The sequence below is a fragment of the Nicotiana tabacum genome, chromosome 7 (genome assembly GCF_000715075.1).
Source record: "Nicotiana tabacum cultivar K326 chromosome 7, ASM71507v2, whole genome shotgun sequence".
Classification (NCBI taxonomy): domain Eukaryota; kingdom Viridiplantae; phylum Streptophyta; class Magnoliopsida; order Solanales; family Solanaceae; genus Nicotiana; species Nicotiana tabacum.
The window spans coordinates 127,643,707-127,774,258 of record NC_134086.1 but is presented as its reverse complement, the minus strand read 5'-3'; the positions used below and the strand labels follow the sequence as shown (position 1 = coordinate 127,774,258).

Genomic DNA, 130,552 nt, shown 5'->3' with positions numbered 1-130,552 from the left:
AACCCTAACCCTAGAAGAGTCCCCACAGTTGATAACTTTCCTCTTTCCCCTAGCAGAAGCAGAAGATGAGGTAGACTTCGTAATTTAGGGTCTTCATCCATACGGGATTCTTCTCTTCCTTCATCTGGTTCCAGTCCTTCTTTTAGAACCAGATGTTCTTTTTCTCAAAGGTCTTCTTCTAGAGGTAAGGAACCCTCTGAACCTGTTCGTGAACCTACAGTAGAAGAAATAGTTCCTGCGGAACTATCTTTCTATAATGATAGAGAGTCCCTTAGAAACCCAGTGTCCTCTTTAGATCGTGCTGATATCTATCCAACTCAGATCACAGAGGGTCTGATTTTTTTAGTTCGTAAAGACTATCATTGTAGTCATGACTTCCCTATCATAATTTCCAACGTGAATCAAAGAATTACCTCCTATTTAGTTGGATTTTACTTTGTTTATACGTATCCTTTCACATTAGGATTCAAACCTGCTATTGATCCTGTTATTCTCGAATTTTGTCATTTTTTCGATGTTTGTTTAAGTCAAATTGGCCCTATAGTGTGGAGGGTTGTTGCCTGTTTGAGGCATTTGACTAACATGGCCGGTGTGCCTTTCACTTTTGCCTATTTAATTCACCTTTACTCTCCCAGACTCTTTCGCCAAGGTATTTTTACTTTAGTAGCAAGGAGCAAAAGAGTTCTGGTCAGTCCAGAAGATGATAGAGACAATGGCTGGTATGTCAGGTTTGTTGTTGCCCCCACTGTTGGTTTAATAGGTGATGGAAATGTTCCCTTCCCCGAGAAGTGGAATTTTGCACGTGAGTTTTTTTAATAACTTTCTCGTACCTTTTTCTTCAATTTTGATGATCATTATTCTAATTTTCCTTTTCTTTTCCAGCAACCATGGGAATTGTTGACGAAATTTCCAATTTTCGTGGTTGGGTAGGAAGGTTGTTAAATACAGCCCCAATGGAGGGTAGATCTTGGAAGAATCTTTCCCAACGATTTAGTTGGAAAGTGAAAACTCATGGTAAGAGTTTTTTTATTAAACTCTTTATTGTTTTTCTTAGAACTTATTTTAATCCTTCTTTTTATCAGGATTTGTCGTTCGAGGGATTAGTGCTGAGGCGGTCATAGCTTTCCGTATTTCTTTGGAAAGAGCCCAAGAGATAATCTTGGGTACTTCATCGAAAAGGAAAGCTGCTAGTGACCAAGACTCTGGAGAAGAAGAAGATAGGGGTTCCTTGGTAAAAAGACCACGATCTCGTAGACGAATCATTTCTAATGATGAAGCATCTCCCCCTCGTTTTGTTCCTTTTGTCGAGTCTGTTGAAGCTCCGGTGTTGATTCCCAATGATGACATTCCCATTGTTGCTCATGATTCAGTTGAGCAACTTTTTAACCACGGGTTTGGTGGTGAAAATTTAGGTCCAATTTCTAATGAAGCACCTCTTGCTTCTTTTTCTACTTCCGTTCCTGTGATTCCTCCTTTGCCGGTCGTGGCTGTTACCGTTCCTCCCCAAGCTATTATGACTGCTTCCACAGTTCCTCCCTCGACTCCTCCTCCTTCAACTGCTCCTTACACAGAAGTTGGTTCTTCAAGTAGGAGTGGTGCTATGAGGCGAGTTACCATTGAAGTCCCCGCTGAAAGTAACCTTTTAAAGAAATCAGGTCAAGCTGACGTGTGGCTAAAGCCTTTGATTGGTCTAGTTGAGAGAGCTAAGCTTGATAGCCATAGTTCTGTGACCTTGATGAATGATATAATGCGTGCTTCTTTAAAGGTATTCCTTTTTCAAGCTTTACTTTGTCATTTTCCTATCTTCAGGATTCTTTTTTTTCCCTCCCCCTTTTTTTTAGGTCAATCTAATTGCCATGGAGAGGATGAAAATGGTTACCCTCTCCGAGCAATTAATGAGTGACTACCAAGTGGAGGCGGATAATTGGAAGGAATAGTGTGAAAGTCTTCAGATCGACATGGAAATTTTAGAAGAAAGTAAAAGTACCTTAGAGCAGCAGGTACGGGCTTTGACTTCAGAGTTGGCAGTTGAAAAAGCTTCTTCAAATCAAGCAGGTAAGGAAAAGGCTCGTCTGGAAACCTCTTTTTCCGAGCAATTATCCAAGGCAAGTGAAGAAATTAGAGAGTTGAGGGCTCTCTTGGGTGAAAAGGAAGCATATGCTGGTGAACTCGTGCAAAATTTGACTCAAACTCAAGAAGACCTCCGGGTATCTTCTGATAAGGTTTGTTCTTTAGAAAATTACCACGCTTCTCTTCTAGCTTCTTATGAATCTGCCTTGGTTGAAAATGAAAAGTTAAGAAATGAAATTGCTGACTGGGAAAGAGATTACGAGATCCTTGAAGATAAAACTGTCATTGAAGTGAGTTGGGCGTTTTTAAATTCTCGCCATGATACCCTCGTTGAAGTTAGCCAGGAGAATTTAATTTGGAATCTGAGTTAGCCAAGATCAAAGAGATAACTGATAAGACTCAGCAGAACCAAGATTTTTCTTCTCCCGTGGCTGAAGTTTCTGAAAATGTTGAAGATGATACGGGTATCCCCATTCCGTCAAGTCAAATTAAGCTTGCTGCTGTTGATATCCCTGCTTCAGTTCCTTCATCTTCTCAATGAAAAGTTTATGTTGTTTGAATTCCTTTGTGTTTTTTTTTCTTTTGGTGGTATGTGATTGTGACCCTTGGGTCTTTTTAAGGGTTTGTTGAAAACGTTAAGTCCCCAAACCTTTTATGGGGCACTTTGTATAAACAACTTTTGGTTTATGACTAAGTTCATACTTAGTCTAAACTTTTTAATATTAAGAAGTTTCCGTTGCTGTTTGAACTTCTGTTTTGTTTATTCTTGCCTTTATTTTTAAGGACTTACTAAATAACTTGCATTTTTATTGATAAAAAATGGTTCTGTTAATTTCAAAAATACTTGAATTAATCATGAATTTTATAAAAGAGGGCCCTTTTATATCTGACACTTAATGAAAAAGACGTCTCAACTTCATAATGGTGTTAATATACGATAAAAGAAATAGAAATACACATGTTTCTTGAAATAACTTTGACAAGTTTTTATTTGAACTTTGTCTAGTTTTGAATAACACTTTACATGTATTTGAATTACTTCTATAACTTTCTCGTAACTGTTTTTCTTATAACAGATTTCAAAAAAGAAAATGAACACAAGGTTTTTATTTATAACCCGTTTCAGTACATTGCCTTTACCCTAACTATGATAAGGTTTTTCTTTGGCCTTAGCTTGTGACTTTGCTCTGCACTTGACTCATTCAATGAGTGAACTTCTCAGGCTTGATCTTTGATTATTTCCCAATCTTCTTTGCCTTCTTTATACACATGCCTATGTATATTATATAGTCCCTCAAGTATTTGAGCGTTGAAGTATGAAGCCTCAAGCACTTGATTGTTCCTCTCATTTGGCCCTTTCCTGAAAAGGAAAAACACACCTGACTGTGGGTATTTCTTAGAAATAATATCTCTTCAGGTGAACAACATTCCAATGTGAAGGTAGTATCTTGTCATCCATCGTTTCCAGCTCGTATGCTCTTTTCCCTGCAATATCATGAATCCTTTAGGGTCCTTCCCAGGTTGGACTTAATTTTCCCACATTGGCTGCCTTCGTAGATTGAAAAACCTTTTTGAGCACGAAGTCCCCAATCTTGAAGGATCTTAGACGTGCTTTTCGATTGTAGTATCGTTCTATGACCTGCTTTTGTGCTGCCATTCTTATTAATGTAGCTTCTCTTTTTCCTTCAAGTAGATCAAGATTTATGTGCATTTATTTGTCATTAGACTCTTCTGACGCTTGTGTAAACCTTGTGCTTGGCTCTCCTATATCAATTGGAATTAAAGCTTTAACTCCATAAACTAATGAAAATGGTGTTTCTCCCGTACTTGTTTTTGTTGTTGTTTTGGTATGCCCATAAAACACCAGGTAATAATTCTGGCCAACTACCTTTGGATTCCTCCAAACGTTTCTTTAAATTGTTGATAATGACTTTGTTTGTTGACTCAGCTTGTCCATTACCCACCGGATGATAAGGTGTGGATGTAATCGTTTTGATCTGCCAACTCTGAAAAAACTCTGTAATTTGTGCGCCTATAAATTGAGGGCCATTATCACACACGATTTCCTTTGGCACACCGAATCGACATATGATATTTCGCCAAATGAAATCTCTAACTTCTTTTTCTCGCACCTGTTTGAATGCTCCTGCTTCCACCCATTTAGTAAAATAGTTAGTGAGTACGAGCAAGAATTCTACTTGTCCTTTTGCTTGTGGTAGCGGATCCACGATATCCATCCCCCATTTCATAGAAGGCTACGGTGCAATGACCGGATGTAACAACTCTGCAGGTCTATGCATGTTATTACCGTACCTTTGGCATTTATCACATTTAGCCACGAAATTTTCTACTTCTTCCTCCATTTTGGGCCAATAATAACCTGCCCTAATTATGGTCTTACCAGTGATTTTCCTCCGGCGTGATTTCCACGATGCCCCTCGTGTATTTCTCTCATTATGTATTCTGTCTAAGAAGGTCCGAGGCATCTTGCTAAGGGTTTACAGAACATTTTTCGATGAAGATTGCCTTGCTTTAAACAATATCGAGTAGCCTTTTTTCGAAGCGCGTAAGCTTTTCTCTTGTCTTCAGGGACGGTACCATACTGTAAAAAAGCAATAATCTCGTTCCTCTAACCCCAGGTTAAGTTATTAAAATTTACCTCATTTTTGTCTGGATCGAGCACTGAATGAAACAAATGAATTACAGAAGCATTTTCATTGCTTGCCACATTTGCCGCAGATACGAGATTAGCTAGGGCATCCGCCTCGACATTTTCATCTCTTGGTATTTGCGTAACTTTCCAGGTTTGGAATTGCCTAATCAGATCTTGTACCTTCTTTAAGTACTGCTGCATCCGTGCTTCCCTGGCCGTATAAGTCCCCAGCATTTGATTAACTATGAGCTGCGAATCGCTTTTGATTATAATCTGATTAATGCCAAGTTCTCGTGCCAGTTCTAAACCTGCAATCATATCTTCATACTCTACCTCATTGTTAGTTATAGAATGACATTTAATGGCTTGTCGAATGGTTTCGCCCGTAGGTGGTACCAAAACAATTCCTAAGCTTGCACCCTTCACATTAGTCGAACCATCAGTAAATAAGGTCTAAATTCCCGGATTAGATCCTTGAACACTTGTAATTGTTTTTCTGCTTCTAATTGCATTCCTTGGCTAAAATCAGCCACAAAAACTGCTAACACTTGAGATTTTATCGCGGTTCTAAGTTGGTATGTGATATCATATTCACTTAATTTTATAGCCCACTTGGCTAACCTACCTGATAACTCATGCTTATGTAATATATTGCGTAATGGATAAGTAGTTACTACAACGATAGGATGACATTGAAAATAAGGCTTTAATTTTCTGGATGCCATGATTAATGCAAGTGCTAGCTTTTCTAATTGAGGATACCGCGTCTCCGTATCTAATAAAGATTTGCTGACATAATAGATTGGAGATTGTTTACCTTGGTCTTCACCGACTAAAACAACACTTACTGCTACTTCTGAGACAACAAAGTGGATGCGCAGTCTTTCCCCAGCCTTTGGTTTTGCGAGCAATGGCGGATTTAACAGGTATGTCTTCAAATTTTTGAGTGCCTACTGACATTTCTCAGTCCATTCAAATTGATCTTGCTTTTTAAGAGCTGAAAAGAACTTAAAGCACTTTTCTGATGATTTAGAAATGAATCTCCCCAATGCTGCAATTCTTCCTGTCAACCTCTGCACTTCTTTTTTACTTATAAGCATGTCAGGAATTTCTTCAATGGCCTTAATCTGTGCGGGATTCACTTCAATACCACAGTTAGAAACAAAAAAACCTAAAAACTTACCTAATGCAACACCAAATGCACATTTCTCCGAATTTAATTTCATATTGAATTTTCGCAAGATCTGAAACTATTACAACCCATATTCACGTATGTTAGCTCATGCCATAAGGTAGTAAACGTAAACCCATGAATAAATTATCTTTAAGATGATAAGAAGTTAATCCTATTGGTCTTAAATGATACAAAGGTATATAAGGGTGGTTAGCAAGTATTAGAAGTTAAACGAATCAAGGATGTTGTCAGCCGTATTTTCGGATCAACCTAGAGGTGCTTAATACAATCAAGAGGTAGTGTTTTAAGGTATTTTAATCATATAATATCTGTATTATAAGTCTTGAAGTCAAACGAGTTATGAGACAAAAGTCGACAAAAGTTGTCACAACTTAGGTTCATAATTTTACTTAAACATTAGGTCAAATATTACTAAGCTTTTCTCCTAATTTACTTAGAATTATGGGGCATTTTTGTTAGTCTTAGTATGCATTTTTGTTATAGACATTATGGGTATGTCGAGGCCCTATTCCGGCAATGTTGCAGCACTTATGTTCCTTTAGAGGCTCATAGACAGGTGTCGACTCATGTATAGTTTGGTATGCTTTGTCGGTTTATTTTTGTTGTATAGTCTTTTATGGTAGCGTGGTAGCTCGTACCTTATATATAGTTTCTTGATTGTCTGGTCATCCCATGTTATATATGTTCATGTCATCATCTTTTGTTGTTAGTTGTCCATGATCCATGTCTACCAATTATATTGATCTCGTCGGCCCTAAAAGATAATAAAGAAGGTTAGATAAAATGTACGTTGGTGCTCGGCAAGTATGACCGGGTGCTAGTCATGACCCTCCAGTTTGGGTCGTGACAAACTTGGTATCAGAGCAAGTGTATCCTAGGGGTTGTCTATGAGCCGTGTCTAGTAGAGTCTTGATTATGGATGTGTAGCGCGCCACATTTATAATTAGGAGGCTACATGACATCTAGGGTTGTTACCTTCTTCCTGAATCTAGATCGTGCGTAGAGTTGAGTCATAAGTGTTCGTCTCTAATATTCACCTTATTTTCTTTCAGTGATGCCTTCGACTAGGAAGCAATCAATTAGTAGACAGCTTGATACATCAGCAGGAGAGGGTACCAATCAGGTGCCCCAAGCCAGAGCAGGACAAAGTGAGGCTCAGAGTGAGATGCCCTCTCATACCTCATCTACTCTGTCTCCTCCAGAGGATATTAGGAGGCACTCAGCACCTCCAGTTCCTTCGTCTGGCACTACAGACCAGGATATGCGGAGTGCTTTGCAGTTGTTGACTAGCTTGGTAGCTGCTAAGGCTCAGAGGTAGAATACAGGTGCTGTTGATAAACCAGTTAGTATGAGAGTTCGTGATTTTATTAATTTAGACCCTCTAGTGGTTACTGAATCAGACCCCAAGGAGGACCGGTAGACTTTTATTGACCAGGTTCATGGTACACTGCGGGTTATACATGCTAGTGATACGGAGGCAGTAGAGTTGGCTTCTTATTGGTTATGGGATTTAGTGGTTTTTTGGTATGATAGTTGGGAGAGATCCAGGGGCCCGAACGCTCCTCCAGCTGTGTGGAAGGAATTTTCTGAGGCCTTTCTTCGTCACTACTTGCCAGTTGAGATATGACGAGCTAGAGCTGATAAGTTCTTGAACCTTCGAGAAGGTAATATGAGTGTCCGAGAGTATAGTATGCAGTTTGATTCTTTGGCAAGGTATGCTCCCCACATGGTGGCCGAGATGAGTGATAGGGTGCATCTGTTCGTGAACGGGTTGGGACCACATCTGATATATGAGTGTACGATAGCCTCCTTGGTGGAGGGAATGGATATTTCCCATATTCAGGCTTATGCCCAGACCCTAGAGGATCGCAAGCGCCAGTAGAGGGCTGATAGGGAGCAGAATAGGGGCCAGCATAAGAGGGCGAGATTTGCAGGGTATTCTGATGACTTTAGAGGTAGCGTTAGGCCCCAGTCTTCGAGGAGTTTGGCGCCACCTGTATCTAGTGCTCCTCCACAATTTCAGAGGGGTCGTTGTCCCCAGCAGAGTTGCCAGAGCTGTCACACCTCCTTTTTCCGCCCTCGCGAGGGTACAGGAGTTTTTTCCAATTAAAGGACAGTCGAAACGGGATTTATTTCTTTATTTCAGAGTCGCCACTTGGGAGATTTAGGGTGTCCCAAGTCACCTATTTTAATCCCGAATCGAGGAAAAGAATGACTCTGTATTACAGTCTGCGCACCAGAAATCCGGATAAGGAATTCTGTTAACCCGGGAGAAGGTGTTAGGCATTCCCGAGTTCCGTGGTTCTAGCACGGTCGCTTAACTGTTATATTCGACTTGATTATCTAATATAATACGTATTATAAACTTATGTGCAAATTTTATCCCTTAGCCGCTTTTATTATTCTTTTTATTTATTGTTAGTATTTTACGAAAAATTGCAACATTGTGAAAACGTATTTCAAATCACGTCGCAATCAATTGCACCCGTGGTTATCGACACATTTCGACTCCGTTGAGATTTAGATTTGGGTTACATAAATGCACACCCGTATTTAAGGAAATAACATTATTAAATACGCGTCTAGAGCGACTAGCGTGTCATTATTTTGGGTAGGGCCGTGAAATTTGCTAAAACGGCTCCTCCCTAATTCTAAGCAATTAACTGTACATTTATTGAGGGCCCCGAAATCTATACATTTCATTAAGCGGGGCTCATCTCATTTATTTTAAATGGACAAATCTTAAAGCGACTACATTTTTTCTATAAAAATTAGTCTCTAAAATAAAGAAAGAAAAATCCTAATTAATTACTAGCTTTTATAATTTTAAGAAAACATGACATGCTAATTGCTTGGTTAATACAAATATTGATGAAAAAAAATTACTCTTAATTTCGAAATTTAAAATAAAATAAAAATTCAACAACTAATATTCAAAATAAACAAATATAGCTAGATTAAAACTCAGCATTGTTATTATTATTTTTTTAAAAAAAATATTATTGAGATTAATTATTCACAATCATTTGAAACTAGATTTAACCATAATTACTAAAGCTTATTAGAAAGTTTATTAGACTTAAACGTTCTTCTAATCTTGCTTAAGCTCAAGTCATGCCTTAATGCCTAATTTACGATGTTTAATTTAAATTCATGTTTTAACTAAATTTAGCTACTTGTTCATGATCAACCTACAATCTTGAAGCCTTCATAGCTAGTGAATTAACCTGTTTTGCCGAACTGATTTATTACAGACTAACTTATGATATTATTTTCTTATTCCAGCTATTATTTAGTAATTTATGAAATAGCTTAAATACAATCAACAAAAGAAACAAAGAAAAAAAACGAAATTAAAACTTCAAATTTTCATTCTTCATATGTATTCATGCTTCATATTTCGGATTACAATAACCAGCTTTTCAGTTGTGTACCTGATATTGGAAGCAAAAGAAAATGAATATGAGTATCAGCAGCAGCAGTAAAATCAGTACAACACAGCAACAATAGCCCAGCAACAGTAACAAACCAGTGGAGTAGTAATCCAAAAAAAAACAAAATCTTCCAGCTTTGATGAAACAACAATTAATTCTGATTTCAAACAACAAAAGAAAGCAGAATATTTTTTTTAGTTTTTATTTTTATTTTTTGAAAGCTTAAATATTTTTCGGAATTTTCTATCTCTTAAATGTTCAGCCCTTTTCTCTCTCTTATTTTCAGATTTATTTCTCTCTCTCGTATTTGTGTATTTTTTCTCTATCTCTCTGTCTATATTTTTTGATTTCAAGACCTCACATATATAACCCATCTCATAAACCTTTCAATTAATTAAAATCCATACTTTTCTCTACCCAACCCATTATCTTTCCACTCATCCCCATTACATTAAATAAACATATCACACCACCCCATTTCATTTTGTCCCCCATGCTTCATTTAAAATAATGCAAGATTCCCCTTTAAATTAAATCTTGTCCCCCCTTTATATTAAATAATCATATCACAACCCACCCCATTTCATTTTGTCCCCCATGCTTCAAATAAACAATTACAAAATGTACAATTCCTAAACTACCCCTTCCGACCTTACTGAAATTACCAAACTACCCCTGAACGTATTACAAATTTACCAAACTACCCATCAGCTATAACACATCAATTAATCAAACTTAACCAAAATATAGACAATATGATCAATTTCTAACAATGTTCAAACAACAATATGAACACGGATGAACATCATAACAACAATATCACATGAACATGATTTTAACAACATTTCAACAACAAATCACATGAACACAAATTGAACAACCAAGAACAACTAAAATTTGATTGAACAATATTTTTAGCAACAACAAACCTATTTTTCGGATTTAAACAACAACAATCAAACAAGTATATTTAGATTCTTAAATTCAATAATATTGAACTTAAAATCAACTCTAACAACATTACAACAAACAATTCTTATATTAAACTTTAAACAAGATTATGAGACCAATTCAAGAAATAATCACAAATGATAAACAAGAAATAAGAAAATCAAACTATACAAATTTCGGATTCAAGATCAATCAAATAAAGTATGAACATGAATGAAAAGATTCAACCACAATAACAAACTTTATTCAAATTTCGAATTGAACTTAAACAAAACAAATAAACATATTCAAATCACTAATCTTCAAATAATCAATTAATCTTTCTTAATTAAATCCAACAAAAAAAATATAACAAAGATACATGATCATGAATGAAATCTATATTAAACAAACAACGGATTCAAGCGATTTAAACTAAATCTAACAATATTAAACCTAAACTAACAATTCCTTTTTTTTTTGCAAAAATTAAATTAACATGAAATAAACTGAAAATCAATTAATTAAATTTTCATTTGAATCTGAAAATTAAACCAACCAAACATATAAACAAACTAAAAAAAAAATTATTTCAATGATGAACAAACAAAACAAGAATTGAATCATTTATCGATTTTGGATCCGAAAAATATCAAACAAATTACGGGCAAAAAATGAAACTCAAAAACCCACTAACCGGATCGAAACAATGACAAACTTGAACGGAAACAAATCTGCCCGGAAACAAATATCGCACCAAAATCATTTGACGCCGAAGACGATCACGAACGGACAAACGAAGAGCTTGAAGGAGAGGTAGCAGACAACCGTGAAAGCGATGCCGGACGGGGCAGCAACAATGCAAAACGTGAGCAGCAGTAGATGCTGGACGAAGCAGTCACGCAGCATCATGAAGTGAGGAAGAAGAAGAAGCAACGATCAACGTGAACTTGAAGAAGAAGAAACACTCGCGATCTTGAAGAAGAAGAAGAAACACGGGCGACGGGTGTGTGTGTGTTGTGTTGCCGTGGTTGTGTGTGTGTATGTGAAGGAGAAGAGGTGGGGGAAGGGCAGCCATGGATGGGGTGTTTGGATGCTTGAAGAAGAAGAAGAAAAGAGAGAAAGAGAAGGGGGGGGGGGGGCGGATGAGAGAGAGGGATTTTTTAGGGTTTTCTTCCTTTTCTTTTTTTTGTTTTGTTTTGTTTTGCTTTGTTTTTTTTTTTGAAATGCAAGATAGGGGGTGTTGGGTTATGGACCGGGTTGACCCGGTTTGAAATGGACTGGGTCGTTTGGGAAGATTGGGCCATTTTTTGGGCCTGTGGCTTGAAATCGAAGAAGAGGCCCAATTCCGACTTTCTTTATATTTTCGCTCTCTTTTCTTCTTTTTATTTCTCTAAAACTAAATTATAAAAATACTTAAATTATTATTAAGAACTAAATTAAGTTATAAAAGTGCAAATTAACTTCCAATAACAATTAACGCACAATTAAGTAATAATTAAGCATAAAATTGTATATTTGGACATTAAATGCTAAAAATGCAAACGATGCCTATTTTTGTAAATTTTTATTTTTTTGTAAACAAACTTAATTACTAACAAATTATAGAATTAAATCCTACATACAAAATGCGATATATTTTTGTATTTTTTATTAATTTAGCAAATAAACATGCACAGACAAATACAAATAATTATTCAAAATATCACAAAATTGCACACCAAGGAAAATTATTTTATTTTTGAATTTTTGGGGAGTAATTCTCATATTGGGCAAAAATCACGTGCTTACAGCTGCCCCTCTTTGCCCGAAGACACGTAGGGTTTTCGTGCAAAGATAAAGCGAGCGATTTTTGCCCATCCGAGTACTCCGTGTGAAGCATTTTTGAAAAAGATTTGACCAAACCTTTGCTTCAAAGGTTTCCTACATATCCTGGGCTAAACAGGAATCAGGTCAATGTAGTTCGGGAAGTTTTTGGTAGCTGGGACTACCGTGGGACTGCATTGTTACTGTTGTTGCATGCTATTACTACTGCTTACCGATCTCCTTGTTACACCTTGCTTAAAAGAAAACAAGAAGCTAGGCTATACTGCAATTTTTCTTGTTGCCTTGCTTTCTTGTCTGCTTGCATTTTTCCGGTGCTTTTCTTCCGATGCTTTTCTTCCTTTCGACACAAGCACTTGAGTTTTTGCTGGGACCTCTTATTGCAACCTTCTGCTTCCTGATGCTGGGGATTTTTATTGTTTTCTGCCGGGGATTCCTGTTGTAACCCTCTGTTTTATTGTCCTGTGACTTGATCTTGAAATGTATGCCTCTGTTCGATGGGCGGGCTCCCAACTTTAATACTTGAAAATTAATGCTGAATGTGTTCCTCTGTTATATGGGCGGGCTCCCAACTTCAACACTTGAAATGAAAAGACTGAAATGTATGCCTCTGTTATCTGGGTGGGCTCCCAACTTCAACGCTTGAAATATAAAGACTTAAATGTATTCCTCTGTTCTATGGGCGGGCTCCCAACTTCAACACTTGAAATAAAAAGACTGAATGTATGCCTCTGCTATCTGGGCGGGCTCCCAACTTCAACGCTTGGAATGTAAAGACTGAAATATATGCCTCTGTTATCTGGGCGGGCTCCCAACTTCAATGCTTGAAATGAAAAGACTGAAATGTATGCCTCTGTTCTATGGGCGGGCTCCCAACTTCAACTCCTGAAATGTAATATCTCTATTCTCCAGGCAGACTTCTGACTTTTAAAATTTAAACTATGTGTCTCTGTTCTTCAGGCGGACTCCTTACACCAAACTTGAAAAGTATGTCTCTGTTCTCCAGGCGGACTCATGACTTTTAAAATTTAAGCTGTATGTCTCCGTTCTTCAGGCGGACTCCTGACGTCAAACTTGAAAAGTACGTCTCTGTTCTCCAGGCGGACTCCTGATTGCTAAATTTGAAATGAATGTCTCTATTCTCCAGGCGGACTCCTGACTTTTAAAATTTAAACTGTATGTCTCCGTTCTTCAGGCGGACTCCTGACTTTTAAAATTTAAACTGTATGTCTCCGTTCTTCAGGCGGACTCCTGACGTCAAACTTGAAAAATACGTCTCTGTTCTCCAGGCGGACTCCTGATTGCTAAATTTGAAATGAATGTCTCTATTCTCCAGGCGGACTCCTGACTTTTAAAATTTAAACTGTATGTCTCCGTTCTTCAGGCGGACTCCTGACTTTTAAAATTTAAACTGTATGTCTCCGTTCTTCAGGCGGACTCCTGACGTCAAACTTGAAAAATACGTCTCTGTTCTCCAGGCGGACTCCTGACGTCAAACTTGAAAAATACGTCTCTGTTCTCCAGGCGGACTCCTGACAACTTGCATTTATCCTAATTAGTGCTTGTTTTTCCCTCCTGGAGAATTCCTCTTCAACAACTAATTTTTCTCCCCCTGCTTAATCAAAGTAAATTTCGTCAGTTTAAAACAGTGGTTAGTTGATGGCATTCTTGCTGAAAAATCCTTCCACTGCCTTGCTTTGTGTTGACTAATTTCCACACACTGACCCTGAACTGCTTGACTTTCTGACCAACTTTTAAATTTCCCAACCTCTGGCGACCTAAATGCTTTACACCCCTGCTGTTATTTCACTTTTCTGACCTTTTATTTGAGCTTTCGCCTTTCCCACGACATTTCCCAATCATTTCACCGATGAAACTTCCGTTAATTCCCTGTATTCCACTTGACATTAAGTTGTTTTTGACATGCTCTGACCACGTTGTGCTTTACAATTCTAGAAGCTGGTAGTGAACTTTGAAGTCCTTTCTGCTTGCATCGAACAAAACTGGCACTGAAACATCTCAGCTAGATAAAAACCCTCAAAAGAAAAATGAAATGATTTTTGAGTTAAGAATAAAAAGAATCCAAAACCAGATGACTGTTTGAAAAGAGAAAGAAAAGAAACTTATCTGAACGAGACAACTAGTACCAATGGTCAAGACATGCATTTTGGATTAATCAGCCCAATCTGTCCAAACAAACAACTCTCAATTGTCGTACCTCATTGCCCAGAACTTCCATCACTTGTTTGATTTATCTAGACCTTAATCTTGTTTCCCTGCGGTACCGCGAAACGGTTTCTATCAACATACCTTTCTCAGTTTTCCATTTCTTATCTCACCTTCGCCTTGAGGTGCCCGTAAAGGTTTTCACCAACAAGACTCTCTCATTTATTTTTCTCTCAGCTCCCGTCGCCTTACGGTGCCCGTGAGGGTTTTCACCCATAAGACTCTCTCATTTATTTTTGTTCTTCTTGCTCGAACCAGAGTGTTGCCCCTATCGTGGGTTATTCCTACCTGTTCATCTTGGCATTTCTCAAAACTGATCATAAGGTCTTTCTTCGGTCCGTAATGTAGGCTTTTGGATTGATTTAGAAAGAAAGGTATAAAAGGCTCAAAACAATTCCAATGGGTTCAAATTACAACTTTCGGAATCCAACTTTCATAACAATCACCACTTCTGCCCCAGTTTCTTGCTTGGGGATTTTTCGATTTCTATTTGGTATGACTGAACCTTGGAGTAAGGCTGCCTACGTACCCTTTCGGGATCAAGTCAAACGTAGTTCACTTCATAGAGACTACGTTGTTATGTTTTCTCTTCTTTCCCTTTTTTTTCATTTTTCCTTCTTTTCTTTTCTTCTTTTCTTTTTTTTTCTTTTCTCTTTTTTTTTCTTTTCTTTCCTTTTTTTTCCTTTATGTTCGACACTTGTGTTCTCTGATAATGCCGATGATTCCGAAAGAGGTGCATGAAAAATAAGTAAGGCTCGAAGGGGATAACAAGGGATATGAGTGTTTGGATAGCAGAACAAAATGCCTTCATCATTTCAATCTTTAAGATATGCCAAATACGAACAGATACATTTAGAAAAATAAAGAAATCATACATAATATCTCTTGACCGCATCGGAATTGATGGTCATTTCTACACATTTTCCTTCCGCATCTATCAAATACAATGCTCCATTAGACAACACTCTGGTTACTACAAATGGTCCTTGCCAGTTTGGGGCAAATTTTCCTTTTGCCTCAGACCAATGAGGCAAGATCTGCCTCAGTACTAATTGCCCTACTTCAAATTTCCTTGGACGTACTTTTTTGTTGTATGCTCTTGCCATTCTTCGTTGGTACAGTTGGCCATGACACACTGATGCCAATCTTTTCTCATCGATCAAACTCAACTGCTCAAGACGGCTTTTCACCCATTTATCATCATTGATTTCAGCCTCTGCAATGATTCGCAGAGATGGGATTTCCACTTCTGCGGGTATTACCGCCTCGGTACCATATACCAATGAGTAAGGAGTCGCCCCTACCGAGGTACGCATGGTGGTGCGATATCCTAACAATGCAAAAGGCAATTTCTCGTGCCATTGTCTAGATCCTTCAACCATCTTCCGGAGTATTTTCTTTATGTTCTTATTGGCCGCTTCAACCGCACCATTTGCCTTGGGACGGTACGGAGTAGAGTGCCTGTGAGCAATCTTAAACTGCTCACATGTCTCCTTCATCAAATGACTATTAAGATTAGCCCCATTATCTGTGATGATTACCTTTGGGATCCCAAACCGACATATGATATTTGCATGCACGAAGTCAACTACAGCCTTCTTGGTCACAGACTTGAATGTCTTCGCTTCCACCCATTTGGTAAAATAATCTATAGCTACCAAGATAAATTTGTGCCCATTTGATGCTGCTGGATCAATTGGCCCAATAACATCCATGCCCCATGCAACAAAAGGCCATGGCGCGGACATCGTATGTAATTCTGATGGTGGAGCATGAATCAAATCTCCATGTATTTGGCATTGATGACACTTACGCACAAAACTTATACAATCTCGCTCCATCGTGAGCCAATAATAACCTGCTCGAAGAATTTTCTTTGCTAGAACATACCCACTCATATGCGGTCCGCAAACTCCGGAATGCACCTCAGTCATGATAGTTGTGGCCTGCCGTGCATCTATACATCTCAACAAACCGAGCTCTGGCGTTCTTTTGTACAGTACTCCTCCACTAAGGAAAAACCCACTTGCCAACCGTCGAATTGTTCTTTTCTGATCACCGGTGGCCTGCGTTGGATACACTCCCGCTTTGATGTACTCTTTGATATCATGGAACCATGGCTCTCCATCGATTTCCTCTTCTATCATATTGCAGTAAGCATGTTGATCACGGACTTGAATCTGCAATGGATCAACATAGGCCTTATCTGGATGGTGCAACATTGATGCCAAAGTAGCCAAAGCGTCAGCAACCTCATTATGAATCCTTGGAATGTGTCTGAATTCTATGGCCTGAAAACGCTGGCAAAGCTCATGCAGACATTGTCGATACGGTATAAGCTTCAAGTCCCGTGTTTCCCATTCCCCTTGAATCTGGTGTACCAGTAAGTCCGAGTCACCCATGACCAAGACTTCCTGTACACCCATATCCACAGCTAATCTCAATCCCAATATACACGCCTCATATTCTGCCATGTTGTTTGTACAGTAGAAACGAAGCCGAGCTGTAACAGGGTAATGCTGACCTGTTTCCGAAATAAGTACTGCTCCTATTCCCACACCCTTCATATTTGCAGCCCCATCAAAGAAAAGTTTCCATCCCGACTTCTCAGCTTGTTCTAATTCTTCAATGTGCATTATCTCTTCATCAGGGAAATAAGTTTTCAAAGGCTCATAATCTTCATCAACGGGGTTCTCAGCCAAGTGATCGGCTAATGCCTGTGCTTTCATGGCAGTCTGTGTCACATAGACAATGTCGAACTCTGTAAGTAAGATCTGCCACTTTGCAAGCCTTCCTGTGGGCATGGGTTTCTGGAAAATATACTTCAACGGGTCCAAGCGAGATATAAGGTAAGTGGTGTAAGATGACAAGTAATGTTTCAATTTCTGTGCCACCCAAGTTAGGGCACAACATGTCCTTTCCAGATGAGTATACTTGACCTCGTAAGATGTGAACTTCTTACTGAGATAGTAGATAGCCTGCTCCTTTCTGCCCGTAACATCATGCTGCCCCAGTACACAGCCGAATGAACTGTCCACAACTGTCAGATATAGAATCAAAGGTCTCCCTGGTTCTGGTGGGACCAGCACGGGTGGGTTTGACAAATACCTCTTTATCTTATCAAAAGCCTCCTGGCATTCATCAGTCCATTTGACCGCGGCATCTTTCTTTAACAATTTGAAAATTGGTTCACACGTTGCCGTGAGCTGAGCAATGAACCTGCTGATATAGTTCAGTCTTCCCAACAAACTCATCACCTCGGTTTTGTTTCTTGGAGGTGTCAACTCCTGAATAGCTTTGATCTTTGACGGGTCTAATTCAATACCCCTCCGGCTAACTATAAATCCCAACAACTTCCCAGATGGCACCCCGAAAGCACATTTCGCAGGATTGAGCTTAAGATTGTATCTGCGAAGCCTTTGAAAGAATTTTCTCAAATCTCTGGCATGGTCAGATTGCTGTCTAGACTTAACGATCACATCATCCACGTATACCTCAATTTCTTTATGTATCATATCATGGAAGATAGTTGTCATGGCCCTCATATAAGTTGCCCCAGCATTTTTTAAACCAAACGGCATGACCCGATAATAATACGTTCCCCACGGCGTGATGAATGCCGTCTTTTCTGCATCTTCCTTATCCATTAGAATCTGATGATAACCCGCATAACAATCCACAAAAGAGCCAATATCATGTTTGGCACAATTGTCGATCAGTATATGGATGTTGGGCAGTGGGAAATTATCTTTTGGGCTTGCTTTGTTAAGGTCTCGATAATCGACGCACACCCTGGTCTTGCCATCTTTCTTTGGCACAGGCACGACATTGGCTAACCAAGTGGGGTATCGTGTAACCTGAATGACCCTTGCCTCAAACTGCTTGGAGATCTCTTCTTTGATCTTCACACTTATGTCTGTTTTGAACTTTCTCAACTTCTGCTTGACAGGGAGGAGTGCTGGATCAGTGGGCAATTTATGAACCACCAAATCGGTGCTTAGACCCGGCATATCATCATATGACCATGCAAAAACGTCTTTGTACTCATGCAATACTTCAATTATCTCCTACTTGAGTTGTGGATCCAAATGAACACTTATTTTAGTTTCCCGTACGTTATCTTGGTCCCCTAGATTAACTGCTTCTGTGTCATTTAGGTTAGGTTTGGGTTTTTCTTCAAAGTGGCTTAATTCTTTACTAATTTCCTCATAAGCTTCATCATTATTACAATCCATCCCATCATCACACTCGGCCTCTTGTATTATTACTTCTGAATTAGATTGGCTTTTAAAGCTGGGCCGAAGATTTCTCATGCATGTCATGTCATTGATATCAGCATAAAGAGAACTGTACAAAGAAAAGAAACGAAAATGGAAAGAGAATTAGGGACGAAGAAAATTGCATTTCATTAAACGTAAAGACAACAAGGTTTTAACTCATCCAAACGGACGGAACATAACAACTGGATTACAAACCCTGGAATAATCCAGGTGACAAAAAGGAAAACAAAACCCACTACCACGACTCCCTCCGAACTGGAAGAGGAGTAGCTTCCCAATTGCTGATGTTAGCACGTGGTCCGATGTACTGTATGTCTGCTCTGCTTGACCCTTCCCCGGCCTCAACCATGTTTACTTCAACAAATACTTTCTCAAACACCTTATCCAAATTCCCATCCGCCTCAACTAACGAACCCGATATCTTTGCCAATGACTGTTTCTTGATATTCGGCCTGACGAAGGACCTGGACAATCGAGGAATTGGTTTAGGGAGCACCCAAGCTTTCTTCTTCAATTTACGGGCCTTTCTGATATCTGCCGCTGTTGGTTTGAACCCTAACCCGAAGGTGTCCAAATTTTTGGGCAAAGACACAGGTTGAGTAATGCCCTGCAGTTCAACCCCCAAACCCTTCCCGGGCACGAACCCGTTATTCAACATTTCTGACACTACCATGACGGTCGTAGCTGACACCCTAGGACATGGCATGCTTTTACCCTCAAGCAACCTGCTCACCGGAACCGTGTCGAGGATCTGATACACCCATGGCCCCTTATCATCTTCGGTCTCTATAAAGGGTACAATGGCATCATTCACGGCGCATGTGTGATCTTCCCCATGTAACACAATTTCTTGTCTGTCCCACTCGAATTTGATCATTTGGTGCAGTGTGGAGGGCACGGCTTTTGCCGCATGAATCCACGGTCGACCCAACAAAAGATTATAGGATACTGCAGCATCCAACACCTGAAATTCCATCGTGAACTCGACTGGGCCAATAGTCAATTCGAGTACAATATCCCCTACTGTGTTTGTTCCCCCTCCATCGAACCCTCGAACACAAATGCTATTTTTGCGGATTCTATCCTCATCAATCTTTAACTTGTTCAATGTGGATAACGTGCAAATATTAGCGCTCGACCCGTTATCGATTAGTGCCCGAGTAACCATTGAACCTTCACATTTGACCGTCAAATAGAGAGCCTTGTTGTGTTCTGTGCCTTCCAGAGGCAATTCATCATCAGAAAATGCTATCCTGTTCACTTCAAAGATCTTGTTGGCAATTGTCTCTAAATGGTTTACTGAGATTTTGTCAGGCACATGAGCCTCATTCAATATCTTCATTAAAGCTCGGCAATGCTCATCAGAGTGAATTAATAATGACAACAACGAGATTTGGGCCGGTGTTTTTCTCAGTTGATCAACAATGGAATAATCTTGTCCTTTCATCTTTTTCAGAAACTCTTCTGCTTCCTCTTCCGTTACAGCTTTTTTAACTGGCACTGGATTGTCTTTTGCGCCCTTAGCTTTTCTCAACTCTTCAGGGGCGAAACAACGTCCTGACCGGGTCAGTCCCTGTGCTTCACAACTTTCTTCCTCAATTTCCTTTCCTTTGTATGTCACCACTACTTTGTCATATTTCCAGGGTACGGCTTTGCTATCAACCATGGGTAACTGGACTACCGGTTTTATGACAACCGGCTCTATATAGACTCCCTTCACGACCACCACGGGCATGGATACTGACCTTGGTACCACTATCTTGACTGGCTCCTGCTTTTTCTCGGCCACAAACGATCCCTTTCCCATTACTAGCACTGGCTTGTCTTCTACTGCTTTTAACTGAACCACTGGCCTTGCACTCACTGTCTTTTCTTTGGTTTCCGTAGAACGAATCACCATAACCACCTGCAAAGGTTTCTTAGGCTCTTCCCCCTTATGTATCAGTTCGATCATGTTGGCCTCATAATGCGCTGGTAACGGATTTTGATTGATGTTCGGGGCCTCTGGAGCCTGTACCTCAATACGACGATTATCAATGAGCTCTTGGATTGCGTTTTTCAACTTCCAACATTTTTCAGTATCGTGCCCCGGCATCCCTGAGCAATACTCGCAGCTAACAGAGTGGTCCAGGTTTCTGGGAAGAGGATTTGGTGCTTTGGATTCAACTGGGGTCAACATCCCCAACTGTTTCAATCTGTGGAAAAGAGAAGTGTAAGATTCTCCCAGCGGGGTAAATGTTTTTTTGTTTGGGGACTTCTCATTTCTAAAAGCTTGGTTTGGGCGGAAGCTGGTTCCTGGTCTGTTAGCCCTGGGAGGTGGATAGGTGTTTTGTGGGTGTGGCTGTGTATTTTGGGGACTTGGTGTACGCCATTGCGAGTGCACTGGGGGTTGAGTGTAGGTCTGGGCATGGTGAATAGAAAATTGTGGTTCTGGTGGTGGATAATAGTGTTGCGGTGGACCATATGAGGTATATTGATAGTTTGGGTGATGGGGTCTAGGTTGGTTGTAGTAGAGTGGACGGTTATTGTGCCTGGACCAAACATTAGCTTCAACTGCAGCAACTTCTTCTTTCTTCTTCTTTCCCAGCACACCACCAGTACCGCTTTGGATGGCCTGGGTGGTTGCTTTCAAAGCCGAGTAGCTCAAGATCTTGTTAGATTTCAATCCTTCTTCAATCATGGCTCCCATCTTTACCACTTCATTAAACGACTTCCCGACAGATGTCACTAGATGACCAAAATAGGTAGGTTCCAATGTTTGCAAGAAGTAATCTACCATCTCACTTTCCCGCATGGGAGGATCAACCCTTGCAGCTTGTTCCCTCCAGCGGAAACCAAACTCTCTAAAACTTTCCCCAGGCTTCTTTTCTAGTTTCAACAATGACAGACGATCAGGGACTATTTCGAGGTTATATTGAAAATGGCCGATGAATGCCTGGGCCAAATCATCCCATGTATACCATCGGCCGGGGTCTTGCCTCGTGTACCATTCTAGAGCTGACCCGCTCAGGCTTTGCCCGAAATATGCTATCAACAACTCATCTTTTCCCCCAGCCCCTCTCATTTTGCTACAAAAACCACGCGGATGGGCTACTGGGTCACCGTGCCCCTCATATAAGTCAAACTTTGGCATTTTAAACCCCGCAGGCAACTGTACATCAGGAAAAGGGCACAAATCTTTGTATGCGACACTAACTTGGTTTCCTAAACCATGCATGTTCCTGAAGGATTGCTCCAGGCTTTTGACTTTACGAATTACCTCCTCTTGTTCTGCATTCTTAACCGGTTTCTCAACTTCTCCCGGGATTTCAAAATGGGGAGAGGAGGTATATGGCTCAGGCGCTTTGAAAGTGGGTTCGGGAGGGTAATATTGGGTGTCGTGAGCTTGGAATAGCGGCTCACTGGATGATCTATGTAGTGGAGCTGGGGGAGGTGCCACAAAGACGGGAACATTTGGTGGAGGAGGGTTTTGAGTGGGAGGTGGAGCTTGGGAATCATAAGCCTCTCTTCCCTGATAATAGTGATGGCTTGGGAAACTTGTTGAAGGACCGGGAGAGGGGTATTCCGGCGTGTGTACTGGTTGGAGGGTAGGAGTAACGGGTAGTTCTTGCCCCTTCTCGGCTCTAGCTAAGGCTATCTGCATTTCATTCATTTCTAGCCTCATTTTTTCCATTTTCTCCAGGGCTTCCTTCAGCATCTGATTGGCCGTTTTTTCTGACTCAACGCTGTTGTCTGACCCAGTCATGCTTTCTGGTATAGGACCTTTTGATCTTGTTTGATAATGGTACGGTGCCAGTACGCTCTAACAACTAACTGATATTGGAAAAACAACAAACTTGTCAGAGTTAGAGTCTTAACAGATATTGTAATTGCACGTTAATCATTTCTAACATGCTTTTGCTCTGACCTCATGCATCATCCCAGCTTATTTTTGCTCTGACAAACATATATTCTTTTTTTTTAAATTACGGTCGAATCTTATAGAGATTGCCTACGTATCGTGACCCCGCACGAATCAGACCAAGCGTAGTTCGTGCAGATAAATGTAAAAATATGGGTGGAAATAAAATGCTCAACTTTCATTAATAAACAGACTCTTACAAACTCGACATCTTTTGTTTTGGAAAGAAACTAACAAACGTAATCTGAAAGCAAACAAAAACTCTAAGCTGCAAACATACTCAATCCGGACGTACAAAAGACTGACTCGACATGGTAGACACTCAAAGACACGGACTATGCATATTCTAGTGCTTCAAACTTAGGTATCCGCGGGGCGTCGTTCAGCCTCGCCGCGGGTCTAGGATCCAAATCCCTTTCAAGCTGCTCTAACTCATTCATAGTTCGCTTCACATAGATCATCACTGCTGAGATAAAAGTAGTACGGGTCATGTCTTCACAAACCCGACATCTCCTGACAATAGCATGAGCAATGGCTCTAATCCTGTCTTTTGTTTGCTTCTTTTCTATGAGCAAGCGTCTTATCTGATCGCTGCACGTCTTTAAAGCTCGGGAGTCTTGCAAGTGCTGGTCTTGCAGCTGTTGCACTTCTGCCTCCATTTGGGCTAACAAGTTGTAACAATGTCCGCTCTCAGTTTCGAAGTCTCTAGCCTGCCTAACCGCTCTACCTTCAAGGGCAACTACTTTTCTCTTTAAATTGGCAACAATTTCTCATGGTCCCTCTTCAACTGATTCAAGTATTGGCGACGCTCTTCGGTTCTTGTCGCCCATTGTGCTTTGAGTTCTACCATGACATTTTCAGCTTTTCCTAGCTCATCCCGCCATTCTCTGACTTCGCTTTCCAATCTTTTTACCAATTGTTCATCGGATCGGCTCCTCGGTTGCTTATCGATAGTTATCTTTAACTGTCGGACTTGGGCTTTAAGAGCGTCATTTTCTCTGGCTAGTCTATTCATTTCACCTTGATCCTCGGCAACCTGTACACTGCTCTCGAATTTCAGACTCTCGACTTGTTGCTTTAATTTACCAATCTCAACCCGATAGCTTTCTTCCTTTGCTAACCAATCCCACTGCTCTTGGGACGACTTGGCGAAATCTTCGAGATGAGGTCTTTTAGCCGGTCTTCCATATGCCACGTCACCTCTGAACCATTCGTGATACCCTGGAGCAATTTCCCCTCTGACCCTATCAGACACACAAGTGTTTGCCATCAGATATTGACACTCACTCCAAATTTGACGAACCTCTTCCTCGGGGAATCGACCGTTAGGACTAATTTCGATCACTTGGGTACTTAAATCTTCATCTCTCGGTATTACTTGATATCTACCGAGTTGCCTCAGAACCCGATATGGTGCATAAGGTTGTATGCTTTTGAGTCCCATTAACAAAAAATGCGGTCGGGCTACTGGCATATATATGACTTCCTCGACAGACAACCATCCAAGCACCCACTGTATCTGGCTAGCCTCGAGGTTCCGAAATAATAATGCCCAAGCTGTGACTCCTTCAGGTAGACCAACCCCTTTGATTCTCGTACAAAATTCCCCTATACAAGTTTTCTCAGCCGAGCCATAACTCAATAACTGAGAGCGCGGGCACAAATGCTCAATCATCCATATTTGCAACAATAAGTTACATCCCTCAAAAAATTTGCCCCCAGCTTTGCACGCAGTGAGAGCTCTGAAGATATCAGCCACAATCATAGGTGCTAAAGTGCTTTTCCCCATGGTTTGCAAAGTACTGAAGACGCCTGCTATTTTCAAATCAATATTACCATCTTTCCTTGGGAATATTACGAGACCCAAAAAAGCTACCATAAATGCCACTCGCCTGTGTTTCTCCCATTTTTGTCGGTTATTTCTGCTGCAAAGCTTAAAGTCTGGATTATTGAACCCGCCCACATGTCCATATCTATCATACACGAAGCGGAAACTGCAGAAACCCTTTGCAAAATCTGGGTGATGAACTGTCCGGGGTACTTTCAAGGAATCCAGGAATCGATGTATGGTAATGGCTCTAGGAGCAATCAAGTATTTGAATCTCAATGGAGCTTGGTCACTTCCAATGTACCCCGCTATTTCTTCTATTGTTGGGGTGAGTTCAAAGTCTGAAAAATGAAACACATTATGTGCCGAATCCCAATGGGCGACCAATGCCCTGATGATATCCCCCGAGGCTGAATGTCTAATAAATCCGGAAGGTCTTTCAAATATTTTCTCACTTCGTCTTGCCCTTCTTTGCCCAAATCATTCCACCACAATTGCAGCTCAAAAGGGATTTTGGTCATTATTGAAAAAGGCTCATTTATTGTTGTGCTCATCCTGCACATTTATTAAAGCGTTTAAGCAAAAGAAAACTTTTATTTAACTCCAAAAACTACTATCTATATTATCGACTCAAAATTAACCCTATATTTTAAATGAAGAACTCAATTCTTAATTCTAATATTTTTAGATAAAAGACCCGATATTGCGACACGGCCTTCCTGCGCCTCAGGGGCAAAAATTTTAAGGCTGTGAAGGTCAAAAATCAAAATACGACCAAAGGTGGTTGTTTATGCAAAGTCAGCCCTTCGGTGCCCCGTTTGGGAATATTTGGCTATTTATGACATAACAACATCACCTGACTTATTTATGACTCTTTTTTTTATCGTTTTTCAAATTAGGAAACTCACTATTGCAAACACAGCCTTTCAACGTCTCGGGGACGAAGATTTTTAAGGTTGTGTGGGTCAACTGGACCAAATCTTAAATATGACCCAAATGTGGCTGTTTATGCAAAGTCAGCCTTCCGGCGTCCTCTTCGGGAACATTCAGCTATGTCTTCATAAAACAGCGTCACCCGACTTCTTAGAAATTTGACATATATATTTTGCTATTATTAGCAAAAGGGGAGGTTGGACACCACCCGACTTATTTATGGCAAAATTAAAATTCTTGACATGTTTTTTTTTATTTATTTATTTGTTTTTTGGCTTTTTTTTTAGCAAAAAGGGGGTTGGACCCGATGAGGGTTGCCTACGTATCTCACATCCGGTGAGAATCAAACCCGCGTAGTTCGGTCAAATTAACCGAACTATTTTAAAACATGACTCTTTTTCATTTTTATTTTTTTCCTGGCAAGACAATCTATTTTCCTTTTCTATTTTTGAAAAAGACAAAATAACGATTTTTTTTTTCATTTTCAACAAACAATAAAACAATCTATTTTTCCGGAAAAAAAAATAATAAAAGACTTTTTTTTTTATATTTTTTAGTAAAACAAAATAAAATATTTTCCTCTTTTTTTTCAAAATTTCGGCAGAGTTTCGCCAGTAATTGGTCATTGATTTTTTTTCTAAAATAATCAATTAACTCCCTAACTGATATATTCTTTTTCCCTTTTTTTTTCTTTTTTTTTTCAATTTTCCAACATTCCCGAGATTCAGAAACCGGTCAACATGCAAGTTCGGAACAAATATATGTACAGAGCAAGTAGGATGCATCGGAATGGTCTTTTCATTTCAGGTTGCTAGTCCTAGACGGACCCAACCCCTGTGTTGAGTCCCCTAAGTCATATGTAACGTGATGCAAATAATCGTTCCTATTAGGGATCCGGCATGAGGTTTCGTTATACTAGGTTTATAACCTGGGTATATGTTCTAGACTGTGTACCCGAGCGGACAACTCGAGTCGAGGAGGGGGCAACTTACCGGGAACCAAAAGGCCATCCGGCTTCGTAACTTATCCGTCCTCTTTCTTATTTCAGGTATTGACACTAACAGAATAGGGAGCCTCGACCAGCGAGCTTCTCCCCGGAGGTAAGAAGAGAAGGGTTTCGCCACAGTTTATATACAGTTCAGATAATATCAAAGCGGTAAAAGACAACATTTAGTATGTTATGTCAGAACATGCAATATATATCAGATAATAAAGCCAAATATAACAATTATTCTAAGCTCGAATTCTTGAATCCTGAACTAGTGGTTCTGGGTCGTTATCCCCAGCAGAGTCGCCAGAGCTGTCACACCTCCTTTTTCCGCCCTCGCGAGGGTACAGGAGTTTTTTCCAATTAAAGGACAGTCGAAACGGGATTTATTTCTTTATTTCAGAGTCGCCACTTGGGAGATTTAGGGTGTCCCAAGTCACCTATTTTAATCCCGAATCGAGGAAAAGAATGACTCTGTATTACAGTCTGCGCACCAGAAATCCGGATAAGGAATTCTGTTAACCCGGGAGAAGGTGTTAGGCATTCCCGAGTTCCGTGGTTCTAGCACGGTCGCTTAACTGTTATATTCGGCTTGATTATCTAATATAATACGTATTATAAACTTATGTGCAAATTTTATCCCTTAGCCGCTTTTATTATTCTTTTTATTTATTGTTAGTATTTTACGAAAAATTGCAACATTGTGAAAACGTATTTCAAATCACGTCGCAATCAATTGCACCCGTGGTTATCGACACATTTCGACTCCGTTGAGATTTAGATTTGGGTTACATAAATGCACACCCGTATTTAAGGAAATAACATTATTAAATACGCGTCTAGAGCGACTAGCGTGTCATTATTTTGGGTAGGGCCGTGAAATTTGCTAAAACGGCTCCTCCCTAATTCTAAGCAATTAACTGTACATTTATTGAGGGCCCCGAAATCTATACATTTCATTAAGCGGGGCTCATCTCATTTATTTTAAATGGACAAATCTTAAAGCGACTACATTTTTTCTATAAAAATTAGTCTCTAAAATAAAGAAAGAAAAATCCTAATTAATTACTAGCTTTTATAATTTTAAGAAAACATGACATGCTAATTGCTTGGTTAATACAAATATTGATGAAAAAAAATTACTCTTAATTTCGAAATTTAAAATAAAATAAAAATTCAACAACTAATATTCAAAATAAACAAATATAGCTAGATTAAAACTCATTGCATTGTTATTTTTTTAAAAAAATATTATTGAGATTAATTATTCACAATCATTTGAAACTAGATTTAACCATAATTACTAAAGCTTATTAGAAAGTTTATTAGACTTAAACGTTCTTCTAATCTTGCTTAAGCTCAAGTCATGCCTTAATGCCTAATTTACGATGTTTAATTTAAATTCATGTTTTAACTAAATTTAGCTACTTGTTCATGATCAACCTACAATCTTGAAGCCTTCATAGCTAGTGAATTAACATGTTTTGCCGAACTGATTTATTACAGACTAACTTATGATATTATTTTCTTATTCCAAGCTATTATTTAGTAATTCATGAAATAGCTTAAATACAATCAACAAAAGAAACAAAGAAAAAAAACGAAATTAAAACTTCAAATTTTCATTCTTCATATGTATTCATGCTTCATATTTCGGATTACAATAACCAGCTTTTCAGTTGTGTACCTGATATTGGAAGCAAAAGAAAATGAATATGAGTATCAGCAGCAGCAGTAAAATCAGTACAACACAGCAACAATAGCCCAGCAACAGTAACAAACCAGTGGAGTAGTAATCCAAAAAAAACAAAATCTTCCAGCTTTGATGAAACAACAATTAATTCTGATTTCAAACAACAAAAGAAAGCAGAATATTTTTTTTAGTTTTTATTTTTATTTTTTGAAAGCTTAAATATTTTTCGGAATTTTCTATCTCTTAAATGTTCAGCCCTTTTCTCTCTCTTATTTTCAGATTTGTTTCTCTCTCTCGTATTTGTGTATTTTTTCTCTATCTCTCTGTCTATATTTTTTGATTTCAAGACCTCACATATATAACCCATCCCATAAACCTTTCAATTAATTAAAATCCATACTTTTCTCTACCCAACCCATTATCTTTCCACTCATCCCCATTACATTAAATAAACATATCACACCACCCCATTTCATTTTGTCCCCCATGCTTCATTTAAAATAATGCAAGATTCCCCTTTAAATTAAATCTTGTCCCCCCTTTATATTAAATAATCATATCACAACCCACCCCATTTCATTTTGTGATGATTTATAGTCATCAAACCTCGGCAAATTTATTTGAGTTAGATGTTGATTTTGATGTGATAATGGGAATGGACTGGTTGGCCTCATGCTATGCAAATGTTGACTATCGTACGAAGATGGTTAGGTTTCAATTTCCTGGTGAACCCATCATTGAATGGAAGGGGAACATTGCTACACCGAAAGGTAGGTTTATTTCATGTCTTAAGGCAAGGAAAATGATCTCAAAAGGTTACATTTATCATCTCGTTCGCGTTAGGGATGCGGAGGCGAAGCTGCCTACTCTACAATCAATCCCCGTGGTCAACGAGTTTCCAGATGTTTTCCCAGATGAACTCCCAGGCCTTCCTCCTGAAAGGGAGATTGAGTTTAGCATTGATGTGTTGCCTAACACTCAACCGATCTCTATCCCTCCATACAGAATGGCCCCAACAGAGTTGCGAGAGTTGAAGGTGCAGTTGAAGGACTTGCTGGATAAGGGCTTCATTAGGCCTAGCACTTCACCTTGGGGTGCACTAGTCCTATTCGTGCGGAAGAAAGACGGGTCGTTACGGATGTGTATCGACTATCAACAGTTGAATAAGTTTACTATAAATAACAAGTATCCACTTCCAAGAATTGGCGACCTGTTTGACCAACTCCAAGGTGCCAAGTATTTCTCAAAGATTGATTTACGTTCAGGGTATCATCAGGTAAGGGTTAAGAAGAAGGATATTCCTAAGACAGCCTTGCGGACAAGATATGGGCACTTTGAGTTCTTGGTGATGTCGTTTGGGCTAACAAATGCCCCAGTAGCTTTTATGGATCTCATGAATACTGTATTTAGTCCCTATCTTGATGTGTTTGTGATTGTATTCATTGATGACATTCTAGTGTATTCTCGTTCGGAGGCGGAACATGCAAGCCACTTGCGGATAGTATTATAGACACTTCAAGCTCATAAGTTATATGCTAAGCTCATCAAATGTGAATTTTGGCTGAACTCAGTAGCGTTCCTTGGCCATGTGATATCTAACGAGGGTATTAGTGTTGACACTCAGAAGATCGATGCAGTAAAGAATTGGACGAGACCTACAACACCATCAGAAGTCCGCAGCTTCCTAGGGCTAGTAGGATATAATAGGCGGTTTGTAGAAGGGTTTTCCTCTATATCAGCACCATTGACTAAGTTAACACAGAAAGCTACCAAGTTCCAGTGATCTGACACTTGTGAATGTAGTTTTCAGGAGCTGAAGAATCGATTGACATCCGCACCAGTGCTCACTCTCCCTGAAGGAACAGAAGGTTATGTGGTACATTGTGATGCCTCAGGTATAGGTTTGGGGTGCGTATTGTGCAGCGTGGTAAGGTGATTGCTTATGCATCAAGACAATTGAAGAAGCATGAAAAGAATTATCCAATCCATGATTTGGAATTGGCTGCAGTAATATATGCTTTGAAGATATGGCGGCACTACTTATACGGCGTCCATGTTGACATCTACACAGATCACAAGAGTTTACAATACATCCTCAAGCAGAAAAAGTTGAATTTTAAGCAGCGTAGGTGGCTTGAATTACTGAAAGACTACGATGTCGAGATATTGTATCATCCCGATAAAGCCAATGTTGTGGCAGATGCTCTCAGCTGTAAGTCAATGGGAAGCTTAGTACATACTGAGACAGTTTGATTGGGGTTGACTAAAGAGATTCATCAGCTAGCCAATATGAGAATCAGATTGTTAGACTTTGATGACGAAGGTGTTACTGTACAGAATACATCAGAATCATCTTCGGTAGCCGAGGTAAAAACACGAAAAAATGAAGATCCTATCTTAGTACGATTAAGAGAGAGCATTCAGCAATGTAAAAGTACAGCTTTTGAGATCGGAAGAGATGGGGCACTGAGATACCAGGGCCGATTATGTGTGCCTAATGTGGCAGGGTTGCGAGAGAAGATTATGAATGGGATTCATCAATCCCGATATTCCATCCATCCCGGCTCGAAAAAGATGTATCATGATGTCAAGGAGTAGTATTTGTGGGATAATATGAAAAAGTCTATTGCAGAATTTGTAGCCCAGTGTCCCAATTGTCAACAAGTAAATATAGAACATCAGAAACCCGGTGGATTGCTTCAGAATATATAGATTCCGACCTGGAAGTGGGATGTGATTAATATGGACTTCATTATTGGATTACCTCGCTCTTATCATAAGTTTGACTCCATCTGGGTGATAATTGATCGACTTACAAAATGTGCCCATTTTCTGCCAGTTAAGACAACTTACACGGCTGAAGATTATGCGATGTTGTATATCAAGGAGATTGTTAGGCTTCATGGTGTGCCAGTATCTATTATATCATACCACGGAGCTCAATTTACGGCTAACTTTTGGAGGTCTTTTTAAAAGGGTTTAGGCACACAAGTGAATCTCAGCACTGCATTTCATCCGTAGACAAACGGACATGCTGAACGTACCATTCAGATACTGAAAGATATGCTACGAGCATGTGTTCTGGATTTTAAAGGGAATTGGGATGATCATCTTCCACTCATAGAATTCGCCTACAATAATAGGTACCATTCCAGTATTAAAATGGCCCATACGACGCACTATATGGGAGGAGATGTAGATCACCAGTTGGATGGTTCGAAGTCGGTGAAACAGAATTATATGGGCCAGATTTGATTCACCAAGCTATTGAGAAGGTGAAAGTGATACAGGAGCGATTGAGGACGGCACAAAGCAGGCAAAATTCTTATTCTGATGTCCGACGTCGTGATCTGGAGTTTGAGGTTGGTGATTGGGTTTTCCTGAGGATCTCACCAATGAAGGGTGTTATGCTTTTTGGGAAGAAAGGTAAACTAAGTCCAAGGTATATCGGGCCATATAAAATTCTTTGACGAATTGGACAGGTTGCTTATGAGTTAGAATTGTCATCCGAATGGGAATTTGTCCACCCGGTATTCCATGTATCTATGTTGAGGAAATGTATTGGAGACCCTTCTCGAGTCATCCCCATCAAAGATGTACAAGTTACAGATGACCTATCATATGAAGAAGTGTCAGTGGCTATATTAGATCGACAAGTCCGCAAGCTGAGAACAAAAGATGTAGCTTCCATCAAAGTATTGTGGAGGAACAAGAATATGAAAGAAATGGCATAGGAAGCAGAAGAGGAGATGAAGTCTAAATACCCCTACCTATTCCAGAATGAAGATAACAAGGATGCTGGTGGAACACAGGATACATTGGAAGGTGAAATGGCTCTATGAGGTAAGCAATAACTTGAGAATACTCTTCCTTAATACAAAATGGTGATATACAGATAATGTAAATATCCATAATGCTTTGTCTAGCCTTGTGAGGCCATATGTTGGGCTTAACTGCTTGCAAGTTTTGCTAGTGACCATTTTATAGGGGAAAATTAATAGGAAATTTCCGTTGGAATCCACGATGATTTGGACTCCCCATAGACCCTTACATTCGAGGACGAATGTTCCTAAGGGGAGAGGGTGTTACAACCCATATTCACGTATGTTAGCTCATGCCATAAGGTAGTCAATGTAAACCCATGAAGAGATTATCTTTAAGATGATAAGAAGTTAATCATATTGGTCTTAAATGATACAAAGGTGTATAAGGGTGGTTAACAAGTATTAGAAGTTAAACGAATCAAGGATGTTGTCAGCCGTATTTTCGGATAAACCTAGAGGTGCTTAATAAACTCAAGAGGTAGTGTTTTAAGGTATTTGAATCATATAATATTCGTATTATAAGTCTTGAATTCAAACGAGTTATGAGACAAAAGTCGACAAAAGTTGTCACAACTTAGGTTCATAATTTTACTTAAATATTAGGTCAAATGTTACTAAGCTTTTCTCCCAATTTACTACGAATTATAGGGTAATCTACCCATAAAATTTAATATATATGAGTCTAGTTTACAACGCATTAAACCGTTCATCGATACGATCTCGGAGTAGAGAGATATTTGCGTTTTTGTGAGACTGCACCAAGCACCTCTCTATGGGGCCCACTTAGGCGGTTTAAGACATTTGGGTATATATATGATGCCTCCAACCCGTTTTAAGTCATTTTTCTCACGATATTCAGACCTTAGAACCCTAGGAATACCCTCTCAAGGTTCTCTCAAGATTCAAGACCCAAACAAAGGGCAAATAACACAAATCAAGTGTCGGGAATCCCGTGGCGCTAGTAAGTTTCTTTTTCTTCTTGTTGTTGCTCATTTTTGTGTTGTTCCAGCTCATGTGGGAGGTTGTTTTAAAAGGTTTATATTCTGTAAATACTCCCTCAAGTTCTTAATATCAACCCTAGGAGATTTCAAGCCTTCTAAAGTGATTTTAGTGCCGAAAAATACTAATTGATTGCTCGTTTTGCTTTCTTGTTGTTGTGGTAGCATTGGAGGGATATTTCATGGAAAAGTAAGGTCAAATTGGAGTTGTTCTTTATGTATAAAGGTAATGAACATCTTACTCTATATGTATTTAAGATTATCCAAGTTGCGGCTAAGTCATTGAAGCTAGAACTTGTGGAATATATATCGAAAGGCTTGGTAGTAATGTTATCGGTTGGTGGACTATTTTGGGAGGTTCAATATGATTAACATTGATGTTTTTTGAGCTATTTGGTGATTGTTTTCACTTGTGTAAGTCATATAAATAGGGGAGGTGCTGTCCATTTCATCATAAAATAGGTTGTGGTCGGTACATAATAGTTACGACGCTTAAACGTTAACGATAGTGTCATTTCTCCTATTGTAGACTAAGGAGTCTTGACATTTGCATAGCTTGAGGTTGGGCAGTATATACAAGGTATGTGAGGCTATCCCTTTCCTTCTTTTGTATGACTCCGATTATACATAATGTAATGAACGAGCTTCCAAATATACTCTACTTTTAGAAGATAGCAGTACTTACATTATTTACCCTCTTATGGAACGATTAATGTTGATGTTGCTTATATTATTCTTATATGATTAATGTTGTTGGTACTTCCTAATTCTTATAAAGTTCATAGTGAACAGTTAGTCCTAATAACGTGTACAGAGGATACCGACCTTACGTCACTCCGAAAGGTTTAGAACGTGATTCCATGAGTCGAGCATGTAGTATTATATATGTACCTATTTTACTCTACCAAGCCACGCTATAGTCGGCCGGGTATGGCACCTATTGTGCAACCACTGATCAGTTGGGTTTTACCGAGCTCCACGTGGCCGGGTACGATTCTACCGAGCCTTATGATGGTCGGGTACATTTTTACTGAGCCTATTTCTGCCGGGTATGATATGATGATGATGCCCACATAGGCGTATGTTTTAAAAGTTTATGCATATATACATATGTACCTTGCATTGCATGTCAGTAGCCCTCAGAGGTACCCAGACGTTACAGGTTGTATATTCTTTATCCCTGCTTACATTACTATTCGTACTTATGGTTCCCTACCTTACATACTCAGTACTTTATTTGTACTGACGTCTTTTTATTTGTAGACGCTGCATGTTGTGCTGCAAGTCCTGATAGACAGCCAGGCGTAGCTCCCCCACCATAGTAGGCGGTCTAATTCAGTGGTGATTGGCGAGATCCCTTATTCGTACTTGTCATAGTCTTAGTATGCATTTTTGTTATAGACATTATAGGTATGTCGAGGCCCTATTCCGGCAATGTTGCAGCACTTATGTTCCTTTAGAGGCTCATAGACAGGTGTCGACTCATGTATAGTTTGGTATGCTTTGTCGGTTTATTTTTGTTGTATAGTCTTTTATGGTAGCGTGGTAGCTCGTACCTTATATATAGTTTCTTGATTGTCTGGTCATCCCATGTTATCTATGTTCATGTCATCATCTTTTGTTGTTAGTTGTCCATGATCCATGTCTACCAATTATATTGATCTCGTCGGTTCTAAAAGATAATAAAGAAGGTTAGATAAAATGTACGTTGGTGCTCGGCAAGTATGGCCGGGTGCTAGTCATGGCCCTCCAGTTTGGGTCATGACAAAAACGTATCAGACAAGTGCGATATATGATTCCCTGAATGTTGATTTTTAATGAGCATGTCATCTATGTAAACCTCCATTGTTTTTCCCAAATGTTCTTGAAACATTTTGGTCACTAGTCTTTGATATGTTGCACCAGCATTTTTGAGACCAAAGGCATTACTTTATAACAGTAAGTCCCCCTGTCTGTTATAAATGAAGTTTTTTCTTCATCTATTGGATCCATTTTGATTTAGTTGTATCCTGAATACACATCTAAAAAGCTTAACAATTCATGTCGTGCAGTCGCATCAATTAGTTGATCTATATGTGGTAATGGAAAAGAATCTTTAAGACAAGCTTTGTTAAGGTTTGTGTAATCTACACAAACTCGCCACTTACCATTCTTCTTCGGTACCACAACAGTATTGGCTAACCAATTAGGATACTTTACCTCACGGATAGACCCAATCTTTAGTAATTTTTGAACCTTATCTTGAATCACCTGATTTTTGAAAGTTCCTTGCTTTCTCTTCTTTTGTTTGACTGGGGGATACGATGGGTCTTCATTTAATTTGTGAGTCATTACCTATGGTGATATTCCTGTCATATCAGAGTGGGACCAAGCAAAACAGTCCACGTTAGTTTTTAAAAATTCAATCAACTTACATTTCATGTCTTGGCTTAGATTGGCCCCTATGTAGACTTTCCTTTTAGGCCATTGTGCAAATAATATTATAGCTTCCAGTTCTTCAATCGTTATTTTAATATTTTCATTTTTCTCCGGTTCTTGAATGGCATCTGGCCTTGAGTCCACGTCTGTTCGTCCTTGTTCAGTTGAGGTTTGTGTTGTGGTACCCTCAATTGGATTCTGTAATTGCTATTTTTCTTCGTTTTTCGTACTTGAATCTGCTACAGAGTTGATGCTCCTGGATGTATGTTGATCCCCATGGATTTGACATATTCCCCATGGTGATGGAAATTTAATAAGTTGGTACAAGGTTGACGGAACGACATCCATCTCGTGGATCCATGGACTCCCAAGGATCATATTGTAAGTCATCTCCATATCTACCACCTGAAATTTTGTATCTTTGACAACTCCTTCTACGAATGTTGTAAGTATTGCCTCCCCTTTCGTCACTACGCTGGAATTGTCAAATCCAGACAGAGTATGCGCCTTTGGTATTAATTTATCTTCGGCTTGCATCTCACGTAGTACTCTTAGTAGAATAATGTACACGGAACTACCTGGATCAGTCAAAACTCGTTTCACATTAGTATCATGTACAAGTAGAGATGTTACTAGTGCATCGTTATATGGGGATAATACGCCATCTGCATCATCAAACGTAATGATTTCTTCCTCTAAGACATGTCGCACCCGCTTCCCATGGGTAATTGTGACTTTGGAAACTTTCTTGGCTGCTGTGTACGTCACACCATTGATGTCTTCACCTCCACTTATGACATTAATGGTCCTTTTGGGAGAAGGTGATTTTGGGGGCTCCTGCCTATTCTTCATGTATGCTTGCTTACCTCTCTCACTGAATAATTCAGTGAGATACCATTGCTTTAATAGATGATCAACTTTACCTTGTAGCAACCTACATTCTACCGTTTTATGCTCGTGATCGTTTTGAAATTCGCACCAGTGATCAGGGTTGTGCCTGTTTGGATTCGATCTCATTTCTTTTGGCCACCATACCTTATCACCCATGCTTCTTAAAACAGCTACGAGCTCGGAAGTGCTTACATTAAAATTATAACCGCCAAATCTTGCTTTCAAATTTCTATCATCATCCCGTGACTCTCGCGCGTTTCGATCATTCCCAAATCTTGATGACGAGCCCAATTCTCTATTCCTCAACCTATGATCGTACCTTGGATTGTCCTGTTTTGACCGTGAATCTTTTTCCACTAGACCCATATATGGTTCGTACCTGTTTTTACCGGACCTTTTTTCGGTTTTCGCCCGTCTCGAACTCACCTTTTCTTCTTTTTGAGATCGTGAGATAATATCCTCTTCTATCCTTAGCTTCGTGTTGTACCTGTTGTAAACGTCATTCCAATTTGTTTAACCAAAAAGTGAAATTTCGGTCAAAGCTTTAATTTAGAAGAACACGGGTTACTGATAATCAAAACTGAATAAAGGAAAGTGATTTTGCTAACAATAAGATAGACAGAAGAAAACAAAGTAAACTAGTATATTCAGATAATCTTTCATGTCCTTACAAATGATCTATTCTCTCCTTTTTTATAGCTATCTCAAAGATATACGTTTTGCCTTTGTCATAATAAGGTCATTATAGACAATTAAAGGCATTAAATGCTACGTTACATAATCATTGTAATTTAATACAGATTCTCTAACGTTTTTAGTATTAAATACTGTATCTGTACTCTCTTGTGCTGTCAGATTCATTCTCCTTGATTTTTGGGTATAAATAGGTACGAGCGTTGAGTCTTTTGAATAACTTCTCGTGCCTCTACTTGTACCTCTGCTCGTATCTGTTGCAACTCGTGTCTCTTTGCTAATCATCATTCTTTGATCAGTCTTCGTGTCATGACACGTCATCTTTCCATCACTTCAATATGTAAACTCAATTTTTCCCAATACAGTTAGGAATTCACTCTCATAATTTAAATTTTGTAGCTTTTTCCTTATCATTCTTTTAATCCTTACCTAGTACAGTCCCTACCTTCCCACTATAAATATGTTCTCCAAAGATCTTAACTAACCTGATCCCACTTTAAGAAGTTGAAATTCGTTGATATAATGCCACTATGATGGTATCAACTATTCCTTCCGTTCCAGTTTATGTGAACCTATTTTCATTTTGGTCAGTTCCCAAAAGAATGACTTCTTTCTAAATTTGGAAATAATTTAGCTTAAACTTACAATTCTACCCTTAATGAAATTTTTTATAACCACACAAATACTCTGAACCCCCTTTTAACTTGTTTAGAACCACAAATTTCAAAAGTCTTTATTATTTCTTAAACTTCATACCAATTCATTATGCAAGCCACACAGTTGGGTATATTAATATTCAAATATATTTGTCGGCTATTACTATTTAGAGTGGCTATACTATATAGTTTTTCCAAATATTTCCAGTCTTTTTTTCCCTTCCAGATGATAAAGTCTATGGTACATATTTTTGGTTTCTTCTTCGTCCTCTTTATTTCTCTTTACTCATATTTTAGAACATATCTTAGATGTAGCTTCAGGATTTCACCTGATTTTCTTTTCTTTTCATTCTCTCTTCTTCTTCTTGCATAAAAGCCCTAATTTTATCAAGAGATCTTTTTGAACACATTTTTCTTGACTCCCTTTAAGACTTTTTAAAATTTACATCTTTGTGAGAATGGACAACAATGTTGGTTGAGGATTAACAATAATGGCTCTCATCGAATTGGAGGAAAAATGATTGTCCCCTCACTTTTTACCCTTTTACTCTTTTTCACCTTGAATTTTAAACAAAAATGACATTAACACTATAATTAAATTTTATTTTTTACTTATATTTAACGACACATAACTTTTTTATTAATATGGGTTGTGTCTCTTGGCAAACTTTTTAGTGTTTTAGGAAAGTGCACCTCACGCATATATAATATTGAGTCGAGGTGTTTTAGCCATGAAAAGTTTTAATACATGAGAATAATAGAAACACCGGGATAGTTTAAATATAATACTCAAAAGAGGTGATATACAGTTTATGAGGTTTTTAAATTATTAACTCATCTACTAAGAGGGATACGCATTCTAAAGCATTTTGGTTTAAGCTTTGATCTTTCTAAGTTGTTTTCAGTTTTAAGCATTATATATATTGATGTGCAGCAAATATGATAGTTTCAACATATAGACCAAGTATATTTATTGATCTTTTATGAATAAATTTGCAAGCCATCTAACAAAGAGCACCTAATGTTGATTAATTTTTCATCTTATAAATTTCAAACAAAATAATTACAACAAAAAGGGAGACACTTTAAATAGAAGTACTTTTGTCCTACCTTTTTTATTTTTTATTTTTTAAGTTTTGATCAACTTAAACTTAAAGGATAAACTTTCAAAGTATGAAGGAAAACATTCTCTAAAAAGGAGCTTTTGTTTTATTTTTTTTAAAGTTTTGATCTTGATAAATTTCAACAGTAAATCATAAAGCTTAAACCTTAAAGAAGGAGATATTTAGAGAACAGAAATATATTTTTCAAGACTTTTTGGTTTACCTTTTATTCTTATTCTTAAAATGATCAATGTTATATGTTGTTTGTACTTTATCAATCTTGGTATTTTTAGATCATTGGAATGGTATATTTATTCTGTGTCAAACAAAATATTTTTACATTTTTGTTCTACATTAGATCATTTTAATTTTTTTGTCTAAGTTATTACCTTGTAAAGCTGCTTAGTTGTAGTACATTACCTTTTTGGTTCTACATTAGATTTATTAACTTATTTTAATATTTTGTTGTTTACATTATTACATAAAACTGGTTAGTTGTAGTATAATATTTTTTTATTTGTTTTTATGTTTTATTTGAATTATGTAGTAGTTTCACAGTTTGTGGTGCTTTTGTGTAGTTTGATTTTGATTTGACAGCCAAACATAGTAAATGGATGATGGTGCATGGGTTGACTTATATTGTATTTGAGTTTTGTTAGCTTCCATATGATCCTTAATTCCGTGCAATGGATGAGCTCTCCCTCTTCTTGTTTGACATATGTAGTGAGTGGTTAATGAAAATGAGACTTATTTTCTTGACTTCCTAGTACAATCTCAAGTATATGACCAATATTAGTACTAATCCATCTCCAATTATATCGATGGTTTCTGTAAATACTGACTAGGATTCTAAAATAAAATTACAGCTCAGTTAATAGGTTGCACGTGTAAAAATGATTATATGAAAAAAGTTTGGGTGGAACCCACTCCTATCATTACTATGTAGTACGTGTGCAATTCAAAGTTTGATGGGCCCATGTTTTGTAAACAGTTACTGCTAAAATGAAATTGAAAAGACAAAAATAACATGTGCGTGCATTTGCCAAGCAAGCATGTTGATGACACAGGCTCCTCACTATCCCTTCTAATATAAGAGAATTTGGACAATATAATACTTTTTTAAATTAAATTAGTAATATGATCCTTTTAAAAAGTATATCATAAAAGTAATGGGATTACATGGCTAAAAATATGTCCATATCCCGAAAATAATTATATCAATAGAAAATCTAACATGTTCCGAAAGGTATTAGGTTTACATGCTAATATGTAGTATTTTATATTTATGCCCGAACATAATTATACTAATGGGATTCCTAAAGGTAATCATGTAGGATTCTTAATGTGTAATATTATGTCCTAAAACTAATAGGATTACAAGGATAATGTCTAGGATTCCGGTTATATCCTTTTTATTGTGAGTATTATGCTTTAGATGATTGTTGTATTATTATATATAAAATTTCTCTCATTAATTAAATTTAATCATTTATTCATATAAATAAATATTTAAACCATCATGTGTCATTATAAAAGTGGGAACCCCAAAAGTTAAATTACTGAAAGAACCTTCTAAATAATTGAAATGTACCTTATTTAATTATTTAGTAATATTTAAATAAAAAAGGTGACTTTTGGACATTTACGAAACGTCCTGTTAAGGAGACTCTTGGACTTTTCATAAACGGAGTGTGCTGACATTGCGGAGTGTAAATTTCATTCCTTATATGTGAATTTCAGTAGTAACAAACATTGCAAAAATATCGTTTTTAAAAATAAGAAGAATAAATCTAATTCCTAAAGATAATCATGTAGGATTCCTAACATGTAGTATTATGTCATAAAACTAATAGGATTACAATGCTAATGTTTAGAATTTTGATTATGTCATTTTATTGTGAGTTATTATGCTTAATATTAAAAGGTTATTTTTGTAATCCAATATTTTATTCATGCTTTTATAATAATATAGATAGATAGATTAAAGTTAAATTAATTTTAATATAAAAATATATTGCTCTTTTTGAAACAAACAAAAAATAATTAGTTCACATAAAACATAGAATAACACAATTATTTACGATTGAGCAAAATACATATATGAGAAAGAAAGTACGATAAATCAACACTCGTTAGTAGTAGATGTCATAATTGATAACTGTACATCTTTAAATAAAGTTTTGGGTTTAAGTTTAAGAAATATAATTTAAATTAATAATCTTAGGGATTTACTTTGTACGAATTTAACTAGTTGATCGAGTGAATAGATAGTTAAAGAAAACAAGGAGAGTACTTGATTTAAAGTTACACATATCATTGATGCTTATTTCAAAGTTCAAAATATCTTTACTTTTATAAATAGAATTGTATTTAAGCTGAATGTCTATATTTTAGAGAAATTTCAGGGTTTGTTACTTTGTGGCTAAATCACTTTTTTCCTATAAATATAGGGGTTCTATTCCATTATAATCCATCCCAAATCAATAAGAATTCTTTCTCTGTTTCTTTACAATATTCTTCTTTATTATTTCATTACACGTTATCAGCACGAGACTCTACCATCTCAGTAAGCTCTTTGAGAAGATTAAGCAAATATGGATATCTCTCAAAGTAAGATAGGATCAAATTTCAATTGTAAAAATATTTGTTTAGTTGATTCATGTACGACACATACAATATTTAAAGAGAAGAAATATTTCTCTCATTTAAGTATGTGTAAGGTGTTACTATAATTTTTGGTAGTAGTAATCTAATTGAAGGCTCTGGAAGAGCTACTATAACTCTGCCTAGGGGAACAATACTTATCATAGATAATGCAATATTCTCCTCCAAGTCCAAGAGGAACTTGTTGAGTTTTAAAAATATCCGCCGAAATGGACAAGATTTAGTGCAATTGAGGCACATTCTATCGTAAACCAAAAGGTTACTGATTTCAATACTTTTGTACTTTGGCATGATCGATTGAGATATTCTAGATCAATTATGATAAGATAGGATTGTAGAAAACTCAAATGGGCATCCATTAAAGAATTTAAAGATTCTTTTTAATTAATGAATTTTCTTGCACTTTTTGTTATCAAGGCAAGTTAATTATTACACCATTACCAACAAAGGTTGAGATTTAGTCTCCTGCTCTTTTGGAACGCATACAAGCGAATATTAGTGGACTTATTCACCCACCCAGTGGGTCGTTTAGATACTTTATGGTCTTAATAGATGCATCTTCTAGGTGGCCTCATGTGTGCCTATTGCCATCTCGCAATCTGGCGTTTGCAAAATTAATGGCACAAATAATCCGATTACGGTCACAATTTTCCAATAATCCAATTAAGTTTATTAGACTCGATAATGTTGCTGAGTTTTCATCCCAAGCAAATAATTATTTCTTATCAATTGGGATAAAAGTAAAACATCTTGTAGCTCATGTTCACACTCAAAATGGCCTTGCTGAGTCTTTGATTAAACGTCTGCAATTGATAGTAAGACCGTTAATCATAAAAATGAGGTTATTCACTGGTCATGTCATTTTGCGTGCAGTAATGCTAGTTCGTCTCAGACCGGTAAATTATCATGAATATTTCCCGTTGCAATTAGTTTTGGGTCATAAACCTTAGATATTCCATTTAAGAATTTTCGGATACGTTGTATATGTACCTGTAGCACTGCCATATCGCACCAAAATGGGTCCCCAAAGAAGATTAGGAATATACGTTGGGTTTGAATCCCCCCTCCATTATTCCCTACCTCAAAACATTAACGGGGGATTTGCTCACTGCTCGATTAGTAGACTATCGATGACACTTTTTCCAAAATTAGGGGAGAGAATAGGGAATTCAAACGGAAAATTTGTGAAAAAATTCATTATTGTCTCATCTTGATCCACATACCTCTATTTGTGAAAAAGAGGTGCAAAAGATTATTCATTTGCAGAAAATAACAACTCAAATGTCGTACGCATTTACGGATCTGAAAAGGATAACAAAATCACATATCCCTGCAGAGAATCTTCCAATCCGTATTAATGTTACTGTTGGACAATCTTCTAGTGTCATAGCTAATGAGTCAAAAGCACGCTTAAAGTGTGGCAGACCATTGGATTTTAAGGATCGAAACCCTAGAAAAAGAAAAACAACTGATAAAGATGACACTACGAAAGAGTCTCATGAATAAATTCATAATTTAATCAATCCTAAGATTCATGAGGAAATCACTAAGCCTGAGACTCAAGAAAATAAGGAACTATCAATAAACCCAATCGATATTGAGACAAAGTTGAATCGATTGGATATAATGGTGGACTATGTCTTTGCATATAATGGTGCATCCAGCATTGTACAAGATAGTGAGCATCTTGAACCTTAATCTGTTGGAGAATGTCGACAAAGATTTGGTTGGCCAAAATGGTAAGAAGCAATCCAATCAGAGTTGGATTCACTTGCGAAACGTAAAGTTTTTGGGCATGTAGTCCAAACACCTAATTGTGTTAAGCATGCTAGCTATAAATGGGTCTTTGTACCTAAGACTCGGGTTAGGGCAGCAGGAGGAGACTGAGAACACTTTCCGATTATGATGGGGTTGCACCAGGGATTAGCTTTTAGTCCATTTTTATTTTCTTTGGCGATGGACACATTGATGAGACACATTCAAGGTGAGGTTCCATGGTTTATGTTATTTACAGATCATATAATTTTAATTGATGATACGTGGGGTGATGTTAACGAGAGGCTAGAGGTTTGGAGGCAGACCCTAGAGCCTAAGGGTTTCAAGTTGAGCAGGATCAAGACGGAATACATGGAGTGCAAGTTCAGCAATGATACCCAGGAAGGGGATATGTAGGTAAGGCTTGATACGCAAGTCATCCCCAAGAGAGGTAGTTTCAAGTATCTTGAATCTATAATACAAGGTAACGGGGGGATTGATGAAGATGTCACGCATTGTATCGGAGAAGTATGGATGAAGTGGAGGCCCGCTTTCGGTGTCTTGTGTGATAAAAATGTGCCGCTGAAACTTAAAGGCAAGTTTTACAAGGTTGTAGTTAGACCGACTATGTTGTATGGAGCAGAGTGTTGGCTGGTCAAGAACTCTCATACCCAGAAGCTAAAAGTAGTTGAGATGGGGATGTTGAGGTGGATGTGTGGGCATACCCGGTTGGATAAGATTAGGAATGAAGTTATTCGGGAAAATATGGGAGTGGCCTCTATGGAGGATAAGATGCGGGAGGCGAGGTTGAGATGGTTTGGGCATGTTAGAAGAGAAGTAGAGAAGCCCAGTTAGAAGGTGCGAGTGGAAGGGTAGAGGTAGGCCTAAGAAGTCTTAGGGAGAGGTTATTAGGCGGGACATGGCGCAGCTGGAGCTGACTAAGGACATGGCACTAGACATGAGGGTGTGGAGGGCAAATATTAGGGTAGAAGGTTCATAGGTAGTCAAGTGTTTCTCTTTGTCTTACTCAGTTCGCTAGCATTAGTGTTAGTATGATATCTTTTATTTATAGATGGCTATTATTACCTAGAGTTTGACAGCCTTCTTGGTTTCGATCTTATTTCATCTTGTTGTTATTCCTACTTGTTGCGATTACCTTTTCTTTTTCAGTCATTCTCTTGCCGAGGGTCTATCGAACTCTGAAGGTTGCGTACATCTTACTCTCCCAGACCCCAGTTGTGGGAAACTACTGGGTTTTTTTTTTGTTGTTGTTGTACATAAGAGAAATAAGAAAAAAGGTACAAAGATATAAGACACGCCTTTTTGCACAAGAATTTTCACAAAGGCCCGGTGTCGATTATGAAGAGACATATTCACCTCTTATGGATGCAATAATATTTCGTTATCTCATTAGTTTTGATGTCCATGAAAAGCTTGACATGCATTTAATGGATGTGGTTACAACCTACCTTTATGGCTCACTTGATAATGAGATATACATAAAATTCTTGAGGGATTTAAAATGCCTGACGCACATAATTCAAAGTCCCGAAAAATATTTTCAATCAAATTGCAAAGATCTTTGCATGGTCTAAAATAATCAAGAAGAATGTTGTATAACCGCCTTAATGAGTATTTATTAAAGGAAAGTTATATAAATGATGTTATTTGTCCATGTATGTTTATAAAGAAAACAACATCGAAATTTGTTGTACTTGCCGTATATGTTGATGATAGAAACCTTATTGGAACTCCTATAGAACTCCAAAAGGCAATTGATTATTTAAAGAAGGAATTCGAGACGAAAGATCTCGGAAAGACAAAATTATGTCTCGGTTTGCAAATTGAACATTTGGCAATGAGATTTTTGTTCATCAATTTGCCTACAAAAAAAAGGTATTGAAACGGTTTTACATGGATGAAGCACATCCATTAAGTACTCTGATGGTTGTTCGATCACTTGATGTGAATAAAGATTCGTTCCGACCTCAAGAAAAGAATAAAGAGCTTCTTGGTCCTGAAGTACCATATCTTAGTGCAATTGGTGTACTAATATTTCTTGCTAATACTACAAGGCCTGACATAACTTTTTCAGTTAATGTCTTAGCAAGATATAGCTCTGCTGTTACAAGGAGACATTGGAATGAAATCAAATACATATTGTGGTATCTAAAAGGGACTACCGAAATGGGCTTACTTTATGACAATGATTGCAGTTCCAATCTTGTTGGTTATGTCGATGCTGGGTATTTATCCAACCCACACAAAGCTCGGTCTCAAACATGCTATGTATTTACATGTGGAGGCACTATCATGTCTCAGCGATCGACTTAGCAATCAATCGTGGCTATTCATGAAGCAAGCTGAGAATGTGTGTGGTTGAGGTCTATAATACATCTTATTCGAGAAAAATGTGGTTTAAAGCGTGATAAATTACTCACGATTTTAAATGAAGACAATGCAACATGCATAGCCCAATTGAAGGGAGGATTCATAAAATGAGATAGGACAAAACATATTTCACCAAAGTTATTTTTCACACATGATCTTCAAAAGAATGGTGATATCAATATGCAACAGATTCGTTCAAGTGATAATATGACTGATTTGTTTACCAAAACTCTATCGATGTCAACCTTCAAGAAGCTAGTATACAAGATTGGGATGCGATGGCTCAAGGGTGTAAATTGATGCTCTCATCAGGGGGAGTTAATACGCATTGTACTCTTTTCCCTTACAAGATTTTGTCCCACTGGGTTTTCCTTGCAAGGTTTTTAATGAGATAATCAAAAGGCGTATTTCTAAACACGTAAACTCTTTTTCCTTGTCCACAATTTTTTTTCACTGGGTTTTATTTTAATTCAGGTTTTAACGAGTCACATTATCTGTTGAATAGATATTCAAAGGGGAGTGTTATAAATAGAATTGTATTTAATGTGAATGTCTATATTTAGAGAGATTATAGGATTTGTTACTTTGTGGCTAAGTCGCTTTTTTCTTATAAATATGGGGAGTTTTGTTCCATTGTAATTCATCTCAAATCAATAAGAATTCTTTTTCTTTACTTTTCTTTGCAATATTTTTCTTCTTCTTTTATTGTTTTATAACATTACTTGGATATTCGTGATTTTTATAACTATTTATCAACTTTCTATAATTGATTTCTTGTTATGTTTTAAATTGATTTTCTATTAAAAGATAGTTAAAACATAATTGTGACTAGAACTTATTAATGAGATTTTTACATACTTATACACTATTGGAAACTTTAATTACTCTCCCTACTGAAGTTTCAATTTAATTACCTCATATATACAAATTTACCAATTATATACACTTTAGGAATTAAATGAGTATCTCTTTATATTAGGAATCAATTATTTCCCATCCTTCTCTCTCTCTCTCTCTCTCTCTCTCTCTCTCTCTCTCTCTCTCTCTCTCTCTCTATATATATATATATATATATATATATATATATATATATATATATATATATTGTATGAAAGTTGAACAATATTGTATAAAAAATATATTTAAGTTGTATGATATTTTAGTTGTATATAATTGGGTAGAAATAATGTGTGAAAATTATAGATAAGTTGGAAATAAGTTGTATAATATATAATTAGTTATATGAAATTAATTTTTACTATGTATAAATCAGATACAAAATATACAAAAAAATATATTGTATAAATTTTGTATAAAAATTGTATTTACGTAGTATGATATTGTAGTTGTATTAAACTGGATAGAAATAATATATTTTAACGGCCCGACCGGTCGTTTTGAGCTTTTGCACTTTGTTCGTCAGTTCTCGGACATGACTTGCCCTGTGTGATGTATTACGATTTATATAAATCGTTAGTTTTGGTTTTTAGGGTAATCGGAATGAATTTGGAAGAACAGTTCTCAGTTTGAAGCTTGAAATTTGAAAGGGTTTGACCAAGATTTGACTTGTTTGTATATGATCTCGGATCGGAATTTTTATGATTTGGTTAGCTCCGTTAGGTGATTTGGGACTTAGGAGCGTGATCGGAATGCATTTTGGAAGTCCGTCCGTGGAAGGTTTAGGCTTGAATTGGCGAAATTGAGATTTTGGCGTTTTCCGATTGATAGGTGAGATTTTGATATAGGGGTTGGAATGGAATTACGGAAGTTGAAGTAGCTCCGTTGTGTCATTTGTTGGCGTGTGTGCAAAATTTCAGGTCATTCGGACGTGATTTGGTTGGGTTTTTGATCAAAAGCGTAATTTGAAAGTTCTTGAAATCCTTAGGCTTGAATTCGATGTGTTTTGGTTGATTTGATGTTGTTTGAGGTGTTTTGAAGATTGATACAAGTTTGAATAAGGTTATGGGATATGTTAGTGCCTTTGGTTGAGGTCCCGAGGGCTTCGGGTGAGTTTCGGGTGGTTAAACGGATCAAATTTACATATTAAAAGTTGCAGGTTTTAGCTTTAGATCTGTTGCAGGTTTTTCTTCATCACGATCGCGTGAGGAGGCTCGCGATCGCATAGAGCTGTCTCAGGGGGCATCCAGGTTATTCTTTGCGTTCGCGTAGATAGGGTTGCGATCGAGTAAGTGTATGTTTCTGTGAATTGCGGTCGCGTGGTCTCATTCGCGATCGCGTAATTGTAAGATTTTGAGCATCGCATTCGCGTGGGTATATACGCGATCGCGTAGAGTGAAATTTTGGGCCAGCGGTGTTTGTGCTTCGCAATCGCGATGGGTTTTCCGCGATCGCGATTAAGTAAAAATAAGAGCTGGGCAGAATGTTTTAAAAGCTCATTTCCGCGAATTTGAGGCTAAGTTCCTCCATTGTGGGTCAATTTTGAAGCTTTTTGAAGAGGGTTGAAAAGGGATTCAAGGGGAATCACCTAGAGGTAAGACTTTTGAACTCAATATTCAATTCTTGTGTGAATTCTACCTAATTAATCATGGAATTAAGCCTAGTACTGAAAAATTAGGGCTTGTAATTGGAGACCTAGGATTTGGGATTTGAGGTACCATTTGAGGTCCGATTTTGATGTTCTTGATATGGGTAGACTCGTGAGTGGATGAGGATTCTATTGATGTGATTTTTATCGGACTCCGAGACATGGGCCCGGGGGCCGGATAGCAATTTCGGGATTTTGATGTAAATTGGATATTTTCGAGTGGGCTTCGTTCCCTTAGCATATTTTAATGATTATGTACTGATTGTGGCTAGATTTGGAGCATTCGGAGGTCAATTCGTGCGGGCAAAGGCATCGCGGGCTAGTGTTTGGACCGGATCGAGGTGAGTAATGATTGTAACTATTGTCCTGAGGGTATAAAACCCCGGATTGCACATCGTTGTGTTATATTGAGGTGACGCACATGCTAGATGACGAGTGTGGGGTCGTGCACTGTTGGGGATTGTGACTTAGTCCATCCCGAATGACTGTTTTTACTGCGTATTTGATTTAAAAACTATTGGCTATCATCGTGTTTTGGGTTGAATGCCATATTTGGGCCTCGTGCCAACTATTTGAACCCTTCGGGGATTTTTGTTGATATTTTCTCACTGTTTTGACTTTAAACTTGTACTCAGTCATGCTAGATTCTACTGTTTTCAAAACTCAGCCATATTTACTCTGCTTTAACACTTGAAAAGATATTTTAAATCATATTTTGGGCTGAGCATCATGTTTTACTGTTGCCCGAGTGGCTTATGTGATTTTTGACTGAGTAAGGCCGAGGGCTTGTGTTGTGAGGATATTTTTGGGTCGGGCTGCATGCCACAGCGGTGATACACTGATTTTGATTATGAGGCCGAGGGCCTGAGATATGTATGCCACGAGGTGGCTTGTTGATATGAGGCCGAGAGCCTAGAGATGATGCCACGAGATGGCTTGATATTGCGCTTGGGCCGTAAGGGGCCCCTCCAAGAGTTTGCACACCCCCAGTGAGCGCGGGTACCCATTGTGATCTGAGATATAGCCCGAGGGGCTAGTATTGTTCTGAGATATTGCCCGAAGGGCGGATTTGTTGACATTGTGCCCAAGGGGCGAACCTTTATATGTTTATCTTTCTTATTTGCCTATCATTTACCTGTTTAATGGTTTATTTGTGCTCGAGGGGCGGATTTTTTGTGCTTATCTGTTCTAATTGCTTTGTATTCAATTGCTTATTTGTTAAAAAGTCATTTTTAAAAAAGTTTAAACTGAGCTAAGGTGCTTAAAGAGATTTCACAACTTCATTGCTTTCTTACCGATTTTGTACTACTCTATACAGCATGTTGATGTACTTTATGTGTTTTCTTACTGCTCAGTTTTCATTTACCTTTATTACTCACTGAATTGGAGTACTCACTTTACTCCCTGCACCTTGTGTGCAGATTCAAGTATTTCTGCACCCGGTAGCCGGTATTGGTTGAGCAGAGGCAGAGTCATTGGAGTCTAGTGAGGTAGCTGCCCTGACGTCCGCAGCACTGCTTTACTCCCTCTTAATGGCATTAGACTCTATTTAGTATATTTCCAGAATTCCGTTATATTTTAGACCTTAGTAGATGCTCGTGACTTGTGACACCCCGATGTCTGACTGTATTTATTTTCGCACTTATTTTATTTCGCTGCATCTATACTCATTAGGGATTTATCCTTATAAATGGCTTAAAATTGACTTATTAAACTGTTAAAACTGAATTTGGAAATTGTGTCGGTTGGCCTTGTCTTCACGACAGGCGCCATCATGATCGGGTTAGGTTTAGGGTCGTGACAAGTTAGTATCAGAGCCTAGGTTACACAGGTCTTACGAGTCATGAGAAGGTTTAGTAGAGTCTCGCGGATCGGTACAGAGACGTCTGTATTTATCCTCGGGAGGCTGCAGAACCTTTAGAAAAAACTTCACATTCTTGAATTTTTATTGTGTGTCCTTGATTCATCTTGAAAAGTAACTCTTTGAATTCCTTTCACACGTTCGTATGCTTGTATGAGCGCTTGGTATCAGATGTACATCGATGGCTTGTGATTCCCTGATCGAGGGGAAAGATTTGATCTCTGTGTGTTGATGTTGGTCCAGTTTGGAGGACTCGAGACCGGATTTTTGCCTATAGCTTGAGTACCGAGGTTCTGATTGTGTGAGCACGTGTTTTTGAACTCGTATGTTCGGTAGTGTCCCTACTAGTAGAAGTGATGGATAGGTAGCTACGTGATGAGTATGTTATGTCTTCTAGGTGTATTCATATGATTTGGAAACGGCGGGAAGGGTCTGCTGGAGGATAGAAGACTATTTGATTTTCATCTTGATTTGAGGTATAACCCTGAGTTATGGGTGTGCGAAGAATCTTTTCATGTGTCCTAGTTGGGAGTGAAGTAAATTTCATATTGTGATATGAGTTCAGACTCAGGAAGGTTAAGTGACTGCGTGGTGTTTATGACGATGGAAGGTATACAAGAATGCTAGTTTGAAGCAAAGCAGGTGGGTTATCTCCTGCGGAGTATTCTGAGGTTGTATGACCCTTATGTTGTCTGTTAGAAGATCTCATTTTACAAGTGAAAGATATGTGTTGCAACTTAAATTTAGGTCGCTTAAGAGAGTGGGTTTAACTGTTGTGAGAGTAAATGCGAGATTTGCAGAAGATTTAAAATACTAGATGGTCGGTGTTTCACCAGCTTATGAAGGATTGAGTTTAATCTCATTGTGGTATTATGGCAATAATAGAGTATAAGCATTATGAGTTATTGTGCATGTTTTGATCTTTGGCTTCGAGCCAAGTAGGGGAGTTTGCTATTGACTAGTTGATTGCACGGATTATGTGCTATGTTGGCTCCAGTTTGAGGCGTGCTAGTGAATCAGTTATGGTTTGCGGAGATTGAGACCGAGGATAGCTTGAGTAAAGGAAAATTTTCGACTAAGGTAAGGTTATATCATGCATCATAGGTGTGTGAGAATCACGGAATGTCTTGAGTTGTTGTTGGTAAAGGATGCTCGGTGCATAGAGCAGGAAGTTGCTTGGTTGTATTGGGATGAGGTTGCATGTTGCAGTGTCAGAAGTGCTAATGAGGCACAGGTTGTTCGGTCCTTTTGATCGGGCTAATTGCGATTCGAGTAGAGTGGATGACTCTCGGGAATGGTTCTAATGTGCTCAAGATTTTTGCATGTAATAATTGGGGATTTTTAGGCGGTATTTTTGGCTAGAAACTGAGGTATGCATTTGGAGGGTGTCAAGATTTGTGGTATTTCTATATCAGTTATGGGCTTCTATATATTGGTATCAGGAAGGTGAAGGTAATGGCTCGAAATTCGTATGAGGTCTCTTCAGGGTAAGTATTTTGAATGTGGTGCTTGTAGGATATCTAAGAAAGTATTCAGTGGCTTATGAGCCTTAGACGGTGTGGTTTTATGCTTGGGTCTCGTGTGGTGAGTCAGGGTTGAGGAATATTAGTGTTATAGCAAGAAGGAGTATCAAATTGAAGGTAAATCAGAAGGAACCTGGGTGGATGGTATAGCTTGGTAGTAGACCGGATCGGTATGGTATTGATATGATTAGTTTCTTGGGTATGAACGGGGTAATGAGTTTCTATAGGTATTTCGTGGCAATGCTCTTAGGTGCTGATGGCTTGCGTAGCTTGGTTGAGTTAGAAGGATTCAGTCCTGATAGGTTTGGTTTGTGCAAAGGGAACTCAGAGGGTTCTTGATGATTTCTACCACGGATTGGAGGTATATTTTTCTACTGGCGTGAAGAGCATGGGATGTGTAATGATTTTATTCTAGATGGGATCAATGGGAAGTTCTTCGCTAGTTGAGTACATAGTTGCTTGTGGCTCGAAAGGGATATAAAGTTCTCATATTATCCTAGGATGGTATGGTATATGCGGTATGTGTGGAGGATTGAGATTGCGTATGTAAGGTTACGGTGTTCTGAAAGGAAGGTCATAAAACTAGAGAAAAGGCAATGTGATTAAGTTGATGGTACTTTGGTAGTATTGCAACACCTTCTTGTTAGATCGATTGCTGATATTCGAGTTTGCTTGGTGGAATAGAAGAATTTTAGAGTATCTCTCATGGAATGATTGGGTATTGGAGGTGTGGTATGTATTCAGATGACGGAATTGGGATCGAATATGGTGATTCATGTGCCATATGGATTTGGAGACGGGAAGTTCTCATATTCAGGCTATGTTGTGGTTGTGGGTCATGTGTATCAGCACTGTTTAGTGACTATCGGGGTTTGGAGACCCGAGTGGATCTTTTGTTGCCGGGTATGTTGGATTTTGGATGTGATATCGGGTATAGACTGGTTGTCTCAACTTTGTGTCATCTGGGCGACTGCGCTAAGGCAGCAATTTTGGCTATGACGGGAATGCCATGGATTGAGTGGCGAGATTCAACGGATTTCATGTTCTAGTAGGGTGATTTTATATTTCGAAGATCCAGCGAATGGCTGGGAAGGATTGTCTTCCTTATTTGGGCTCTCGTGATGGAAGTCAGTGCAGAGGCTCCTCATATTGATTTAGTTCTAGTGATGAGGAACTTTTCCGAATGTGTTTCCTGCTGCCGGGCATGTCGCCGGCCAAAGTTGTTGATTTCGGAATTGATTTGGTGTTGGGCACCGTATCGTATGGCACCGACAGAGTTAAAAGAGTTGAAGGAGCAGCTTCAGGGTTCCTTGATATAGGGGTTCGTTGGCAGGCCAATGTGGATGTGTGTTCGAACTTGAGTCGGCTCGGTTGGCTCCGAGTTGTTTTGTTGAGGGATGTGTTGATTCAATTATTATTGAGCTTACTAGTAATCTAGGGAGATCTATGAGTTACCTTTCCGTGTCGCGAGGCATTGGAATTTGTTGGTTATAGGCACATATGGTGCAGTGTTATTGGGGACTCTCAGTAGAATTCGAACGAGAGGAGTATTTAATATTGCTTGGCGGATGGCGCATCGGTTGTGTCCTTTCGAGTTGTGTAATGTTATGTCAATTGTTTCGCCGTGGTTATGATGATTTGCTTTTGTTCTAGACATCAAATTGCGCGTGGCAGTCGATTTTGAGCATAGTGATTTGAGGTGTTCATATGGACCAGTGTTTGGATAGGGTCGCGCATTGCAGCGAAGATTATGTGGAGGTATGATCCATCGAGTTGGATTCGTGTGTTCTATTTCTATGATGTGTGACGAGTTCTTGGCATTGTGTGTGGTGGTACCGGTAAGCTTGCAGTACAACTCTTTCATTTGAGTCGTTTTTCAAGATTTGAGTATGTTTGGGTTGTGGCTTATTGGTGCGCGGATTGCACAAGTTGTGGTTTTAGCCTGTATTGATGTGTCATGTCTCTAGAGTAGTCGTGTTGGATTAGATGAGGTCGTTGGGGTCTTTGATGTATACAAACGGATTCGGTTTCAGCACGTTGGAAGGATAATGTTGAGGTTCGGCTCAGAAATTGCTATGGTCTTTGCCAAATGAGAAGTGGCTTTATGAATGGTTGATCTGAGAAATGGTTATGGATTACTGCGTGTTTCATTCGTTATTGGCAGTATGTGAAAGTGTTGGAATGAGACTTTAGTTGATAAGGGGTTTTCCATCGGTATTCGATCGTTGTGTGCAACTGCTGTGATTAGAAGTTATCGCTACAAGCATTGAGTTATGTGGTATATCACGTAATTGCACATGGGGTTGCAGGTATGGGTTATTACAGCTTGTTCGGGCTTATTCAGAGTATAGGTATGAGATTCTGATCTTGTGGATGATTTCGCAAGTGGAAATGTGGTTCTAAGATTTATGGGCTAGGTTGGATTATGAAATTTCAGTTGCATTGTGATATGGGACCTATATGAGATAGGGTGATGTGGGATCACCCCCGGGTGTGTGCATGGTAAGGTTATTCAGATATTGGTTGGCTTTTGGAATAACTCTGGTCACGTTCGAGGACAAACATATATTTAAGTGGGGAAGGATGTAACGGCCCGACCGGTCATTTTGAGCTTTTGCACTTTGTTCGTCAGTTCTCGGGCATGACTTGCCCCGTGTGATGTATTTGTGATGACCCGAAAGGTCATCTTAAAAATGAAATTCCACGTTCCGAGGCCTTAAAAACCTCTCTTAGCATCACCTCGATTTGCATGCACAGTTCGGGCGTGTAGTCGGAAAGCCTAAATGTGAAAATCTGTGAAAAATGATAAATTTTGACTATAAAATGAATTAATTTGACTTCGGTCAACGTTTTATGTAAACGGACTCGGACCCGTGATTTGACGGTCCCGAAGGGTCCATAGGAAAATATAGGACTTGGACGTATGCCCGGAATCGAATTCCGATGTCCCAAGCCCGAGAAATGAATTTTCAAAGAAAATTATTTTCTGAAATGGTTTAAAGGTTTTAGAAATGAATTGTGATTAGAACCTGTTGGTATCAGGCCCGTATCTTGGTTCTGGCACCTGGTACATGTCTTATATATGATTTAAGATAATTCTGTGAAGTTTGGTAAGAAACGGAGTCCGTTTGACGTGATTCGGACCTTAATTGGAAAGTTTGGTATTTATGAGAAATTTCATTGATATTGAGGCTTAATTCGAGGTTTCTGGTGTTATTTTGGTGATATGAGTAAACGAATAAGTCCGTGAGATGTTTTTGAGGTTGTGTGTATATTTGGCTTGGAGCTCCGAGGGCTCGGGTGAGTTTTGGATAGGCCACGGGGTGCATTTTAAACTTAGAAAATTGCAGAATTTTAGCTGGTGTGCCCAGGCTTGTAGGCTTCGCATTTACGAGCTCGCAAATGCGAAGGCTGGATCACAAATGCGCAAACAGCCCAAGCTTGCCTTTCTCGCAAATGCGAGTATTCTTCCGCAAATGCGAAAATCCCTGTTCAGCCTTGGGTCGCAAATGCGACTCATTCTTCGCAATTCCCAAGTCGCAAATGCGACATGCTGTTCGCAAATGCGAAGGTTCTATTTTCCTGAAGGGTTCGCAAATGCGAGCCCTGTTTCGCATTTCCCAACATAGCAGAGGTCGGGGTTCACAATTGCGAACCTCTGTTCGCATTCCCATACCCGCGACCTCCAACTTTTATACTTAACTGATTTTAAACCCATTTTTCATATCCTCTCAAAACATAAACACCCTAGGAAGATTTTTCAAAGGCTTCTTCTTCTCCAAATCAATTGTAAGTCATTTTTTAACTAGTTTTCTTCGATCATTAACATCTTTTAACATGATTTCAACTCAAAATCAATAATTTTCATGGGGGAAATTGGGTGTTTTGGGTAGAACCTAGGTTTTTCAAAAATTGGGGATTTGGACCTCGATTTGAGGTCCGATTTCAAAATAAATTATATATTTGGGTTCGTGGGGAAATGGGTAATCGGGTTTTGGTTCGAACCTTGGGTTTTACCATGTGGGCCCGGGGGCGATTTTTGACTTTTTGGGCAAAACTTTAGAAAAACTCATTTTCATGCATTGAACTTAGATGAAGTTCGATGCAGTGTGGGTTATTGTTGATAGGCTGACCAAGTCAGTGCATTTCATTCTTGTGGCAGTCTTCTATTCTTCTGAGAGGTTAGCTGAGATCTATATCCGGGAGGTTGTTCGTCTTCATGGTGTGCCTGAGTCTATCATTTTGGATCGAGGTACGCAGTTTATCTCCCATTTTTGGAGATTAGTTCAGCGAGGATTGGGTATACGGGTTGAGTTGAGCATAGCGTTTCATCCTCAGACGGACGGGCAGTCCGAGCGGACTATTCAGATTTTGGAGGATATGCTCCGAGCTTGGGTCATTGATTTTGGAGGCTCGTGGGATCAGTTTTTGCCTTTAGCAGAGTTTACCTACAACAACAGCTACCAGTTGAGTATTCAAATGGCTCCATATAAGGCTTTATATGGTAGGCAGTGTCTGTCTCCGGTTGGATGGTTTGAGCCAGGAGAGGCTCAGTTGTTGGGTACAGATCTAGTTCGGGATGCCTTGGACAATGTCAAGATCATTCAGGATAGGCTTCGTACTGCTCAGTCTAGGCAAAAGAGTTATGCCGACTGCAAAGTTCGTGATTTAGCATTCATGGTCGGTGAGCGGGTATTGCTTCGAGTATCGCATATGAAGGGTGTGATGAGATTTGGATAGAAGGGCAAGCTTAGCCCTAGGTTCATTGGCCCGTTTGAGATTCTTGATCGAGTGGGAGATGTGGCTTATAGACTTGCATTACCGCCGAGCTTATCATCCGTGCATCCAGTGTTTTATATGTCTATGCTTCGGAAGTATCACGGCGATCCATCCCATGTGTTAGATTTCAGCACTGTCCAGTTGGACAAGGACTTGTCTTATGAGGAGGAGCCGGTAACTATTCTAGACCGGTAGGTTCGTCAGTTGAGATCGAAGAGTTTTTCTTCTGTTCGTGTTCAGTGCAGAGATCAGCCTGCTGAGGCATCGACCTGGGAGTCCGAGTTCGATATACGGAGCCGTTATTCCCATCTTTTCCCCAACTCAGGTACTTCCTTCTTCTATCCGTTCGAGGACGAATGGTTGTTTTAGAGGTGTAGAACATTTTGAGACTTTAAAAACCTCTTTTAGCATCATCTCGATTTGCGTGCGCAGTCCGGACGCGTAGCCGAAAAGCCTAAATGTGAAAATCTATAAAAAATGATAAATTTTGACTATAAAATGAATTAATTTGACTTCGGTCAACGTTTTGGGTAAATGGACCTGGACCCGTCATTTGACGGTCCCGAAGGGTCCGTAGGAAAATATGGGACTTGGGCGTATGCCCGAATCGAATTCCGAGGTCCCAAGCCCGAGAAATGAATTTTCTAAGAAAATTGTTTTCTGAAATGGTTTAAAGGTTTTGGAAATGAATTTTGATTAGAACGTGTTGGTATCGGGCCCGTATCTTGGTTTTGGCGTTCGGTACAGGTCTTATATATGATTTAAGATAATTCTGTAAAGTTTGGTAAGAAATGGAGTCCGTTTGACGTGATTCGGACCTTAATTGGAAAGTTTGGTGTTTAAAGAAGTTTTGAGAAATTTCATTGATATTGAGGTTTAATTCGAGGCTTCTTGTGTTATTTTGGTGATATGAGTACACGAATAAGTCCGTGAGATGTTTTTGAGGTTGTGTGTACATTTGGCTTGGAGCTCCGAGGGCTCGGGTGAGTTTTGGATAGGCCACGCGGTGCATTGAACTTAGAAAATTTCAGAATTTTAGCTGGTGTGCCCAGGCCTGCAGGCTTCGTATTCTCGCAAATGCGAAGGCTGGATCGCAAATACGAAAATAGCTCAGGCCAGCCTTGCTCGCAAATGCGAGTATTCTTCCGCAAATGCAAAAATCCCTGTTCAACCTTGGGTCGCAAATGTGACCCATTCTTCGCAATTCCCAAGTCGCAAATGCGACATGCTGTTCGTAAATGCGAAGGTCCTATTTTCCTGAAGGGTTCGCAAATGCGAGCCCTATTTTGCATTTCCCAACATAGCAGAGGTCGGGGTTCGCAATTGCTAACCCCTGTTCGCATTTCCCATACCCGCGACCTGCAACTTTTATACTTAACCGATTTTAAACTCATTTTTCATATCCTCTCAAAACATAAACACCCTAGGACGATTTTTCAAAGGCTTCTTCTTCTCCAAATCAATTGTAAGTGATTTTTAACTAGTTTTCTTCGATCATTAACATTTTTTAACATGATTTCAACTCAAAATCAATGATTTTCATTGGGGAAATTGGGTGTTTTGGGTAGAACCTAGGTTTTCCAAAAATTGGGGATTTGGACCTCGATTTCAAGTTCGATTTTAAAACAAATTATATATTTGAGTTCATGGGGGAATGGGTAATCGGGTTTTGGTTTGAACCTCGGGTTTTACCATATGGGCTCGAGGGCGTTTTTTGACTTTTTGGGCAAAACTTTAGAAAAACTCATTTTCATGCATTGGGGTTGATTCATTTAGCGTTTATTGATGTAATTAAGTAACTTGTGACTAGATACGAGCGAATTGGCGGTGGAATCAAGGGGTAAATCTATAATTGAAACTTGAGTTGTGTTTGTGGCATCGAGTTAAGTGTTTGGTCTAACCTTAGCTTGAGGGATTAGGAGTTGTGTCTTATTTGCTACATGTTAATTGTTGAGTACAACGTATATGCATGGTGACGAGTATCTATACGTTGGTGTCAAGCATGCCCGTGAGTTTTGTATTATAATTGTTATGACTTCGTTGTGGTTTATTGCACTTCATATATTATTATCACCATTGTTCCCTTGCCGGGATGTTTGTTTGATATTAATGATCCCTTGCTGGGATGTTTGTTTTGATAGTATTGTTCCCTTGCCGGGATATTTGTTTTGATATTATTGTTCCCTTGCCGAGATGTTGTTGAATATCATTGTTCCCTTGCCGTGAAGTTGTTATAGTGCTCTTGTTCCCTTACCGGGATTCCTTGTGATTATTGTTGGCTTCTAACTGGGAGCGGGTGGTACGCCTACCATAAGATATAATGAAATGGAAGCAGGTAATATGCCTACCACAAGATATAATAAAATAGGAGCGGGTGGTACGCCTACCACAAGATATAATAAAATAGGAGCAGGTGGTGCGCCTACCACAAGATATAATGAAATGGGAGCGGGTGGTACGCCTACCACAAGATATAATGAAATGGGAGCGGGTGGTACACCTACCACGAGATAAATGAAATGGGAGCGGGTGGCACGCCTGCCATGAGATACATGAAATGGGAGCGGGTGGCACGCTTGCCACGAGATACAGGAAATGGGATCGGGTTGCACGCCTGTAACAAGATGTAAAAAGAAAGTGAAATCTACCTTTGTTTTTCTTATTCTTGTTAGTGATTGGATTTTGATTCCTTTATTCTCTTGATATTCTGTTTTTACCTGTTCCCCGAAGCATGTTTCCCTCTCCCATATTTACTTGTTTATTCCTGCTTTACTTTCCGCTGTATATTATATAACTGCACATGTTTATTTGGTGGTCTGGTCCTAGCCTCGTCACTACTTCGCCGAGGTTAGGCTAGACACTTACCAGCACATGGGGTCGGTTGTGCTGATACTACACTCTGCACTATGTGCAGATCCCGGAGCAGCTCTTGGACCGTAGTTGGAGGCTACCTTCAGTCCATGCGGAGATCCAAGGTAGACCTGCAGGCGTCCGCAAGCCCTGACGTCTCCTCTATCTTTTGTTTCCTGTTTCATCTTTTTGCTTCAGAAACAATGTGTCTTTCATTCTCGGACCTTGTATTTAGCAGTCTTAGACCGTCTGTGACACTGTGACACCAAATTTTGAGTGATTAAGGCTTGAATAATTGTATTAGACATAGATTTCATATATTTTATTGATGTCTTCTACTTTAGTTTGAATTCCCACTATTATCACGTCATCGCCTTATATTTATTATAAAGAAATAATTGGCTAATGAAGTAATTAGATCAAAGGTTTGGGTTTACTAGCTCACATTAGTAGGCGCCATCACGACTCCTGAGGGTGGAAAATCAGGGTCGTGACAGTGTTACGACTTATGTAAATCGTTGGTTTTGGTTTTCAGGGTAATCAAAATGAATTTGGAAGAACAGTTCTCAGTTTGAAGCTTGAAATTTGAAAGGGTTTGACCAAGATTTGACTTGTTTGTATATGATCTCGGATCGGAATTTTTATGATTTGGTTAGCTCCGTTAGGTGATTTGGGACTTAAGAGCGTGATCGGAATGCATTTTGGAAGTCCGTCCGTGGAAGGTTTAGGCTTGAATTGGCGAAATTGAGATTTTGGCGTTTTCCGATTGATAGGTGAGATTTTGATATAGGGGTCAGAATGGAATTACGGAAGTTGAAGTAGCTCCGTTGTGTCATTTGTTGGCGTGTGTGCAAAATTTCAGGTCATTCGGACGTGGTTTGGTTGAGTTTTTGATCAAAAGCGTAATTTGAAAGTTCTTGAAATCCTTAGGCTTAAATTCGATGTGTTTTGGTTGATTTGATGTTGTTTGAGGTGTTTTGAAGATTGATACAAGTTTGAATAAGGTTATGGGATATGTTAGTGCCTTTGGTTGAGGTCCCGGGGGCCTCGGGTGAGTTTCGGGTGGTTAAACGGATCAAATTTGCATATTAAAAGTTGTAGGTTTTAGCTTTAGATCTGTTGCAGGTTTTTCTTCATCGCAATCGCGTGAGGAGGCTCGCGATCGCGTAGAGCTGTCTCAGGGGGCATCCAGGTTATTCTTCGAGTTCGCGTAGATAGGGTTGCGATCATGTAAGTGTATGTTTCTGTGAATTGCGGTCGCGTGGTCTCATTCGCGATCGTGTAGTTGTAAGATTTTGAGCATCGCGTGGGTATATACGCGATCGCGTAGAGTGAAATTTTGGGCCAGCGGTGTTTGTGTTTCGCAATCGCGATGAGTTTTCCGCGATCACGATTAAGTAAAAATAAGAGCTGGGCAGAATGTTTTAAAAGCTCATTTTCGCGAATTTGAGGCTAAGTTCCTCCATTGTGGGTCAATTTTGAAGCTTTTTGAAGATGATTGAAGATGGATTCAAGGGGAATCACCTGGAGGTAAGGTTTTTGAACTCAATACTCGATTCTTGTGTGAATTCTACCTAATTAATCATGGAATTAAGCCTAGTATTGAAGAACTAGGGCTTGTAATTGGAGACCTAGGATTTGGGATTTGAGGGGTCATTTGAGGTCCGATTTTGATGTTCTTGATATGGGTAGACTCGTGAGTGGATGAGGATTCTATTGATGTGATTTTTATCGGACTCTGAGACATGGGCCCGGGGGCCGGATAGCAATTTCGGGATTTTGATGTAAATTGGATATTTTCGAGTGGGCTTCGTTCCCTTAGCATATTTTAATGATTATGTACTGATTGTGGCTAGATTTGGAGCATTCGGAGGTCGATTCGTGCGGGTAAAGGCATCGCGGGCTAAAGTTTGGACCGGATCGAGGTGAGTAATGATTGTAACTGTAGTCCTGAGGGTATGAAACCCCGGATTGCACATCATTGTGCTATATTGAGGTGACGCACACGCTAGATGATGAGCGTGGGCTCGTGCACTATTGGGGATTGTGACTTAGTCCATCTCGAATGACTGTTTTACTGCGTATTTGATTGGAAAACTATTGGCTATCATCGTGTTTTGGGCTGAATGTCATATTTGGGCCTCGTGCCAACTATTTGAACCCTTCGGGGATTTTTATTGATATTTCCTCATTGTTTTGACTTTAAACTTGTACTCAATCATGCTAGATTCTACTGTTTTCAAAACTCAGCCATGTTTACTGTGCTTTAACACTTGAAAAGATATTTTAAATCATATTTTGGGTTGAGCATCATTTTTTACTGTTGCCCGAGTGACTTATGTGATTTTTGACTGAGTAAGGCCGAGGGCCTGTGTTGTGATGATACTTTTGGGTTGGGTTGCACGCAGCGGTGGTGATACACTGATTTTGATTATGAGTCCGAGGGCCTGAGATATGTACGCCACGAGGTGGCTTGTTGATATGAGGTTGAGAGCCTAGAGATGATGCCACGAGATGGCTTGATATTGCGCTTGGCCGTAAGGGGCCCCTCCAGGAGTCTGCACACCCCCAGTGAGCGCGGGTACCCATTGTGATGTGAGATATAGCCCGAAGGGCTGGTATTATTCTGAGATATTTCCCGAGGGGCGGATTTGTTGACATTGTGCCCGAGAGGCAAACCTTTATATGTTTATCTTTCTTATTTGCTTGTCATTTACCTGTTTAATGGTGTATTTGTGCCCGAGGGGTGGATTTTCTGTACTTATCTGTTCTAATTGCTTTGCATTCAATTGCTTAACTGTTAAAAAGTCATTTTTAAAGATAAACTGAGCTAAGGTGCTTAAAGAGATTTCATAGCTTCATTGATTTCTTACCGATTTTGTACTACTCTATACAACATGTTGATGTACTTTACGTGTTTTCTTACTGCTCAGTTTTCATTTACCTCTATTACTCACTGAGTTGGAGTACTCACTTTACTCCCTGCACCTTGTGTACAGATTCAAGTATTTCTGCACCCGGTAGCGGCTATTGGTTGAGCAGAGGCAGAGTCATTGGAGTCTAGCGAGGTAGCTGCCCGACGTCCACATCACTGCTTTACTCCCTCTTAATATAATTAGACTATATTTAGTATATTTCCAGAATTCCGTTGTATTTTAGACCTTAATAGATGCTCGTGACTTGTGACACTCAGATGTCGGGTTGTATTCTGCACTTGTTTTATTTCGCTACATCTATACTCATTGGGGATTCATCCTTATAAATGGCTTAAAATTGACTTATTAAACTGTCAAAACTGAATTTGGAAATTGTGTCGGCTGACCTTGTCTTCACGAGAGGCGCCATCATGACCGGGTCCGGTTTGGGGTCGTGACATATATTAAAATTGTAGATAAGTTGTATAATATATAATTATTATGTATAAATTAAATATAAAATATACAAAAAATATATTGTATAAAAATTATAGTTAACTTGTATTTAAGACAGTTTTGCAATTTGACAAATGCCAATAATGTTTTAAAAGATTGAATTTCAAAATTCCGTCAAACTTCCTTCTTTGGATGGAGTAATAAGTTGCATTTCTAAGCATCCAAGAGCGGGCAGATGTCACCACCATCTATTATAAAACGAATGCATTTGGCCAATAAAAAAAAAGAATATTCAGGCATACGCACGTTAAAGGGCCGAATGCGTACAACAAAGAAAAAAATAAAAAAAGTTTGAGGCTTAAGGAAAAGTAGACTATCATAATGTTACATGCTTGTGATTCTTATTTAAAATATGAAAAAACATATACATTAGAGTGGTTGAAGTTCTACTATGAAGCATTTAAGCAGATCATATGCCTAAAATATCACATTATAATCCTCCGATGGCTATTAATGGTTTCGTCTGGTTCTTGATTCTATTTTACAGATCAAGAAACAATTTGGCTCGTTCGACTATAGCAAAACGTAAGAAAAATTAAGAGGAGGTAATTTACATTGAAAATTCAAGAAGAAAATATCTTAGATATCAAGGGCATAGCAAACAAAATCTGGAGAGAAGAAAGAGAAGAGGAGAAAAAATAAAAGAAAAATGGCGTAACTAAATTTCTTGATTGAAGACACTAATAATGGATTGAGAGTCTTTTAATGTAAAATGTATATATTTTGTAGACTAAACATGGGTAGGTCGGGTAATTATGTAAACATGAATATTTCTTATAATAAAGTTTCTAATTTTGTATAGGTATGAAAAAATCCTTTAAATAAATATTACGTGATTAAAATAGTTGAAACAACATAAAATTAGAAATATCTATATATAATATATATTAAAGCAATAAAGTTACCATATATAATTGGCATTGTGGTTAAGCCACTTGGCATTTTAGGATAAATAATTGGGAAAAACTTAATGACAATCTATATAAAGAATTCGAATTGATAATCCAATTCTTATCAATGAAATTTTCAAATGGTAACTTTGTACCATAATAAGAAAGGAGCTTTTATTGTGGAATCTGTTCGCAAGTACATTTATTAATTGAATTTTCATCCAATTAAAATTAAGTACTTAAAAAATTAAATTAATAGCATTGCTTTAGTATAATCAAATTAATTGAATTTTACATGTATACAAATTGAAAGCCAAACCTCTTAGCATCGATTTATTATTTTTGAAGATAAAATTAAAAATATTTTAGTAGTATAAAGTTATTCCCAAACTATATTTTATATTTATACCCTTTTTAAATTACACAAAGATCAAAATTGCACAAATGAATTTGAGCTAAATTACATAAATGGAGGTGACCATCTAATCTAAGATAGGTGATTTTATGGATGATTTTGAGTTGAGTTTTATTTTTTGTATGTTTAGGAACTAGAAATCGTGGAAGGACCTTTTGAGTTAGTAGCACTAACTGAATAGAGAGTATCAATAGTTTTATAGTAAATTAACACAGCTATGTATATTTTGAAAATAAATAAATTATGATTTAGTTTTAAATGTGATAGTTAGTGATAATTTGAAGATAAAAATATTTGAATATAAATATAAAAAAAAAATTGGCTTATGGCACGGATAAAAGTAATAGTTATTAACAAAATCAGTAGTTTAATTTTATGATAAAATCATAAAATAAGAGAGTAGTCAAGCTTAATATTAACTTAACTGGCGTACTGAAAAAAGTCACTTAGTATTTTTAGGACAAAATCCAAAAATATTTAGAGACAAGATCTAATAAGAAGTAAGGCAAATTAGATTTGATCAGATTTAATTTAAAGTTATAAATCAATTAAGTTTGAATTCTATTTTCATTGCAAATAGATTCAAAAACTTTCCAAAAATAAGAATTTCTATTTTAGTAATTATTTACTAAACACATAATTCGTTTTCTTCCATTTCATAATTTTTTTTAGAAACATCATGTGAAAAAACCCGATAGTGGAACTATTGTTGTAAAAATTTGAGATAAGATTTTTAAAAAAAACTAGGATAAAAACACACACTTTGAAATATGAGTAATAAGCCAAAGTTACTATTGAATAACTTTTATATTTATTTGTATTGTACTATAATGTGTATGGTAAAAATGAATAGTAAATGTAAACATCTCTATATATATATAAGGAATAAATTTTCCAATTTTAATTAAGCCAAGTGGCAAGTTATAACAAGACAAGTGAAAATTTATTAAGAAGCCACTTGAGAACCTTATTAAATTAAAATTAAACTATATGTTGTACTACACAAATTTTTCGGAAAACAAACATTCAATCATCCCATTTTTATCGGTTCTTTATAGAAAATTTTCTTTACATAAAGTTAATTGTATTTTTTAGGATTAATAAATTAAAACACCTGTCGTACATATATTCTATACCTTCTTATCGCTATCTCTTCCTTAAAATATTTGCCAAAAACTTAATAATAATAAGATTAATCTATATATCTTATATTATTTTCTTAAACCATATCAACTCAATTTTTTTTCAAGCTTTTGAATGGAAAAAACAAACAAATAAAATCTTATCCAAGCTAGGAAAACTACAAGGACGAAAAAAATACCTCAAGTTTTTGGTGAAGTATAAGAAGATATAAACGGATGCTCCTTTTTTGTCTATTATTGAATTAAACACTTAATAAAATATATAAAAATTTATAGTAAGAAAATAATATAAGAAGATAGGGCATAGATAGTGTGAGAAATAAATTAATAAATAAAATAAATAAATAATAATGCATATTATTATTAGTAAATTTAAATATTAATATGAGCAATAGAATAAAAGAATGAAAGTAAATAAGAATATATATATATATATATATATATATATATATATATATATATATATATATATATATATATATATATATATATTAAAGGAATAAAGTTACCATATATAATTGGCATTATGGTTAAGCCAAGTAGCAAGCGATTAAAAAGCTACTTGGCAATATTAAGGAGAGTTAGTAGCTTGGGATATTGTCAACCAAGGAAAAAATCGATTAAGAACTATATATGCAATCCATTTACTAAATTAAATTTTTTATTATTAATTTTGTTTTGAATCTTATATGGTAATAATAAAATAAAAATAATCTATATATCTTCTCTATATTTATTTTTTAAAATCAAATCATATTCAAAACTTATCTAAACTTTTGAATTGAAAAATAAAATAGATAAATCTTATCCAAGCTTTTGAATTGAAAAATAAAACTCCAAAGCTGTAAAAAATACCTTGAAATTTTGGTAAATTATAAAGTATGGGCATATGCACTTTTATTTATGTTATCTATTATTGGATTAAACACATAATTATATAAAATTTATAATAGGGGAAACTAATACAGAAAGAGGGGAATCTGAGATAGTGTGAGAGAATTTATACTTTTAATTAATTTAAACATAAAATAAAAATAATAAATAAACATACTCAAAAAGTATTATTGATAAAAAAAATCTCTCTCTCTCTCTCTCTCTAAGTATATATATAGTAACTTAAATTTTAGTTAATAAATACAATTCATATTTCGATATTGAATAATACAAAAATATAAAAATATTATTAGGATATTTATACTTAATATAAGGATATTATATATATAACATAAAATAAAAATTATTAAAAATATTGCTAGATGTTTTGCAAAAATAATAAAAGGCTTATCTCTTTTTAGTTTTAATAAATTAAAAATTATAATTTAGTAAAAAAATATTACATTATTTAATAAAAAACTAATCAACTATTATAGTAGAAAAGAATGTATGAAAAGAGGGAATAAAGATAATATGAGAATATTTATACTTTAAATCAATTAAATATAACAAAAGATACGTAAATAGTACTCAAAAAACTTTATTGACAAATTTAGACAATTGAAAATTTAAACAGTATAACATAAGTTTAAAAAAGTAAAAATATTTTTAGAGTAAGAAAATATAAATTTATTTTATATTAAAAGAAAAATAGTGATAAAATATTAGGACAATTGACAAGTTAATAAAAAATTACATTAGTAAAAAATAAATAATACTAAGTACTTGCTAATTTATTAAAGAATTAAATAAGAATCAAATAATTTATTTGATTATTGTGTATCCTTTAAATTTATATATATATATTGTTATATTTATGCACAGTACATTACAAAATCAAATAGCAACTAAATTTTATTAAAATAATATTAAATTATATTATAATTTCATAAGACTGATACTCTATCAAAATATCGGCGCACCGGGGATTTTAACATTAGTTCAATAATCACGCCGCATCAAGCAATATTTGGCATCCAAGCGTTGATAAGTGCTATTTATTGAAGGTACGTGTCGGGCACAAGTCGTAAGCGGGGCTCCAGATCCATTTCATTCAATTGAGTCGGGTACAAGAAAGAAAGTTTCCAACACAACTTGTCATCTTCAACTCGTCGACGAATCCCATATCATTTCTTCCAGAAACATCGAAGAGTTTGACAATCTCATCTTCTGTAGATGAAAAAGTTGTAGGCTATGGCATCGTCGTCCAGTTCTCTGATTCGTCGAATTGTTCCTTTTTTCACAACTCGGATTCGCCAAAATTACCGCCTTTTGAATTCATCTGCTTCTTCTGCTCTATCCCAACCCCAAGTCGAAGCTCTCGATTCCGTCTTAATGACCGAGAGCTGCGTTCGTGTAAGTTTAATATCTCTCTCTAGTCCGTTATGATTGATTTTATTTGGGATAGAATTTTGTCGCTATATCTTTCCGTATGTGCATTTGTAATAGAATTTTTCCAAGGATTTTATGCTGTCTATTTTTGAAGCATCATGAGACTTGAACCCTTTTTGTTTAATCAGCTAAAATTTTGTTTAGTTGCTTTATGAAAGATTGTTAATTTCCAAGTGAGTAGCTCCAAACTCCATTTGTGAAAGGGATTTTCTTGAAATGGGGATTTTTTTTTGGTTCTGGAAATCGTGATACATACGACTATGTGAGAGCATAATCAGTTAGACGACAAGATTCAAGCTTTTATACTATTTTATAAGGTTTGATGTAGAGATTAGGTGTCTGAATTGCTTGTAAAATTAAGTTGAGACAATTCACTGACTTAGTCCTTTTACATGTCTGAGCAGAGGATGAAAGAGTTGCAAGCTGGCGAACATAAAGAGAAGATGCTTCGTTTGAGTGTTGAAGCTGGTGGTTGTTCGGGGTTTCAGTATGAATTCTCTCTAGATGATAAGACCAATTCTGATGACAGGTTTGCTGACGTTTTGTACTTTTTGTCAGCCTATTCAATTTTCGAGCATTATATTATCCTTGCATTAGTTTTAGAGGGCCCTATTTGTCTTTACTTAGTTGTCTTAAAACTAATTATCGAGTATAATTGATTGATTGCTGAATCATGTTCTAGGTGGTCATAAGAAATCTGACAAATTTTGCAGTATGAATTCGGCATCCTACTCCCGGCCTTCCCACCCTGCAAAGCCACTTAAAATGCACTTTAGTACCATATGTTACTAGTTTTAAGATTTGTCAGTATGTTGTTTATGTTGCCATCTTATTCATTTCTTATTCTTCATAGAATATTTGAGCGCGACGGAGTTAAATTGGTCGTGGATAATGTATCATATGATTTCGTCAAAGGTGCAACTGTTGATTATGTTGAGGAGCTGATTCGCTCTGCTTTTCAGGTCTGTAAATGTAGCTTCCATGACCTTCATTATTGGTATTTTCTTGCATGTCACATACACATGCATATTGGTGTTCTAGATCAATAGCATGACAGATGTTGCTATTCTCTTTTTCAATTACTGTTTGTCAATGAAGCAAGAACTAGGACAGGTCATTAGCTTAAGCGCAAAAACACTTGCCATTCTCAAGTATGATTGTACCACTGACCAATTTATTAGCCTGGGTTAGAAAATAGAAGTTTTACCTTCAAGTAGTTTATCTAGAAACTAAAGGTGTCTAACTCATATAGACCAGAATTTTTATTTTGAAAATGCATGAATTTTTGTTCAACATTTAACTGCTTTTGGAGTATGGAAAAGATCACTTTAGACTTGAAGCAGTTTTTTGCGTCTTCTATCTTGTCATGTATGGAACAAGGAAGTTAGTTAATACTTCAAAAGGTTATCTTGCACCACATACTGTATTGAAACTGTGGTTGCTTCCTCTAGACACCCCCCATGTTCTCCCTAGTGCCCTCAACTGAAAATGTGAAAAGAATAACACATTATGTTGTAAAAAAAAACTGTATTTGAAAGGCGCAACTACGATAAGTAGATGGATGCTAGAAATAATGGACTTGTGCTAAAATTATTTATCAACAAACAAAAGTCTATTATTTGCAAAACACAGGTAAAATGACTCGGACCATATGTTTTACTATTGTGTCAGACCCCCTTGATTGAACTTTTGGTATACCTTCTAAAGGGGAATATGATGTTAGTGCTAGGATGTTATTTTGGAGGAAAACAGTTGAAAAGCTTCTTAGATTTGACAAAATTGCAAGCCTGCAAGTTTTCTGGTGTTATCGGAGCTATAGGGAAATAAAAACCACATGGTCTTAGAAGATTTCATATGAGGGTGTGGTAGTGTATTACACGAATTTATACCGTTATCCTAATGTTCACATTGCTCCAAGAATTTTCATCCGTTAAAGTTTGATATATCTTTTATCTGGCACTAGGACCATTTCATTATCTGTTTGTTACTATCGGGTTTTCATTTTACCGCTTTCGTGCATGTCTTATTTTCTGCAGGTGTCTACCAATCCTAGTGCAGTGGGTGGGTGCAGTTGTAAAAGTTCATTTATGGTGAAGCAGTAAAATGACACTTCAGTAACATTCAGCCAAATAATCGGCATTCCAATGAGCAGGACATGGTTTTCTGCAGCCATATGTCACTTTTATATTAATCCTTCTGGTGTCTAATATCTATTCATCATATACTTCTACCTTTTGTGGTAGCAAGACCTGCATTATGAGGCATTTTTCCGAATTTGTGCTCAAGAGATCATAGGTTCTTTATTGTACATGTCAATTCTTTTGTCTTGTTGGAGCTAGTTGGATGGCAGAATGTAATATTTAAACTAGGCAGACAGACAGGCTGTTGTATTTTAGGCAATAATTCCAGTTGAAGAGATGCTATTCAGTTTTGGCTGTAGACATTTGACAAGGAATCTTGAAGTGAAGACGCTTCAATCAGAACACATCTTACTCGCGGCATTCCCTATAGCTATTGTTATGAAGGCCCTGAGAGCATGTGGTAGAAGCATATTAGATAGTGTCGCAATCCACTATGGTAGAAAAGTTTGATCAAGCAAAGCTTTGCTTACTTTATTTTTCTGTATGATGCTTGAAATCTATGTTCATGTTGATGGAACAATGCTCAGGTGATGGTCTAAAAGTGGTACCAAAGATTGGGGGAAATGCCAATATGAAGGAGCTACTTACACCAAAGCTAGTAATTGTTGTCAAAAATGTTACATTTCACACCACTATTATCTGTCGATAGTGTCTTAAGTTTCTCTACTTAACGGTTCTATTATCATCAATGAGCACCCACTTAGTTTTTCTCTTATGTCTCTTCCTAACGACATTTATAGCATATCAAATTTTAAAGACTTGAGCCTTGTTTATGGCGAGTAGAAATATAATTTGAGAATATTGTATAAAGCATTGTTTAGATAGGATCTAGTAGCAGGTAGATCAAATCTGATAATAGAGGATAATTGACTTAGAATAAAATTGCAAATCTTCCTCAAATTACTTTTAGTGCATAGTTTATAATGTAAAAGTACTTTAGTAAGGTTTATTTTACAGTTAGCCAAATATATCAAACTAAACTTTTAAGGAATTTTTACCTCCTATAGCAAAGGTTGATATCTTATTTATTTTAAGTAAATACCTTTTTAAAAAATTATATTTCATAGCTACCTTTTGATCTTTATAGCCAAATATTTATTTATGGTTACCTCATACCCTTAAGCCATAAAATACTCTTAATTAATTGCACTAACCTTATAGCCTCGTATTGGTTGGCCCAAGTCAGAATCCTATGGAGAAGGCTTGTTCACCCGCTTCTCGAGCGTATGTTTATCCCTTCACTCCCAAGTCATTCAAGGGCTTGTTTGTATAATCATGGGTTCTTTATCCCTATGGAGCGTATTGTTTAGGTCTCTCATTCTTTCAGATGGAGGTTTGAAATCAAAGCAATGGCCATCGAAATCAAAGCAACGGCCATCGAAATCAAGCCCTAGAGAGAAAGATGGAGCTTCGAAATTTGAGGTAAATTGAGGGAAGTTTGAAAGGAAATCATGAAGATCCACCCTATTCTGATTGTCGTTGCTTTGACGTCGGTCGAGTACGATTTTTCGCATGATTTTATATTGCAAGTCATCTTTACTAAGTCGCGCATCTTCATTAAATCATAAGGAATTTCTTTCTTTTTTGTGCCAAATTTTGAGAGTTTCAAGTCAGAATCGCGGCCCTCTCGACGAGACAATATTAGGGTTGTTCTTGAAGAAAGACGACAGAGTTTGAGGATGAGCAACTTGAAGAGTCTGTTACCTTTTTTTTCATTGTATTTCAATGTATCTCGCTGTATTTCTATGTATTTTATTGTATTCACTATCTTTGTTTTTCATTGCATTTCAATGTATCTCGCTGCATTCCATGTATTTCATTGTATTCACTGTCTCGCTGTATTCCATGAATGTATTCATATATTTCTTTAAGTAATATAATTTATGTATGCAGATGTATATATGTATTCAAATGTATCTGCAGTATGTATTCATATGTTTTTGCACTATAGATGAATCTCGAATTTTATTGGTTGAAAACATAAACACCCACGAACGATATCAACAGAAAAGGGAAGGATTAGAAACTTGATTGCTCTATTTTGTTGTATTTGGGAAAAATATTCAACATATTTCGCGTCAAATACAGATTATGGGTGATGTAATTGAGTTAGTTGAGTTATATTAGGAGTCTATTGTGTTAATTGATTCACTTTTCGTTTAAAAATAGCTGAATAGACCACAGTTTGCGCTATTTGCGTTACTCTATTCACAATTACGTATCGTGAATACAATCGAATACAATAATTGTCTAGTTGGAATCCCCTGTTTCACGCCGAATTTTGCTACTGTATTCATGAATACTGTAGCTTAAATACATCGAATACACTCTAACAAAATGAAAACATATCTATAGAAAGTAATATAGTAAATGATAGGTACAACTAGCTAATAATCACTAAACAATAGTGGTTTGTGAAAATTTTTCAAAGGCAAAGCTTACTCCATCTATGGACGGGCCTCAAATAACTTTTTTTTTTTTAAAAAAGAGTACGACGTCGTATAGTTTCGTCTTTTGAAATCTGAATTACTACCTTAAACCCTCGCCTAAACCTCTGGTTCCTCAAATCGATTACAGAAAGAGGAAAAAGAAATGTCATTTTTACTATTGAAAACATTAGGAAAAAGATCAAAGCAGCTCTCTCGAATCCCTACACGCAAATTTTCTTGCCCTTTTTCTTCCCTTTCTTCTAATAATTCCTCCTCCAATAATAGCTTCTCAATTTTTAATTCTTGGTACAATTCATTTAACAGAAGAAATAAAGGGTTCTCTTCAATTTTGAAGGGAAGTCCAAAACCCCCATTTGTTTCTACATGGGGTGTTCGGTTTTTGAGCTCCGAGGCTGTTGTTGAGCCCACTACTACAGATGGGCTAACTGTTGAGGGAATTATAGCTAAAAGTTGGAATATAATTGATGAGAGTGAGAATGATTGGAAGAGCCATGCTTCTTCCATTGCTCAGTCCATTCATCTTATCAAGAAACGCCTCAAGGTTTCTTTATCTATCTTTAATTGCATTTTGAAGTAGCTGTTTTTTTTTTCTTTTTTTTTGGGCTTTACTTAATTTTGATGGACCACATTTCTAAAAAGTTGTGATCTTTATGCTTATATTAAAATAAGAAGAGGAGAAAAACTTTTGATATTTATGACAAAGTTGTGATCTTTATGCTTATATTAAAATAAGAAGAGGAGAAAAACTTGTGATATTTATGACAAAGTTTTGATCTTTATGGTTTATTTATTCTGTTTGAAAGACGGGACAGTTTGCTTACCAATACTTCCACAATAGGGTGAATTTTCGTGCGGGGGTTGTTGGTGGGGTGGTGGTGGTGGTGGTGGTGGTGGTGGTGTGTCTGTGTGTCTGGTTGGTGATGGACATGGAGAGAACAGTGGTGCTACCACGATAATAGTATCTGCACCGATGTAAGCTTGCTATAGTTGGTCTCAAGCCCAGATACAATAGCTTCAGAGTAAGCTTGCTATAGTTAGAGTAAGTTGACTGCAAAAATAATCAAACCTTCATTAATCCTCATGACATTAATATTGTTAATTGATATATAGTAGCTTCAGAGTTATGGCAGGATACGAGAAGGATGTAAAAGAATGATCTTGTTACTGTAAACGCAATAATAGTAACTGATAACTAGCATAACTAGTCTGACAAGAAATTCTTGTTGTACTTGCGAATGTGTAGGAGTGTGTTACTTTATCTTTAGATTTAGATAATAATTTCTCTGAAATAATATATTACATGGCTCCCTTGGAGAATCTTTTATTTTTAATAATGAGTTTAAGTCTTTTTTTTGTCTTCTCCCATTTATAGTGGAAAAGGCTAATGGATAGGCTTGAAGTGCTGTCAGCTCAAACCAATAAGGCAGATCTATGGGATGACCCTGTCCATGCCGGGAAAATCAGCCGTGAACATGGTTCTTTAATGAAAAAAATGGAGGATGTTATGGCAATTGAACAAGAGTTGGTTGAGCATATTGACATGATAAAGCTTGCCCGAGAAGAGAATGATCCAGAGTTGGAATCGGTGAGCTTTAAAACTTTTTTTTGCAAGGAATCTAATCCACTACTCCATGTTCCTGTTTTACACTATCCACGTGTTTCAGTTTAGTTTACAATGGTGCAAATCTCTAACCCCGATTCTTCCTCTTAAGTTCAGTTTATTCAGGCAGATCATTGAAGTTTATCAGTACTTTCATTTAAATAGCTATTAGTTTTGATCCTAGGGGTTCCACTTAATTTGTAGTTACACCTTTTTTTTAAGGCCAAATACATAAGCAAGCACCTAAACTTGACACCGTTTTTCACCTAGACACTTAAAGTTAGGCCCGTTCCTATTAGGTACTCGAACTACCTCCCAAGTGTGTGTATTTAACACAGATCGCTGACATGTCATATTGTGTGAACAATACTTCTCTTGAGCGCGTGAAGAGCTAAAGAAAATTTTAGTTTAAATTTTAACTTTTAGCTATTCTTCATCAAAAATCCACCACGGCCACTCCTTAAAATCTCCAATTCCATTTTTTACAGAATATCCAGGGGAACAAGTGCAAAGAATCACTCTTTAAGAATTTCCTTCAGCTTACTCTCAAATTTTCTTGGTCATGGTGCTGTCAATGCTTTCATTATCAACTGGAATCACCAGCGAGATTTTTCCATCAAACTCGATGGTTATCTGATTTGATTTTTGAAGGAGCGTGTAATTTTTAAGGTGTTTCCGAAATGAGGAAATAAGGAAGGAAGAAAAGGAGAGAGATTGCCGGAGGTGGCATTACAGGATCGTCGGAGAATAAATTTCCAGCCAAGATCGAGGTTTTCTGGAGGTCGCTGTTAGTCGGAATTTTTTTTTGCTGCTCGCTCACTACTGCTGGTTCTTCTCTGATTGTAAAAGCCTTTTATAGCGGGTTTTTAAATTTGTCTATTGAAATCAATGAGAGATGGATGTGCTAAGGTTATAACTGATTGAAGATTTTTGTTTCTGGTGGGTATGTGAAATGGTGGTAGTGGTGATTCTCTGTGGGGGTTTTGGTGGTCTGACAAAGATAGTGAAGGAAGAAGAATTGGGATGCAACGGGGGTTTGCTGCTGGGAGGGAAATTTCAGTGACAATATTTTTTTTTTCTAATAGGAATGGGCCTAACTTTAAGTGCCAAGTTTAGGTGCCTGCTTATGTATTTGGCCTTTCTTTAAATACTTTATTTGTAACTTTAACTAACAATCTAGTTCTTAGTGATGAATATGCAAGTACGAACAGCCCAATTCCTGCTTGGTATAATAAATAAAGAAATAAATAAGTGAAATCGTAACTCATCTTCCGGGTAAAACTGATTGCTTGGTCCTTCTCTAAAAAATAAAAAATAAAAGATTGCTTTGTTTGACCAAAGTGAAATTAGGAGGAGTTGCTTTTTGTTTGTTTTTTCCTTCCAGGAATCGGTAAGGAATGGTTATACTATAAAGTAAGGTTATGTTCTGTACAACTTGTGCTATATTATATGTGAGAGTTTTGAATCTGACTTGCAAGTATCAACAGCTCAATCCCTGCTTGGTAGAATTAATAAATAAATAAATAAAGAAACTGCTGAATTTGCAACTCCATCTTCTGTATAAGACTGACTACTTGGTTTGACGGTTAATGTACTTGTGAGCAGTTGAAATTTTTCGTTTTCTTTTTCTTCCAGGAATAGCTATGGAAGAAGTTGTATAAAGAAGTGAAAGTTAGGTTCTACATACCTTCTTGTGTTATATTTTATATGATAAAACATTTCTTTTCCTTTCAAGAAAGTGAGTATTCTGGGATACTCCTATTCATTATGGTATCTGCATCCTGGATCAATCTTGTGAGAAACTCTATTGTCACTCCACATTTCTACCTATTTTATTAGTCCTTTTGATTGCAGGAATCAGTGAAAGCTCTATTAAGGATTAGAAGGAACGTGAAAGAAAAAGAGCTCGAAGCTTTATTATCTGGGGAGCATGATTATTGCTCTTGTTTTATAGAGGTTAGTTCCTCTGAAGCTCGGATCGTGTTTTTAGAATAGTCAAAACATGGTTTTACTGATACATGTATCTTTTTGTTTGGAGAACCTTTTCTCTACCTGATCTTTGATTGTGTACTTATCTCCCCTTGTCACATCTTAATCCCAGAAAGCTTACTTAGGACATGTCATAGCAAAAACCTACTCAAGTTGTTGATTTCTACAATCATGTTTTCTAAAATAGATACTCACCATCTTGTTATTTCCCGTATAGGTGCAAGCTGGAGCTGGCGGTACTGAGAGCATGGATTGGGCTTCAATGGTCATGCAGATGTACAAATTGTGGGCTCAACGTAAAGGATATGGTGTTTCTGTTGTGGACGAAATGCCTGGTGAGATTGCAGGAATCAAGGTCTAGGTTCTTACCATATTTTCTTCTTTTGCTTGAAAATTCTGTAGCTATTAAGACGTATAAAGAGTAAAATTTGTGAATCTTGAACACTCTCTAGCTATTTAAACAAGTGTTACTTTTAGTACATTCCATCGGGAGAACTCAGTTTGACCTTGAAGCATACCAGACTTCATTAAGTATAGCATCAATGTGTGTTTAAAATGGGGTTGTGAATTTTCATAGGTTCTATCGATCGAAATAAATGATCATGGGTTCTAATTTAACCTGGAATTAGGAAGTTTTCCTCTTAAATTTCCATCATGGCACTAGTTAGCTATGTATTATTGCTCCGCTGACTTCTGCTAAGTCTTGCTTATCAGCGTGCAACAATCAAAGTTGATGGTGAAAATGCTTTTGGATATGCCAAATCAGAGGTAGGAGTGCATCGTCTAGTACGCATCTCACCATTTGACAGCGCAAAGAGAAGGCATACTTCCTTTGCCGCAGTTGCTGTTATTCCAATTCTCGGGGATGGATCTACCCGTGTTCAGATCAATGAATCTGATCTTCGAATTGATCGTTTTCGATCAGGAGGGGCTGGTGGTCAGAGTGTTAACAAAACTGAGAGTGCTGTCAGGATAACTCATATTCCCACAGGCATTACTGCCTCTTGTCAGAATGAAAGGTAAGCATCCATTCTGGTGGAAAATGTATACGAAAGCTTCTCTCATTTCCATTGGAAAACAGAAGGACAGAAATGAAGTTTTTATTGCTCTTCGTTCAAACATTAGGTCACAGCATTTAAACAAGGCTTCTGCCATGGCTGTGCTTCAGTCACGCTTGGACCAACTTGAGATGGCACGGCAGGCTCAAGTGACTGCAGAACATACCCAGTCTCTCACTGAGATTAGCTGGGGCAACCAAATACGTTCTTATGTGCTCCATGTATGCTTTCGTACAGTTTAACCTTTCATTTTACCTGCATATCTATGGTTCATGTAGTCATCATAACTGCTCTGTATCATGTTTGCAGCCTTATCGCATGGTGAAAGATCTCCGGACAAATTATGAGGTTTCAGATCCTGATTCTGTGCTTGAAGGGGATATTGATGACTTCATTTTGAGCTTTCTTTCAACATCATTAGACAAGGATGAAGAATGACCTCTAACCTTAATTTTCCGGGAACATTGCCAGTCGATAGTGAAAATGGATAATATACACCAATCTCAGTTCACAAACTCCACTTTGTGACACCAAGAGGCCGCTTTACTGATGCCTTATAATTGCAAAGGAGGAGAAGCTCAAAGAAATGTTTTGGTCATAACACATCATTCCTGCTAGTTCATGGTAATAACATATGCTGGCTACTATTCTTTTGCCGAAGTTCCACCGTATGGATCGCATCATTTATACGAAGTTGATGTAATAATATCTTTGCTTCAAGCTGGTACTCCTTGCTAGGAGACTGCTTTATTTCATCCTAACTATGTAATAACAGTGAAACTATATATATAAGAGCAGAACCTGTCAAACTGAGGTAGCGTACGAGTAACTGCGTGATCAATTGATTTTCTTCTTGAACCCTCCCATCCTCCCAGTACGGTACATAAATTCTACCCAAGCGACATTATGCCGCTGAAATGTTAAGTTCAGCAGAAAACCACTGTTCTCAGCTCATGAATAAGATCTTGGTTGTCGTCAATTTCTAATCTGCCTCGGAAAATGCAGCTATCTGTTTAAGGGGTGAGTTTGTTCTGTTTGGCCAACTCTGGATCCACTTAGGTCTCCCTGCTTTCGCAATTTCATACTGGTTCTAACATCATACGTCAAAACTCGACAAGTAATATTTGGTCAGACAAAAATTAATTCAAACTAGATCAGCCTTTTCAATCTAAGATCAAAACATTGGAGAAAGCTATATCTATTCGGTTGGAAGTTCCTAACAGAACAAAAAATTACTTAACCATTAGGTATGACACACTATATTGTAAATTCTGCTTCACGTATGTCACTATGATGACGGTAAATACAAAACCGAGAACTTCAGTTTATAACCATAGAGGCAGTAGCATGGTTCTTAACCAACAACGCAGTACAGGAAAAGGCGTTCAACATTGACTTTAATGGTGCAACAAGAGGCAAATCTTGAGAAAGTCCATATTACAAAGAGGAGAGGATCTTCTAATTTCATTCAAAACCACCATATCGCAAAACAATAAGTCCAAATTATCTACAAATTTCAAGCTTTTAGAACATTATAACGGAAACAAAATTGAATCTCCATGAGGAGAAAGAGCACAAACATGCATGACCGGAAAGAAACAATAAGCTCATATAACTGGTTGCCCCTTCAATCAAGAAAAATGTATGCCAGCCTTGTTAAATAGAGAAAGTAGGTGCATGAAATCTGCTTGTGTGAGCTTGGAAGATCTCTTATCCTCATATTTGCCTTCCTTTAGCACTGCCAAAACTTTCTCTTTGAATTCAGATCTTTTAGCGTCACCATCATCCACCTCCATCTCGTCATCATCCTTCTCATCATCAGCATCCATACTCAAGTCTCCAAATGTCTCTCCCAAGGCGGATACATCCAACGCCATTTCCACATCCTCTGAAGGAACATTCTCAGCGAGTTGTAATGCTTGCAAAGTTCTATAGTTTTTTTCCAGTAAAGAGAGTACGGATTTTTGTCTAAAAATAGAACCTATAGTTTTGTTTTTCCGGTTGAAACAGATCCTGACCAAACCATCCCACTCCTTAAAATTGACAGGAGCAAGTGGTTTTCTAGGTTCAATTCTAACTACAGAAGAATCAACCTTCGGCGGTGGCCTGAAATTATTCTTTCCTACCTTGAGTAAGTGCGATACTCGAGCCAACAGCTGGGTGTTCACAGAAAGGCGGCAATAAAGAGTATCACCCGGTTGAGCAACAAGCCTCATAGCAAATTCTCTCTGGAACATTATTACTGCAGCTCTGAATAGAGGTCTATGAGCCAATAACTTGAAGGTAAGAGGAGATGATATTTGATATGGGATGTTAGCAACACAAATGTCGAAGTAAGGGAGATCACACTTGAGAACATCCCCTTGTATAACCTGCAGGCCAGAAGATCAGAAGATCAGAACAGCTTCGGCACCCCAATGTACACATATATGATGGGACATGCATTTAATTGAAAATAAGAACAATATACACATTATAGCTTCGCAAAAACTTCCACAAAATTCAGTTAACCAACAGAATTTAACTAGACAACTGATCTCTTTTTCAAATAATAAGGCAACTAGACAAGTGATATCTCAAAGCCACCAAGTACGGATGGAATTTGAATCTCATTTTTAAAAACAATTTGGGGTTAAAGTTAAGGCTGATGATTAAAAATTTAGTCAGCCTCAAATATACGGGTAGCTAAATTTTAAAAAATTTATACCCTCTACCCTACTACACCCGCAGTACATATAAGTATCCTCTTTTATACATTTACTCAACTAAAAAGAAATCTTAGCAATTACTTTTATATTTTATAATGCAGATAGAACCGCATCACCTAAATCTTGGGAGAACATGAAATGACTTTAACTTAAATTTGTGTTTTTATTTTGGTTTCTATTCTTAGTTTAATCATTAAAAGTGTTATTGGCCTGATTACACGTATAAGCCAATACAGCAAGGACGGAGCAGTCCAACTAGTGGGTGGAAAAATTGGATAATGGTTATGCTATACCTTAACAACACCCAATCCATTGTCATTCATCCTTTCTTTCAATTATGAGCTATTTCAACTGACACTTAAGGTCCTTTAAGCAATAAATATCTTACAGGAAAAAAACTGATGAAATAAAATAAGATACCTTGAGTCGGTTAGATAAAGGAGTACCCTGAAACCTTCGTTGCAATTCGAGAACCATACGAGGATCAAGCTCAACAGCAATAACTGACTTTCCGGCTTCTAGAAGCTTCTTAGTAAGATTACCGGTACCAGGACCAATTTCGAGGATGACATCCGTAGATTTAATTCCGGCTTTTTGGACAATAGAGTCAACCAATAGAGGATTTTTCAGAATGTGCTGACCCTTGGATTTGTGGAACGATATCCCTCCCTGGAAGTGAGGATTTGAGCCGCCGGCTGATGCACCACGGTGGGGCTTGTCTCTCCTCATCTTCCCTCCCGCCATGGCAATAATGGTTGTGTGGGAAGAAGATTACCAGTTGGCGGTTGAATGCTATGTGCCACTAGGGTTTTGAGCTGAGGTCGTTCAAAAGGTTTTGAGTGAAGACTTCTTTGAAATGGTGTAATCTTTTGGGCTCACCGACCCGTCCTGTATTTGGGTCACGGCCCGTCGGTTCTAAGGCCTGCTAACTTGCAAAACTTTTTTAAAAAGGGATATTTTCGTTCCTATACCATATAGGAAAACTATATTACCAAATATATTCATAGTTTGCATATTACCCGCATGCTAATAGTATTTCTACAAAATATAGACAATTCATTAGATAAGAAATCATTATAGCTGCAGGTTTCCTTATTTAGGCGCGCAAATATTGGGGAATTAAATATTCTTCCAGATATTTTACAACGCAAATCACGTTCTGTTTTTACGATACATTGTGTTTCAACATTTTTTCTGATTTCACAAATCAAAAATGGCTAAATCTTCTATAATTCTTCTGCAACAAATGCAATTATGTCCAAAATCTCAATTATGCCACAACTGAATGGGAATTGGGATAGCTATGGGAGATTTAGAGAATTTCAGGTCGATGACATTGTAGTCGATGAGGATGCGAGTTATAGTCTATTGATTTCTACAATAGCACATCAATTAATGATCGATACATTCGAAAAAATTATAGAAATCAAATACAAAGCAAAAGGAAAAGAGAGCAGCAATTCCACCATTGACAGCCATTAAAAAGCTTTGAATTCGAATTTGGGTTTTCAAAAATCACTATTTGTTTGGATTGGGTATTGTTGAAAATAATTGGGAATATGGTTTGGAGTTTATATCTCAATTTTGAAGGGTTTTGGTGAAGATTAGACTTGGTTTTGGCTGAATTTCATATTGAAACTCGAAGAAGAAGAAAAAGAAGACATAACATACATTATACTGCAGAAATTGTAGAAAAATTATAGACTGTTGTTTATTTATTTTTCTTTTATTCATTTAACTATTGTTGAGGCATAACAGAGACATCCAAAATTCCATAAATGATCATACTTAGGTTTCTCTTGAAATAAAACCCCATATGGTGTCTTTCCTTTAAGAACACTAGAAGACATCCTATTAATAAGATGTGTGGCAGTTAGGGTAGATTCACCCTAATAGGACATATGTAGCTTGGATTGAAACATTAACCCTCTTGCAATCTCTAAAAGGTGTTTATGCTTCCTTTCAACAATTCCATTCTGTTGAGGAGTTGCTACACAAGATAGTTGGTGTAGAATTCCTTCTGAAGCTAAGAAAGCTACCTCTTGCGTACCTTTTCCCAATTCTAATGCGTTGTCAGATCTTATCATTCTGACTTTCACATTGAATTGCCTTTCAACCATACACAGAAAAGATTTAAGCATTGGAAAAGCATTGTTTTTTGCACTTAATAAAAATGTTCATGTTCCTCTACTATAGTCATCTTCTATAGTAAGAAAATATCTAAATTCATTGTACGTATTTGACTTATAAGGTCCCCGTGTATCTACATGTATAAGTTCAAATATATGCTTGGATTTTCTGCTACTGACAGAAAAAGGATTCCTGGTTTGCTTAGCCTTATGACAAACATACATATAAACTCAGAATTTGGCTTACAATGAAGAAAATCTAAATATTTTATTGCTGAAAATGGGAGGTGTCCTAATCTTATATGCCAAAGTTTAACATCAGGAATACCATTAACTTGAATTGCACTAGAAAAAGAAACAGACTCTGAAACATGATTTCTTTCTTTTGGAATTGAAAGTACATTACTACACCAAAAACTTCACCATACTAAGGCCCTAGTTCCAACAAGTGGAGACCCTCCCTAACTTTACCAAAAACTTGTGGACTCTTCATTAAAAGGCCTTGCAATACACACCCAATAGATGTGAATAGGACATCATACTTGAACTGAACACAAAATCTATTAACTGATAATAAGTTATATTTGAAATTTGGAACATGTAACATATTGTTAAGAATATGACCTGGCAGAATAGAAATACTCCCTATATGAGTAACAATCACCTTGAAAGAATTAGGTAGACTGATATTCAAAGGTACAGGAAGTGGAGTTAGAAATATGAATGAATTAGGATCAAAACACATATACTCTGAGGTACCTGAATCAATGATCCAGGTGTCTGATTTTAGACTAGTAAACACTGAACCTGAGAATTTTAGAATAGTACCAGCAATTGTATTAGCATTGATTCCTGTATTTCCTACATGTGCTAACTTTTCCTGCTTATACATGTGCATCATTTATGCAATTTGTTCCTTGCTGAGTTGTTGTCCAAAATTACTATTGTTGAGCTCAGTGCTTTGTCCTGCTAAATTCTCGCGTTCCTCATGTGCTAGGATTGCATTTCCTTTAATTTGAGTCTGATAACCTTTGTGATTGGTGAACTCAAAATCTTCTGGAAATCCAATAATTCTATAGCAGTCCTCTTGTGTATGCCTTGTTTTTCCACAATAAGTACAAGACACATTAGGATTGTATTTCTTTTTCCCTTTAAACCTTTTGTTGAAGTTTAACAAACTTTTGCCCTAAGTTGTTGTATTTGGGTGATATGCCTGCTCCTCTTTGTGTTTGGCTTCTAAGTTTTTGATAATTCTTCCCTTGTCCTGTGATCATGAAAACTGCAAAATCAGCTAGAAGTTGTGCATTAGGCTGCTTGGCCTCTCCAGCTGCCATGAATGATACTGATTCAGAATTAAAATGTGCATTTGCATAAACTTCTCTTTGATTTTCATCCTGCAAGAGAAGTGAATAAGCAACATCTATGCTAGGCAAAGGGTTCATCATGAGGATATTTCCTCTTGCTTGTGCATAGATGTCATTTATTCCCATTAGGAATTGGATCAATCTCTGATCTTCAAGAGACTTAGTCAACTTTGCCTTTCCTTCACAAACACAAACACATGAACAACATATGATAACATTTAAAGCATCCAATTCATCCCACAGTCGTTTGATCTTAGTGAAGTATGCTGCAATGTCATTGTTTCCCTGTACTAAACCTATTAATTCCTTCTGCAGATGATAAAGCTTGGCTCCATTTGATCTCCCAAATCATTGCTCCAAACTGTCCCAAAGTTCTTTTGTAGTTTTGGAATATATCACACTGTCTGCAATATCTTTGAGAGAGCATTTAAAATTGAAGAGATGACTATGTCATTCACACAACTCCATTGTTCATGTTCTGGAGATTTCAGATCTGGAGATTGACATGCTCCATTGATGAAACCAAGTTTCTTCTTGGCTGACAAAGACAAGAGAATAGATCTCCTCCACCCTGGATATCCTATTCCATCAAATACAGTGTTGACTAGAGTCATTCCAGGTGAATCAAAGTTGTTGAGATGATAAGGGTGATTGACATCATAGCTGACTGGTTTTGCAGCATTGCTCGTATCACCAGTAGAGATGATGGTTGTTTCAGGCATTTTAGGTTACTGACTATGATGATAGTTTATATACTCGAAATTGTTCTCTGCTTAAGTCATTCATTTATTAATACTTTGTAAGAAATTGAAAGACAAACTTGGTTGAGGAAAAACTTCTGTGTTTTCATTTCTTGCTCTTGTACATGTTTATACTATACACTTACATATATATTTATTCCCCCATACTAACACACTAACTTTTGTTTCTATATATTTATTCCCCCATGCTAACACACTAACTTTTGTCTCCTAATATTATAATCTTCTTACTAATCCCCATTAATTTATGTCCCTCATGCCCACTAATTGATGTTCCCTAACCCATTAATTTTGTCCCCCACTATCTAAGGACTTAACATGCACGACCAATTCACTCTTCTTCTTTAAGTGAATCTCTATGACTGTTAGAATTAGGACATGGTTTCTTCTTCCCAACAGGTTTAGTTTGATATATTAACTACGGATGAAAGAATCCAATTTTTTTCCATTTTGAGAATTTGGAATTTGGTAAGCCTTTAAATTCTGGTTGAACTCTGGGATCAAGAAACTGATAGAGAAAACTCAGGAAAAAGCTACTAAAGCAAATCTACAAATGCATTAGCATGAACTTTATTGACAATTTCTTTGGTTTCTTCTAAATGATTTACTTGCATTTATTATTTTGTTACCCTTCCTCCTCTTCCCCGCTAAACTCCTCTGAACAAACATGCTAAAAATTGAACATATCATATAGGATAGAAAGCCTATTTATTGTTTAGGAGCCTAGTCCAGCTAGTACACACTTATCTTCTTGGTTTGGGTTCCCTATGATTGAGTGTTGTTGGTTATATTCATAAGAATTAAGATCTACTAATTTTCAAGTATTGCCTAGCATGTTCCGCTTAGGAATGCTTGACACTAATTGTTTTAAATGAATATTATAAAGAAACAAGATGCTTATTTGTGGTATTAGCTTTATTTAGAATCAGTCCACAGACTAACATATTAGTGTATTTTTATTAATGAGTTTTACGACTGCTTTAATAGATGTTTGTTTTGTCTATCTTGTGAATTTCTATGTTTATAACATCGAAGAAAAAGCCCGGACCAGAAAGCAGTCAAACTCCACCCAAGGGTTGTTGTTTATACTTTCTTTCTTCCACTTATTAATGCTTTCGCTTGTTTGACACTATTGCAATCTGAATTTGCGATCAATATGGTTATGGAGAGCATAGGGATATGATTTAAGTATACCATCCTCAGCTTATGTTAATTTTACAGCTGGACCTTACCTATGAAAGAGATAATTGTTAACATGGTTGATTCAAAAAGGAATGGGAGGACGGTCTATGATTTGCGAATGGCTCCAACTTATCAAGGTATTTATTTTGATAATAAAACATACTTCACAAGAAGATCACAAACAACAACCTTATAATCGCTTATTACGTAGTGCAAACTTGTGTTTAATCATAATAAGAGGATGGATATATAAATTGGTTAGTTTTAGCTCTAAAGTTCTAAGATGATATCGTATTATTGACATCAGGTGCAATAGGTTCCTTATTTTCAAATTTTTGTTTAGATCTCTTGGTTCCATTCCATCTAGATATAAATAACGAGTATATTCTTTGTAAAACAAATGACTGGCGAGATTTAGGCATTTTAAAGTAAAAGTATGGTCAGTTTGTACTTCCTTTTACAACACTCTTGTTTAGTGATTATTATCACTGAATCACTAGATGTCACATGTGAGCTTTCTATGTATGCATTTATTTTTTTATATTTTTGGATAAACCACAATCGAGCTTTGGTACAGAGAAAATGCAGCTACGCGAAATCAGCTTTTGCATTTGGGCAGCATGGAGGCCACCTTTAGGTGGTTGGATAGCGCACATGATACTGCTTAGACTGTGACCAACCTTTGTATGTGTTTAACCAAAAAGTAAAATTTCGGGTAAAGCCTTAATTTAGAAGAACTCGAGTTACTGATAATCAAAGAATGAATAAAGGAAAGTGATTTTGTCAGCAATAAGATAATCAAAAGAAAACAAAGTAAACCAATATATTCAGATAGTCTTTCTTGTCCTTACAAATGATTCATTCTCTTCCTTTTATAACTATCTCCAAGTTATACATTATGCATTTGTCATAATAAGGCCATTATAGACAATTAAAGGCATTAAATGTTACGTTACATAATCATTGTGATTCAATACAGATTCCCTAACGTTTTTAATATTTAATGCTTATTAAATACTGTATTTGTCTCTTGTGCTGTCAGATTCATTCTCCTTGATTTTTGGATTAAATAGGTACGAGCGTTGAGTCTTCTGAATAACCACTCGTGCCTCTTCATGTGCCTCTGCTCATATCTATTGCAACTCGTGCCTCCTTGCTAATCATCATTCTTTGACCAACCTTCGTGTCATGACACATCATCTTTCAATCACTTCAATATGTAAACTCAATTTTTCCCAATACAGATAGTCCCCCCACTTGCCATTTATTCATCAATTGAATATTTGGGAAGTGGAATTCATTAAAGCGGGAATTTTTGTCACCATTAATGCTATGACAAAATCGACGCTTCAATTATCACTTCCATTTAATGCTCTTCACAAGTGGCACCCTTTTACTGGTTCTGCAACTTTGCAGCGCTTTTTAGGGCTTTTTTCACAGCTTCACTAATCACGAAGCATTAGTTCTCATTATGACCTTTCCATCATTGTACCTTTTCCTTTGATGGTTGCTTCTCAGTATAAATATAGTTTTCTTCTTTGTCTTTATCACATAAAGTTCTATGAATATCTAATTCTCGAATCTTTGTTTGCTTCTTCCTCGTACTATCATGTCTTCATCGAACCCTAACCCTAAAAGGGTCCCCATAGTTGATAGCTTCCCTAGTGCCCCCAGTAGGAGTAGAAGAGGGGGTAGACTTCGTAATTTAGGATCTTCATCTCTGCGTGGTTCTTCTCTTCCTTCGTCTGGTTCCAGTCCTGCTTTTAGAACAAAGGTTCTTTTTCTCAAAGATCTTCTTCTAAAGGAAAAGAACCCTTTGAGCCTGTTCGGGAACCCACAGTGGATGAAATAGTTCTTGCTGAACTATATTTCTATAATGATAGGGAGTCCTTGAGAAATCAAGTGTCCTCTTTAGATCGTGCTGATATCTATCCAACTCAGATCGCAGAAGGTCTAATTTCTCTAGTTCGTAATGACTGTCATTGGAGGGAGTCCTTGAGAAATAAAGTGTCCTCTTTAGATCGATGTTAACTTAAGTCAAATTGGCCCAATAGTATGGAGGGTTGTTGCTTGTTTGAGGTATTTGAGCAATATGGCCAGTGTGCCTTTTACTTTCTTCCATCTAGTTCATCTTTACTCCCCCAGACTCTTTCGCAATGGTGTTTTTACACTAGTAGCAAGGAGCAAAAGAGTTCTGGTTAGCCCCGAAGATGATAGAGACCGTGGCTGGTATGCCAGATTTTTTGCTGCCCCCACTGTTGGTTTAATGGGTGATGAGAACGTTCCCTTCCCTAAGAAGTGGAATTTTGCACGTGAGTCTTCTTTTCAGTAATTGTCTCGTACCTTTTTCCTCAGTTTGAAGATTATTATTCTAATGTTGCTTTTCTTTTCCAGCAACCATGGGAATCATTGAAGAAATTTCCAATTTCCGTGATTGGGTAGGAAAGTTTCTGAATATAGCCCCAGTGGAGAGTAGATCTTGGAAAAATCTCTCTCACCGCTTTGGTTGGAAAGTAAAAACTCATGGTAAGGAAAATTTTACTAAGAGTTTTTATTTAACTTCTCAGTGTCTTTTTCCTGAACTGATTTTAATCCTTCTTTCTATCAGGATTTGCAGTTCGAGGGATTAGTGCCGAGGCGATTGTGGCTTCTCGTATTTCTTTGGAAAGGGTCCAAGAAATAATTTTAGGCTCTTCATCGAAAAGAAAAGCCATTGATGACCGAGACTCCGAAGAAGGTGAAGACGGCAGTTCTTTGATAATAAGGTCATGGGCTCGTAGATGTATTATTTCCGATGATGAAGCCGAAGCATCCCCCCGTCGTTCTATTCCTCTTACCAAGTCTACTGAAGCCCCGGTAGTGATCCCTAATGATGTTGATGATGTTCCTGTTGCTGCTCATGATTCTGTTGAGCAGCGTTTTGACCGCGGGTTTGGTAGTGAAAGTTTAGGTCCAATTTCTGATAAAACACCCCTGGCTTCTTTTTCTACTCCCATTCCCGTGACTCCTTCCTTGCCGATCGTGGCTGTTTCCGTTCATCCCCAGGCTGTTTTTATTGCTTCTACTGTTCCTTCTTCAATAATTCCCCCTCCACCCGTTCATCATACTGAGGTTGGTTCCTCAAGTAGGAGTGGTGCTATGAGGTAAGTTACTATTGAAGTCCCCGCTAAGGGTAACCTTTTAAGTAAATCAGGTCAAGCTGACATGTGGCTAAAGCCTTTAATTGGTCCTATTGAGAGAACTAAGCTAGACAACCATAGTTCTTTGACCTTGATGAATGACATAGTGCATGCTTCTTTGAAGGTATTCCTTTCTTTAAACTTTTACTTTGCCATTTTTCTATCTTCAGGATTCTTATTTCTTTATCTTTCCCTTCTTTGTTTTTAGGCCAACCTCATCGGCACGGAGATGATGAGAAGGGTTACTCTCTTAGAGCAGTTAGTGCGTGATTATCAATTGGAGGCGTATAATTGGAAGGAACAGTATGAAAGTCTTCAGATTGATGTGGAATTCTTAGAAGAAAGTAAGAGTACCTTGGAGCAGCAGGTGCGGGCCTTGACTTCGGAATTGGCAGTTGAAAAGGCTTCCTCAAGTCAAGCAGATGAGGAGAAGGCTCGTCTTGAAACCTCTTTTTCCGAGCAGCTTTCTAAGGCAAGTGAAGAGATCATAGAGTTGAAGGCTCTCTTGGCTGAGAAGGAAGCATATGCTGGTAAACTTGTGCAAAATTTGACCCGAACTCAGGAAGACCTCCGGGTTTCTTATGATAAGGTTTGTTCTTTAGAAAATTCCCACGCCTCTCTTCAAGCTTCTTATAAATCTGCCTTGGCTGAAAATGAAAAGTTAAAAAATGAAATTGTTGATTGGGAAAGAGACTACGAGATCCTTGAAGATAAATCTGCCATTGAAGTGAGTTGGGCATTTTTGAATTCTCGCCGCGATACCCTTGTTGAAGCTAGCCAAGAGAATTTTAACTTGGAATCTGAGTTAGTCAAGATCAAAGAGACTATTGAGAAGGCTCAGCAAAACCAAGATTTTTCTACTCCCATAGCTGAAGCTTCTGAAAATGTTGAAATTGATACGGGTATCCCCACTCCTTCAATCCAAGTTGAGCCCACTGCTATTGAGGTCCTTGCTTCAGTCCCTTCATCAAATCAGTGAAAAGTTTATTTGAACTCCTTTGTGTTGTGTTTTTTTTTCTTTTTGGTGAAATGTCATTATAAACCTTGATCTCATTTGAGGGTTTGTTTTGGAAACTTAAGTCCCTAGACCTTTTGTGGGGCAATATGTATAAACAATTTTTAGTTTATGACTAAGCTCATACTTAGTCTAAACTTTCTAATATTAAGAAGTTTACGTTACTATTTGAACTTCTGTTATGTTTATTCTTGCCTTTATTTCTAAGGACTTACTGAATAACTTGCATTTTTATTCTTCAAAAATGTTTCTGTTAACTTCATGAATACTTAAATTAATCATGAATTTTATAAAAGAGGGTCCTTTTATATTCGACACTTAATGAAGAAGACGTCTCAACTTCATAACGGTGTTAATATACGATAAAAGAAATAGGAATACACATGTTTCTTGAAATAACTTTGACAAGTTTTTATTTGAACTTTATCTAGTTTTGAATAACACTTTACATGTACTTGAATTACATCTATAACTTTCTCGTAACTGTTTTTCTTATAACAGATTTAAAAAAGAAAAATAGACACAAGGTTTTTATTTATAACCTGTTTCAGTACATTGCCTTTACCCTAACTATGGTAAAGTTTTTCTTTGGCCTTAGCTCGTGACTTTGCTCTGCATTTGACTCATTCAATGAGTGAACTTTTTAGGCTTGATCTTTGATTATTTCCCAATCTTCTTTGCCTTCTTTATACATATGCCTGTGTATATTATATAGTCCCAAGTGCTTGAGCGTTGAAGTATGAAGCCTCGAGCACTTGATTGTTCCTCTCATTTGGTCCTTTCCCTGAAAAGGAAAAACATACGGGACTTAGAGGTGCGATTATAGATGAAGACTGCTTAACCCGTTTGAATTTCTATCAGAATAATTGTAATCCTAGACTGGGAAGTTTAATTTATTCTACGTGCCTTGCAGGTCGTGACTCATCATTTAGTACGGGCTAGCTTTTTGTCTATCATCTAAAATCGTTAGTAAAATTTTAACAATTCAAAAATAGAATTTTAAAACATAGATACCTGACCGTGGGTATTCCTCAGAAATAGTATATCTTCAAGTGAACAGCATTCCAGTGCGAAGGTAGTATCTTGCCATCTATTATTTCCAGCTCGTATGCTCCTTTTCCTACAATATCATGAATCCTGTAGGGTCCTTCCCAGGTTGGACTCAATTTTCCCGCATTGACTGCCTTCGTAGATTGAGAAACCTTTTTGAGTACGAAGTCCCCAATCTTGAAGAATCTTAGGCGTGCTTTTCGATTGTAGTATCGTTCTATGACTTGCTTTTTTGCTGTCATTCTTATTAATGCAGCTTCTCTTTTTCCTTCAAGTAGATCAAGATTTATGGCATTTCTTCGCCATTAGACTCTTCTGACACTTGTGTAAACCTTGCACTTGGCTCTCCTATCTCAACTGGAATTAAAGCTTCAGCTCCATAAAACAATGAAAATAGTGTTTCTCCCGTACTTGTTTTTGTTGTTGTGCGATATGCCCATAAAACAACAGGTAACAATTCTGGCCAATTACCTTTGGATTCCTCCAAACACTTCTTTAAATTGTTGATAATGATTTTGTTTGTTGACTCAGCTTTTCCATTACCCACCGGATGATAAGGTGTGGATGTAATCCTTTTGATCTGCCAACTTTGAAAAAACTCTGTAATTTGTGCGCCTATAAATTAAGGGGAATTATCACACACGATTTCCTTTGGCATACCGAATCGACATATGATATTTCGCCAAATGAAATCTCTAACTTCTTTTTCTTGCACCTGTTTGAATGCTCATGCTTCCACCCATTTAGTAAAATAGTCAGTAAGTACAAACAAGAATTTTACCTGTCCTTTTGCTTGTGGTAGCGGACCCACGATATCCATTTCCCATTTCATAAATGGCCACGGTGCAATGACCGGATGTAACAACTCCGCAGGTCTATGCATGTTATTACCATATCTTTGGCACTTATCACATTTAGCCACAAAATTTTCCACTTCTTCTTCCATTTTAGGCCAGTAATAACCTGCCTTAATCATGGTTCTTACCAGTGATCTTCCTCTGGCATGATTTCCACAATGCCCCTCGTGTATCTCTCTCATTACATATTCCGTCTATGAAGGCCCGAGGCATCTTGCTAAGGGTCCACCGAACATTTTTTGATAAAGATTACCTTGCTTTAAGCAATATCGAGCAGCCTTTTCCGAAGCGCATGAGCTTTTTTTCTTGTCTTTAGGGACGGTTCCATACTGCAAAAAAGCAACAATCTCGTTCCTCCAATCCCAGGTTAAGTTATTAAAATTTACCTTATTTTTGTCTGGATCGAGCACTGAATGAATCAAATGAATTACGGAAGCATTTTCATTGCTTGCCACATCTGCTGCAAATGCGAGATTGACTAGGGCGTCCACCTTGGCATTTTAATCTCTTGATATTTGCATAACTTTCCAGGTTTGGAATTGCCTGATCAGATCCCGTACCTTCTCTAAGTACTGCTACATCCGTGCTTCCCTGGCCGTATAAGTCCCCAACATTTGATTAACTACGATCTGTGAATCGTTTTTTATCACAATCTGATTAATGTTGAGTTCTCGTGCTAGTTCTAAACCTGCAATCACAGCTTCATACTCTGCCTCATTGTTAGTTATAGAATGACATTTAATGGCTTGTCGAATGGTTTCACCCGTAGGTGGTACCAAAACAATTCCCAAGCCTGCACCCTTCACATTAGAGGAACCATCAGTGAATAAGGTCCAAATTCCCGGATTAGAGTCATTGAACACTTGTAATTCTTTTTCTGCTTCCAATTGCATTCCTTGGCTAAAATCAGCTACAAAATTTGCTAACACTTGAGATTTTATCGCGGTTCTAGGCTAGTATGCGATGCCATATTTACTTAATTCTATAGCCCATTTGGCTAACCTACCTGACAAATCATGCTTTTGTAATATATTGCGTAATGGATATGCAGTTACTACATCGATATGATGACACTGAAAATAAGGCCTTAATTTTCTAGACGCCATGGTTAATGCAAGTGCTAGCTTTTCTAACTGAGGATACCACGTCTCCGTATCTAATAAAGATTTGCTAACATAATAGATCGGAGATTGTTTACCTTGGTCTTCACGGACTAAAACAACACTTACCGCTACTTCTGAGATAGCAAGGTAGATGAGCAATCTTTCCACAGCCTTTGTTTTTGCGAGTAATGGCAGATTTGACAGGTATGCCTTCAAATTTTTGAGTGCCTGCTGACATTCCTCAGTCCATTCGAACTGATCTTGCTTTTTAAGAGCTGAAAAGAACTTAAAGCATTTTTTTGATGATTTAGAAATGAATCTCCCCAAGGCTGTAATTCTTCCTGTCAACCTCTGCACTTCTTTTCTACTTGTAAGCATGTCAGGAATTTCTTCAACGGCCTTAATCTGTGTGGGATTCACTTCAATACCACGGTTAGAAACAAGAAAACCTAAAAACTTACCTGATGCAACACCGAATGCACATTTCTCAGGATTTAATTTCATGTTAAATTTTCGCAAAATCTAAAACGTATCAGACAGGTGTGATATATGATCTCCTGAATGTTGAGTTTTAACGAGCATATCGTCTATATAAACTTCCATGGTTTTTCCCAAATGTTCTTGAAACATTTTGGTCACCAGTCTTTGATATGTTGCGCCAACGTTTTAAAGACCAAAGGGCATTACTTTATAATAGTAAGTCTCCATGTCTGTTATAAATGAAGTTTTTTCTTCATCCACAGGATCCATTTTGATCTGATTATATCCTGAATACGCATCTAAAAAGCTTAACAACTTATGTCCTGCAGTAGCATCAATTAGTTAATCTATATGTGGTAATGGGAAAGAATCTTTAGGACAAGCTTTGTTAAGTCTGTGTAATCCACACAAACTCGCCACTTACCATTCTTCTTCGGTACCACAACAGTATTGGCTAACCAATTAGGATACTTTACCTCACGGATAGATCCAATCTTTAATAATTTTTGAACCTCATCTTGAATCACCTAATTTTTGAAAGTTCCTTGCTTTCTCTTCTTTTGTTTGACAAGGGGATATGATGGGTCTTCATTTAATTTGTGAGTCATTACCTCCGGTAGTATTTCTGTCATATCAGAGTGGGACCAAGCAAAACAATCTACGTTAGTTTTTAAAAATTCAATCAACTTACCTTTCATGTCTTGGATTAGATTGGCCCCTACGTAGATTTTCCTTTCAGGCCATTGTGCAAATAATATTACAGCTTCCAGCTCTTCAATCGTTGTTTTGATATTTTCATTTTCTTCTGGTTCTTGAATGGCATCTGGCCTTGAATCCATGTCTGTTCGTCCTTGTTCAGTTGAGGTTTGTGTTGTGATACCATCAACTGGATTCTGTAATTTCTATTTTTCATCGTTTTTCGTACGTGAATCTGCTACAGAATTGATGCTTCTGGATGTATGTTGATCCCCACGGATTTGACATATTCTCCATGGTGATGGAAATTTAATAACTTGGTGCAAGGTTGACGGAACGACATCCATCTCGTGGATCCATGGTCTCCCAATGATCATATTGTAAGCCATCTCCATATCTACCACCTGAAATTTTGCATCATTGACAACTCCTTCTGCGAATGTTGTAAGTATTACTTCCCCTTTCGTCACTACGCTGGAATTGTCAAATCTAGACAGAGTATGCACCTTTGGTATTAATTTATCTTTGGTTTGCATCTCATGTAGTACTCTTAGCAAAATAATGTTCACGGAACTACTTGGATCAATCAAAACTCGTTTCACATTAGTATCATGTATAAGTAAAGATATTACTAGTGCATCGTTATATGGGATAATACGCCATCCGCGTCTGCATCATCAAACGTAATGCTTTCTTCCTCTAAGACATGTCGCACCCGCTTCCCGTGGGTAATTGTGACTTTGGAGACTTTATTTGTTGTTGTGTACGCCACACCATTGATGTCTTCTCCTCCACTTATCACATTAACGGTCCTTTTGGGAGAAGGTGATTTTGGGGGCTCCTGCCTATTCTTCATATATGCTTGCTTATGTCTTTCACTGAATAATTCAGTGAGATATCCTTGCTTTAATAGATGATCAACTTCACCTAGCAGCAACCTACAGAGGATCACTGAATCATTCCACGTTGTTGCTGGGAATTCACGAAGACTTTCCTTGAGTCGCCTCGTGGCTTCAGAGCTTTTTTCATTCAAATTACTAGTGAAGGCTATAGTTGCCCAATTGTCAGGTACGTGCGGTAACGTCATTCTTTCACGCTGGAACCTATCCACGAACTCCCTAAGCAATTCTGAGTCCCCTTGCTTGATTTTGAAAATATCTTCCATTTTTTTTTTGACTTTTTGAGCTCCCGAGTGTGCTTTGATAAATGAATCTGCAAGCTCAGCAAAAAATTTATGAAATTTTCAGGTAAAAGAGAATACCATGTTAATGCTCACTTAGTAGTGTTTCACCGAATTTTTTGACCAATACTGATTCAATTTCTTGTTTGGTCAAGTCGTTGCCTTTTACGCATGTTGTGAATGCAGTCACATGGTCTCGTGGATTAGTTGTTCCATTATATTTTGGAATATCGGGCATTTTGAATTTCTTTGGAATTGGGAGGGGAGCAGCACTTGGCTTCCAAGGTTGTTGTGAATATTTATCTTTATCTATCCCTTTGATTACGAGCGGTACTCTAGGTATTTGCTCTATGCGGTCACTTTGCTCCTTGAGCTGTTTCTGCAATGTTAGTACTAAATTTTGTAAATCAGAATTGACTAAGTTGCCCGGTTCTCCTTCCCATGACTCGCTGGGGATTCCACCACTACCTGAATTAGCAAGCCCAGAACAAAGGTTCTCCAAAGTGTTATTATTTGGAGTGGGTGTTGGTGGTGCAACGGTAATTGGCTGACAAAGGCCTCAAGAGCTTTATTGACTTGTTGGGCGATTAGCTTTTGCAAAGCTTCATTGATAGCTTCATTATTTTCGAATTGAGCATTTCCATTTGCATGAGATTTATCAGGAGTGCCTTCTCGAGATCGTCGAGGGGAGCTTTGTGGAGAAGGGATTGGGATGTGGTCATCCTGTGGATTCTCCTGGAGTTGTTGGTTTCCTTGGGTGTTGTCATTGATGTTCGACATAGTTGATGCAACAAAAAAAAGGTTAGGCTAAGAAAGAATAGATTATCAGATTCCCTGTAACGGAACCAATTTGTTTAACCAAAAAGTGAAATTTCGGTTAAAGCATTAATTTAGAAGAACTCGGGTTACTGATAATCAAAGAATGAATAAAGGAAGGTGATTTTGTCAGCAATAAGATAATCAGAAGAAAACAAAGTAAACCAATGTATTCAGATAGTCTTTCGTGTCCTTACAAAATGATCCATTCTCTTCCTTTATAGCTATCTCCAAGTTATACGTTATGCCTTTGTCAAAATAAGGTCATTAGAGACAATTAAAGGCATTAAATGCTACGTTACATAATTATTGTGATTCAATACAGATTCCCCAACATTTTTAGTATTTAATGCTTATTAAATACTGTATCTGTACTCTCTTGTACTGTCAGATTCATTCTCCTTGATTTTTGGATTGAATAGGTACGAGCGTTGAGTCTTCTGAATAACCGCTCATGCCTCTTCATGTGCCTCTGCTCGTATCTGTTGCAACTCGTGCCTCTTTGCTAATCATCATCCGTTGACCAGCATCCATGTCATGACACGTCATCTTTCAATCACTTCAATATGTAAACTCAATTTTTCCCAATACAGCATGTAGGCTCCACAAGCTTCTAAAGGAATGGCGATTTAATGACCTATATTTCTTGCCATATTATAGTGAAATAGGCCTATGGACTAGAATCAGGCTTGGTATGCATCTTTGTCTTCAGTACATGCCTGTTTAGGATCACTCGATACTAGTGTTGTAAAATGAGAGTTCAGTTTACTAATAAAGCAGTTGCTAGTAACTTCAGCTGTGGTTAATGTTGCTCTGTGCATAGAATTCCATGTCCGTCTATGGTTAATTACTTGTAGATATGGTGAAAGATGCCGTTGTTGAAAGCAGTAGTCCCTTGTCCTTATTGTATATCCTATATCAAGTGTTTGATTAAATGTATTTGAGCTTTCAAGAATGAAGCAACTAATTTAAGGGATTTGCTAACTTGACACAGGATTTCTGCTATGAATTATTGGGGTTGCTGGTTCTTTATTATTTGCACTTGAAGCAGTTTGCCGATTTTACTTTCAGTTCAAGTCACCCAGATATAACCAGGATAAAACTGGAGCCAGTGATGGGAACTGAATCTTAGGCTTGCTACCGGAGTTTATCAGAATTATTCTTCTCAGATGGTAAGATGTTTAATGTGTCTTGCTTAGGATGTGATGCTGAAGAATCCCAACTCTATGCTCATTAGCCTGCATAGCACTTAAGTCATGCCTATTTATTTTGCCTATTGGAAGTTATGTCTACTTATTCTTATTTCTGAACTTACCAATTTTTATCCACATACAATTATGCTATGCTCTTTCTTCATTTTTTGTTTATTCACGAATTCTGAGCTGTTTTGGTAATTGCTCCAACTCAATTAAGAGTAGGATGGAAAGTATAAGGGGCTCATCTGATGAAACCATCATTTAGTTTAGTTTGCTCTACTTGATTGGTTTGTAAAGTCTTGATGCATGTGTTTGTGCTTGAGAAACCTCTATATCATTTTGGGAGAGTATGTTGGATAACAATGGGATTGGGAAGAAAATAAGTGAAATAGTTGAACAAGTAATCTGTCGATTAAGCTAAAGAGAACAACCTTTGTCAGATTGGAACTCAGCCAGAGAGAGGGGAAGAAGAAGAGAATGTGCAAGTGAGGGAGAAAGAGGAAGAGGGTTGGATTCAGAAGGACAAGTTCTAGTTTGCATCAAATAAGAGAGTTTGACGAGACAGAGTACAAATGCCTATGGCCGGTAGCAAAACAGGGGACAAATCAACCTCAATCACTTGCTAAATTAACTCCAGTATCATTGCAGAAATGCTTCCCAGTTAGTAACGATGTTCAGGTAACATGTCCTGTGAGTATTCGAAAGTTAAAAAGTTGATCTCTTATGCTTGTGTTCCCTCAAGTCTTCAGCAATAGAATCTGAAGCAATATTAAAAAACTTTTGGAGGATGAAAAGGTGGTTTTTCCTTTTTGCTTCTTTAACAATTTTGGATTAATACACCCTTAGTATTATTAGGTGACACTACACTATTGAGCTACATCTAACCCCAATGAAAGATGAAGGTAGAATTGACGAGGAGACCCCTTAATTTGAGGGTCCCAAAGTTATCTACTTTCTGATAAGACAATAATAATAATGTACTTGCAAAAAGGAAAAACATGGAACAAGATCTTCTGTCGCCTACTCCCCTTGAACCCTACTTTTTTGTTCGCCGTAAACATCTAGAGTTGGATAACCTCCATGTACTGTATCAGAATAGGTAGAAAGACTAGTTGAATGCTCCATAAATTGTTCCAACTTTAGGTTTTGATTTGTTTCTTGAGGAACCATCCAATTAATTGGCTCCGTGTAAGCCAGTCCATTGTTTGGTACAGCATCCTGTGCATAGTTGTCTGTTATATGATAACCAAAGTTTAAACCATGTTCATCACGTGTAGCATCAACACTTCCATTTTGGTGATGCTCGAGCAATGAGTACATCGAGTCTGCATTTCCAGCTAGTTTTAATTCGTTGGAGTATGCCATTTGATTGTCATTCAATAAATGGTTCTCTATATAGTTTAGCACTACATTATCTTGATTATGTCCCGTCAACTCATTTTGTTGATACATAGCTTGATAATTCTGGGTTGGAATACCCCAATTAGCTTGTGGTGTTGTAGAAACGGGCAACATTCCAATAGTTTGATTTCCCATTGCAACATTCACCAAGTTGTTTGGTCCTTGTCGCAAAAGCACCCTCCTTTGGTCGGTATTTGCATAGTTACTTCTCCTTTCACCTGCATTCACAACAATCATCACTAAGGTAAAATGTACAAGATAAACTTTAATGGGTCATAACCCTTCAAAATCAAACTAATGGAAGCAAGCACAAATTTTTTAGTTGAGCTATATATGTCTAGAAACACCCGCCAATGAATATATACTTAGTCAATGAAAAAAATAAGAGTATTTCCCATAAAAGGTATTCGATATATGTTATATATATCTAAAATATAATATTTTACTTATATATGCCGTATAATTTTTCGTAATATTTCAACGAAGGGTGGTCAATTGACCACCCAGAGCAAAAGGTGGCTTCGCCCCTGCTTGAGTGATAAAATTAAACAGTTATATAGAATAATTATCGTGCATACCTGACACTGAAAAGCTTGAACTGAAATTTCTGACAGGTGCCATCGTTGTCCTTCTATTATGCATTGGATGGTTAGGGATTAAAATGGAAGAAGAAGAGAAACGAATAGGATGATGCATCTTGGAAAAAAACTGGGATCCATATCTATTGTCAAAGTAATCCGAAAACTCAGGAACATCTGATTCAAAATAAGGAGATAATTGGCTAGGGAAAGGTTGTTTGCTTAGTTCATTCAGCCTTGCATCATAATGTAATAGCTTCTCATAGTGCTTGTCAAGTACTCCCGGTGGAAATCTAACCCAGTGCCTCCTAAAAAATATAAGTTTAAAAAAATCATTTGAAAGTATTTTATTTTCAAATAGAGAAAAAAAACATAAAATAGAGAAAGTTTAATTTTCTGAAAGGGAAAGTTCACCTGTAAGTGGGAGCTTGGCCTCCAGTAAAATCTGATGTCTGCTGCCACAATGTGTGCTTTCTTGGTTGAGGATTTGTTTCACGATAAAAGGAAGGTGGTTGATTCAACTGTATCAATGGTAAGTATATGTGGCAATAATTAAATCCAAAATTACAATAACATTAATATTTTTAACAAAATTAAGAGAGAAAAGAAACTAACCTCAATCTCGAGAACTCCTGATTGATCATTTTGTAGAATGATGGCTCTAATAGCAATGATATCTGACCATTGCATTTCAATCTTGCTCTTCAGCGGTCCATCTAGAATTTCCCACACTAATTTTCGCTTAGCATAATAACATTTCGCTATCAAATCACCTTCGTACCTTGAAACTCTCTGCCAAATATTTCATTAATTAGTTATTTCAATCATTTACTTATAATGCAATTTTTTAAACTAGTTATGGTTGGTTTATATTAATCATAAATCATTTGTACCCTATGTAGTATTAAATAGGAAAAATGATATTGCATAACCATTCTTAAAATAATAGTCAAAAAATATATATTTTTTTGTATATTTTATGTATATATACATACGTTTATGTATGTTATATACAAAAAATATACAAATGTTATACACTTTTGCGGCTAACAAATATAAAGTTTCTGCTGCTGCTAAAAGTGAGATTTTCCCTATTAAATATGGACACATTCTAAAATTTTAATGTTACACGGATTATGATTACATTATTTTAATTATGTATGATGTTAACCTAGCGAACAATTTCTTTATCTAGATTTGGATGTGCTATGCGAATAATTGTTTTAGTCAATTATGTTAATAAAAGTTTCATCTTATTCTATGTGGATAGAAACTTTATTTTTGAAATTGATTGCACTAAAGTTTATCATCAGTTGTGAAAAAAATATGAAAACTTAAGGGCCGGTTCTTGTTTTAAAATTATGTGGTAATAAGGTGCTTTTATAGATTGGTGACAAGATGGTATCTATCACCAGGTCCTACATTTTAATTAGGGGTATTATCCTTTTTAACCCGCGTCAAAATTTTTTTACATTTAGTAGCCGAAAAAGTGTATATAATTTGTATAATTTTTTATATAACACACAATATATATATATATATATATATATATATATATATATATATATATATATATATATATATATATATATGTATACAAAAAATATACATTCGGTTATTATTTTAAGGGTGGTATACAATGTCATTTTCTTTTTAATTATTGTTGAAATAAAAAATAAGAAGAACTATTACTTCATTTGTCAAAGATCAATGTCTAAAATTTAAGATAAAAGCTAGTAAGTGATACGTATATCATTAAAAAGTTGTATGGTTTCATCAAATAATGATAATAATTACTATTATTTTAATTGTTTAAAATACTTTATGACATGCAAAAGCCCAAACAAGTTTTACCTCCCAATCACCAATCTTGAGCTTTATAGCAGGGAAGTTGGAAGCCTTCAATTTTTCAGAAACAGCAGCAAAATCCTCCATCTTTGACCTATTTTTATTAGCATTTTTCGAAGAATTCATTTGATTTCCATTGCGAGAAGAAGCTGCTGGTCTTCCTAATTGGCGTGGAGGACTGCTAGAAGAACTTCCTTTCTTTCCTTCTGAAAGTTGCGTTTCTATTAAGTTCAAAAAAGATGGTGTCTCTTTAGTGTCAGACCAAGAAGGTTTGCCTCATTCACTAAATTCATTTCTCCATCCTGCAAAAATTCAATAATTAATTAATGTGTGGTTATGAAAGAAGAAACAAGAATATTTACTAACAAATTGTTTTCATTTTTTATAAATCAAATAATGGTTGGTTTGTTTTTTATTGATTAGTGACTTGATTTACTTTGTTTTTACTAGCTAATGAGATGTTCATATCTATTTCTGAACTATAGATACAAAAAACGAAAATAAATGGAGTGGAAACGAACAAATACTCTGCCAAGGATGGAAACAAAACACAATCTAACATGAAAGAGAAAGAAAGAAAAAACAAGATTAAATAAAATTGAACAAATGTGGATTCGAAGTGAATGAGGGGTCAAGGTGTGCCGACCTATAAAACATGTGCTGAAAGGACACATATAAAAACTAAAAAAACACATGCAGATATATAAAATAGAAAAAAAAGAAAAAGAAAAAGCAACCATGCATATTGCAACTTAGAATTAAAACCTTTACACATAAGCCAACCAACCTCTGAATTAGATTCTGGTGACGGCTTGAACCTTTTGGGGCGACCATCTTCATCAGAATCTGAGCTCATACTTCGACTTTTTAGCCTAAGGCTGGTGTTCAGATAGCCAACGCGATCATCATGATCGTTAACTTGCGGGTTTATAGATTCAAAGTTTTGATGAAGCCGTTGCTTAGAAACAGAAGTAGCATATAAGCCCCCATGAACAGCCTTTCTATCTCGGGGTACCATGCTGCTGTGTAGAGAATTCCCAAAAAGAAAAAAAAATCAAAAGAAAGAAAAAAAGGAACGATTCTGAGCTTTTCTGATAAGAGAATATGTAGTTGAAAGGAAGAAATAGCGAAGAAGAAAAGGAGGGAGGGAGGGAGGAGGATGCACAGTGAAAAGGGTCAGTTGTTTATATTGAGAAGAAGCCAATAGTATAGTGATTGTGGATATAAAGGACTCTGTCTGACTGTGTGAAGTCTTTAATTTTTGTAGGGATTTTTTCTATTGGCGGTAAATATATATATATATAAAAAAAAAGTCAAATTCCATTTAGAGGTTTTTTCTTTTTCTGAAAAATGTGGTAAATCTGCTTTTACCCCTCTTTTCCATTTTTGTCTAACAGTTAAAGATGCATGTATTACTTTTTAGTGGAATATAAATTGTTTAATTGTATATCGGATTTATCAGCTAAATCTTCTATCAGATTACATTAACAAATCGCAATAAAAATCACAAGTCTTGCATTTTATGTGTGAAAGAGTTTTGTCTTTATTAGAATGTAGATGGCTAAAAAAAGTAAAGGAGCACTAATTATTACTACTTCATTTATTTGGTCCTCGAAAAAAATCATTGGTCTAAACTTTCATTTATAGGTCAATTCTATTTTGTTAGTTAAGTAAATTCGAATTCAACTTGATTAATCGAGGATGCTCTAGCAACTAGGAGTAGTACTATATAGTATATATTAGTAATAGTGAGAATTGTGTACTTTTTTTTTTTTTTTTGTGTGGAGTATAGATCTATAACATATTTGTTTAATGTTTATTGGATGATTCCGGTTTTAGTAAACATAATACTTCAATTATTATTTTCATGTTATTTTTGTTGCTTAAGATGCGGTTTATAGACCGATTACTCTTGATCTTAAATTGCGTCGACTTATAATATAATGGTGAAAAACAATAATATTGCCTTTCGTGGGAATTAAACATGTTGCATAATAACAAACACTCTAACTTTTCGATCTAAAACGAGTAGACACATTAGTGACTTGCCAATTTATTTTAGTTTTGACGTCAACTTATAATGGCGAAAACAACAAAATTTTCTTGCTTGTAGGAATTAAATACGCTACATAAGTAAAAGCTTTCTGACTTTTGCGCTAAAACAAATAAACACGTGAATGACGACTTACCAATTTATTTAAGAACAAAAAGAATATTACACATAATCTGAACTCATACTTCGGCTTTGTAGTCGGAGGTTGGTGTCTAGATAATCAGCGCATTCGGTATTATGATCGTTAATAATTTATTAGTTGATTCTTACCAAAAAGTTATTTTTATGACCTTCAACAATTTTCTTTTAAGCGTTTCTCTGGATTTTGGTAATACTTATGGCTTTTGTAATCAATGGGTTAAGAGGCAAAATTATTACTTGGGTGGTGAGACTATCGTTTTAATTGGGAAGATGCATTTTTTGCATGTTTTACATTTATTATTAGTCTCATACACCGATAAATGCTTATTATACGCGGTAGCAGACTATAGAACATGTTATTCTTTAAAATTTGTTTTAAATACTTAACCAGTACTTATAACCAGTGGCGGAGCCACATTGAACCAAGGGGTGTCAAGCGACACCCCTTCGTCGGAAAATTACACTATATTGCTAGATAATTCTTTTTTTATGTATATTTACTATACGTTGACTCCCCTTGACTTTTCGATGTATCTAATTATTTATATTTTGACACCTCTTGATCAAAATTCTAACTCCCCCACTGCTTATAACTTAGAATCTGACAAAGACTTAACAAATTATTAAATACACATAATGGCTAAACAATTAATTAAATTGTGAAAACTTTGGCTTTGGACACTGTAAATGTTTTGCAATTTCTACACTAGAGCTGCTCTTGGGGATTTAAAAGGAATATATGGATCTTGACTCTTTTAGATTAAAAACCGACGTGATAGATTTAGTTAAATGTGGTCCTCTTAGTCATAAGTATTTCTTTCTTGTTAATAAATGTTTTGTTGGCGTTACTTCATTTTCAATAAAAAATATTAAACTAAAATTAGAATATATAAAAAATGTTTGTTATAGTCACTACAAATTTGATAGTGAAAAAAGGATTAGCTGGGATTTACTACTGTTACATCTGTTTTAATTGCTATTTTCCTCGATTTAAAAATGTAAAATTGGCGTAAATTGTAATTCAAAAGAATCCGAGTCCAAACTTATGACCAAACTACAAATGACAAAAATGAAGTTTGACCTATTATTTTTTGTTTTCTACCCAGAAAAGTAAAAACAAAAGAAGAAAAATGAGATGGAGGGGTTAATTATTTTGTGCCTTTTCACATACAGTGCAAGATAGTTCTGACTTTGTTTAATAAGGACAAAAATCTGAGTTTTCTATGTTGTCTTCATTTTCCTGGTAAAAATCTGAGACCAAAAATCTGGTCATTGATTGTTTGGATCATAGATTTACTTCTACCTATAGTGTGAATCCAGCTTCCTCTTCTTTTTCTTATTTACTCCCTTTTTGTCTTGCATCAAGAAATCTCTTGAGAAAATGAAAAATAGTGATTAATTTCAATCTACTACAACTTTGATGGAGCCAACCGTATTTCAGATCGGAATGAAGAGTTTACCGAGTATGTAAAATATATCAGAGTTAACTTAGGTATTCGCTCATTCAACCGCTTAAACTAAAAATGTTCGACAAATGTATAATACATGTATAATTATAAGTAATATGTATATAATTATGTATAATCAGTATATAGTTTATATATAGCGATTAGCTAGGAAGAGTAGACAGCAAATAAAACTGGCTATCTGTGTAAGAATCTCATACAAAATTATTATCTTGTAAGATGTTTTATTGTGGAATTTATATCTAAAATCATGTCAAAAAGAGAGAATTCCTTGTACGCATAAAAGATCGGAATTTACATGTTAAGTGTGTAGCACACTCAGTACCAGTAAATAATGTCCCTAACAGTGAAATTAAGAGGATTACCCAATCTAAAATCAATACTATGTGGAAATTAAAGTTTCAAACTTTAATCGACGGGTGTTTGATAAATCATTTCTCTTTCTTCTTGTTTTCAATCATCTCAAAGACATACTTGTTATTCATTAACAAAATATAAATTGAAAATTTTCACTTAGACACTACACAAATTACTTTTTTCTTTTTCTTTTTTGTTATTGAACCATTTGAATAAGTACGTTCAAACAAGTTTCTTCATTTATTAGCGGAGGTGGACCCCAATTACAATAATCTAAAATTTTAAATTTTGGACCCTCCACTCCTCTGCTTAGAAGGATATATAAATACGTCAAACACAAATATAAGTTATGTAACACTGAAAATTTACATATTCGTTTATATTATCATTTATCAGTATAGTTTAATTAATATGTGAAGCGTGTCATTTGAAAATTATTTTACCAAATTACCAATTAATACTTATCATAAAATTTCTTTGTAATTACTTTATAATTATTTGTCAAGAATTTTTTTACGATGAGCACATTAAACTCAAATCCATAAAATATTAGGAATATAAAAAAAAGAGTGATGCAAATAAACTATGTAAAGAAGCATCAATCTTTGCACGTGGGATTTTTTTTTTTTTTTTAAATAAAGAATTTCAGAAACTGGCTGCAAAATCTCCCTTAAGTAGATAACGTTGAAAGTTACAAAGGAATTGGGCCATACGTAATCTGTCCTCTACACATCGGAAAAAAGAATGTGCAAGAAGTGGAAGAATGTGGAAATGCATGCGCAACTACTCTCCTTCAGACGCCAATGCTAAACATCTGCACATTTACATGGCTTAAAATAAGAAAGGCCCTCTTTCTATTCTTTTCTATTCTTATGTGACTAAAAGACCAATCATTACTTTTATGATAGTAGCAACACTATGTGATATTATCAAAAATCTAAGTGAAAGTGATGGCAATAGGGGTTTTGAACAAAAGTGGCATTCTTATCTTTTGTTTGTGGAAGAGTGACATTGACGATATTGGCCTCTTGTAAGGGACATGGCCATCAAATTGCGTGAGCCGAAGTCTCTTGAAAACCGACTCTCTACCTAGCTACATAAAGTAAGGGTAAGATTTGCGTACATGTTATTCTCTCCAAACTCCCATATAGAAAAATATTAGGTATGTTGTTGTTTGGACATGGTCATCGCCTCATTGGGTATTCATTGGCTTCACTTTTATTTTTCTTTGATATGTTTAAAAGACATAATAAGAAAATGTGTACCTAAATGTTACACTCCCTTATCTTACCATGTCTGTTTGACATAGAATTTTCAAACGGCAAATCAAGTATATTTATGTTAAAAATTTTTATAAATCAGTTTTATAATTTTACACAACAAAAAATTGAAAAATTAAGGATATAGGAGTACTATAATGTAGAAAGTGAATTTCACGATACTATAACAAATCAAATATAATTTTAACTGTGGGTCAAAATTGAGTAATCTCAAGTCCAAAAATAAAGTAAGCTAATTTCCTAGGCAAATTGACTTCCTCAGGCTTTGCCAAGACTAAAACTCAAAATCGGTTCAACTAAATACAGGTCGAGTGTTCGATGTGTTAGCTTTAAAATAAGTTGGCGTCATCATATATATTTAATTAATAAAATAAAATACTATATGCATAATATATTCGAAACAACCACGCTCAAGATCTTGGTGGGACATGGGGTTAGCTGGAGAGACCATTAAGCTTTCTTTGGATGCATGCATTGTATGTAATAAGACACTGCAAATGGGAAAAAGATTATCCATAATATCAATCTGACTCGTTTTGGAATTTTGAAATAAAATAATTCCTAAATCAAGTGGTCATTTCTCTAGTTGGAGGTCTAGTCATTCATACACATATTTCAATTCCATATCTACCTTTCAACTTTTTTCATCTCATCACCATGATCAAATCTCTATATATTAGAAATAGTAATATTAGAAATAGAATATTCATAGCCATGGCCCATATCTAAGCAGCCCCATTTAAGCGGCGAAGTTGGGAATCACGAAGTTTGACAGCGCAACAAGAGCACAAAGTACCACTAAGGCGTTCGACGGAAGGATTTGCCTCCTTTATTCTTAGTCACAAGTTACGAATCTAAGCCTCGGAGATGAGAAATCTCTTGATATGGAACGTATTAACCCTATTAGTCTATCTCAAACGAATTTGAATTAATCGGATCAGTGAGCTTTCAAATCCCAGCTACCAAAGAAAAAGAAATGATTTCATCTTCTAAAAAGCTTAACACCTTAAGTTCAATTCTCTATAATGTGTTTGTTTTTTCCTTTCTATAGCTTTTTTTGAGTTCTCATCCGGTGTCCGATACCCGCATTGGAGCCCGACTAAATCATAGTTCGCGCTAGAAAATCCCATATTAGAGGATAAAGTGCTCCCTAACAAAGGCGATTTCATATCAAGGGCTCGAATCCAAAATATATATCTGGTTAAGAATGAATGAGTACTTAACACTCCATCACAACCTTGGTGATTTTTCCTCTGTATGGCTAATTAACTTTGTTTAGATTTAGTTACTTTGCACCTTGTTGTTATTATACCTCTAATTATATGTTATAACATCTCCATGTTGAAACTTTCTTGATCCAATCTTATCTCATATCTATACACTATTGTATCTCTACCGGTATATATTCTTAGCCTACCTATAAGGTGGGGTTATTGTGAAAAGAGCTACTGAGTAGTAGCTTATTGAGAATTCACGTGTGGATGCAATTTTATTCTAAATCTTTCTTGATTTTAAGGAGATGAAATAGGCATCAAATCCAAATGGGCCCATCTCATATTAAACAATGATTAGAATTGGATTAAAAAGGTAGGATAAAGGAATTTATGTCATAGTCCTAATTACTATTTCAAGTTATGTAGGTAGTCAAGAAGCATGCTCTTCCCTTTATAGATACTATACTTACAAGAATAGCCTCTTTCCACGCTTGAATGAGATTAGCTTCTGATATTGACAACGACTCCTCTTAGGCAATTATTATTAATAGATTCAAGAAAAAACAAAACATATGTATTATATTCCTCTTTATTAAACTAATAAAAAAAGGTGCGAAAGCATATATCTAGCTAACCGTTTCAAGGAAAAAAAACTGTCTTTTTCATAGAATATGCATCAACTAGAAAGATATGAGTACAAGATTTACTATTTCAATTATTAATTGAGCTTCTCGAAGGCATCCTTTTTCACTCAATTTTTAATTTGTTATCAATCTAATTAAGATTTTCGATTGAGGAAGATATGAGTACAAGATTTACTATTTCAATTATTAATTGAGCTTCTCGAAGGCATCCTTTTTCACTCAATTTTTAATTTGTTATCAATCTAATTAAGATTTTCGATTGAGGAAGATATTCCACGAATACTAACAATTAACAAATCTAGGTTAAACATATACATGTCAAATATTTTTCCAATGGGACTGTTACTTATCAATGGGATTTCAGTCCAACAACATCTCACAATAATTTAATTAGTTAAGTTTGTAGTTTTTTTTTCTTTCTATTTGAGTCTTTTAAAGGAATGTTGTGTAATTATTATGCATGTTTATGATACCACAAAAAAAAACACGTTACATGGAACTAATTTGAAAAAAATAAAATAAACATTACTCTGAAATTAATTTGAAACTAATTCGAGATGAAATAAACATAAGGAAATCTTGCATGAAGAAAAAATATCCCTTCAATTTATTAAACTGTGGTGAGGAGCTACGAGTAATTAATTTACGTTGAATTATAACCTTTTTTGGGGGGTAATTCAGTGAATCATAACCTTAAAATGTTTTAATTCGGCTCGTAATTATTTAGTGATCTTTTAAGTTATACTTGCGATGATAAATGGATTAAGTAATTGAAATACCTTCCTGCCAGCCTCTCTCATCAACTACTTTTCCCAAGGTAGTTTGTGAGTAAATGGCTGGAGATTATGAAATTTCATAATTTTACTAATTGCTGCATCAACAAGAATTTTCTTTTAATTTGAGTATATTAAAGATGGTCTTAAGAAAATAGCCCAAATGTAATATAAGAGGTTTCTTTGAACTGACTAGTCACACCTACCCACTTAACCGACCTTACAACTCCTCCTTTAAGCTCTCAGCATCCACATTTTTCCAAAGGGGAAAAAAGGGAGAATATGATGAGAAAATGTAAAACTGATATGGTGGGGCATGAAATTAAAGTGGAAATTTCTATGAATATGACTATATTTTCAACAAGACCTTCAAATCTTTTTAATATTTCGGCTAAGAAAATGATTGAAAGAATGAGAAAGCACTACCACACTTTCTTTGTTGTTACAGCTCTTCAACTTTTTCCAACTACACAAAGGCAATGATGAGACTAACAAGTGGTGAAATAGCTAATTAAAGTGTCGGCGGATCCAGACTTTAAAGTTTATGGGTTTTTATAACGATCTTAAATTAACAATTGAGTTCACAATCAAATATTTATAAATATTTAATGAATTTTTTAGTACATATACACAAGGGCGTAGTTTTGTTGGCCCAAAGGTGGTCAACTGATCACCCTTCGCCGAAAGTTATATTATGTATAAGGTAAAATATTACTTGTTATTGATTAAAAATAGACTTTAAACATCCTTATTAAATTTTCTGGTTTCGCCACTCCAGTAAGGAGGGTACAAAAGCTATCAGGTTCCTGAAGGTTCGTGAGGACCTGCACGTTGCCCTTAGATCCGCTACCACCACTCCTACATACAATTCCAAATGATTATATGAATTTCAAGAACTGAAAGCTCATGATTGTGAAAGTCCATTATTTGACTACTCATGAATCATGATAGGAAAATGTCAAAAGTATCATTGTGATAGAGATCTCTTAACCTCTTGTCAAACTCACCTCAATAGGAATTGAGTTCTTTTTCCTTTGAACACAGAAAAATTAGACGACGTGGCGGATGTGAATTTTGTGCGCGGAGTAATGGTATAATATGGTTAATAAACATATTATATTGACTTCGTATATCACCTTTGAATTATTGAATTATATGTTTGACAAATAACAAATTACTAGTCTTAGTGCATGCGTCTGTAATACCCTATATTTAATAAGGGTGTATTGGTCATTAGCAAAATAATAATAATAATAATAATAATAATAATAACTAAAAAAAAAAAGAGGGAGCAAATTACTAAAACAAAATAATTCAAATAAATAAATAAATAAAATAAGTAAAGCAAAATGGGCCGAAGCCCATTTTGCCAAAACAAAAGAACGGGCAAACCAAAGGTTTGCTGCTACGTTGAAGCAGAAGCTTCAGATTGCCGAGAAAACAAAATTTCAAAAGGGAGAAGAAGAAGAAGAAAAAGGGTGGAACCAAAACTTGAGAAATTTTAACTACGCACTATTTCTTACGGGTAATACTCGAATTTCTCATTTGGATTCTTTTCTTCTGGTAATTTTTTTTTATATCAGTTTATATATTTGATGGATTTCACAAGGTATAAGAAATTTAATACCAATAAGAGTTATTATTGGGCAAATTATGCAATTGGAAGTTGATCAATGCTATTGTAGGATAAATTAACTTGGAAAAAGATGGGTATTGATGTATTTGTACTTAAACTAATCTCATTATATATGATCTTTGTTAGGTGTAAATTAAGTTAGAGTGCAAGGATTGAGTTTTGGTGTTAACTGTATTGCAATGACAATATCGAATTTGGGTTTGAATGTTATGAGTCTAGTATTGAGTACAAAAGATAGGTACCAATTAAGAAGGAATATGATGGACAATAAAGTTATTTTAGTTTCAGTTTATGCACACGATTAAGGAAATTGAACAGTAAAGGGAATAAACCATATAAATACCTTTTTATTTAAAAGATTTTGGACTAATTTAAATTACTCGTAGCATGGGTAAATATAATTCGGCGAATTGATGATAAAATATAACTAGAAGGATTGGATATTCTAAATTAGTGATGAATTTAGCCTAAATGAGGCAATTAACACGAGATCGATGTTGATGTGGTTATAGATTGATTGAAGAAAGTTGTACGGATCGCTCAAGGTGACGAGTTTGGTATTTCACACGAGTACTGTGAGTAGTAACCTTACCTCAATTTGTATTTCTATAACTAGCATGATTTACATATGATTTTAATATGAGCATGTTACCGACTGATTTGAATCTGCATGTGGGACAAGTCCTTTACTCGATATGATATTACTATATTTATTTTAGACGATTACAATTATTCTGAATATTCTCATTGTTACTGAATACGTTTTACTGTTACTTGAGATAAGATTTACTGTTATTGAAACGAAATTACATGATTTGATAAAAACCGAAATGCCCTATATTGTTTTAAAATATTTTCTACGAGTATATACGGATTACAGAGACAAGTATAAATGTGAGTAGACGTTGAAGGATCCCGTAGCTAACGGTGGGTTCGTTAGACCTGGTGCACCTTGTAATTACAGACTACCGTTATAGCCCGCTAGTGGGAAGGTAGAGCTAGCATACCGTTACGACTTCCCTCGAGTAGGGACTACCGTTATATTTGACTTCTTGCGAAGAAGTCCACTGTTATACCGATTACATGATCCGTTCATTGAAACCTCCCAAATGTGAATATTGATATTATACAGTGGTTACCGAGCTTATTACTGAACTGTTAATTGTATTATACTACAAGAAAAACATGATGAGACTGAAAATTATTTATTGTTTCTGAAAGGGCATTTTGATGCTATCTGTTTGAGATACTAGCATGTTTTCTAACTTGTCCCCAATAAAAACGGTTGTGGTTAAGTGTTATTACTCACTGAGCTAGCGACTCATTCCCCGTTAATTTTTTTTACAGAGACAACAGTTGACGCAGGCAAGGATTTCGTTAATTAGAGCGCACAGGTTGATATTTCTTGGTGAGCCTCGCACTTATTCGCGTGGGCGGAGATTTTATTTATTGTTATGGTCTATTCTTTGAATTCGTAGAGTCGCTCCATAGTCATTCTTTTAGTGTCATGGGTATTATTTATTTATTATAGTCTTATGCTGAGTATCGTTCTTTATTATCAAAGTTGGAGATAAATTAACATTTCTGGTTGTTAGTGGGTTGATTAGTAAAGGTGGAGACTCATTTTAGTTGATTGATAAGTTGTTGATTATTTGGTATGATGTTAGGATGTTTGGTTGTTGATTTGAGACAGGAAATTTTTTGGAATAGTCCAAAATAGGGGAAACTCTGCCCGATTTTCTGTAAAATACCGATAAGGCTTACTTGGGAGCACTTGCTCCTAAACACCGGTCACGATCCTAAATTGGGTCGTGATAAAGTTGGTATTAGAGCTTAGGCTTTAAGTCCCGAGTCATGGAACAATATTTAGTAGAGTCTTGTTCATGGGTATGTAGGCGCCCATACTTATGATCTCGAGGCTACTAAACATTTAGGAATATTTTTCCTTCTTTCATTCTTTGATCGTGCGTTGAAATAAATTGAGATTGACTTTGGAATATTTCTTTCGCAGATGGCTAGGACACGCACACCATCATCTGTTGGATGTGGTGCTACCCGAGGTAGCGGTCAAGTTGGGGTTCATCAAACTAGAAGACAGACTGCCCCTCAACCTTAAGTTGGGAACATGGTCAAACCCAAGTTGTTATGCCAGATCAGGTGCAAAAGCAGGGAGTTCAGAACATTCCACCACCAGTGCCAACTGTTGTACATACTATTGCCTTACCTGCAGATGCAGTTGCAAGGTTATTGAATGTGTTAGAGGCATTGGTGCCTACTCAGGTCGGAAGTTCAGCTCCTCAGGCTACTTTACAGATACAAGCACCTACACAGACTCAGCGTTTCGAGAATAAGGAAGTATCCCTACACGAGTTCCTGAAATTGAAATCACCAAAATTAACAAGTTCCAATAATTCAACAAATCCTCAAAGTTTCTTGGATGGGACACTCAAGGCATTACATGCTCTTGGATGTTCTAGTGAGAGAGTCGTGGAGCTCGCAGCATACAAACTAGAGGATATGGCTAACACATGGTATGAAACGGTATTGCTAGGAAGGCCAGGAGGAGCACTACCACTAACATGGGACGAGTTCACTAAGTTGTTCAAGAACCATTTTCTTCCAGACGGTCTGATGCAACAATATGCTAGAGACTTTAAGAGATTGGTTCAGACTCCAGATATGGATGTGTCAACATATAACACTAAGTTCTGTAAGCTGGTTATATATGCTCATCACTTAGTGCCTACCGAAGAAGCTTGAGTTTAGAGGTTTGTTGATGGATTGGTTGGTCATCTATACACTGCAGTAGCCCCACAGATGAAGACTTTATCCTACTCTGATGTAGTCGACCTTGCTAGAAAGATTGAAAATAAGGGACGTGAGGAGCGTGCAACTAGTGATTTACGTAAGAAGGTCAGGACATATGGGGCTTTTAGTGGTGGTTTTAGTGAAAATAGAAGAGCAGGAAATCGGGGACAACAACAACAAGGTTCTCAGACAGGGACACACATGTCTTCACAGTCCACATACAGACCACATTACAGACAAGGTAATTGGGGACCATCATCTTCTGGACATCGTAATTCTGGGCAGATATATGCCACTACTCCAGTCTGCTAGACTTGTGGTAGATCACATTTGGGCCAATGTCGTGTTCTAACTGGAGAGTGCTTTCGGTGTGGCCAGTTGGGACATCACTTGAGTGATTGCCCTCAGCCTCCGAGAAATTTCAACCAAGCTTCTATTCAGTCAACTGCACCGACTCAGACTACTCGTAATACTTCAGGTGCTACAGGTATAGGAAATAGAGGTCGAGGTGCTGGAGACCGTGCTACTGTGAATCAAGGACAAGGCAATGTTGGTAGAGGTTAGGCGAGAGTTTTTGCATTTACTAGACAGGATGCTCAGGCCTCGAATGCAGTGGTTACAGGTATTCTTTCTGTCTATTCATTTGATGCACCTGCGTTGATTGATCCGGGATCTACTCACTCCTATGTATCTTCGTACTTTACTTTGAGATTTAGTAGACAACCCGAGATATTGAATGATCCTTTTCTAGTTGCTACTCCTGTTGGAGAGTCTTTGTTAGCTGAATACGTGTATCGTGCTTGTCAGATTCGGGTTGAGGCTAGCTGACCTTATTGTACTTGATATGATTGACTTTGACATGCTGATGAGAATATATTGGTTATCTTCTTGCTATGCTATAGTCAATTGTCATGCAAAGATAGTTAAGTTTGAGATACCAAATGAACCCAGTTTTATTCTAAGAGGGAGTCAGGTTCTTGCAAAATTGTATCTTTTATGAAGACTCAACGACTTCTGAAGAAAGGTTGATTGGGTCTCTTAGCTATTGTAAATGATACAAAAAAGGAAATAGTTAGTATAGAGAATGTACCAGTACTGAGAGAATTTTCTGATGTATTTCCTAAGGATTTACCAGGATTGCCTCCAATACGAGAAATAGACTTTGGTATTGATTTGCTACCTTACACACATCCCATATCGATACCCCCATATAGAATGGCACCAGCAGACTTGAGGGAGCTAAAGCAACAGTTACAAGATTTGTTAGATAAGGGTTTTATTAAACCTAGTGTATCACCATGGGGTGCACCAGTACTATTCGTAAAGAAGAAAGACGGATCCCTGAGATTGTGCATTGACTACAGGCAGTTGAAAAAGATAACAATATGCAATAAATATCATTTGCCCCGTATAGATGACATGTTTGATCAGTTACAAGGAGCTGCCCACTTTTCAAAGATTTCCGTTCTGGTTATCATCAACTTAGAATCAAAGATGAAGATATTTCTAAGACTGCTTTTAGAACTCGATACGGGTACTATAAGTTCCTTTTGATGCCTTTCGGATGGACAAATACTCCAGCTGCATTCATGGATTTAATGAATAGGGTGTTCAAGCCGTTTCTGGATAGATTTGTAATAGTATTTATTGATGATATCCTGATATATTCTCGTAGCCAAGGAGAACACGAGAATCATCTCAGGACTGTGTTGCAGACATTGCAAGAACATCGGCTTTATGCTAAGTTCTCGAAGTGTGAATTCTGGCTAGACTCGGTATCATTTCTGGGACATGTTGCATCCAAAGATGGAATTATGGTAGATCCTAAGAAGACCAAAGCTGTACAGAAATGGCCCAGACCTATTTCTCATACAGATATTCGCAGCATTTTAGGCTTAGCAGGCTATTACAGGCGTTTTGTGCATGATTTCTCCAGAATAGCAGTGCCACTGACCAAGCTAACACAAAAAAATGCAAAGTTTCAGTGGACGGAGGAATGTGAGCAAAGCTTTCAGAAACTCAAAACGTGTCTGACAACTGCACCAATATTAGCCTTACCATCAGGTTCTGGAGGATTTACAGTATTCTGTGATGCCTCGAGGGTGGGATTAGGATGTGTTCTCATGCAAAATGGTCGTCTTATAGCTTATGCTTCGAGACAATTGAAAAAGCAGGAGCAAAACTATCTTACACATGATTTGGAGATGGCTGCAGTGGTATTTGCTCTAAAATGTTGGAGGCATTATCTATACGGCGAAACTTGTGAGATTTATACCGACCATAAAAGTCTGAAGTATATCTTTCAGCAGAGAGATCTGAATCTTCGACAGCGTCAGTGGATGGAACTACTCAAAGACTATGATTGTTCTATTTTATATCATCCTGGAAAAGCCAATCTGGTGGCTGATACATTGAGCAGAAAATCTATGGGGAGTTTGGCACATAAGAGACTTTTGGCCAAAGATATTCGGAGACTAGAAGATACAGGTATTAGATTTAGTGTGGGATATTCAGAGGCATTGTTCGCTTGTGCTCAGGCTAAGTCTTCATTAGTTGAGCGCATTAAGGTCACCCAATATGAGGATGAACGATTATGCAAATACAAGGATGAGGCCTTAGCTGGTAAAAACAAGGATATGATTGTTGAAAGTGATGGTGTTCTTCGAATGAGTGACAGGTTATGTGTAGCAGACGTAGATGGGTTGAGACATGCTATTCTTAAAGAAGCTCATAACACTAAATACACTATACATCCTGGATCCACAAAAATGTACCATGACCTGAAGCAATTTTATTGGTGGGAAGGTATGAAGAAAGATGTTGCTAACTTTGTTTCTAGTTGTTTGACTTGTCAGTAGGTCAAGGCTGAGCATCAGCGACCCGCAAGACTACTACAACAAATTGAGATTCCAGAGTGGAAATGGGAAAGAATTACTATGGATTTTGTCACCGGGCTACCACGAACCCTTAGAGGTTATGACTCTCTATGGGTGATTGTAGATCGACTGACGAAATCAACACATTTTTTGCCGGTGAAGACTACATATAGTGGAGTCAGGTATGCACAGATATTTATGAACGAAATTATATGACTTCACGGAGTTCCAATATCCATCATCTTTGATAGAGGATTACAGTTCACTTCACGTTTTTGAGAATCATTTCAAGAAGCATTAGGTACACGAGTAGATCTTAGTACTGCATTTCATCCATAGATAGACGGGCAGTCTGAATGTACTATTTAGATCTTGGAGGATATGTTGAGAGCTTGCATTCTTGAGTTTGGAGGTAGTTGGGACACTTATCTACCATTAGTTGAATTTGGTTACAACAATAGCTTCCAGTCCAGTATTCAAATGGCATCGTACAAAGCATTGTATAGTAGAAGATGTCGTTCTCCTATCGGATGGTTTGAGGCTGGTGAGACTAACTTATTGGGACCCGACTTAGTACAAGAAGCAATGGACAAAGTCCAGTTGATTAGACAGAGATTGCTTACAACTCAAAGCAGACAAAAGTCTTATGCTGATAAGAGGAGAAGAGATTTAGTGTTCACAATTAGAGACAAAGTGTTCCTACGAGTCTCTCCTATGAAAGGTGTGATGCGGTTTGGGAAAAGAGGCAAGCTGAGCCCCAGGTTTATAGGACCGTATGAAATACTAGATCGAGTGGGAGCTGTGGCTTATCGTTTGGCACTTCCTCCCGAGTTGTCCTTTATTCATCCAGTGTTTCATGTCTCAATGCTAAGAAAATGTATATCAGACTCATCTCAGGTGCTTGAAGCACTAACTATACCGCTTGATGAGAAGTTGTCTTACGAGGAGGAGCCGACGACAATTGTTGATAGACAAGTAAGAAAGTTACGGTCAAAAGAAATTGTGTTCGTTAAAGTTTTATGGAGAAATCATACCGTTGAAGAGGCTACTTGGGAGGTAGAAAAAGATATATAAGCGAAGTATCCCCATTTGTTTCAGTTTACAGGTACGTACTTGAGTTAAATTCGGAGACCGAATTTCATAAGGTGAGAAGGATGTAATACCCTATATTTAATAAGGGTGTATTGGTCATTAGCAAAAGAATAATAATAATAACTAAAAAAAAGAGGGAGCAAATTACTAAAACAAAATAACTCAAAAAAAAATAAGTAAAGCAAAAAGGGCTGAAGCCCATTTTGCCAAAACAAAAGAAAGGGCAAACGAAAGGTTTGCTGAGCTTCAGATCGCCAAGAAAACAAAATTTCAAAAGGGAGAAGAAGAAGAAGAAAAAGGGTGGAACCAAAACTTGAGAAATTTTAAATACGCACTATTTCTTACGGGTAATACTCGAATTTCTCATCTGGGTTCTTTTCTTCTGGTAATTTTATTTTTATCTCAGTTTATATATTTAATGTGTTTCACAAGGTATAAGAAATTTAATACCAATAAGAGTTATTCTGGGCAAATTATGCAATTGGAAGTTGGTCAATGTTATTGTAGGATAAATTAACTTGGAAAAAGAAGGGTATTGATGTATTTGTACTTAAACTAGTCTCATTATATATGATCTTTGTTAGATGTAAATTAAGTTAGGGTGCAAGGATTGAGTTTTGGTGTTAACTGTATTGCAATGACAATATCAAATTTGGGTTTGAATTTTATGAGTCTAGTATTGAGTACAAAAGATAGGTACCAATTAAGAAGGAATATGATGGACAAAGTTATTTTAGTTTCAATTTATGCACATGATTAAGAAAATTGAACAGTAAAGGGAATAAACCATATATATACCTTTTTATTTAAAATATTTTGGACTAATTTAAATTACTCGTAGCATGGGTAAATATAATTCGGCGAATTGATCATAAAATATAAAACTCGAAGGATTGGGTATTCTAAATTAGTGATGAATTTAGCCTAAATGAGGCAATTAACACGAGATTGATGTGGTTATAGGTTGATTGAAGAAAGTTGTATGGATCGCTCAAGATGACGAGTTTGGTATTTCATACGAGTACTGTGAGTAGTAACCTTACCTCAATTTGTATTTCTACAACTAGCATGATTTATATATGATTTTAATATGAGCATGTTACCGACTGATTTGAATCTGCATGTAGGACAAGTCCTTTACTCGATATGATACTACTATATTTATTTTAGATGATTATAGTTATTCTGGATATTCTCATTGTTACTGAATACGTTTTACTGTTACTTGAGATAAGATTTACTGTTATTGAAACGAAATTACATGATTTGATAAAAACCGAAATGCCCTATATTGTTTTAAAATATTTTCTACGAGTATATATAGATTACAGAGACAAGTATAATTGAGAGTAGACATTGAAGGATCCCGTAGCTAACGACGGGTTCGTTAGACCTGGTGCACCTTGTAATTATAGATTACCGTCATAGCCCTCGCTAGTGGGAAGGTAGAACTAGCATACCGTTGCCGACTTCCCTCGAGTAGGGACTACCGTTATATTTGACTTCTTGCGAAGAAGTCCACTGTTATACCGATTACATGATCCGTTCATTGAAACCTCCCAAATGTGAATATTGATATTATACAGTGGTTACCGAGCTTATTACTGAACTGTTAATTGTATTATACTACAAGAAAAACATGATGAGACTGAAAATTATTTATTGTTTCTGAAAGGGCATTTTGATGTTATCTGTTTGAGATAGTAGCATATTTTCTGACTTGTCCAAGTGTTATTACTCACTGAGCTAGTGACTCATTCCTCGCTAATTTTTTTTACAGAGACAGCAGTTGACGCAGGCGAGAATTTCGTTAATTAGAGCGCACACGTTGATAGTTCTTGGTGAGCCTCGCACTTGTTCGCGTTGGCGGAGATTTTATTTATTGTTATGGTCTATTCTTTGAATTCTTAGAGTCGCTCCATAGTCATTCTTTTAGTGTCATGAGTATTATTTATTTATTATAGTCTTATGCTGAGTATCGTTCTTATTTATCAAAGTTGGAGATAAATTAGCATTTCTGATTGCTAGTGGGTTGATTAGTAATGGTGGAGACTCGTTTTGGTTGATTGATAAGTTGTCGATTATTTGGTATGATATTAGGATATTTGGTTGTTGATTTGAGACAGGAAATTTTTTGGAATAGTCCAAAAATAGGGGGAACTCTGTCCGATTTTCTGTAAAATACCGATAAGGCTTACTTGGGAGCATTTGCTTCTAAGCACCAGTCACGATCCTAAATTGGGTCGTGACAGCGTCTTACGCGTGTTTCCTGTTTCAATGAGTAATATTTTGTAAGAAAATTATATATGTTTTTTAAATTATGTTTGAATTATAAAATAAAGTATAAGCTTTTGAAATAGATAACTATGGATCCTCTATAACTAATACAATAAAAGAAAAAACTTTGTTCACAGAAGTCCTCAAACATTATTCAATCTATTCACCTTTAATTATGTTCCAATTTTATAGTTTTGTCATTTTAATTTCATGAGTTGTCGTGCTTTTTTGTTAGTTTCAATAAGAATGCATAGCCCTTGAAAATTTAAGATTATTTTAGTTTTTTAAAAGCTATTCTCAAGTTCACTCGAGAAGACACAAACAAGGTATAGATTTTTATTATGATTCTTTAAAGATTTATTGAATAATATATTTTAAAAATATGGATGTTCTCAATTTATCTCCATTCAAATGCTTCAATATTATCCATGTACCGAGATTTTAATTGTTAAATAAGAATAAAAAAATAATGATTTATATAACTCTATCGAAACGTGCGTGGGCATTAAAACATAAGTTATAGGACGAACTAATTACTGTAAAAACTTATTGAATTCACTAAGTGTGTGTACATATATTAATTTAGACATTTTTTTATATATAATTTATTTGAAAGTCCTAATATTTGAATTTTCTACATAATTCAAATAAAAAATTAATAAGAACACTTTAATTAATTTTAAGGTCTTAAATATTAGTAAATTATTTACATTACATTTTAAGTCAATATAATATTTATGTTTAAACTACTAAAAATTTAATCGAAAACTCTTACTTTCATGACGATTACGTGGATCTCTCTCTCTCTATATATATATATAAAGTTGGGAATGAAAAAGGTGATGTGGCATACTTCATAGGGTAGGAGTTGTATTTATTTTTATTCTCCTTTTTTGACTTATTCTTTCTTTTTTTCCTTTATATATCTTTTTTTTTAAATCCACATCTCATAACTTACACCTCTTAATTAAGAATTAAGATTGAAGAATGTAACGGTTCAGCATTAAAAAGAAAGGATTCAACCATTGCAATTGTAAAAAATAAAGTATAAGGCAGTTTCAATTATGAAAATAATGACAGTAATTAAAAGCTACAATAATCTTTCTATTTATTCCATTTTTTCAGTGTTTTCTCTTCATCAGGTGCAACACAAAGAACATACTCAACAGAGAAGAATTATCTCGCCTAACAAAGTAAGAGTTCATCTACAATTTCACATGGCTCTTCAGTTGCTTGATATGAATTCTGACTTCTTAATAAGTAAACAAAATTTTGGGGTAGAAGATGAAATCTCTCTTATATTTAGTGAGAAAGTTTTTTATTATATATATTTTCTTCTCGAAAGGGACTCATTGGAAAAGCAAGAAGACCATATTTCACTGCCCTATATCACCAGACCATGGTGCTTACTCATGATACCATGTGTATGTTTTTGTTAGTTATTATTCTTCATCTTTCTATTTTATTAAGATATGTTTATATTGTTTAACTTTTCAGTTTTTAATTGGTTCTATCACTCATTTTTTGAATAATTCTCCGAGAGTATGTCTTATATTTCTTTTTATAGTTTCTTGACTGAATCTATATTAACTCTATTCTAAATATACTAGAAGTGTATAAGCTGTAATATGTTAATACGTTTACATTCATATCAGTATGTGTACTAATATAGTGTGTGTATATATATATATATTCTTATTCTATTTTCTTAATTTATCGATTAAAAAATTCTGAACATATTTTTCAGATTTTTTATTTATTTATGTCTTATTTATAAATTTATAAAATACTAAAAGACTAAAGATTATGCCCCCGCTCCACACACTCTCACGCTCTCGGATTTTGATTTATTAGTTTTGCATATACTAGTTTATGAGATTTGGCTAACAGTCAATTATGCATTGTAGTTGTTCTTTTTCCTGAAATCTTATCTATCATATCATATATGCAGTTTTTAGGGTAATGTTCTTTAGGTTATAGCATCATTTTCAAATTAAAACGCAAAAATCTCTTTTTAATAATATTAACATGAAGTGGATGTAATAATTATTTTTGTAATCTTAAATTTTGATATCTGGGGAGAATTAATTTGAATCTTAATATGTTTCTTTACATATTCTAAATTGACCAAGACCGGCTACTTGACTCATGCTTCATTGAACTCTATTACACATATGGGTACACAAATTCAAATATGAAAACTTCTTTATTGCATTAGGTACAATTTGACTTATTGCTTTTGTATTAGAGGGAAATTCTTCTTTTCATATATTTATACTAGCACGAAGCCTAATTAATTAATAGCTAAGTGACTTTGGATATAAAATGATTTAAAAAAAAAAAGGAATAATTGATATTGTTATATTGGAGAATATGTAAAAGATAAAGTTGATCTTACTATTTCCTTTATCATTCATTGAATGATGTTGAGATATAGAATAGATTTGATGAGACTTACTTTTTTTCTTTAAACATGATACTTACTTTGTTAATTCATAAATTTTATATTTTTGATATAAAAAAAAAAAAGCACAAGAATAAGAGTTACTATTTTAGTAAATATTAAGGATGACTTTGAAATTAACAATTATTGTTGTTTCCTTGATTAGTAAAGATATATATAAAAGAGAGAATAGAGGAGGTGAGTTGGCACCTCTCTTTGGCCAAAGATCCTATTTATCTTTTTTCTTCTTTTTTTGGCTTTTCCTCCTTCATTCTTTTCATATAATTTGTTTAATAATTGAAAATTGATCATTTTCTAATCAATTTATTACATCTCATTATAATTTTTTTCAGTTACAAAAAGCCTCTCATTTATTTGCCTCCTGAAATATTATGTTTCGATAATTCATAAGTGAATATTATGAATTGAGTGGCAGCAACTTAAGAGACACAAGACATGTGAATGACATTATTATTATACAACACAACGAATGCTTAATCTCTGGTATATTAATTTCGTATTTATGTTGTTCACATCAGTTACAAAAAGGCTCTCACCTATTTGGTCTCCCTACTAAAATAAAACGCCTCCTACTTCCCTATGCTTAAATCCACATTGCTTCATCCATCTGTATATAAGATTAGCAGTTGTGTGGTTGTGGCAAAGACTTCGAGGAGAAAGAAGAAATTTTCTCCCTTTTTGAAATAGAATTCTACTGATCTGATTCTCATTCCTGCTTGCTTCTCATTGTTTATGTAACAATCAAAAATATTTTTTGTAATGTCTCGTATTTAGCATCCATGGAATATATTATTAGTCCGAATTTTGAAGGTTCAAATGATGAAATTTGAGCTTGAGGACATTCGTCAAGAACTTTGATCCATGCACCGGACTTGGGTATAAACTTATCTAGCATATTACTTTATTTTTGTCTCACTTGGACTTATTTTATTCGTTTTCTCTATTTTTATTTTTTGATTTATGTAAAATAAGTCTAGCTTGCTATTTTTTGAAGGTGTTACTCATGCATGGTAATGATGAAATCTTTTCATATCGCCTTATGCTCAAATAGCTCAAAAGTCATCCACTTTATTAACCTTGTGTTATTGGAGGTCAGAAACATCATCTTTTTAAAATTACCAGCTAGCAGCTAGAAGCATATTCAATAAGAACTAGGTAAAAATTTATTCGGTATAGGTAAATTCTTGCCCAAGAACTATGTTCCGAGAAATCAAAATTACCGATTATATAGGAGCATATCCAGCAAGAATTATGTACTGTTTTTTTGTTTTTTTCTTCTTTCATTTTCAATTTACTTTATTTTAAAATTATCTAAGGTCTCTAAAATAGAATATGGATGTCAGACTAAAGATCTCTAATAAATACTAGCAGCTATAATGATTGATGTTATTATTATATACATTTACCTCTAAAAACAATCACTAACAAAATATGGAGTATTATTTATAATAATGAGAAAAGAGGCTAGAGGACTTACGTTATATTTTATAGGTGATCGTTCCGCGAGCATTCGATCATTATAAAACTATAAAAAAGTGTCAGCTTTTATTGCATTATGTTTTCGTTAATCTTTTTCATTAGTTTTCTTCCTTATGTTTTTTAAAATTTAGTGACTTATAATTACATGGAATAGCAACAAGAGAAGCATATTCTTATGGTTACTTATAACTTATGTGACACAAATATCAAGATTTTTTATGTGTCTTCCCTTGGTTGGATTGCTTGATTCAAATCTTATTTTCTTTTGGGAAACCGAAACTTGAGAGCCCTCTCAAAAGCTTGATGCAACACTTTGAAAGAACAAGGAAGATGAGAGTGCTCTTTAGCCTTGTATTTAAGTAAAGCCTATATTTATTTCCTCTTTTATAACTTAAATTTGATTGAGGCATTTTCTTTTGGTATGGTACCTTACCATTTTACTAACTTCAAAATCGAAATTCTATGGATATGCTAAAAGGTCCATTTGAAATATTTGTATGGATTAAGCTTAGTATTGGAATAAACTAGATATAAATATAGCATAATTCATATAAAAATCTTATTGTCGAATCTCGACCAATTTGAAATTGTCTTGATTGATTGATGTCACTTCGCAGATTACAGAAAGATGGTAACAAAATATTTTATAGCTGCAGAAGCAATTGATAGTTAAGCTAAGTCCCACGATATCTTGGTAGGATTGGGAAAAGAATTATTTCAGCAAGATGAGAAAATAATTACTAGAATTTAATAATATATTTAAAATATCATGCTTTATTGCATTTGTTTCTGCTAATTAATTTCATATGTATTTTTTCCTTATATTTTTAAAAAAATTCGTTTGTGGCATACATTATAATTTATATTTTATTTTTGATTTATGAAAAAGTTATTTCTTCTATCTCAAATAAAATTACAAAAGAAATTTAGCTCAACTTTTGAATGATTGACCACGTTTATTGTATAAGTTTAGGCTTGTACTATTTAATATGATTATATAAGGCATCAAATAATCATTTTGGGTGCTTAATTCAACATGGATTAAATATTTTGTTTGACTAAAATAAGAATATTTAAAATGCATGTTTAATTATTTCGCGTTAAAACAATTTTACTTTAGACGTTATTGTATTAAATACTTTCAATTTAATAAGTGATTTTATGTTCCCATATTTTAAGTTTTTGAGTGACAATCAATTGAAGTCACCATATAAGAACGTTCTCATCAGAAAGGATTCATGTTCAATTTTTCAATTAGTATGACTTATATAAGGTAAAATATTTATTGATTTAAATTCCTAAATATTAGAATTTTTTACCTAGTTTACCAAGGAAAGGTTTAATATGCAAAAAGTTTAATTGATATCAAATCCTAAATATTAGGAAAGTAACTTAAATTACAATTTTGTTCACTGTAAAAACTGTTTTTAAAGGGTAAAAAAAGGCGAATAACATTTCGCTAAGGACTTTCGTGCTTTTAATATAGTAATAACTAGTTTTAGGGTACGCGCTTTGCGCATGTACCTCATATTAATGAGTTCATAAATTTTAAAAATTATATAAATAATGTGTGTGAGTTATAAAATAAAAAATAAAATAAAAAAGTGTATGTATTGGGAAAAATTGCATTTATATATGTAAGTGACATGTTGAGACACGTGGACTAGTCAAATAGTCAAAGAATTATAATTAGTCAAGAGGCACGGGCAGCAATAGAAACGAGCAAAGGCAAAGGAAGAGGCACGGGAGGACATTTGAAGGATTCAGCGCCCGTACCTATTTAAGTCATTTATCAAAAGGAATGGATCTGACCATAATAAAGAGCGCAGATACGAAATTCGACAGGCATTAAATACTGGATATGTTAGAGAATTTGTATTGATTACAATGATTGTGTAACGTAGCATTCAATGTCTTTAATTATTCATAATAGCCTCATTATGATTTGGAGGAAATGCATATCTTCAAGATACCTATAAAAGGGAGGTATCTGGTCACTTGTAAACACAAGACACAATTGGAATATACTTTGATTCACTTGTTTTTCTCCTGATTATACTCTGGTTACTCCAAATTACTTTCTTCTACATATTCTTTGATTATCAGTAACCTGCGTTCTTCTAAATTCTAGCTTTGACTGAAATTCTATTTTTTGGTTAAACAAATTGGTTCCGTTACCGGGAATCTGATAATCTATTTTCTTTTTACTTGACCTTCCTTGTTACATCAATTATGTCGAATAACAATGACAACACCCTAGGAAACCAAGAGAACTAATAAAGTCAGGGAGGCCCACAGAATATTAACATTCAAGTTCCTACTCCGCAGGACTCTCCACGGCAATCTCGTGAGGGTACTCCTGATGGATCTCAAATAAACGAGTATGCTCAATTCGAAAATGCCGAAACTGTTGATGAAGCTTTGCAGAAATTAATTACTACTCAGATCAACAAAGCTGTTGAGGCGCTTGTTAACCAGTTACTTGTTGCAACACCCACACCTTCTCCAAATAATAACACTATAGAAAACCCTCGTTCCGGGCTTGTTAACTCAGGCAGCGGTGGAACTCCCAGTAAACCGCAGGAGAGAGAACCAGGTAATGTAATTAATTCTGATTTACAAAATTTAGTACTAACCTTGCAGAAACAGCTCAAGGAGCAAAGTGAACGCATAGAGTAGATACCCGGGGTGCCGCCCATAATCAAAGGGGTAGACATGGACAGATATTCGCAACAGCCCTGGAAGCCAAGTGTTGCCCCACTCCCAATTCCAAAAAAGTTCAAAATGCCTGATATTCCAAAGTATGATGGAACAACAGATCCACGAGACCACGTGACTGCATTCACAACGGGCGTAAAAGGCAATGATTTGACTAAGCAGGAGATCGAATCGGTATTAGTCAAGAAATTTGGTAAAACACTCACCAAAGGAGCACTAACATGGTATTCCCTTTACCTGAAAATTCTATAAACTCTTTTGCTGAGCTTGCAGAATCTTTCATCAAAGCACACTCGGGAGCCCAAAAAGTGGAAAAAAGAATGGAGGATATTTTCAAAATCAAGCAAGGAGATTCAGAATTGCTTAAAGAATTCGTGGACAGATTTCAACGCGAAAGAATGACATTGTTGTGTGTACCTGATAACTGGGCAGCTATAGCTTTCACAAGCAATTTGAACGAAAAAAGTTCGGAAGCTACGAGGAGACTCAAGGAAAGCCTTCGAGAATTCCCAGCTACAATGTGGAATGATGTTTATAACAGGTATAACATGAAGTTGAGGATTGAGGAATATATTGTTCCCCGATCTGCGGGTAAAAACAGGTACGAGCCCTATATGGGACCTGCGGGGAAAGAATCGCGGTCAAAACAGGATAATCAAAGGCACGATCACAGATCAAGAAATAGTGAATGAGGTTCTTCATCAAGATTTAGGAACTAACGAAACAACTATGAGTCACGGGATGATGATAGAAATTTAAAAGCGAGATTCAGAGGTTACAACGTCAACGTTAGCACCTCCGAGCTCGTAGCTGTTTTGAAAAGCATGGGAGATAAGGTTCGATGGCCAAAGGAAATGAGATCGAATCCAAACAGGTGCAACCCTGACCATTGGTGTGAGTTCCATAATGATCACGGGCATAAAACAGCAGATTGCAGATTTTTACAAAGTGAAGTTGATCATTTATTAAAACAAGGATATCTTACTGAGTTGTTCAGCGAGAAAGGCAAGCAAGCTTACATGAAGAACAGGCAGGAGCCTCCAAAACCACCTTCTCCCAAAAGAACTGTTAACGTTATAAGTGGGGGTGAAGACATCAATAGTGTGCCATATACTGCAGCTAACAAAACTTCCAAAGTAACTATTACCCAAAGGAAACAGGTGCGGCATGTTTTAGAAGAAGGCAATATTATATTCAATGATGCAGATACAGATGGCATATTAATCCCTCATAATGATGCACTGGTAATATCTTTAATTGTGCATGATACTAATGTGAAACGAGTTTTGATTGATCCAGGTAGTTCCTTGAACATTATTTTGCTAAGAGTGCTACGTGAGATGCAAGCTGAAGATAGAGTAATACCAAAGGTGCATACTCTATCTGGATTTGATAATTCCAGTGTCGTCACGAAAGGAGAGGTAACACTCACCATTTTTGCTGAAGGGGTCGTCAAAGATACAAAGTTCCAGGTAGTAGACATGGAGATGGCTTACAACATGATTTTGGGGAGACCATGGATCCATGAAATGGATGTTTTTCCTTCAACCTTGCATCAAGTTATCAAATTTCCATCGCCATGGGGAATCTGTCAAATTCGTGGAGATCAACATACATCCAGGGCTATTAACTCCATTGTAGATACAAGCACGAGAAGTGGAGGTAAATAGCAATCACAGAAGGCAGTTGAGGACATAACAACACAAACCTCAACTGAACAAGGGTGAACAGATGTAGACTCAAGGCCTGATATCGTTCAAGAACTAGAAGAGAATGAAGATATCAAAACAACGATAGAGGAATTAGAACCTGTCGTGTTATTCTCTCAATGGCCTGATAAAAAAGTCTATGTTGGAGCTAATCTTGACCAAGGAATGAAATGTAAGTTAATTGAATTTTTGAAAACTAACATGGACTGTTTTGCTTAGTCCCACTCCGACATGACAGGAATACCACCGGAGGTGATGACTCATAAACTAAATGAAGATCCGTCATATCCTCCTGTGAAGCAAATGAAAAGAAAGCAGGAAACTTTCAAGAATCAGGTGATTCAAGAAGAAGTCCAAAAATTGCTAAAAATTGGTTCCATTCGAGAGGTAAAATATCCTAACTGGTTAGCCAATACTGTTGTGGTTCCAAAGAAAAATGGTAAGTGGCGGGTTTGTGTAGATTATATAGATCTTAACAAAACCTGCCCTAAAGATTCTTTTCCACTATCACACATAGATCAATTGATTGATGCAACTTCAGGTCACGAATTGTTAAGTTTTTTAGATGCATATTCAGGTTATAATCAGATTAAAATGGATCCAGGAGATGAAGAAAAAACATCATTCATAACAGATAGGGGAACTTACTGTTATAAAGTAATGCCCTTTGGTCTAAAGAATGCAGGTACAACGTATCAGAGGTTAGGTAAGTTTCTATACTAGGTTAGGCAAGTTTTCTATACTAGATTTTACTGTTATAAAGTAATGCCCTTTGGTCTAAAAATCTAGTAATGCATCAGGCAAGTTTTTGGGTTTTCTTGTTTCTAACCGTGGAATTGAAGTAAATCCTGCACAGATTAAAGCCATTGAGTAAATCCTTGACATACTTTCAAACAAGAAAGAAGTTCAAAGATTAACAGGGAGAATTGTGGCCTTGGGAAGATTCATCTCTAAATCATCAGAGAAGTGTTTTAAATTCTTCTCGGCCCTTAAGAAGCAGGACCATTTTGAATGGAATGAGGAATGTCAACAAGCACTCAGGAATTTGAAAACGTACTTATCAAATCCACCTTTGTTGGCAAAACCAAAGGCTGGGGAAAAGCTACTCCTCTACCTTGCTGTTTCGGAGGTGGCGGTAAGTGTTGTTTTGGTCCGAGAAGAGCAAGGTAAACAATCACCTATCTATTACGTAAGTAAATCTTTGTTAGATGCAGAGGCGAGGTATCCTTAGTTAGAAAAACTTGCACTTGCGTTAATCATGGCATCTAGAAAGTTATGACTTTACTTTCAGTGTCATCCTATCGTTGTGGTAACTACCTACCCTTTAAGTAACATATTACATAAGCATGAGTTATCAGGTAGGTTAGCTAAGTGGGCAATAGAGTTAAGTGAATACGAAATTGCATACCAACCTAGAACTGCTATAAAATCACAAGTATTAGTTGATTTCGTGGCTGATTTTAGTCAGGGAATACAGTTAGAAGCAGAAAAAGAATTATAGGTGTTCAATGGAGCTAACCCAGGAACTTGGACTTTATTTACTGATGGCTCATCTAATGTGAGAGGAGTAGGTTTGGGGGTAGTATTGGTACCACCTACGGGTGAAACCATTCGACAAGCTATTAAATGTCATTCCATAACTAACAATGAGGCAGAATATGAGGCTATGATTGCAGGTTTAGAGCTGGCACGAAAACTTGGCATAAATCAGATTATAATAAAGAGTGATTCACAACTCGTAGTTAATCAAATGTTGGGGACTTATACATCTAGGGAAGCAAGGATGCAGCAGTACTTGGAAAAGGTACGGGAATTGATCAAACAATTTCAAGATTGGAAAGTTAGACAAATACCCAGGGATGAAAATCTTGAAGCAAACGCCATAGCTAATCTCGCATCTGCGGCTGACGTGGCAAACGATGCAAATGCCTCAGTGATACATTTATTTCATTTAGTTCTTGATCCCGATGCAAATGAGGTAAATTTTAATAACTTAACATGGGATTGGAGGAACGAAATTGTTGCTTTTTTGCAGTATGGAACCGTCCCTGATGACAAGAAAAAGTCTTATGCGCTTCGAAGGCAGGCCGTTCGGTACTGCTTAAAACAAGGCAATCTATATCGTAAAATGTTCGGTGGTCCCTTAGTAAGATGTCTGGGACCTTCGCAAACAGAGTATGTAATGAGAGAAATATACGAGGGTCATTGCGGGAATCACGCAGGTGGAAGATCACTAGTAAGAACCTTAATTAGGGCAGGTTATAACTGGCCTAAAATGGAAGAGGAGGCAGAAAGTTTCGTGGCCAAATGTGATAAATGCCAGAGGTACGGTAACAATATGCATAGACCTGCAGAATTATTACATCCGGTCATTGCACCATGGCCATTCATGAAAAGGGGAATGGATATCGTAGGTCCATTACCGCAAGCAAAAGGACAGGTAAATTTTTTGCTTTTTCTCACTGATTATTTTACTAAATGGGTAAAGGCAGGTGCATTCAAACAAGTGCGAGAAAAGGAAGTCAGAGACTTTATTTGGCGGAATATCGTATGTCGATTTGGCTTACCAAATGAGATCGTATGTGATAATGGTCCTCAATTTATTGGAGCTCAGATCACGAAATTTTTTCAAAGCTGGCAAATTAAAAGGATTACGTCAACACCCTATCATCCGGTGGGTAATGGACAGGCAGAATCAACGAACAAGGTCATTATCAACAATTTAAAGAAACGACTAGAGGAATCAAAAGGAAACTGGCCTGAAGTGTTACCTGGAGTTTTATGGGCATATCGCACAACTGCAAAAACAAGTACAGTAAATTTACTCGAGGGGCGGAGAGAAGCTGCTTTAATAAGAATGGCAGCACAAAAGCAAGTCATAGAACGATACTACAATAGAAAAGCACGCCGCAGGTTCTTCAAAATTGGGGACTTCGTGCTTAAAAAGGTTTTTCAGTCTACAAAGGTAGCTAACATAGGGAAATTAAGTCCAACATGGGAATGACCCTACAGAGTGTGTGATGTTGCAGTAAATGGAGCATATGAACAGGAAATAATGAATGGCAAGATACTACCTTCGCATTGGAATGCTGTTCATTTAAAGAGATACTATTTCTAAGGAAAACTCATGGCAGGTATAACCATTTTAAATTTCATTTTTGAATTGTTAAAATTTTACTAACGATTTTAGATGATTGGCAAAACGCTAACCCGTACTAAATGATGAGTCACGACCTGTAAGGCACATGGAGTAACCTAAAATTCCTAGCCTAGGGTTACAATTATTCTGATAGAAATGTAAACGGGTTATGCAGTCTTCATCTATAATCGTCCCTCAGAGTCCCGTATGTTTTTCCTTTTCAGGAAAAGGACCAAATGAGAGAAACTATCAAGTGCTCGAGGCTTCATACTTCAACACTCAAACACTTGGGGGACTACATAATATACACGGACATATGTATAAAGAAGGCAAAGTAGATTAAGGAAAAATCAAGCCTGAAAGAGTCAAGTACAGAGTAAAAATCATAAAGCCACGAGCTAAGGCCAAAGAAAAACCTCACTATAGTTAGGGTAAAGGCTATATACTAAAACGAGTTATAAGGAAAAACCCCGTGTCTATTATTCTTCTTTTGAATCTGTTACAAGAAAAACAGTTACGAGAAAGTTATAGATGTA

The 130,552-nt window shown here is 36.5% G+C and overlaps 6 protein-coding genes across 7 annotated transcripts; 3 read left to right on the top strand and 3 right to left on the bottom strand.

The window, feature by feature from the left end:
- The first annotated feature begins 66,683 nt into the window (after nt 1-66,683).
- Nucleotides 66,684-69,586, top strand: LOC107821693 (iron-sulfur assembly protein IscA-like 2, mitochondrial). Its single transcript, XM_016648139.2, has 4 exons — nt 66,684-67,073; nt 67,514-67,638; nt 67,963-68,071; nt 69,146-69,586. Exons 1-4 carry the CDS (start codon nt 66,912-66,914, stop codon nt 69,209-69,211), a joined length of 462 nt encoding a protein of 153 aa, XP_016503625.1. The 5' UTR covers nt 66,684-66,911; the 3' UTR covers nt 69,212-69,586.
- A 2,208-nt stretch (nt 69,587-71,794) lies between these two features.
- On the top strand, nt 71,795-77,160 carry LOC107821694 (peptide chain release factor PrfB2, chloroplastic). Of its 2 annotated transcripts, XM_016648140.2 has the most exons (7): nt 71,797-72,241; nt 73,073-73,285; nt 75,155-75,256; nt 75,507-75,644; nt 76,004-76,308; nt 76,415-76,568; nt 76,657-77,160. In XM_016648140.2, the coding sequence occupies exons 1-7, from the start codon at nt 71,843-71,845 to the stop codon at nt 76,783-76,785; spliced, it is 1,440 nt and encodes a 479-aa protein (XP_016503626.1). In that variant the 5' UTR covers nt 71,797-71,842; the 3' UTR covers nt 76,786-77,160. The 2 variants fall into 2 exon arrangements, with proteins under 2 accessions (XP_075073708.1, XP_016503626.1); XM_075217607.1 differs by lacking the exon at nt 76,415-76,568 and having other exon boundaries at nt 71,795-72,241.
- Nucleotides 77,161-77,787: 627 nt separating this feature from the next.
- On the bottom strand, nt 77,788-79,893 carry LOC107821695 (ribosomal RNA small subunit methyltransferase). Its single transcript, XM_016648141.2, has 2 exons — nt 79,476-79,893; nt 77,788-78,719 (listed from the first exon to the last, which is right to left on the bottom strand). The coding sequence occupies exons 1-2, from the start codon at nt 79,797-79,799 to the stop codon at nt 77,979-77,981; spliced, it is 1,065 nt and encodes a 354-aa protein (XP_016503627.1). The 5' UTR covers nt 79,800-79,893; the 3' UTR covers nt 77,788-77,978.
- Nucleotides 79,894-80,944: 1,051 nt separating this feature from the next.
- Nucleotides 80,945-83,270, bottom strand: LOC142162284 (uncharacterized). Its single transcript, XM_075218618.1, has 6 exons — nt 82,950-83,270; nt 82,342-82,857; nt 81,849-82,064; nt 81,656-81,731; nt 81,365-81,548; nt 80,945-81,164 (listed from the first exon to the last, which is right to left on the bottom strand). Exons 1-6 carry the CDS (start codon nt 83,268-83,270, stop codon nt 80,945-80,947), a joined length of 1,533 nt encoding a protein of 510 aa, XP_075074719.1.
- Nucleotides 83,271-96,971: 13,701 nt separating this feature from the next.
- Nucleotides 96,972-101,126, bottom strand: LOC107821696 (uncharacterized). Its single transcript, XM_016648142.2, has 6 exons — nt 100,678-101,126; nt 99,897-100,192; nt 98,658-98,834; nt 98,457-98,563; nt 98,043-98,350; nt 96,972-97,682 (listed from the first exon to the last, which is right to left on the bottom strand). Exons 2-6 carry the CDS (start codon nt 100,014-100,016, stop codon nt 97,084-97,086), a joined length of 1,311 nt encoding a protein of 436 aa, XP_016503628.2. The 5' UTR covers nt 100,017-100,192; nt 100,678-101,126; the 3' UTR covers nt 96,972-97,083.
- Nucleotides 101,127-111,599: 10,473 nt separating this feature from the next.
- LOC142162283 (uncharacterized) lies at nt 111,600-125,720 on the top strand. Its single transcript, XM_075218617.1, has 12 exons — nt 111,600-112,164; nt 112,261-112,565; nt 112,641-112,811; nt 113,044-113,235; nt 113,328-113,524; nt 113,938-114,343; nt 114,569-115,067; nt 115,263-115,320; nt 115,600-115,859; nt 116,025-116,113; nt 124,779-125,046; nt 125,710-125,720. Exons 1-12 carry the CDS (start codon nt 111,600-111,602, stop codon nt 125,718-125,720), a joined length of 3,021 nt encoding a protein of 1,006 aa, XP_075074718.1.
- The last annotated feature ends 4,832 nt before the right edge of the window (nt 125,721-130,552 follow it).

Bases quoted from the DNA above. Each gene is read 5' to 3' on its own strand.
- LOC107821693 (XM_016648139.2), top strand. From the start codon at position 66,912: ATGGCATCGTCGTCCAGTTCTCTGATTCGTCGAATTGTTCCTTTTTTC. The intron at 67,639-67,962 runs GTTTGCTGACGT...TATTCTTCATAG, and splicing joins AAGACCAATTCTGATGACAG to AATATTTGAGCGCGACGGAG. The intron at 68,072-69,145 runs GTCTGTAAATGT...TATTTTCTGCAG, and splicing joins TGATTCGCTCTGCTTTTCAG to GTGTCTACCAATCCTAGTGC.
- LOC142162284 (XM_075218618.1), bottom strand. From the start codon at position 83,270: ATGCCTGAAACAACCATCATCTCTACTGGTGATACGAGCAATGCTGCA. The intron at 82,858-82,949 runs GTGTGATATATT...TATCATCTGCAG, and splicing joins TCTCAAAGATATTGCAGACA to AAGGAATTAATAGGTTTAGT. The intron at 81,732-81,848 runs GTGATTGTTACT...TTTTGTGTTCAG, and splicing joins GTCTACCTAATTCTTTCAAG to TTCAAGTATGATGTCCTATT.
- LOC142162283 (XM_075218617.1), top strand. From the start codon at position 111,600: ATGCCAGATCAGGTGCAAAAGCAGGGAGTTCAGAACATTCCACCACCA. The intron at 112,165-112,260 runs GTAAGCTGGTTA...TATACACTGCAG, and splicing joins AACATATAACACTAAGTTCT to TAGCCCCACAGATGAAGACT. The intron at 115,860-116,024 runs GTGTGATGCGGT...AATGTATATCAG, and splicing joins ACGAGTCTCTCCTATGAAAG to ACTCATCTCAGGTGCTTGAA.
- LOC107821694 (XM_016648140.2), top strand. From the start codon at position 71,843: ATGTCATTTTTACTATTGAAAACATTAGGAAAAAGATCAAAGCAGCTC. The intron at 72,242-73,072 runs GTTTCTTTATCT...TCCCATTTATAG, and splicing joins TTATCAAGAAACGCCTCAAG to TGGAAAAGGCTAATGGATAG. The intron at 76,309-76,414 runs GTAAGCATCCAT...TTCAAACATTAG, and splicing joins GCCTCTTGTCAGAATGAAAG to GTCACAGCATTTAAACAAGG.
- LOC107821695 (XM_016648141.2), bottom strand. From the start codon at position 79,799: ATGGCGGGAGGGAAGATGAGGAGAGACAAGCCCCACCGTGGTGCATCA. The intron at 78,720-79,475 runs GTATCTTATTTT...TCTGGCCTGCAG, and splicing joins CTTTATCTAACCGACTCAAG to GTTATACAAGGGGATGTTCT.
- LOC107821696 (XM_016648142.2), bottom strand. From the start codon at position 100,016: ATGAATTCTTCGAAAAATGCTAATAAAAATAGGTCAAAGATGGAGGAT. The intron at 98,564-98,657 runs GTTAGTTTCTTT...CCATTGATACAG, and splicing joins CAGGAGTTCTCGAGATTGAG to TTGAATCAACCACCTTCCTT. The intron at 98,351-98,456 runs GTGAACTTTCCC...TATATTTTTTAG, and splicing joins GGCCAAGCTCCCACTTACAG to GAGGCACTGGGTTAGATTTC.